Source organism: Schistocerca serialis, chromosome 4, assembly GCF_023864345.2.
Source record: "Schistocerca serialis cubense isolate TAMUIC-IGC-003099 chromosome 4, iqSchSeri2.2, whole genome shotgun sequence".
Classification (NCBI taxonomy): domain Eukaryota; kingdom Metazoa; phylum Arthropoda; class Insecta; order Orthoptera; family Acrididae; genus Schistocerca; species Schistocerca serialis.
This window is the reverse complement of record NC_064641.1, coordinates 412,412,272-412,537,220: the sequence shown is the minus strand read 5'-3', so window position 1 is coordinate 412,537,220 and position 124,949 is coordinate 412,412,272. Positions and strand designations below refer to the sequence as shown.

Below are 124,949 nucleotides of genomic sequence, written 5' to 3'. Positions count from 1 at the left end.
TGACCTGTTTTGCAGATAAGATTCAAACCATTTTTTAACAGTGCCCCTGATGCCTATTGCTTCAAGTTTCTCTAGTAATATTATGAAAATAGTTGTCCAGTCAGAGAAATCCAGAAGGTAATTAAACACTGTCAAAATGAAAGTAATCCTAGACTAGAACTCCCGCCAAATCTGATTAGGCTCAGGCAGCAAGTGCATGATCTAAACCAGCTTTATAAAGCTACTACTATGCAGGTTTTCAAGGAAAAATACAATAGGGCCAAGCAAACTCTTAAAACAGAAATTGTTAACCTAAGGAAGTATATTAACAGCAAAACAATAGAACAGTCTGACAACATAATCAAAGCATCTTGGAAGCTGACTGACAAATATCGAAAAGGTCCCAACAAGATGAACATGGAACCACTCAGCATAAGACATGATGGTAACATTATAAAAAAACCCAGATACTATTTGTAATATTTTTAATAACTACTACAGTTCTGCGAACAATCAACCCATATCATAGATTCACATGTAGAGACCCGATGCCATCTCACCCAGTGTATCGAATTTGAATTTGTGGAAGTGAATGAGCAGGAGGTTTGCAGGGCAATATACATGCTAAAGAAAACATTTTCATCTGGATGAGATGGCATATCCAGTGCTGTTACTAAAGTGTGCTTAAAAGAAATCTCCAAACCTCTTACTCACCTGATTAATTGCAGCATTAGAGAAAACATGTATCCAATGGTTCTAAAAATGAATGTAGTGAAACGAGTGTATAAAAAGGGAAGTAAGAAAGATGCCTCCAACTATAGACCATTATCATTAATTTCCACTTTTAGTAAGACATTCAAAAGCATGATCCTTTCTCAACTAAATGTCTTTTTCACAAAAAATAAACTGCTTGTAGATTCGCAGCATGGCTTCAGAAAAGAGCTAAGCACAACCACAGCAGTTGCACAGTTCATCCATGAAGGCTACTGTCTGTTGGAACGGAAGATGCAGACTGTAGGTATATTTTTGGACCTGAAAAGAGCATTTGATAGGGTAAACCATAGGGTACTTCTTAAAAAGCTAAAATCTTACAGTATTGGGGATCAAGCCATGAATCTTCTAACCACATACCTGCTGAATCGTAAGCAAAGCACTCATGAACTCCCAGTCCACCAGTGAACCTGTATTACAAGTTGTACCCCAGGGCTCAATCCTTGGACCCTTCCTCTTCCTTATATATATTAACGACATTGCACAACCCATTAACTTCCATATTGTAAGCTATGTAGATGACACGTCAATTTTATTCTAGAAGTAACAAAATACTTCAATGACCAGGGACTCAAGGTGAATGTCCCCAAATCTCAACTACTGACATTTAAAACAGGCAGTTAACACCACAACAATATGAATAGTGTCTGTAATATCTCTGCAACAGAAAATGGTAACTGTAAGCTCTTGGCTGTCTATGTTGATGAAAGTTTGTGGTGGACATACCACATTAATTTCGTATGCAGAAAAGTCAGTAGTGCCATATACCTCCTCAGTCAGCTCGCAAAGATAGTTCGTAGCCAAGCACTGGAATTAGTATATTATGGAACACTTTACCCCTTTCTCAATTACGGAATGGAACTATGGGGCTGTGCAGCTGATATACATTTAAAAAGTATACTACTACTACAGAAAAGACCAATAAGACATGTACATGGGATGGGACATGGAGATTCATGTCATGAAGTGTTTGTGCAGCACAAATATCTGACAATATATTCTCTGTACATCTTCAAAATAGTTGTATTTTTTATAAGTCAACCAACAGAAGCTATCGAGGGCAGTGATGTACATGATCGCAACACTAGAACAAAGTGTAACTATTTCCGTAACAGAACAACGTTAAAAATGATTGATAGAAGTCCATGTATCAGTGGTTTGATTTGGTATAACAAGCTACCAAACGTTCTAAGAATGTACACGGGAAATGTTTTTAAAACAAAATTAAAATCTTTTCTAATAAAAAAATGTTTATATTCTTTCAACAAATTTTAAGATAGTGATTGTAATATGAGGCATTGGCATATCAGTTGTAATGTGATAAATGTAAAAAATAGACGTAAGAAGCAACAGCTACTGAATATAATGTATTTTATAAGTGTAAATATAACCATAGTATTAAGTCTGACATTGCAAAAGCCAATAAATACACATGACAATACTAGAAATTCTTATACAGAATAGAAAGAGATGCCAAGGATAAACATCCCCCCCCCCCCTCCAAATTAATTTTGCTGTCTGATAGACATTTCATATAATCTGTTCAATTGTCAAAAATTTTGGTATCAGCATGGTGCACTTCTTTTTGTGCTAAAGACAACCATAATGTGGATTAATGAATGTTATTGTTTCTTCTGATATTGTAATTACGTATATCATTGTTCCTTATGAACTGCATGGGAGTATTAACAAAAAAAAAACTTCATGAAGGAATAAATGAAGCAGTAGTTAGAAAGCCAAACTCCTTAAACAGATGTGGACCAAGCTGATTGTGGGTAAGCATGTTATGGTCAATGAAGAGTTTTCTTCCTTAAAGATAAGTTACTCCAGCATGTTATTTCATATGACATTACGTAATGAAAATATGTAAATTATCTCATCAAACCTCCAGCACGATGCAGGAAAATGAGTCAGCAACTTGTGGTTTATTAAAACTATTATTTGTAATTCTGTCAAAGTGTGGTGATAAAAATTCTGTATTTGCAATGACTAGTTTCAGACATGTCCAAGGTGATGGTTTGATAAGGGCCATCGTGTCCACAACCAGTCACTACAAGTAAAGGATCTTTCTCTATGCATCTTGACAGAATTGCAAATAATAGTTTGGAGTTTTTGTTAATGCTATTAAGCTTTTGTGGTGGTGTTTTGACTGCTTGAGCAATATCTGTTGTAGACCTATTACTCCATGCAGCTACATCTATTACCGCTGCCTTAACACTCCATTATTAGATAGATATAGAGATTCGCCATTGTTCAGCCAAGTCTCACACCTCAGCAGTGTGCTTACATTTTGTGGCGTGCAGTTGCAGTTTGAAAAGGAGCTAAAAAATGTTGTAGTTTAATCTCAAAGATACAAGAAGAAAATTTGTTCGACTGTTATAGCAGAGAAATACTCTGAAAAACTGTTTTATCCTTGATAGACAAAGGACTAATTTCGAGATACATTTATTACTTCTAGTATTAACTACTTTTTGTTCTGATGTGCTGGCGTAAAGATGTACTGTATAATTTCATGTCTATGTGTGTGTTAAATGATGAAAAATGTGTTTCATGATTTCTGTCAAGATCAAGCCTAAATCCCATACCAATGGAGTACAAATTATTCTGTTAATTCGAGAAGGCGAATTTTAGATGGAGGCGACGATCTTCACGACAGCGTTGCTCAACAATAGAGGTAGGTGATTGTGCTCACTACTTTCCTTTGGTGGCCGCTAAGATTAATTCCGATGTGTTTTTGCCGAGACATTTAGAACCTGCAATCTTCCTTTTCGTATAAAAATAGGAGTCCGATAGAAAAATAAATATTTTTAAATTTAAATAATTGCAATTCTTTTACCCAGGCCACGGGGAATGATAGAACGTACGTGCCTCTACCCTGATCTCCGAGTGTGTTACGACGTAATTATTTTACGAAAAAAAAAAAATTAAGATAGATCTTTCTCATCAGATCGCAACCACTCGCACGCAAATGTACGTCAGTCGTGCGCATTGTTCTAAAGCTTTTCTGTTAATATTCAGTGGATTGCATCTCCGTAATTAGTTTTTGTTTATGCCGCAAATCGCACCTCACGCGGATTATTTATTACGCAAGTTTCAGGCTCCATTTTATGTCAAAAATTCCTAAGTACGAGTGACTAAGCAAACCACTACAATAATTTCATATCTCTACAACTACAATAACACAAAACAACAATATCATAACAGAGAGGGTACGTTACAAGCTATAGCAGTTGTGAAGTTAAGAACTGTCAGAGTTGTTTGTGCACTGTATTCGAATATTAATTTTAGTAGTTTTAAATCATTCAGCAAATATTAGCACTGTGTTTACATTTCGTGGCTCGCAGTTGCAGCTTTAGCTGTTCTCAAGTTCTGACAAAGTTGTTTGTGCACTGTTATACAGTTATTAAATTTAGTAGTTTTCAACTGTGTCTCGTGCTGTTTTTCTGGTGAAATAATGGTTTAATAAAATTTTGGAAACCTTCGCTCACTGTGTTTTTTAGAACTTTCTGTGTGTTGAAGTCGTTTAGTAAATTTATAGTGCTAATTTTTAGCTGATGTTTGTTATTGTTTATAGTGAAATATCTCAGTAAAATTTTCGTTCGCTGTTTTAACTTTGTTGAGTGTTCCAGTTGCCACTTGAATTTTTACTTTTAGCAAAGAAATTGTGTGAAGTCTTGCTGTTATTGGTATTAGTTGTGATTTAGCAGTATGAATAAAAGTTGTTGCTTTCTTAGTAGAGAGAGAATTTAGAGACCATTATTGTTAGTTCTTTAAATAATTCTATAGTTGTAATTAAACTTATGTAACATAGACATTTAGTTTTTTCAGTATTTGTAAAATTTTACGTTGATTGAGAAGTGTGGGCTGTCATAGGTTTGTGAGTAGTGGGAATACAGTGTGGCATTTGTTCAAAGTATTTTCACTGTGGGGAATGCAGTTGGGAAGCTAATGGGCAATCTAGAAACATATTCTTCTGGGAATGCAAAGTCTGTAGTAGAAATAAATTGATAGAGGAGCTGAAGCGTAATATCTGTGCCCTTCTGGTGCAGTTACAATGTGCGAAGGAGGATCTAAATAGATTCGGGAGTGTGAAGGGTGCTGGGAAATGGGAAATGGCAGTTGGCAAGGAGGCAGCTAGGAGGAAGTATTCAGATAGTTGTACTTTGTGTATATGTGATAGATTTGACCAACTGCCTGAGGTGAGTGGAGAGGAGCCTCTTGTAGGTGTAGGAAACATGCAGCAGTTAGGAGGCCTAAGTTAGTTGCAAAGCCTAACAGAAAGAAGGAGGTTCTGCTGCTAGGTAGTTCACATGGTAGAGGTGTTGGCCAGTAGTTGCAGGAAGTGTTGGTGAGGAAGTACCAGGTCACCAGCTTTGTGAAGCCTAGTGCAGAGTTGGCTCAGGCAGCTGCATAGGGAAGTTATGTAGGAATTTTGTGAAAGAGGATCAGATAGTGATTATGGGTGGATAAGGGAATAGTCTTGATAGGGACGGGAATATGATGTAGGTGGTGACCTGATAAAGATAGCTACTCAAACTGGTGGCACTAATGTGCTCTTCACGCAAATGTTTCAGCCACTGAATGATTCCATCTTAATGTGACTGTCAGATGTGTTAACATGGAGCTGGAAAAGACACTGATGGCAGAGGGCATAGGACGCATTGCAGTGGTGCCAGTTGAGTCTGTCAATAGATTAGGTTTTACTAGGCACGGCCCGCACATCAAAAGGTATGGGAAGGGGAGACTGGCAAAGCTTGTAGGTGACAATGTAGTGAGTGATGGTAGGATCACTCGGGTTCTTGGTTCAGTTTATAGTAAGTACCAAAAATTAGTTATATGTTGTGACTTCAATATTAATTTTGTTTATGATTGTGCAAGAAAAAGGTTGTGACTTCAATGTTAATTTTGTTTATGATTGTGCAAGAAAAAGGATGTTGTTAGATCTCCTAAACTCATATGATCGGAGGCAGACTGTGTTTTTTCATCTAGGGTGCAGGGGAACAGTATCACAGCTGTAGATAATATTTTTATTGATTCTTCATTATTAGATGATGCACCAATTTTGACACTAAAAGGGTTTTGTACCTGAACAAATGTCGCATATAATTACAAACTAAGTAAGAGAGCTAATCGTATGACAATATGGAGTTTATTAAACCTTGTTAAGGAACAAGAGTGGCAAGATGTTCTTATAGTGCTGGTAACATAGGTGACAAATGTAATGCTTTCATTAGCACATTTCTCATGCTCTTTAAGAGTTGTTTTCCATTAGAACATTCTAAATGGGATACTAGCAGTAAAAGGCAGCCTGGGTGGTTGACTAATGGGATAAGGATATCATGTAGCGTAAATTGGGAATTATATCAAAATGTTAGAAGTAGTCACAATCAAGCTACAGTAGCCCATTGCAAACAGCACTGTAAGGTGCTTAAAAATATTATTAGAAAGGCAAAAAGTATGTGGTATGCAAATAGAATAGCTAATTCACAGGATAAAATTAAAATCAGATGGTTAGTTGAGAAGGAAGTATCTCGTCAGCAGCACAAGGTTGACGATATAAAGTCAGTTTGTAGTAAAAATATTTCTGTTGCTGATATGTCAGATATATGTACAGTATTTAACAATCAGTTCCTGAGCAACTTTGGTGTGATGTCATAAGCACATGACGGCATGTGAGATTGCTCTCTAAGTTTTTATATATTTTTAGGTTTCAGATACATATTTTAATGGTTTTTCGTGATAATACTTACTAGGCTTATATAAGTTACTTATTAGTGGTTTTTTCATTTACCTCTGCCTTTCTTGTGTTGTGACCTGATATTTGTGAGTGTTTTGTATCGAGCAACTTAACCTCTTACCTGTGTTTACATTCCGCACTGACCAGTTGCAGCTGTAGCGGTGCATCGAAAGCTAAGTACTAATTAATTGTTTGTGTATAGTAGTTTATTTAAGAACTTTAGTAGTCTTCAACTGGTGTTTTCTGATGAAATAATTTCAGAAGAACTTTTTGGGAACTGTTTTCAGTTTCGTTTCTGTGTCATTAGACGTTTGATTTTCTTTCTGTGTTAGTCTTTTGTGGTATTCTCATTTGTTGTTGATTAATACTATTAATAATACTAGTTACTTCCCTTGTAGAGTAAGTTTGTGGTTATTGTAGTCAGTTTTTAAACTTCTTATTGCAGTAGCGAAACTTGGATAAAGTAGTATTCTTGTCTCAATAACTGTAAAATTTTACCATGAGTGAGAAGTGTGGGCTTTGCCGTGGGTTCGTGAGTAGTGGATTGGGGTGTGACTTGCTCGAAGTATTTTCACTGGGGGGAATGCAGTGGGGAAGCCGGTGGGCATTCTGGTGAGATCCTCTCCTGGAACTGCAGGTTATGTAGCAAGAGTAAGTTGATAGAGGAGCAGGAGCGTAAGATCTGTGCCCTCCAGGTGCAGTTGAAAAACACACAGGAGGAGCTAGATAGGATGAGGAGGGAGAAGGAGGTTGGGAAATGGGAGCTGGCTGTTGGCAAGAGATCTGCTAGGAGAAGGAGATTTTCAGATAGTTTTACTATTGGTGTTTGCAATAGATATGACCAACTGTCAGAGTCTAGTGGAGAGGAATGTCTAGTAGCTGTAGGTGTAGGAAGTACGCAGCAGACCTCAGCTGTTACGGTGACTAGGGCAGTTGCAAAGTCGAAGAGAAAGAAGAAGGTTCTGCTGTTAGGCACTTCCACAGTTACGGGTGTTACATGTACACACCTTAAAATCAGGAAAAATAATGTAAGGAAAAATATTTATTGAATTTAATATTGAAAACTTTTAAGGCTTGCATTATATTTCATCTTAGAAATGTTGATACTGGAATTGTTTTATTGTTCTCCTGGTTATTAATCAAAAAAGTAGTGTTACGGGTGTTACCAAAAGTAGACCTGGCCCCTGTTATGAGTTAGGGAATTCTCTAATTCCTGCAAACGTGATGAAGCTTTTATTCTTGTAAAACACCTGTTAAGAGGTAAATAATTACTATTAAAAACAGTCTTGATCACAATTTATTTTATAAGGTGACCGGTTTCGACCACTGCTGTGGTCATCTTCAGACCATTGAGTGGAAACCCCTTTCTGTTGGAGAATCACAACTCAGTTGTGATTCTCCAACAGAAAGGGGTTTCCACTCAATGGTCTGCAGATGACCACAGCAGTGGTCGAAACCGGTCACCTTATAAAATAAATTGTGATCAAGACTGTTTTTAATAGTAATTATTTACAATTTTATTGATCACTGCTGTTCCCATAATGCATTCAAAAGTAATACCTGTTAAGAGGTATTGCCCCAAATTTTATTTTGAAATATAAATTTTTATTTTTTTGGACATCATAACTTAGTATATATATATTTTTTGCTGTTACGGGTGTTACATTAAATGTTACGGGTGTTACATAGATGCATCAGATTTGATTCTTGAAGGAATAAATTTACCTCTTACAATTGCATAAAAAGAAAAGAAGTATTGTAGTTTATTTGGAATAAAAGTATGTACTTAAGGAAACATATTTGAAGAATAAAGCTATTTATTACACAAAAAATTTTGTTACAATTTTATAGTACAACTAGGCCAAGATATTGTTACTTACATAACATTTACCTCATTTTGTAGGCCTAATAAATTTATGACAAAAATGTTTTCTTATTATTCATTGGTTTAAAAACTTCATTTAATAATCTTTCTCCGCAACATCCAACTCAAAATTGAACTCTTAGTACAAATGGTTACCTTGTTGTTTGATTTCTGGTGTTGTTACCTTAGATAGTACTTGACTGAATTTCAAAAAACAAACATCAGTTTCATCTAGTTTAATAAGTGTTTTACCTTTTCCTACTGACTTCAGAAACATTATTTTCACATCCTCCTCTTCATCAACCTCACTTTGGCAGATTCCCAAGTATCGGTATTGAGTTTTGGATAGGGTTGGCTTCTTTTTGTCACTTGGAATGTCAGCCAAGACAACTAACCCAAATTTTAAATCAGACTTTCCAATTTTATTAGTTAGGTTTAACTCACAAGCACTTCCAATATTGTCTTGTGATTCAGATAGTGAAACAGTCTCTAGATCAGAATCATCAGAACTGCACACTTTATAGAAGTTTATGCATGTTTTGCATGTAATGTTTTAACTTTGGCCTCCTCAGTGCTAAATAGTGACACCCTTGTCATTAATGGCTCTGTTGTTTCTGAAACCAGCAAATCAGTTGTGTTACAAGGCCGAAAGTGATGGCAGCCCTGGATTTGAGGAATTGCTTGTAAATTTTTCCACCTTTCATCCAAAATAGGAATGTTTGGAGGGCAGCGTGGAGGGTAAAAATCGTAAAGGGAGACCAAGAGATGAATACACTAAGCAGATTCAGAAGGATGTGGGTTGCAGTAAGTACTGGGAGATGAAGAAGCTTGCACAGGATAGGGTAGCATGGAGAGCTGCATCAAACCAGTCTCAGGATTGAAGACCACAACAACAACAGGAATGTTATGCTCTACTGTTATCTTATCAACCCATAGTACCTTAATTTTAGAAAAACTCATCAGAGTGTAGTCATAAAAGTCAACTGCGTTGTTAATAATAACTTTCCTAGATCTAACAGCTGTCCACACGCTCCTCTTCAGTGCACCTCCAATGCCATCCATGGCTCCTTTACCATGTGAATTGGCAACAAAATTCCACTCAACTGTCAATCCAAAGTCTCTCTCAAAATAACATAGATTGGACAAAGTATATTTATTTTTGAACTGCCCAGCACAGTTGTCAGAAAATATAAAAACTCTTTTAACTTTAGGAAACGCTTTTTTAATGTCCGTTATAACAGTTTTAAGAGAAGTCCACACAAAATATTTTGTGTGTGAAAGGTCATTACTGATGACTGCATAGGACCTGACTTCATGGTTTGCAAACTAAATGCAGAAAGTGCAAATAGTTACTTGTGAATGTGCCCAGTGTGCACTCTGTACCTCATCTTGTGAAATTAGAGCATAATTCTCTCCAAAGTCCATTTGAAGAACACATTCTTCAGTGTCAAGGCTGTTTTTCTTTCCTTTGATGAAATCACTCTGCTTTATCTTCACGTAGCAATGTTTTTTAAACTGCGGCAATTTGTCAACCAGGCATCATCGCAGCTCCCTGAATGTTCACTAAGACAAGGATGATGTTTCGCATCATTTTCCCATTGCTGCCAGACAATCTTTTTAGTTACGTCAAAGCCTTCTGGGATAAATTTGCTCAATTTAATTTGACATTCCTGGCATGACCCAAAAACACAAGTCTTTGTTCTGTGAATTACAACTTAATTCGTTCAATAATTCCTTGTGATTGCTTGGAACAGCTTTGCTCAAAGACTCAAGTATGCTTATGAAATTGTAGGCTCTTATGAATGACTAGAATTTGCCTCAATAAGCAGTTTACTGGGCCTATATAAAATTTAAAATTGAGGTTAGCAATATTGTTGTCCTTGAGAAAGTTAGAATGGAAAACATAAACTATATATAACCTAAAGAATTTTGGGCTTAATTAACTTTTTAGGAGAACATCAGTTGATTCAGGTTAACGCCCCAATTAACTTTTATAATGTAGATGCAGTGCTTAAACAAGTGTATGCAGAGGAATAAAAATTTTTGTTTTCAAGCTTAAAACTGTTTTCATATGTAATAAACATAGTTAAAAAACTTTTTCCATTCATAATAATACCCTTTGGTTATAATTTAAATGTAGGGCCTAGGCCTACTAAAGATGAAGGTGGCATTAACCTTCCAATTCAAGTTACGGGTGTTACACATGTGTTAAGTAACACCCGAAACAAAAATTAGTAACACCCGTAACAGCTCTAAGAGTGTTAAATAAGACTTCAAAATGCCATGTATCTTTTTTGTTACGGGTGTTAGAAGCTGCACATATATTATAAAACTAACAAAATAAAGAAATGCAATTAGCTTAGCTCAACAAAATGAATTATTGTGAGCTATAACAATGTTGACTTCAATATTCTATGCAACAATAGAACAATCAGCCACAGATAACACAACTAATACTCATCTGGAAATAGCATAAAACATACCTCTCTGTGGTGCCATAGAGTAGTGCACCTTAAACACTTAGTGAAGGTAGAAATTTAATTTTTTCATAGTCATGATTATTTTGCAATGAACAAATGTACTTTTAACATGGAATTTTTAAGATTATATTTGAAATATTGTCATTTCAATTTTTTTGTCACAAAGTCTCTTTAACATGGAATGACACAGTTCTCATGGCAGAGGTGTAGGCCAGCAGTTGCAGGAAGTGTTGGGGAGTGAGTAACAGGTCACCAGCATTGTGAAGCCTAATGCAGGATTGGCTCAGGTGACTGTTAACATAGGGGGGTTTTGTAGGGATTTTACTAATGAGGATCAGGTAGTGATTGTTGGTGGGGCTGGTAATAGTATTGATAGGGATGGGGAGTATGACATAGATGGTGACCTGGAAAAGATAGCCACTCAGACTGGCAACACGAATGTGCATTTCATGGAACTGTTTCAGCGTCACGATCAGCCTCATCTCAATACAGCCGTCAGGCGTAATAACATGAGACTTGGGGGTGTGCCGATGACAGAAGGCATGGGTCACATTTCAGTGGTGTTGGTGAAGTCTATCAGCAGGATGGGTTTCACTAGACATGGCCTGCACCTCAACAGGTATGGGAAGGGGAGGTTGACAAAGCTTATAGGTGACAGCATAGGTGGGGTGGTGGGATCGCTCATGGGAAAATTCCTGTAGTAGTGGGTGTTAGAGCTACACATTTTTAGATTGAAGTCAGCTGTTAGCTATTTCTGCTTAAGGAAAGTCTCTCTAACAAAGGAACCACTTTCAACAAAGCTTAGGTATCCGAGTAATGAGGGAATTAGTATATTTCATCAAAATATACAAGGTATTAGAGATAATATACAAGGTATTAGAGATAAGGGGGGTAAGGTGTGGGATGCGTCACCAATAGCCTCTCCCACACAAATGTCAACCTCTCCGGCACCTGGTATCCCCTGCTACGCTAACGAGGCTCTGGGGACCGAGTTTCTCCCGGGATAAGGAGAACCCTCTACTAAGTCAACGACCTTCTAGAGGGCGGATGAGCTGGTAGAGCAAGGGCACCCTCTTGTCCTTGGAGTGAGAAATCACTCCTAAAGACGGAAGAATCACCAAGGGTGGTCAATGGCATAGGATGCTGAAGGCAACGGGAAACCACAGCATTAAAGATCCAATGGATATCCCCAGGAAAACTCATCATGGCAGGGTTCAATGTCAAATTATCCGGAGTTTCAACTCCCCCACTCGGATCTCCGGGGGGGAGAGCCTTGAACAATGCCACAAGTAAATACAAAAATAATGCAACAATAGCAACTTGGAATGTAAGATCATTATACCAACAAGGCAAAGTAAATAATGTTATACAAGAAATGAAACGCCTAAAAATTAACATTTTGGGTGTAAGTGAAACAAGATGGCCTGACTCAGGAGAAATGACCATTGACAACATGAAAGTATATTACTCAGGAAATTCTGATAGCCAGCACAGGAATGGGGTAGGAATAATTTTAGATGAGTATGCTAGTAAATCTGTCAAAAGCATTTTACCAATCTCAGATAGAGTAATCAGTCTACATTTACAAACGAAACAAACAAATATTAATTTAATCCAAATCTATGCTCCAACAGCCGACAAAGACCAAGAAGAAATAGGAAAATTTTATGAAGAATTAACACAAGCAATAGGAACATCAAAAAGCAGAGACATTATTATCATCATGGGAGATTTTAATGCCAAAATAGGTGAAGGAAGTGAAGGTGATCTTATTGGACCTTTTGGTTTAGGAACAAGAAATGAAAGAGGAGATTTGCTGTCACAATTTTGCCAGGAAAACAATCTGTCTATTACAAACACATTTTTTAAACTCCCTAAACGAAGACTTTATACTTGGAAATCACCAAGAGACTGTAATGAATAAGTTTGCAGAAATCAAATTGATTTCATACTTATAAACAAGAGGTACAAAAATTCTATTCATGGTGTGAAAACATATCCAGGAGCTGATATATTTTCTGGTCATAACCTTTTAGTAGCAAAGTTCCATGTGAAACTGAAAGCCATACAAAAGAAACAAAAGAAGGACTATATAAATACAACTATTCTAAGAGACCCCTTGACTAAACAAAAGACTTCTGAAGAGATTAATAAGGAATTAGTTAGGATAAAGAATAATCAAACAGAAGACATTGATGGCAAATGGGAACTTATAAAAGACACATTAAATAATGCATGTAAAAACACAATGGCGACCAAACACGACAACATGACAAAGAAGTGGATGACAGAGAAGATATTACAATTGATGGAACAAAGAAGAATACTTAAAAATAGAGATGAAAGTGAGTATAAAAGATTACATGCAGAAATACGAAAAGAAACACGGCGAGCAAAAGAAGAATGGTACAAGGAACAATGCTCTGAAATTGAGAGTTATGAAACAAGACATGATAGTTTCAACTTACACAAAAAAGTTAAAGATTTAGCTGGACTTAATAAAAAAAAAAGTACAAGTTTATTGTTAGATAAAAATGACAAAATAATTCCTGATGTTAAAGGTAAACTGGACAGGTGGACAGAATATGTCAAAGAACTATTTGAAGATACAAGAAAAGATCAAAAATTTTATGATAACGTGATCGGAGAACGAGGACCAAGCATATCGAAAGAAGAAAGATTACATGTTATCAACAAATCAAAGACAGGAAAAGCCCCTGGACCGGATAAGATACCAAATGACATCCTGAAACTCATAGGAATAGACCATATAGATATATTTGTACAATTGTTTAATGATATTTATAATTCGGGAATTATTCCTAGGGATTGGTTGACATCTACCTTTGTTACATTACCCAAAAAGGCTAATGCCAAAACTTGTAATGATCACCGTACAATAAGCTTAATGAGTCACACCTTAAAGATATTTCTAAAAGTTATACACCAACGAATATACAAAAAAGTAGAAGAAGGTATAAGTGAAACACAATTCGGTTTTAGAAGTTCCCTCGGTACAAGAGAAGCATTGTTTGCTTTTAACATATTAGCGCAACGATGTATGGAGGTTAACCAGCCACTATATGTGTGCTTCCTGGATTATAATAAAGCATTTGACAAAGTTCGTCATGATCATCTCATAGAATTGTTAGAAAAGAAAACACTTGATTAGAAAGACATCCGCATTATATATAACCTCCACTACAATCAAACCGCAACCGTGAAGGTAGAAAATGAGTTATCGAATGATATAGAAATAAAGAGGGGTGTGAGACAAGGTTGCGTTCTCTCACCCTTATTGTTTAATATGTATTCAGAGGACATAATCCAGGCAGCTCTATCAGATGAAATAGCTGGCATTAAAGTGAATGGGCTAAACATTAACAATGTTAGGTTTGCTGATGACACTGCACTACTAGCTGGAAACCTCAAAGATCTACAATTACTTTTTGACAAAGTCGCAGAAAAAAGTGAAGAATTTGGCTTGACTCTTAACGTAAGCAAGACTAAGTTCATGGTGATATCTAAAACACACCAACAAGAAAATCTTACAATCAATAGGGAAAGAGTCGATCAAGTACGTAAGTTTAAATATCTCGGAACAATTGTAAATGAGGAGATTGAAAGCTCAGAAGAAATTAAATCGAGAATAGGACAGGCCAGAAGTATCTTTAATAAGATGAAAAATGCATTCTGTTCGAGAGACATTTGTTTAAACACAAAAATGAGGTTGCTAAGATGCTATGTATTCTCAAAATTATTATACGGAATGGAAGCGTGGACATTGAAAAAGAAGGACATGAACAGTTTAGAAGCTTTTGAAATGTGGGCATATAGAAGAATACTTTGAATTAGTTGGGTGTCGAGGATTACTAATCAAGATGTCCTAAGAAGAATGGGAAAGGAAAAAGAATTAATTAAAACTATTAAAGTAAGGAAGCTACAATATTTAGGCCATGTTATTAGGGGAGTAAATTACAAAATATTGCAAATAATACTAGAAGGGAAAATTTGTGGGAAGAGAACGAGGGGTAGAAGACGGACATCCTGGATTGACAATTTAAAAAATTGGTACAACTGTTCAACGTCAGAACTCCTTAGATCAGCCAAATCAAGATCAGAAATTGCCATGATGACAGCCAACCTTCTTAGAGGAGACGGCACATGAAGAAGAAGATTAGAGATAAAGTTAGTGAATTGCTTATAGATGTTGACTCTGAAATTATTGGTATATCTGAACACTTCTTAAATAAGGAGATAATTCAGAGATTCAGAGGCTTCCTTTACCAGGATACAGGTTGGCTGGCAGCTTTTCTAGGAGCTCTTTGCAGTGTGGGGGAGTAGCCATGTATGTGAAAAATGGCATCCCATTTGAGTCAATTGATGTTTAAAAGTACTGCACTGAAAAGGTGTTTGAATGTTGTGCAGGTGTGGTTAAATTTAGAGGAGCTAAACTTCTCACTGTTGTTATTTATAGATCCCCAGACTCCAATTTCACAACATTTTTGCTAAAGCTAGAGGAGGTTCTTGGTTCACTTTATAGGAAATACAAAAAGTTAGTTATATGTGGTGACTTCAATATTAATTGTAAAAGTGATTGTGCAAGGAAAAGGATGCTGGTAGACCTCCTTAATTCATATAATCTTATGCAAACTGTATTCTTTCCAACGTGAGTGCAAGGGAACAGTAGAACAACTACAGACAACATTTTTGCTCATTCCTCATTACTAGAAGGGCATTCTGTTAGCAAAAAGGTGAATGGCCTTTCAGATCATGATGCACAAATTTTATCTCTAAAAGATTTTTGTGCTGCAACACATGTTAAATATAGTTATCAACTTTTTAGGAAAGCTGATCCAGTTGCTGTAGAGACCTTTGTAAACCTTACCAAGGAACAAGAGTGGCAAGATGTTTATAGTGCTGATACAGTAGACGATAAATATAATGCTTTCCTCAAGACTTTTTTTGTGATCTTTGAAAGTTGCTTTCCATTAGAACGTTCAAAACAGGGTACTAGCACAAACAGGCAGCCTGGGTGGCTGACTAGAGGGATAAGAATATCTTGTAGAACAAAGTGGCAGTTATATCAAAACGTTAGAAACAGTCAAAATCTAAATGCAGCAGCCCATTACAAACAGTATTGTAAGGTGCGTAAAAATGTTATTAGGAAATATGTGGTATGCAGATAGAATAGCTAAGTCTCAGGATAAAATTAAAACCATATGCTCAGTCGTAAAGGAAGTGGCTGGTCTGCAGAGACAGGTCGAGGATATAGAATCAGTGCGTAGTGGGAATGTCCGTGTTACTGATAAGTTGCATATATGTACAGTATTTAAGAATCACTTTCTGAATATAGAAGGTGAACTAAACAGAAACTTAGTCCCAACAAGGAATCATATAGCGCTCTTAGAAAAAAGTGTTTCTTGACTGTTACCTGAAATGCTCCTCTATGATACTGACAAGAGGGAGATTGAGTTAATAATTAAATCAATAAAGACCAAGAACTCTCATGGATATGATGGGGTATCTAGCAGAATACTGAAGTATTGTTCTATGTATGTTAGCCCAGTACTTAGCCATATCTGTAACTTTTCCTTTAGGAGTGGTCGGTTTCGTGACCGATTAAAGTATTCGGTAGTGAAGCCACTTTATAAAAAGGGAGACAGGGATAATGTTGACAATTTTAGACCTATTTCTATGCCATCGGTGTTTGCTAAAGTTATCGAGAAGGTTGTATATACAAGGTTACTGGAGCATTTAAATTCACATAATTGCTGTCAAATGTACAGTTTGGTTTTAAAAATGGTTTAACAACTGAAAATGCTATATTCTCTTTTCTCTGTGAGGTTTTGGACGGATTAAATAAAAGATTGTGAATGCCAGGTGTTTTCTTTGATTTAACGAAGGCTCTTGACTGTGTTGACCACAAAATATTGCTGCTGGAGTTGGACCATTATGGAGTAAGGGGAGTAGCTTACACTTGGTTCGCCTCTTACTTTAAGAACAGAAAGCAGAAGGTAATTCTCTGCAGTATTGAGAGTGGTAGTGGCGTTCAGTCCCAATGGGGCACTGTTAAGTGGGGTGCTCCCTAAGGGTCGGTGCTGTGGCCACTGCTGTTTCTTATTTATATAAATGATATGCCTTCTAGTATTACAGGTGATTCAAAAATATTTCTGTTTGCTGATGACACAACCTTGGTAGTGAAGGATCTTGTGTGTAATATTGAAACAGTATCAAATAATGTAGTTCATGAAATAAGTCTGTGGCTTGTGGAAAATAATTTGATGCTAAATCACCGTAAGACTCAGTTTTTACAGTTTCTAACTCACAATTCTACAAGAACCGATATTTTGATCAGACAGAATGGGCATATTATGAGCGAGTCGGAACAGTTGAAGTTCCTAGGCATTCGGATAGACAATAAGCTGTTGTGGAAAGCCCATGTTCAGGATCTTGTTCAGAAGCTAAATGCTGCTTTATTTACCATTAGAACAGTATCTGAAATAAGTGACAGTTCAACACGAAAAGTAGTCTACTTCGCATACTTTCATACACTTATGTCATATGGTATTATTTTTTGGGCTGATTCTTCTGATTCAAAAAGGGTATTTTTGGCTCAAAAATGGGCTGTTCAAGCTATATGTGGTGTAAGTTCGAGAACCTCCTGTCGACCCCTATTCAATAGTCTGGGAATCCTGACATTTTCCTCACAGTATATATTTTATTTTATGTCGTGTGTTGTTAGCAATATTAGCTTATTCCCAAGAGTTAGCAGCTTTCACTCAATTAATACCAGGCAGAAATCAAATCTGCATGTGGAATGCACTTCCTTGACTCTTGTGCAGAAAGAAGTGCAGTATTCTGCTGCATCCATTTTCAGTAAGGTACCACAAGAACTCAAAAATCTTAGCAGTAGCCCAAACACTTTTAAGTCTACACTGAAAAGTTTCCTCATGGCTCACTCCTTCTATTCTGTTGAGGAGCTCCTGGGAAGAGCTGAAAAATTAAGCAAATTCCAGTGTTACATTGTTGATTTTCTTTATTTAAACGTACTGGATATGTTTCCTATATTTCATTTTATCTTTTTCTACTATCGTGTTATAATTTCACGTATTGCAGGCTCGTTCAAACTGTGCCCCTGGGGCGCTAGTGCCTGCGATCGCTCACGGCCAGCGCCCCGGGCGAATTCGTATGTTGTTGCAGTGTCGTTTAGCTGGCCGTACGGAACGCCTGCCGTGCCAAGCCATGCCGCTGTATGCGCGCTTCATACGGACGACAGACCACTGCACCAGCAGTGGTCAAAGGCGACACAAAGCCATTAGTCAATAGACGCAAGGCTACAGTGGATGGAGATGAACGGTCAACAGCAGCAGACAAAACGAAAGGGGAGCGGTGCGTTCGCACTATTTAAACTCGAGAGGGATATTAATAACAGAACAGTATTCTGCATTTAATACATGCATGAAAGTTACCTAATACAGAAGAATACAGTCACAATTTGAGAACAAAGACGTTCGCGCACAGCTTACAAAAATGGCTATCCAACTCACCTCACTACTTGCTAATATTTACAGATTTTGAAATGGTTTTAGTGACAGCCGCTAGAGGGCAGCACCAACTAGGCTGCTGAATGGTGTCCCCAAATGTAGCCACTGCCCTTTTGCCACAAAATGAGAAAATTGTAGGTTGTTTCAAACGGAACCACTTCCCCTGAAAGGGTTAACAACTGAAAATGCTGTATTCTCTTTCCTCTGTGAGGTACTGGGCGGATTAAACAAAGGGTTTCGAACACTAAGCATATTTTTTTTATTAACTTGTAAGTCATTTGATTGTGTTTATCGCAAAATATTGTTCCAAAAGTTAGACCATTACAGAATATGGGGAGTAGCTCACGATTGGTTCACCTCTTACTTTGACAACAGGCAGCAGCAGGTCATTATTCACATATTCACAGTGTTGAAAATGGCTGTGACTTGGTGTCTGAGTGCCGTACCATTATATGGGTGGGTGGGTGGGGGGGGGGGGGGGTACATCAGTGTTGGGGCCACTCCTGTTCCTTATTTATATAAATGATATGCCCTCTACTATTATGGGTAATTCTAAAATATTTCTGTTTGCTGATGACACTAATTGGCAGTTAAGGATGTGCAACATTGGCTCTGTTTCAAATAGTGCAGTTCATGACATAAGTTCATGGCTAGTAGAAAATAAACTAATGCTAGATCACAGTAAGACACAGTTTTTACAGTTTCTAATGCGCAATTTCACAGAATGGTCATATGATTAGTGAAACTGAACACTTCAAATTTCTATGTGTTGAGATAGATAGTAAACTGTCGTGGAAAGCTCATGTTCAGGATCTTGTTCAAGGACTTAATGCTGCCATTTTTACCAAATGAACGGTATCTGAAATAAGTGATTGTGAAAATTAGTGTACTTTGCTTATTTTCATTTGCTTATGTTGTATGGTATTATATTTTGAGGTAACTCTTCCCACTCTAAAAGGATATTTTTGGCTCAGAAATGGACAGTTTGGGCAACATGTGGTGTAAGTTTGCTTACCTCTTGTCGACTCCTGTTCACAAGTCTGGGTATTTTGACATTGGCCTCTCAATATACAGTATATATTCTTTACTGTCATTTCTTGTTAATAATATCAGCTTATTCCCAAGAATTAGCAGCTTTCTCTCAGTTAATACTTGGCAGAAATCCAATCTGCATTTGCGTCACACTTCCTTAACTCTCGTGCAGAAAGATGTGCAGTATACTGCTGCATCCATTTTCAGTAAGCTACCACAAGAATTCAAAAATTTTAGCAGTAATCCACGTGCTTTCAAATCGAAACTGACAATTTGCTCCTACACAACTAGACTTGTAAATAAAGAAAAAGAAACTCTTTTAATTTATCTTAGGATCCAGTAATGCTGTGCCAAGTTGTTCTTCGGCATCGAACTTCTCTCTTCTATAAGTGAAGAGGCTACAAAACAAAACACTGCTTCTCTTCTTAAATAAAGTGTAGATTGTTTCCAATTAACTCTGTATATTGTCACAAACTTTCATGAACAGTGATGCATGACATGGGAAGTTACTGCTCCGAGAACCAACTAACATTGCTGTCTCAAAGACATCTCATTAACATACATGCAAATAATATAAAACAACAATAGCTTATGCACATCATATTTGTCTTCCTTGGTGTCAGATGTCTTCCGTGGCCCCAGAGCTCCTTCATTCTCCTTGCACCATAGAGATCCCAAATGGTCTCTTGCAGGTAGACTAAGCACCTGTCAAGTAATACCATCCCACAGTATTAGGCCCGATGTTTACAGACAAATTGCAATCGTGCACATCTTTACTCCGAGCTATATATTTGAAGTAAGTGACACATGCCATTCCATGAATGCCATGGATCACTAAATATCCCTACACTAAGGGAAAAGATGTCATGATCATACACTTAACAACCAGAACAAAGATACATATCCTTTAGTTAGAATTTTCATTAACTGTTGTTTTATATTTAATACATTCTCTACTTTGGCCAGCAAAGTGACATAGAGTGAACCGTAATTACTTGTGTCCTTTCAGAGCACTTTCAGCCCTTTAACTATTAATACCATTAATTTGTATTCTTGCATTCAGAGGAAGCAATTGTTATACGTAATTTTAAGATCAAACATCAGATTATACAGGGATTCAAATACTCATGGTAAACTACAGAGTTAGCTAATTTTTACTTTCTCAATTTATTGTCCAGTTTGGAGGAGATGCTCCCCTAAGCAGGGTCTTTATTCCTTTTCTTCACGAATATTACCCTTAAGCATTTCTTCCTTCTTGAAGGCTGTCTTCCGGGGATTCAGTATTTTCCTCTTGTTTCGTAGGCCTAGTTGTTGTGATGTACCACTCCATTCCTCTAAAGTGTCCTCCTTTCTTTGGGTCCATCCAAATCTGGCATAAGCTTCCTTATGTGGGGATTACTCCCACTTTGAAGTACCTCACCCTCTTTTTCTACTGCTTCATTGAGTACTTCAGTATTTCTCCCATGTCGGTTCACCTCATCTTAAGGCTGCAACCTCCATGAAACTCCAGCTATATCTCGCTTTTCCACTGTGAGTTCTCCTATTTTCCTACCTCCAAAGCACCTGTTCCTTCTTAACATTGGCTTGTCATTTCTATATCAAGCTTATTAGAAGGACATCCTGTCCTATTCCTCTCTCCTCTTGAAACAGTGACAAGCCTATCAAAAGAATACCCCTAAATCATCTTTGTTTGTGTATAGTCTGTGGGCATGTATGGGTGTGGGTGTTTGTTTGTTTGTGTGAGAGAGAGAGAGAGAGAGAGAGAGAGAGAGAGAGAGAGAGAGATATGTCTAGTATGCTCAAATCCCACACCTTCCCTATAAAAGTTAAAAGCAAACCCACCCATAACATATCTAATTACTACTAAAGTTAACAAAAATTGCCAGTTAAGTGCTCGATAATCATGGCATAACACATCTTGTACCATTTTCTTGAAATTCATAGCTGACTGACCTTTTTTTTTTCTTCTATCAAGTAGTTTATTGCTTCTACTTCTTTACCATTTCCACATTTTTTAAACCTTACTTTTTCCCCGTTGTTGACTCTATAAAAATTAGTGATTTGGGGTGTGGTACCTCCTTGATTCTGTATGGGCCAACATACTTGGGGAAAAGTTTACTTGTCTCTTTCTTGAGGTTTGAATGCAAATGATGGTCATTAAATAAATGTAAATGTCATGTGACTAGGACCTCCCGTCGGGTAGACCGTTCATCGGGTGCAAGTCTTTCAATTTGACGCCACTTCGGCGACTTGTGCATCGATGGGGATGAAATGATGATGATTAGGACAACACAACACCCAGTCCCTGACTGGAGAAAATCTCCGATCCAGCTGGGAATCAAACACAGGCCCATAGGATTGACATTCTGTCACGCTGATCACTCAGCTACTGGGGGCGGACATGGTGGTTATTAATAAGTACTAGGCCTCCAGTATTAAATGCTGGTGTTTGCACCTGCATGTTATACTGTTTCACTTGCGTATACACACTGTCATGTTTTTCTATTCTTGTTGATGTACCACCTCTATCGCTCTAGTTTCAGCCTGAGGTCAACTAAATAATTTTAACGAAGGTTCTTCTATAAATGGCTTATCTGTTATTTCCATAGGTGACAATCCTGTTGTTAAATGTTGTGATTCATTAATTACCCCTGGAATTTGGGGATCAATTGCACCCAACCTATATGCCCCATTGAACAATAGGTCCTACACAGCCTAGCAATTTCTTTCATTATTCACAAGGGTTAGTTTGTGGGTGGTATTTCGACATAGCAATGTATCTAACATTTTCACATGCTAAAAACTCTTTAAAGGCTTTATTGATAAACTGTGGGCCATTGTCTGTCAACAATCTACGTGGCTTTCCTATATCTGAGAAATACTCCTGTAGACATCTAATTGCCATCTCCATGTTTTCATGCTTATTAGGATAGAGTTTAACATACTTAAACCAACATGCAATTAGTACAAATATTTGTTACCTCCTCTAATGATTGGTAACTGACCAAAGAAACCAGCAGCTAGCAGCTGTGAGGTCACATGAGTCTTTAGGTATTATTGGGTATAAGTTATACATTTTCGCTTGATTGTAGTCTTTCATCTTTTTGCATGTTTCACATGTACATAGTACAGACAGTGCTTTTTTACTTAAGTTCATAAAGTAGTAAAATTTTATCATATATTGAACACATTATTAAATCATTCACGTCCACTGATAAGTGTTAGAATGCATCAGGAACTACATTTTTTGAACCCTGCATATAGTTAATTTCAGTCTGATATTCTTGCAAGAATAGTACCCAGTGTTTTAATGTGCTTTGCAGTAGTTGAATTTCCATAAGGAATGCTGGTGCTTGGTGATTATTATGTACTTTTATTTTAGATCCCAAAATAAGAGTTTGAAATTTCTGTATTCAAGAGATAGCAAGTAAGTTCTCCTTGGTACCGTGTAGTTCAACTCAAGGTTGGTTAGAGCTCGGCTCTCAAAAGCTAGTGTATTATTTTCTCCCTTGCTAATATCCTACCTTGCAGAACTAGTTCTGAAAGGTTCGCAGGAGAACTTCTGTAAAGTTTGGAAGGTAGGAGACGAGATACTGGCAGAAGTAAACCTGTGGGTACCGGGCGTGAGTCGTGCTTCGGTAGCTCAGTTGGTAGAGCTCTTGCCCGCGAAAGGCAAAGGTCCCGAGTTCGATTCTCGGTCGGGCACACAGTTTTAATCTGCCAGGAAGTTTCATATCAGCGCACACTCCGCTGCAGAGTGAAAATCTCATTCTGGAAACATTCACCAGGCTGTGGCTAAGCCATGTCTCCGCTATATCCTTTCTTTCAGGAGTGCTAGTTCTGCAAGGTTCGCAGGAGAACTTCTGTAAAGTTTGGAAGGTAGGAGACAAGATACTGGCAGAAGTAAAGCTGTGGGTACCGGGTGTGAGTCGTGCTTCGGTAGCTCAGTTGGTAGAGCACTTGCCCACGAAAGGTAAAGGTCCAGAGTCCAAGTCTCGGTCGGGCACACAGTTTTAATCTGCCAGGAAGTATCATGCCAAATGTTTAGTATGTCATTGGAACGTCATGTATTTAAAAAAGTTCTAGACTGAATGGCACTTTAATACCTGTCACAAAGATAAGTTCGAAAATTTGTCACAAGAGGAACGCCAGTCAAAGCTTGAAGAACTGAAAGAAAATTTCAAGCAGTATTACAGTGAAGTAAGTGTTTCCTATCATATGACTCTTTATTATTTATAAAGATTATAAATAAAACTATATTTTATAATCTGATATGTCACTTAGCAATGTGACAGTTATGGAATATCAGATTGTCAGTAATAAGGAAAATTTCTTTTCGGTTAATTTTTATATTTGGGTTGCATTCAGGTGCGTTATTTTTTGCTACTTTCTGAAAAGCCGTCAAAAACGCTCTCTCGGGCAGCAAAGTTTCATTAAGAGTCATTCTTTGTGTTTATGGATGGGAAAACATATGTTGTAGTTTGATCTGTTTTCAATTAATTAAAACGCAATTTTTATGGATGGGAAAGCAAATTTTGAAGTTTGATCTATGTTTTCAATTAATTAAAACGCAAATATTCTAATAGATAAAAATTTATTTTGCGACCACTGTCCTTTTCAGTGGAACTCGGCGAAAACACATCTGAAACCAATCTTTTTTATTTGAGTTTCAATGAATGATACAATTAATTGTTAAAGTGATAAAAGTGTTTTAAAAACAGGATTGTACAAAATTAATTGTATGTTCTTTTTTGCCATGGTACGAGCGGGAAACAGGTGGGCTAAGTTTGCACGTAAGTTACAAATGCTCGCTAAGAATTGGGAAAGCAGGGAAACCCTTTGGTGCTGAGAATCTCATCAAGGATTGCCTGGTTGACTCGGCAGCTTGTATTTGTCCAGCAGACCTGACGGAAAAATTTGAAAAAATAGCTCTTTCGCCACAAATTGTTGCTCACCAAGTCAAAGATATGGCCTCAGATATGGAGCAGTAATTAATGGAGAGAGCGGCAAACTTAATTTCATTTTCTATCGCTCTTGATGAGTCCGCGGACTTTGCGGGCATATATCAGCTCGTCATGTTCATTCGAGGTGTCGACGACAATCTGCGTGTCACTGAGGAGTTTCTCGATCTTATACCATTAAAAGGCACAACCACGGGTTTGGATATTTTTCTAGCCGTGGAAAATGTGTTAGAGCCAATGGGTTTAAAATGGGGACTCCTGACCAGTGTAACAACGGATGGAGCCCCTGCGCTACCAGGGATACGCACTGGATTTCTGAGTTATGTGAGGTCAAAAATGGCTGAAGTTGCCTGTTCCTTATTCGCGACAGTCCATTGTCTGATACACCAGGAGGTACTTTGTGTGAAGATTGTCAACATAAAAAATGTTACGTACACGGTTCTTCCAACGGTTAATTATCTTCGCTCACATCGATTCACACATCGCCAATTTAAAGAATTTCTGGCTGATATCGAAGTGGAATACCCAGACATCCCCTACCATGCTGAAGTAAAATGGTTGAGCAGAGGAGAGGTGCTTCATCGGTTTTTCTCCCTGAGGGGCGAAATAAATACATTTTTGGAAATGAAAGGACGTACAGAAGTATTACTTTGTGATCCTAAGTGGGTGGCTAATTTGGCTTTTTTGAGTGACCTTACTGGTCATTTAAATACTTTGAACATTTCACTCCAACGCGAAAATCACTATGTTGTTGATTTAGTGCAGACGATTCAAGCATTAAAAAAAAAAAATTGCGCAAGGAGAATTGTGGACTCTTTCCTGCACTAGACAGTGTTAAAGAAGATGTGGATTTTTCAGATTAGAGATTAGATTAGATTAATACTTGTTCCAGAGATCATGAATACAACACTTCGTAATGATGTGGAACATGTCAGGTTAATAAAAGATGTCTGTACAAGATATTACATTACATAAAATATTGCATGACACTAATGTTAAAGTAGTTGTTTTTTTTCCCTTGATTTATATCTAAAAATTCAGCCAATGAGTAGACGGAGATGTCATCTAGAAATTCTTTTAATTTATTTTTAAATGTTAGTTGGCTATCTGTCAGGCTTTTGATGCTGTTTGGTAGGTGACCAAAGACTTTTGTGGCAGCATAATTTACCCCTTTCTGTGCCAAAGTCAGATTTAACCCTGCATAGTGAAGATCATCCTTTCTCCTGGTGTTATAGCTATGCACACTGCTATTACCTTTGAACTGGGTTGGATTATTAACAACAAATTTCATAAGTGAATATATATATTATGAGGATCCCTAGATCCTTAAATAGATATCTGCAGGATGACCGTGGGTGGGCTCCAGCAATTATTCTGATTACACGTTTTTGAGCAATGAATACTTTTCTACTCAACGATGAATTACCCCATAATATGATGCCATACGAAAGCAGTGAATGAAAGTAGGCATAGTAAGCTAATTTACTGAGATTCTTATCACCTAAATTTGCAAAAACCCTAATAGCATACGTAGCTGAACTCAGACGTTTCAGCAGACCATCAATGTGTTGCTTCCAGTTTAACTTCTCATCAATGGACACATCTAAAAATTTTGAAAATTCTACCTTAACTACAGACTTCTGTTCAAAGTCTATATTTATTACTGGAGTTGTGCCATTTGCTGTACAGAACTGTATATACTGTGTTTTATCAAAATTTAAAGAGAGTCCGTTGCTGAGAACCACTTAATAATTTTGTGAAAAACATCATTATGTTCAAATCATTTGCGAATTACAAGAACAGTTTGAAAACAGATGTTGGAGATAAGTGAGTTTCAACCAGCCTTAGATATATTTGTTCACCCAATTTCCCTTGTGGCAGGTGACGTCTCACAAGTGCTTCAACTAGAACTGATTGACCTGCAGTGCGATATCCGCCTGAAGGACCGCTTTCTCATGTGCAAAACTTTGGATGACTTCACAGCTGCCTTCCACAAGAGAAATATCCTCTTCTGCACAAGCATGCGGCCTAAGTTCTCTCAATGTTTGGTTGCACATATATCTGTTAGCGCTTTTTCTCTCTTTTAAAGCTTGCTAAAACTAAGAACCGTTCAATACTCAGCGATAAAAATTTGACTAATTCTTTGAGGTTATCAATTTCACGGAAAATTGTACCGAACACGGACAAAACAGTTTCCTCAAAAAAGGAAAAAGTGTAAAATGTTAATTGTCTTCTTTAACAATGTTGACTGTAAGAATTAAAGAGCTTTATAACCTTAATTCTATTTTTAATAAGTTTTAAATAAACTTGGTTGGTTAAAATTATTACCTACAAAACAGCAAACTAAGGATCTGATTTCTAACTCTAAAAAGGGATACAAAAAGATGTAACCCGAAGTATAACGAAAAATATTTACCTGTAACTGCTAACAGTAAGAATGAGACTCTATATCCCTTACATAAAATTATTTCTAAAATAGAATATTTATGACTCTAGTTCATTTAAGAAACTGACATATTTTTCAGAAGACGCCTACTGTACATATGACAAGTGTGCATTTGCAGTACTAATAGAATGAACCTGTGGGTCAGAAAACAACTAAGATGTTCTTCGATTCTTGTTTAGGATATTGTTTTCTTGAGCTTTGCGTAGTAATTCTGCCACACAAACACCAGTTATAACCTAAACGGTATAGTTTGCTCGTTTTACCACTCATCGGTCTCTTTTAAAGAGGTGCACTTTCTCTGTTATTTTGTTTGCGTTGGATCTGACTGCGGGACAGTCCAGCTCAGAGCAGTGCTGTGCGGCCTCACTCGCTCAGTAGCTCTCTTTCTCTCTCTCTCGCTCCTATGGCGATACTAGTGACACACGGTTGCAGACGGGGCACTGAACTATGCTGCCTGGCGACCGCGGGGCGCGGGCACGCCCGCCGTGCGCAATTCTTGGATGAGCCTGACGTATTGACTCATTCCATGACCATGGAGTCTTCTCCATACTTTGGTCCCATGGAACAATAAATAATTAAATAAAAGTAAATAAATAGCATTGCTGGTGAATTAAATAAAGACTTAGCTTCTACAGGGAATTATATAACTCTCTTGGAAAATGCCTTTCTGAGACTGATGTCTGAAATACCCCTCTGTGATACTGGCAAGGGGAAGACTGAGTCAGTAATTAAATCACTGAAGACTAATGACTTTCAGGTATATGATGGTGTGCCTAGCAGAGTATTAAAGTACTATGCTGCACTTGTTAGCCGTGTACTTAGCCATATTTGTAATTTTTCCTTCAAGAATGGTCAGTTTCCTGAATGATTAAAGTACCCAGTAGTAAAGCTGCTTTATAAAAAGGGAGAAAGAGATAATGTAGACAATTTTAGATCTATTCAAGAGGTCAGAAGGGAGGAAGTGGAACAGACATTGAAACCAATCTCTCGTCCTTCATAACCCTTTGAAACGGTGAAAAAGTCGAGATCTGGGTGGAGTTTTGTTCCTACAATGCCTCATGAAGAACCTGTTTGGGCACCAAGGAAGACTGACGTCTAGAGGATCCAGGATAACTAACCAGTATGTTTCCACTGTGGATGACCGGGACATGTGGTATGTTATTGTCGAGAAAGGTGGCAGATATTTGATGATGCCTGTGCCAGAAGACAGCAGACCGATCTTAGCCGAACCCACTCCAGGACGACGAAGATGAACAAGAATAGGTGGGTGCACGACGGCGTAGGTCACCATCACCGCAAGCTAGCCGCTGGAGAGCACCCTTCCCAACACGTCGATCAAGGTCTCCATCGCCATTTAGAAGCTCCAGCCAATCACCTAGCCGCTGCAACATGGAAAACTAAAGGGTGCGGCCTTCCTTGGAAGTGAGGCCGCCGAAGAGAACAATTCTCCTCCGTCGATCATTACAAAAATGATACGGAACTATGTCAATATCCTCATGGGTGACCGACCAGCCCAAGCTCTTGTAGACTCTGGAGCATCATATTCAGTCATTTCGGAGAAGATCCATCGCCATTTGCAGAAAACTGTCTTCATCGACAACAGAACATCTCTGCTGAAGGTGGCTAGTGGGAAATACGTAAAACCTACAGGAAGATGTACCATTCGTGTGGGTGTAAGTGGCCATACACAGCCCTTAAAATTCATCTTCTTACAATAGTGTAGTCATGACATAATTCTCGGATAGACTTTTTGAAAGATTCTCAGGCAATTATAGAGTATGATTGCTCGAAGATTATGCTAGACGAGATGAGATACTGTGGACAGGAGAATGCGCATCTGAGTGTGTGGAGACTATGTGCGCTGTATGAAGTGAAGTGATCATTCCTGCAGTCAAGGCTAGAAAGGTAACCATCACGTGTCATGCCATGCATCAACCCATGGATCTTGTAGTGGAATGTAAGAGAAGCATACCACTGAAGATCAGTTTGGTCATCCCAGCCACTATTGTCTCGTTTAAGAACTGTTTTGGTGACTTGTGGATAGTTAAATGTCGCGGAGACCCGCAGATCCTTCCAAGACACATGTGCGTAACAAACACTGAGCTGTTAATTGAAGAAAGCTGAATGTCATAGGAACCTCCCAAGCCAAGTCTGTGGGCGAAATTAGCGCTACCACTACGAGACAATATCTTCTAGCTCGAGTATCACCAGATCTCACTAAGGAACAACAGAAGAAGCAACTTGCCATTCTCCAAGAGTTCTCTGAATGCTTCAATCCACAAGTGAAGAGCAAATTAGACAAATCGATAGTGAAGCATTGGATTAGCACTGGAGACCATCAGCCAATAAGCCAGAGAGCATACCGTGTGTCAGCAACAGAACGTTGAGTAATTCGCGATGAGGTAGAGAAAATAATGAAGAATGACATCATTCAGCCTTCGCAGAGCCCATGGTCATCACCAGTGGTTCTCGTCAGGAAGAAGGATGGCATTTGGCCGTTTTGTTTTGATTACAGCAAGCTTAATATGATAACTAGATAGGACGTTTACCCACTTCCATGAATTGACTGTACACTAGATTGTCTGAAGGGGGCTAAGTTTTTCTCAACCATGGACATTGTACTTGGGATACTGGCAAATCGAAGTAGATGAGGCTGATCATGAGAAAGCTGCATTCATCATCCCTGAGGGCTTGTATCAGTTTAAGGTAATGCCGTTTGGTTTGTATAATGCACCAGCAACTTTCGAACAGATGATGGATAATCTTCTATGAATCTTCCTGGCAGATTAAAACTGTGTGCCCGACCGAGACTCGAACTCGGGACCTTTGCCTTTCGCGGGCAAGTGCTCTACCAACTGAGCTACCGAAGCACGACTCACGCCCGGTACTCACAGCTTTACTTCTGCCAGTATCTCGGCTCCTGTCTTCCAAACTTTACAGAAGCTCTTCTGCGAACCTTGCAGAACTAGCACTCCTGAAAGAAAGGATATAGCGGAGACATGGATTAGCCACAGCCTGGCGGATGTTTCCAGATAATCTTCTAAGTCACCTGAAGTGGACGATGTGTCTTTGTTATTTAGATGACAGTATAGTGTTCTCAGAGACTTTTGATGAACATATGAAAAGACTGAGGGCCGTTCTTAAGTGTCTCCAACAAGACAGACTGAAACTTAATCCAAGAAAGTGTCTCTTTGGAGCAAAAAAAAATCAAAATACTTGGACACCTTGTGTCAGATGAAGGTGTGCGGCCAAACCCAGAAAAGGTGAGATCTATAATGGAATTTCCTATTCCTAAAAGTATTAGAGAGGTGAGAAGCTTCCTCGTATTATGTTCTTATTACCGTTGTTTTATCAAAGACTTTTGTATCAAAGCCAGGCCACTCCAAGAGTTGTTAAAAGCTGATGCTAAATTTATCTGGGGTGGTGCTCAACAAGATTCTTTTGATGTGCTGTGAAAAGCTCTGACAACTGACCATATATTTGGTCTGTACTATGAGAGAGCACCTACAGAACTACACACAGATGCCAGCGGGTATGGGATTGGTGCTGTTCTGGTACAGATTTCGGATGGAAAAGAGGAGGTTATAGCCTATGCTACTAGGACACTTTCAGAAGCTGAGAGAAATGACTTAACTACAGAAAGAGAATGTCTTGCTGTGATCTGGGCCATGTGCAAATTTCGACAGTATCTCTATGTAAGGCCATTCACAGATCTTACAGACCATCATTCACTTTGTTGGTTGACAAGTCCTAAGGATCCAACAGGATGACTCGCCAGTTGGGGACTACGTTTTCAGGAGTATGAGATTACCATAGTGTACAAAAGTGGAAGAAAACACCAAGATGCCGACTGTCTCTCCAGAAACCCTGTGCAAAACCATCAAGACTTTGATGAATAGTGTCTGCCTCGCTGCACTCCAGGATCTCTCTGCTGAGCCGAAGCAGCATGCCAAGATATGTCAAATTATGCTTGCCTTCAATCGGTCAGAGGATGTGAAAGGACAATTTAATTTAGTTAATGGATAACTTTGCAAGAAAAACTTTGATCCATTTGGAAAGAGGTGGCTACCAGTGATTCCTAAGCACATGTGTTTAGATGTTCTACAGAAATTCCATGACACACCTGAGGCCAGATATCTAGGATTTCTTAAGACATATGATAGAATCTGTAAGAGATTTTTCTGGCCATGTTTATTTAGGAGTGTCACACTGTTGAGAGTGCCAGAGGAAGGCAGTTCCTCAAAAACCACCTGGCCAACTCATACCAATTCCACCAGCCAAAATGCCTTTCCAGCGTGTTGGGATTCACCTCCTCGGACGATTTCCAATGTCTGCTAGTGGCAATATATGGATCATTGTTTGCACTGATTATCTGACACGCTATGCTGTTACAAAAGCTGTGAAAACAGCCGAAGCATTCGAAGCAGCAAAATTCACATGGAAGACATTGTATTAAAACACGGTGCCCCAAGATTGTTAATTACGGATCGAGGGAAAGTTTTTCAATCAAATCTTGTGACAGAGATAAACCGTCATGGCAACATTACTCATCACATGATGACTGCTTACCATCCACAAACCAATGGTCTTACTGAACGCCTTAATAAGACCTTGGCTGACGTGCTATCAGTGTTTGTCAGTGTTGAGCAGAGCAACTTGGATGAGGTGATGCCTTTTGTGATGTTTGCATACAACACCGCCAAACAAGACACCACAGGATTCATGCCATTTTTCCTGGTGCATGGGCATGATGTGACTATGACGATGGACACTGTGTTTATGTTACATCCTGATGATGTGGACAATGACTACATCGGCCAGCTGTTAACCAAAGCTGAGGAAGCTCGGCACTTAGCTCTACTCCGCATGCTGCAGGCTCAAGCAAACGATCACCGAAGATATGACACGAGCCACCACCCTGTTGTCTACCGGCCTGGTGACGTGATCTGGATCTTCACTCCTGTTTGGAGCTTCTCTCTGAGAAGCTCGTCAGGCACTACTTTGGACCTTACAAGGTTGTAAGACAGTTGTCTGATGTTACTTATGAAGTTGAATCTTTCGACCCCGACACAAGACGACGAAAGATCAGAGATATGGTCCACATCCTTTGAATGAAGCCCTATAAGGGTCCTGCAACCCAGGGTAAATTCAAAGCTCTAGTGACAGGCAACAAGCGGAAAGGTGACAAAGAGTGTAGCAGCAAAAGGAGTTCTACGAATATCACCACCAAGGCGAGAATCAGTCATCAGAAGTCGGAGTATGCAGGACCGATGACTCGTTCCTGGACTAGGAGGACGTAACACTGAGACACTGTTCCCTTAAGGAGCGAGCAATGTCGCAGAAAAAGCTGAGTAGCTCCGTGGTGTAGTGGTTATGATACTAAACTGTTGCGTGGAGGGTCGTGAGTTCAAAACTCACCTGGACTGTACAATTTTAATTATTCGGTTTAAGCAAATTCTAGAAGTATCACAAATGTCAGGAATCATTGTACTGGAATGTTCTGTAGCTGTATATATACTGTATGTGTTCTGGCCAGAGGCAGTTCACTCTGCACCCCTGTATGTGGAAGTTGTAGTATGATTAAAAAGAATTAGGTTAAATATATTTGATTTTTTTTTTTCAATTTTAATCTGATAATTATATATGTATATATTGTGTTTCATACTAGAATGTCGTGTTCCCAGTTTGGCACAGCTTTGCCACAGGAAACACGAAAGCGGTCGAAGATGTCCGTCTTCTGGTCGGCTCCTGATCGTTGTCAGAAGGAGGCTAGTTTTTGATTACGTGAAGGCTTCTATTATTTGGAAAAGAAGAACAAGGATTTCTTTACGTAATCAGTATGAAGTTTATAATCACCTAAGGGACCTTTAACAATGAACAATAAAAAAAAATTGCATTTGCAAATGAAATCATTAGTAAATGGGGCAGCTATGAGTTGTATAGAAGACAATGAGCGGCCTTCTGTCTACGACCAGGATGCTGCAATATTCTCTGTTGCAGTAAAGGCTGTTTGATATTTACAAAAATAATATGACATGGAGGTAAAAAAAAAATAAATGAAAAGAATAGAATAAGATATCTGGTAAACACTAAATATATTCAAACAATTCTCCCTAGCAAATTAGTGCTTATTTATAAACAGTATAACTTACATAAGTACTTTTCTAATTGTATGGTGTGATCAGATTTCAGCCTGCCCTGTGCTGTCTCCTTGGTTCACGTTTTTGTCACAAATTACAGTCATTACTTTTCTCCTTCGAACGTGAAAGACAGTTCTTGCACCGTTCAACACCTTCATAACAATAACTTGCCGATTTACAGTTTTGAACATCAATTACTTGAATTTTATTAATTAATAATGTTGTCTGCACGCTGGCAAGACCGCTCACTTTTGTAGCTTAAAGTTGACCTTCTTTACGTTTTCACATTACAAGCAGAAGTACATTAAAATCTGAAGATCTACAAAAGTTTTTTACTGTCATCTTTTATTTAGATCGAAGCGGAACGTCAGTTCAGCTTCTGTTAAAATGTTTCTTTGACTGCGCAATCGATGTATTAGTGTCCGCGCTAGATGCGCATCTTTACAGTTACGTAAATTATATAAAACAAATGTCTTTCAAAGAATATGTCTCATCTCATTAAGTTGATCAGTTAATATACAGATGGGTGAATGCCTTTCCAAGGGTACTCACAGCTTTCATACTACGGAAATCCCAATAATATTACAAAGTGCTGAATAAACCTTCGTTAAATGAAGTTAGTGTTTGTTGTTCATCTAATTACACCTTCTACATGGCAATATGAGCATTGTCAACTACCAGTGCTTGATGTTCATGCACATCAATCAATTTCCTCTGCCACATTAGTAGTATAAAGAAGTCCATTTGTGTATGAAAATTAGCAGCAGCATTAGAAGTAATAATTATGCAATATTCTAGTGTTATTAAACTGACATACACCCATCTACATCTATATGACTAGCCTGCAACTTACACTTAAGTGCCTGGAAGAGGTTTCATCAAACGACCTTTAGAGTATTTTTCCGTCATTCCAACCCCAAAAAGTGCCCTGGAAAAATGAATACTTACATCTTTCTGTTCAAGCTCTGAGTTCTCTTATTTTATTATGCAGATAATTTTTCTCTGTGTATTCAACAAAATATTTTATATAAAAACAAAGATGAGGTGACTTACCGAACGAAAGCGCTGGCAGGTCGATAGACACACAAACATACACACAAAATTCAAGCTTTCGCAACAAACTGTTGCCTCATCAGGAAAGAGGGAAGGAGAGGGAAAGACAAAAGGAAGTGGGTTTTAAGGGAGAGGGTAAGGAGTCATTCCAATCCCGGGAGCGGAAAGACTTACCTTAGGGGGAAAAAGGACAGGTATACACTCGCACACACACACATATCCATCCACACATACAGACACAAGTAGACATATGTCTGCTTGTTTGTGTGTCTATTGACCTGCCAGCGCTTTCGTTCGGTAAGTCACCTCATCTTTGTTTTTATATATAATTTTTCCCATGTGGAATGTTTCCCTCTATTATATTGATATCAACAAAATATTTTTGTATTCAAATCAGAAAGTTGGTGACTGGAATGTCATGAAAAGATATCACCCCAATGAAAAACACCTTTGTTTTAATGATTGCCACCCCAACTTGTGTACCGTTTCCTTGACACACTCTCTCCCATTTCACAATAATACAAATTGAGCTGCCATTCTTTGAACAATTTCAGTATTGTCTGCTAGTGCTCTGGTAAGGATCCCATAGTGCATAGCAGTACTCCATAAGAGGATGGACAGGTGTAATGTGTAGACAGTTTCTCTAGTAGATCTGTTTAATCTTCTAAGTGCTCTGCCAATAAAACACAGTCTTTCATTCACCTTCCCAAAAATTTTCTTTGTGATCATTCCAGGTTAAGTTGTTTGTAAGTTTTATCACAAGGTATTTAGTTGAACTGATAGCCTTAAGATTGTGTGATTAATTGTGTAACCGAAATGGAATGGCTTCCTTTTAGTAATCATGTTGGTGGTCTCACACATTCCTTTATTTAGAGTATTAGGCCTGTATATTTAGTGTGTAAAATGTGTCTTCTTGTGTATTCAACAGAATTTAAAAATATATTTTTCACCTTCTCTGCAGCACCTTTATTTCTTCTCTTATTTATCTCCAAATATTTCTGTTGGTAAGAAAATGGTGAATTATATCTGATTGTTGTTGACTGTACAATTTCGCCTACAAGAGGACCTTACGGACTAGATCTCTTCGATTTTCTTCATACTTATAGGTATTGAAGCCCAGTGCCAAGATATCAGTTTCTTGAAGTTATATGAGGAAAGTCTCAGAACAACTTGTAACAATCACTTTTGAAGATTAGAAGATTTTGAAATACTGTTAAGTAAAAAATGTTTCTATCATTTCAGTGTGTCCAGAATGAAATTTTCACTCCGCAGCAGAGTGTGCATTGGTGTGAAACTTCCTGGTAAATTAAAAATGCCGAGATTCTAACCCAGAATCTGTCTTTCATGGACAAGTGCTCTATCTACTGAGCTATCATGCATGACTCAAGATCTGTCCTCACAGCTTTACTTCCACCAGTTCCTGATCTCCTGCCTTTCATACTTCACAGAAGCTCTCCTGTGAATCTAGTTTTGAAGGTAGGAGATGAGGAACTTACAGTAGCAAATCAGTGAGGACATGTTGTGAATCATGCTTGGGTAGCTTAGTCGGTAGAACACTTGCCCGCAAAAGGCAAAGGTCCCAAGTGTGAGTCTTGGTCCGGTATAAAGTTTTAATCTGCCAGGAAGTTTCAAATCAGCACACACTCCACAGCAGAGTGAAAATTTCATTCTGGAAACACACTCAGGTTGTGGTTAAGCCTTGTCTCTGCAATGCCCTTTCTTTAAGGAGTGCTAGTTCTGCAAGTTTCCAGGAAAGTTTCTGTGAAGGAAGGAGATGAGGTACAGGTGAAAGTAAAGTTGTGAGGATGGGTCATGAGTTGTGCTTGGTTAGGTCAGTCTGTAGAGCACTAGCCCATGAATGCAAAGGTCCAGAGTTCAAGTCTCAGTAGGGCACACAGTTTTAATCTGCCAAGAGGTTTCATATTAGTGTAGTTGCCAACAGCTGAGAGTGTAGTATGCAAGTCTTCTTAATCTCAAATCACCGGTTCAATCCTTGGTAGCATCAGATTTTTTTATATTTATTAATAAACTGATATGTTAATTACCAAACATAGAATCATATTGTTTTATTAAAGTAACAGCTTTTATTTTTAACAATATTATGAAAAGGAGAGATTGCTACTCAGTGTAAAGATGACACACTGAGTTGCAGACAGGCAAGACGAAGAGACTGTTACACATTTGAGCTTTCAGCCGAAGCCTTATTCACAAGGGAAAACACACACATACAGATTCACAGAAGTGAGCAGACCTCATGCACACGTGACCACTGTCTCCAGCTGCAAAGGCTAGAATGCAACTGTGTTGCATGAAACAGAAGCAACAATCTGGAGTGCAGGAGGGAAGGGGAAGGATACCACGGTGTCTGGCAGAGTGTGCAGGGAGTAGAAGGTGGCAGGACAAAGCTGCCAGATGCAGCTTTGGGAAACTATGCGGGGGGCAGAAGGGGAAGTGGAAAGAGGGGGGGAAAACATAAGGGAAAAAGTTCGGTGGGTGGATTGGCAGAGAGCAGCACACACTGAAGTTTAGGAAACTTGAATTTGGCAGAGGTGATAGGACAGAAGGGGTGGAAACTGTTGGGTGGAAGATCTAGAGCAGTATGTTGAGGCCAGGATGATTTGGGAGCAGAGAATGTGTTGTGAGGATAATTCCGATCTGTGCAGTTCACAAAAGCTGGTGTTGGAGGGGAGGATCCAGATGGTCCCAGGTTGTGAAGCAACCATTGAAATCTAGCGTTTTATGTTCAGCTGCCTGTTGTGCCACAGGGTGATTCACTTTGCTCTTGGCTACAGTTTGGCAGTGGCCATTTACCCTGGTGGACAGCCGGCTGGTAGTCACACCAATATAAAAAGCTGTACAACGATTGCATCAGAGCTGGTATATGACATGGCTGCTTCCACAAGGGCCTGGCCTGTGATGAGATAGGATAAGCCTGTGACAGAACTAGAATGGGAAGTGCTGGTTGGGTGGACTGGGCAGGTCATGCACCTGTGTCTTCCACAGGGGTATGATCCTTATGGCAAGGAGTTGAGATTGGGAGTATCATAGGGATGGTCTAGGATGTTGTGGAGGGTAGATGGTTGATGGAACACCACTTTAGGAGGGGAGGAAAGAATGTTGGATAAGATGTCTCTCATTTCAGGGCATAATGATGAAAGATTTGGTTCAGTTGTTCCAGTCTGGATTGCTGCTGGTTGATGAGAGGGGCTCCTCTGTAGCTGGTTCTTGGGGGCAGTGGTTTATGTGGGGATATGGCACTAACCAACAATACCTGCATTTTGACATCTGCCATCCTTCAACACCAAAAAATCCCTCCCTTACAGCCTGGCTACCCTAGGACGATGTCTCTGTAGTAACAAGAATCCCTTGCCCAGTTTACTGAAGGTCTCACAAAGGCCTTCACAGACAGGCACTATCCCCCAGACCTACTCTGCAAACAAATTTCCTACACTGTATCCCCCTCCCCTCTCTCCCTCCCTCCACCAATATTCCCACCACCCCGAAGACCAGCTACACAGGAGCACCCTCTCGTCACCAAGTACCACCCTGAAGTGAAACAACTGAACCACCTCCATCAGGACTTGGATTGTCTATCATTATCGTATCCCTCTGGAAGACACAGGTGCGAGACCTGCCAAATCCACCCAACCAGCACTTCCTATTCCAGTCCTATCACAGGCTCATCCTACGCCGTCAGAGACCGAGCCACATGTGAAAGTAGCAAAGCCATATACCCGCTATGCTGCAATCATTGTACAGTTTTTTGTATTGGTATGACTACCTTCTAGTTGTCCACCAAGAAGGATGACCACTGCCGAACTTTGGCCAAGAAAAACATGCAGCTGATTTCAATGGCCGCTTCACTACTCAGATTATTTGGAGCTTCCCCTCCAATTCCAGATTTTGAAGCGGTTTTAGTGACATCCCCTAAAGGGCAGCACCAACTAGGCTGCTGAATGGTGTCCCCAAATGTAGACACTGCCCTTTTGCCACAAAATGAGAAAATTGTAGGTTGTTTCAAACGGAACCACTTCCCCTGAAAGGGTTAACAACTGAAAATGCTATATTCTCTTTCCTCTGTGAGGTACTGGGTGGATTAAACCAAAAGTTTCGAACATTAGGCATATTTTTTTTATTTAACTTGTAAGTCATTTGATTGTGTTTATCACAAAATATTGTTCCAAAAGTTGGACCATTACGGAATATGGGGAGTAGCTCACGATTGGTTCACCTCTTACTTTGACAACAGGCAGCAGCAGGTCATTATTCACATATTCACAGTGTTGAAAATGGCTGTGACTTGGTGTCTGAGTGCCGTACCATTATATGGGTGGGTGGGGGGGGGGGGGTACATCAGTGTTGGGGCCACTCCTGTTCCTTATTTATATAAATGATATGCCCTCTACTATTATGGGTAATTCTAAAATATTTCTGTTTGCTGATGACACTAATTGGCAGTTAAGGATGTGCAACATTGGCTCTGTTTCAAATAGTGCAGTTCATGACATAAGTTCATGGCTAGTAGAAAATAAACTAATGCTAGATCACAGTAAGACACAGTTTTTACAGTTTCTAATGCGCAATTTCACAGAATGGTCATATGATTAGTGAAACTGAACACTTCAAATTTCTATGTGTTGAGATAGATAGTAAACTGTCGTGGAAAGCTCATGTTCAGGATCTTGTTCAAGGACTTAATGCTGCCATTTTTACCAAATGAACGGTATCTGAAATAAGTGATTGTGAAAATTAGTGTACTTTGCTTATTTTCATTCGCTTATATTGTATGGTATTATATTTTGAGGTAACTCTTCCCACTCTAAAAGGATATTTTTGGCTCAGAAATGGACAGTTTGGGCAACATGTGGTGTAAGTTTGCTTACCTCTTGCCGACTCCTGTTCACAAGTCTGGGTATTTTGACATTGGCCTCTCAATATACAGTATATATTCTTTACTGTCATTTCTTGTTAATAATATCAGCTTATTCCCAAGAATTAGCAGCTTTCTCTCAGTTAATACTTGACAGAAATCCTTTCAGAGCACTTTCAGCCCTTTAACTATTAATGCCATTAATTTGTATTCTTACATTCGGAGGAAGCAATTGTTATATGTAATTTTAAGATCAAACATCAGATTATACATGGATACAAATACTCATGGTAAACTAAGAGTTAGCTAATTTTTACTTTCTCAATTTATTGTCCAGTTTGGAGGAGATGCTCCCCTAAGCAGGGTCTTTATTCCTTTTCTTCACGAATATTACCCTTAAGCATTTCTTCCTTCTTGAAGGCTGTCTTCCGGGGATTCAGTATTTTCCTCTTGTTTCGTATGCCTAGTTGCTGTGATGTACCACTCCTTTCCTCTAAAGTGTCCTCCTTTCTTTGGGTCCATCCGAATCTGGCATAAGCTCCCTTATGTGGAGATTACTCCCACTCTGAAGTACCTCACCCTCTTTTTCTACTGCTTCATTGAGTACTTCAGTACTTCTCCCCTTTCAGTTCACCTCATCTAAAGGCTGCAACGTCCGTGAAACTCCAGCTATCTCTCGCTTTTCCACTATGAGTTCTCCTGTCTATTGTCCTACCTCCAAAGCACCTGTTCCTTCTTAACATTGGCTTGTCATTTCTATATCAAGCTTATTAGAAGGACATCTTGTCCTATTCCTCTCTCCTCTTGAAACAGTGACAAGCCTAACAAAAGAATACCCCTAAGTCATCTTTGTTTGTGTATAGTCTGTGGGCATGTATGTGTGTTTGGGTGTGGGTGTTTGTGTGTGTGTGTGTGTATGTGTGTGTGTGTGTGTGTGTGTGTGTGTGTGTGTGTGAGAGAGAGAGAGAGAGGTAGAGATAGATAGAGAGATATGTCTAGTATGCTCAAACCCCACACCTTCCCTATAAAAGTTAAACGCAAACCCACCCATAACATATCAAATTACTGCTAAAGTTAACAAAAATTGTCAGTTAAGTGCTCGATAATCGTGGCATAACACATCTTGTACCATTTTCTTCAAATTCATAGCTGACTGACCCTTTTTTTTTTTTGTATCAAGTAGTTTGTTGCTTCTACTTCTTTACCATTTCCACATTGTTTAAACCTTACATTTTCCCCGTTGTTGGCTCTATAAAAATTAGTGATTTGGGGTGTGGTACCTCCTTGATTCTGTTTGGGCCAACATACTTGGGGAAAAATTTACTTGTCTCTTTCTTGAGGTTTGAATGCAAATGATGGTCATTAAATAAATGTAAATGTCATGTGATTAGGACCTCCCATCGGGTAGACCGTTCATCGGGTTCAAGTCTTTCAATTTGACGCCACTTCGGCGACTTGCGCATCGATGGGGATGTAATGATGATGATTAGGACAACACAACACCCAGTCCCTGACTGGAGAAAATCTCCGATCCAGCTGGGAATCAAACACAGGCCCGTAGGATTGACATTCTGTCACGCTGATCACTCAGCTACTGGGGGCGGACATGGTGGTCATTAATAAGTACTAGACCTCCAGTATTAAATTCTGATGTTTGCACCTGCATGTTATACTGTTTCACTTGCGTATACACACACTGTCATGTTTTTCTATTCTTGTTGATGTACCACCTCTATCGCTCTAGTTTCAGCCTGAGGTCAACGAAATAATTTTATCGAGGGTTCTTCTATAAATGGCTTATCCATTATTTCCATAGGTGACAATCCTGTTGTTAAATGTCGTGATTCATTAATTACCCTTGGAATTTGGGGATCAATTGCACCCAACCTATATGCCTCGTTGAACAATAGGTCCTACACAGCCTAGCAATTTCTTTCATTATTCACAAGGGTTAGTTTGTGGGTGGTATTTCGACATAGCAATGTATCTAACATTTTCGCATGCTAAAAACTCTTTAAAGGCTTTATTGATAAACTGTGGGCCATTGTCTGTCAACAATCTACGTGGCTTTCCTATATCTGAGAAATACTCCTGTAGACATCTAATTGCCATCTCCATGTTTTCATGCTTATTAGGATAGAGTTTAACATACTTAAACCAACATGCAATTAGTACAAATATTTGTTACCTCCTCTAATGATTGGTAACTGACCAAAGAAACCAGCAGCTAGCAGCTGTGAGGTCACATGAGTCTTTAGGTATTATTGGGTATAAGTTATACATTTTCGCTTGATTGTAGTCTTTCATCTTTTTGCATGTTTCACACGTACATAGTACAGACAGTGCTTTTTTACTCAAGTTCATAAAGTAGTAAAATTTTATCATATATTGAACACATTTTTGTACCTTAAAGTGTCCATACCCTTGATGTATAAATGTAATCAAATAAGGCTACACAGATTTCGGTATACACTGTCTCCATTTCAGTCTAATTTTCTTTACTCTCCAAAACAGAACATCATTTACCATAATCCATTCTACCATACCGTTATCAATTGTCCCTGATGGTCTAAAGTTTTCCACCTGTCCCCAAAATATGGATCATCAATAATGTCCTTTTTTATTCGTAAGCTAGGTTTCTTACTTCGTTATTAGTGTAACTTATTGATAAAAAATTAATGTTGACGGTAACTCCTAGATGTTCTGTTCTTATTAAATCATTCATGTCCAATGATAAGTGTGAGAATGCATCAGGAACTACATTTTTTGAACCCTGCATATAGTTAATTTCAGTCTGATATTCTTGCAAGAATAGTACTCAGTGCATTAATGTGCTTTGCAGTAGTCGAATTTCCGTAAGGAATGCTAGTGCTTGGTGATTATTATACACTTTATTTTAGATCCCCAAATAAGAGTTTGAAATTTCTATATTCACACTATAGCAAGTAAGTTCTCCTTGGTACCATGTAGTTCAACTCATGTTTGGTTAGAGCTCGGCTCTCAAAAGCTAGTCCCTTGCTAATATCCTACTCTCTCTGAAAGAACTCACATGCCGTTCCATACTCTGAGGTATCAGTACCTAACTTAAAAGGTTTCTCCATACATGGGTGTTTTAAAATGGGTGCCTCTACTAGAGCTTCTTTAATCTTGTTCATTACACAAATCCATGTAGTGTTTTGCTTCAACGAGTTTAATAACTAAGTGTTATTCGTAGGTTGACCTTGAATATATTTCCTACAGACTCAAGCAAGTTCCAAAAATGCTTTCAATTGTTTCATACTTTTAGGTTCTGGACTTCCTTTTATAGCTCTTATCCTGTCTGGATCTGCTTTTATTCCATTCATGCCTGCCAAGTGTTCAAGAAACTTAAGTTCTTCTCTCCCAAAAATTGACTTTGACAGTTTTATAGTGACTCCTTTAACATAAAATCTTTCTAATGTTCTAAGTAAATTGCAATGTTCTTCCCATGTCTTGGACACTAGGAGCATGTCATCTACATAGATTATTATCAATAAATTCTTACCCAGCAGAGCTTCCACGAGTCTTATAAATACTGACACTGAGGTGTGGCCAAGCGGTTCTAGGCACTTCAATCTGAACCGCGCGACCGCTACGGTTGCAGGTTCGAATCCTGCCTCAGGCCTGGATGTGTGTGATGTCCTTAGGTTAGTTAGGTTTAAGTAGTTCTAAGTTCCAGGGGACTGATGACCTCAGCTGTTAAGTCCCATAGTGCTCAGAGCCATTTGAACCAGTACTGACACTGAGATGTTTAATCCAAAGGGCAACAATCTAAATTGATATGATGTACCCTCGTACAAAAGAGCAGTAAATTTCTTTGAAATTTCATCAAGATTGACTTGGCAATACCCAGGCATGAGATCTATCTAGATAAAACACTTTTCTTGCTCAAATTTAAGCAATATTTCATCTGTACTGACTCTCTTTCAAGTTCTACCTGCTTATTTAGAGTATGTGCATCTGTCAATGGACGTACTCCCCCCCCCTCCTCTCTGCCCATCGCTTTATACACTACTAATAATGGGTTATTGCATACACTAGAACTCCTTTCTATTATTACTCCATCTAACATTTTATTAGTCTCCTCTTGTATGGCACTGGACAGGGTTTACAGAAAAAAGGTGATTCATTTTTTATCTTAAAACTACATACATAGTTACCAAGTGCTCCAGGTTTATTTAAGAAAACTTTACTATCTTTCAATAATGTATGGTATAGATCAGTTTTCTATAACTTAGTTAACAGTTGAGATTCATAAGCTTTTGCCCTAGTTAGTTCTTGCAACATACTTTTCGTGTCCAAAGTATTTTCAAAACTCCATCACAGCGCTCATTGCTACAAGGCAGATGTTGTATGTCTTGGCACTACCAGTAATCTTCCCAATAAATGGTACTACAAATACTTAGTCATATTCAGTACATTTTAATATCTGTGCAGAAAAATGCAGCAGTACTTTGAGTCCCATCAGTCAGTCAATCAATCCCTAGTAACAACTACAAATTTACATTAGGCACTACTAAGCATGGCTACATAAATGTAAATATTTTTAATGCTATCTGTAACTGCACTTCATACTTAATTTGTCTTGCTTTGTTTCCAGTTATTCCTACTACAAGTATCCCAATGACCAGTAGTATTGGATTCACTTCGAACAAAGACTCAGACACAATAGAAATTTCATTTCCAAAATCCAAGTACATACTCACTTCCTGATTGTCAATCATTCCCAAAACATTAGTTTAATAAATTCAATACCAGCGAGTAACCAATTTCATAGTAGTGTGATGTCACTAAGGGCAACCAACCTTTTTTCATATGGACCTACACTCAGTTGGACATGTCCTGAATCCTGACTCCTTAGCTAGGACATTGACCGTTTTATGTTACTGTTGTTGTTTGGCTTGTCGAAGAAGGCTGTACTATTCTAGAACCTCCCTTGAGGCTGCTATTTGTAAATGTTTGTTTATCAACTTTTCATGCTCCATTTCTTTGTTATTTAGATTTACTATTCTGACTTTTATTTACCTGACAATAATTAGCTTCTCATATTTTCTGTTATTTAGGGTTAAATTTACCTCCTTCCTGGCGCATATCCTCATGACTGGGATTACTGCACTCGTTATTCATCGTATCTAGATTTTCATCAAATAACAGCAATTCATTCACAGTAGATCAACCTCTATGTAAAATTATCTTTCTTATGTAGTACGGTGCCTTACCAATACCTGTGCTAGATTTACTTAGATGTTGGTAGATGCCGTTCTCTATACTTTTTGAAACTACCACCTGAACTGTTAAAATATTTTGAGTGTAATGATTCTCATGTCAATTTATCTTGTATTGTTCTAGTATTTCTCCTATTGCCCCAAGAAGTAAGTGGGCATATCCCCACCCCAGTGTCCCCTAGCAAATAGCTCAAAATGAAATCTATCATTCTAATGTTTTTTTAACAATGTGGGAAAAGACAGATTGCTACTTACCATAAAGAAGACAGGTTAAGTTGCATATGGGCGCATTGTTAATATTCCCACTTGGAATTTCCATTGCTTGAATTTCCTAGAGTCTTTCCGTTTGGGGTAATGACCTGAAAAGCACTCATGGAAAGTAAGTTGGATGTACTTCCCCCATCTGGTTTAAACTTTCAAAAATGCTTATAAAAGTTCATTCCACTTCCTTACTGTAATTTCTCTAATAGTATTGTTGCATTGAAGGGTTTACTTACCTTTAACTTGACTTTCTAGTAATTCCCTTCTAGATTTTGCCTATTCGTCCCCAGAAAGCTGCCTATTTCGTAAAGTGCGTGAAGTCTCCTGAAATTTCTGATCTAACAATGCTTATATTTTTCCCTTCGAACCTAAATGTGTCTCATGTGAATATATGGAATTACTGTTATCGCTACTCTGTTCTAAAACCTCTGTGCATTTGCGCATTTGATAACTGAACTTTTACCAACTTACATTCTGCTTCTGCGAACTTACGTAAACTATCTATGTCCATATGCAGATCTTTAATACATTCATGTATCCTTCCCAAACTAAGTCACAATATTTCAAGACTTCAGTTTGTATTTCTTCTTGTAACACACTGAGTCTTTGCTCTAGCCCTTGTCCTAAATGATCTGACCGTCTCAACCCTCTTGTAGCCTTAAGTTGATGTATTAATTTTGAAGTAAGTTAATAATTTGGTCTGCTGGTTACATTTTCACAGCATTTGGCACAGTAAGTTAATGACACATTACAGGGGAGGTAGCAACACTAGAATTTTGTATAATCATTTTTCATAATACTCATCTTTTATTCTTCTCCTTTGTTGTAAGTGGTAGGCTTGTAGCCCATTCTCACATTTTGTATACTGGTCTAGAAGATCTCAGCTTTTTAATAATAATAATAATAATAATAATAATAATAATAATAATAATACATTGGCTACACCACTGCAATTTCATAACCACTTCTATATCCCTTTAGATCACATAACATCAACAGATATGAAGAAAGTAAATTGGAAAAAGAAAACACTACATGGCAAGCACCCATATCATCTAACACAGCCCCACATCGATCAAGACGCATCCAACGCATGGCTAAGAAAAGGCAATATATACAGTGAGACAGAAGGATTCATTATTGCAATACAGGATCAAACAATAAACACCAGATATTACAGCAAGCATATTATTAAAGATCCCAATACCACAACAGATAAATGCCGACTTTGCAAACAACAAATAGAAACAGTAGATCACATCACAAGCGGGTGTACAATACTAGCAAATACAGAATACCCCAGAAGACATGACAATGTAGCAAAAATAATACATCAACAGCTTGCCTTACAACATAAACTAATAAAACAACACATTTCCACATACAAGTATGCACCACAAAATATACTGGAGAATGGTGAATACAAATTATACTGGAACAAAACCATTATAACAGATAAAACAACACCACATAACAAACCTGACATCATACTCACCAATAAAAAGAAGAAATTAACACAACTAATCGAAATATCCATACCCCATACAATAAATATACAGAAGAAAACAGGAGAAAAAATTGAAAAATACATCCAACTGGCTGAGGAAGTCAAGGACATGTGGCATCAGGATAATGTTGACATTATACCAATTATACTATCAACTACAGGAGCCATACCACACAATATCCACCAGTACATCAACGCAATACAGCTACATCCAAATGTATATATACAATTACAGAAATCTGTAATTATTGATACATGTTCAATTACTGAAAGTTCCTAAATGCAATGTAACATATACTGTACAGTTAAAAAGAAGCCATGCTTGATCAAGGTCCACGTCACTTTCCATTTTTAACCAGACATAACGTCTGAGAAAAGAAAGACATGATAATAATAATAATAATGTGAACACTGATGGGCTTTCTGTTGTTGAATAGATATATTTTCAGTCATTTCACTTCACAATACAAGTCAGCATCAACCTTCATGCTAACACAACACACACAACTTGTACTCCATCCTCACACTTCAAACTCTTACTACAAACTGCCCAAAAACAAAGATTTGCGTCAGACAAGATGTAACAAAGAAAATACTATCATACATCATTCTGTTTGTGCTAAATCACCTTTGAAACTTACATTTCAAAAAATAAAGTACACATATTGTTTATCACTGCTTATCTTTTTAAGAAATCCATAATCATTATCGTAATTACATTAAGTGTTCATATATCTTGACATTTATACATTTTCATATGGCTATGTGTTACTGGATTTATGGGTTTTGAGTCTCCAACTTGGGAATCAGTCATTTCATATGATCCAAGATCAGTACATTTATCTCATGATAGCTAGCTTTATAACGTTGCCTCCCCCAAGAATTTTGAAAATGTAAAATGTAAGGAAAATTTTGATACAAAATAATAAAACTGATTATGCCAACAAGATTTTCAGTGTAGCAAATCAACATTCGTAGGTTCTTCATTACATGATATACAACATTTTTGACTTCATTAGTATCATTACTCCATTTAAATGAGGACAAGAGTAAAATTTCGCTTTACAAAATTATTTTCTCACAAATTTTCGAAACAGTTACAAAGTCTGACCTTTTACCTATTTTCAGTTGTCAGATTGTTACCAAATGTTATATAACATACAAAGGGATAAGCAAAAGGTGGTACACATAACAAAAATATCTACTTGGAACTCTGCCCTTTGACATAAAGCTACATACATTTATTTTATCATAGAGGTGTGACAATATGTTATTTTCTACTTTATTTATTTTCGTGTTCCATAGATTCTTGATGCGAGTGTATCACTAGGATGTAGCACATGTCGGATTAGTATTCAAAACATAAAATTTCAGCTGTTTCTTGAATTTAGTCATATACCCAATGACTAATTTAACATGAAATGGAAATTTATTGCATACTTTTATGCTTGACTAATTTACTCCTTTCTTTAATGTGCTGAGATTTTTATATCATTTGGAAAATCATGTTTCCTTCTTGTATCATGATATTCATTGTTTGTTTTGTAAATTGTATGATTATTGTTCACAGGGCACGTGGTGAGGCTCTCGTGCTGTTTAAATAAGTTTCTGCAAGAGTATCTGGGGTGCACTCTAACCATAATTCTGATGACTCTTTTCTGTGCTATAAGGACTTCATTTGCTCATGACTGGTTACCCCAAAATATGGTGCCAAATGTCATAAGTGTATGGAAAATCCTAGGTATGCAGCTTTAATTGTTTCCAACTTACAAACAGATGAAATTGAGCGAATGGCAAATGCAGTTGAATGCAGTCTTTTACATATGTTGTTGATGCAAACTGGCCAGTTTAGATTGTTGTTCATGTGTAATCCCAGGAATTTGGAAGAGTCAACATATTTCTTTATCACCATATTTTATATCAATATGTGGTCGCAGTGTTCTCTAGACTGCAATTGGCTGTTGTGTCAATCATAATGGTTGTTACATCAGTAAGCAGGTTGAAGTGTGCTTTTTGTGTCTGACAGCATGACAGATCATTGATAAAGATGAGGAAAAGTAAGGGACCAAGTGCTGAGTCCTGTGGCACTCCACATTTTACTGTGCCCCAGTCAGAGCAGGCAGTTGCCACTGCAGAATTGTTCAATACCACCTTCTGTCATCTAGATATGACTTAAGCAACATCCTAACTTTACCATTTAATCCATAGCACTCAGCCTTTGTAAGTAAAAGTTTGTGATCTACACAGTCACATGCTTCTGGGCAGATCACAGAAGATTCCAACCGGTGACTTTTTATTGTTTATTGCTTCAAGAGTTGGTTGACAAATGACAAAGTGGCCTGTTCTGTTGAAGTGCCCGTTTGGAATCCAAACTGATTTTTATTAAGATGATCCATGATTCTCTTGAACATAAGTTTCTCTAAGATTTTAGAGAGACTTGTTAACAATGAAATTGGCCGTAGCTGGAAACATCAGCTTTAACCTTTTTTGAGCAGTGGTTCCACAATTGCTTATTCGAGTCTATTAGGGTCAGTACCTTGATTTATGGACTCATTAAAAATGTAACAAAGGATTTCAAGAATAAATCTGTAGCAGCACTTCTGTACTTTGCTAGATATATTATCCACACCAATGGAATTTTTATTTTTCGATTGCCTTATACCTTCCCAATCTCTTTGGTTGTAACATAGGGTACATGAGGTGACTAATTTTGTTCTGCACTGCTTTTTTAGAAGACTCTTGGCTTCAGCTCTAGGCCCTTTGCAACCAATTTGATCTGCTACTGTCAAAAAATGGTTGTTGAAGGTATTGGCAACTATTATCACCTTCCTCTGCGATACTTCCATTATGACACACTTTGATACTGTCTGTATATTCTTTAATTTTTCCTAGCTCCCTTTTGATAACTTCCCAAATACTTTTTATTTTATTATTTGAATTCTTAATTTCAGATTTAATAAACATTCTCTTGGATTTTTTAATGACACTCTTTGGAATGCTACAGTATAATTTGTAGTGCTCCCTATCCCGAGAGTTGTTAGAATTTCTGAATGAGACAGGATGTTTTGTTCCCTTAGTGAGCCATAGTATCCTATAATCACTCAGATTGGTGTTTTTTTTTTTTGCGAAATACAGCTTCAAAAATGGCAACGAATTCATTGAGGAATATGTTAAATTTATCACTGACATCATTAGCTTGATATAGTGTGTCCCATTCCAACTGCTGCAAATGTCTGCTGAAGGTTTCTAGATTCTCACTATTGATTAGTCTAAAAGCTATGTTGGTGAAACTACTTTTCTTAGCCATGCTTACATCATTCATTCTTAACAACTGCCCGTCATGGTCAGAAAGATGATTTATGATTCGTTTTACATTTATGAGGGTTGGAACTCAAATCAAAATCACAAGGACTTAAGTTGTATTAATGATCATTTTTGGAGCATCACCTGCGACCAGCTTTGCGAAAGAAGCGGCGACGCTTTCTGTGCAGTCCACCCATAATTTTGCACAACAATGCGTGGGTGCATACAGCGCAAGCTGTGGCTGCTCTGTTTGGTCGATGGACTGGGAAGTACTGTACCATCCACCATACTCCCCGGACTTATGTCCTTGAGACTTTGATTTGATTTGGAAAATGAGGGAACCACTTCGTGGCTTCAGAACTGTTCCAGAGATTCAACAGGCAGTAGACCGCTCCTTTCGCACCATCAAAAGAACATGCTCTACTAATGGTGTACTACGCCTTCCACATCTCTGGCAATGGGTTCTACACAACACTGGTGACTACTTTGAAGGACAGTAACAGGTGCAAACATGTAACTCTTTTGTATCAGTTGTGAATAATATGTTGCCAATATTTAAGTTCCAACCCTCATATGTTATCTACTCTGTTATTGTCTTCAAAAATATTGTCAATCAGACTTGTGCAGTTCTTAGTCATCCTTGTGGGAAAGTAAACAACTGCCTTCAGATTAAAATAGATCATTACGTTATCAAAATCTGTTCTATCATTATTACAGGTAAGGAAATTTATATGAAAATGGCCAAGCATGATTATTTCTTTGTTTTTTGAGAACAGGCGAGTTAAAAGTGATTCTGTTTGCTTGAGGAATATAGTAAGCTTTCCTGAGGGTGCTCTGTAAACAGTAATCACATAAACAGGCAAATTATTGATGTGGAGTTCAATGCAACAAGCCTCAAAATGTTGATGAACACAATAATTATTTTACATCTACAGACCTGCACACTATATTATTTTTAACATACCGTACATTACTACTCCACCTTTATCCATTGTATTTCTAGTATAATAAGCAGCTAGGTTGTACTTATATAGTTGCACCACTTCAATCCTTTCCATCAAATGATGCTCAATAAAACATAATATAAAAATATGGCATTTCAGTCTTTGATCGCTATTTTTTATTTTCAATGACCGGTTTCAGGCTAGCTGCCCGTCTTCAGATCATATATTGCAGTTACAGAGTAACCTGTCAGTACAGACTTGTGCAGTTCTTAGTCACCCTTGTGGAAAAGTAAACAACTGCCTTCAGTTCTGTACTGACAAGTTAATCTGTAACTGCAATATATGATCTGAAGATGGGCAGCTAGCCTGAAACCGGTCATTGAAAATAAAAAATAGTGATCAAAGACTGAAATGCCATATTTTTATTTAAAGAATGATCACGAAAATTCCATTAAGACAATCATGTCTAGTTTTGATAAAAACATAATATATCGGCATTGTTTATTGCATCAGTGTCATTAGTGCAGACAAACAACTGGTCCAGTTTGTTTCTTAGACCCATTATATTCTGATGAAAAATAAAAGTTTGGCATTTGCTAAACTGTTTTTTCTGATGTCACTGTTTCGTTGTAAATTGAAATTAGAGATTATAGGCAGTGTATCTGCAGCTTTCGGACTTAAATTAGTCCTGGAACTGAGGCTGGGTACCAAAAATCTTGTAGAGTTTTGCGTTTCCTGGTTCTTGTGTTTCTTCTGCTTGCCTCTGTTACTGCTGATGATGATGGAGATGCATCAGGTGGAGCAGGATCTGGTATTGCTGTATATTGTGGAGGGACTAAGACTGATTAAGCATCTTAAGCCCCTGATGGAAGGTCACCAGTAAATAAAATTTCTACCACTGCTGCTGGTGAATGCAGGGGGACAGCAGTTGCAGGTTCGGTGGCTGCATTTTGAGATACCACTATTGCTGAACCTGAAGTTCGCAGTAGTACCCCTGTTGAGTAATCTGTTGTTTGTACAGATATGGTTGGATCTTCAATACTGTGCACTGCTGGCAGGGGAATTGGGGTACTGTTTATTTTACTTGTTGTTAGAACAGCCTTCATTATTTCAGCACACATGGCATCTTTAATCCTGCTATTTTGTTGCAGACCATGTTTTGTAAAGTGCTCTCTCTCAGAACTGTCAACTGGCATGAATGTGCATTGGGAAATGATTTACAAATTTTTCATAGTTTCCCATTAGTGTTCCCTTCCTGATTTAAATACTAACACATGATTTTTCTATTAAATCATGCCTCCATGAAATAGCAACAACAGAAAGGTAATTTGTGGGTTATTTCAAAGTGTTTCTTTCAAAACCCATATTGTCCACCTACTTTCATTACAGTAGATGTCATTTGCACCTCCTATCATAATACTCTTGCTTCCAGACTGTAAGGAGCTTACACAGTTTTTTAGAATTTGAGATAAAACCGCTTCTGGTTTTACCGTGCCAGAACCTGTATTTCATGAGAATGTCTAAGCATTTTAAGAAACGTAAAAATACTGTGATCAACAAATGTCTGTAAGTAACCACTACACAAAATATTTTCTTTATATTGAAATGATACTTAAATCAGGACCCTAAGCTGTTGACAGGTGTTGATATACGTCAATGGGGACAGTTGAAAAGTGTGCCTCGACCGGGACTCGAACCCGGGATCTCCTGCTTACATGTCTGAAAAAACAGATACCATCTTCATATAGTTAAGGCTAACCAGCCATTGACCTTCTTCTTCTTCTGTGCTGGATGCACACACATTGGTCGAACTCTTATGGGACTCGGTAAGATTGCCGCGAATAATGAGTGTAATGGTCAGCGGCACTACGAATGTAGAGTATGGACATTAAGTTGGGAATGTAGGTCTCACGGGGAGCTTGCAAGGGATAAATCCCTACAGTCACGCTATCCTCTGTGCACTCGGTGGCTCAGATGGATTGAGCGTCTGCCATGTAAGCAGGAGATCCTGGGTTTGAGTCCCTGTCTGGGCACACAGTTTCAACTGTCCCTGTTGATGTATATCAACGCCTGTTGACAGCTGAGGGTCTTGATTTAATTATTATTTCATTCTAAGAGAGCTGCAGGGTCAACGATGGTATCTGTTCTTTCAGACATGTCCGAAGGAACAGATACCATCTTCATATATTTTCTTTATACTCATTTATATACCAAAATTTATAAATCTGTCTTCAGTTGGTGAAATATTATTGATTGGTAATGCCCTAGGACCAAAAGAAAACATTTTAGTCCACATAGAGTTATTTGAAGTGTTTTTAAGAAAACATAACAAAATACTTTAGATCACAGAACAAAATTAACATATTTAGTTAGGAACTTATTCCTTTTGCTTGGAAGGCAAATGAAATGTTTTTGCAACAACATTTTACAGTATCTTTTACATTTTTCACTGATATCTTCATATCCTTCATAATACCTTATATCATCTTCAAGTATGTCACTTTGGAAAATACAGTTTATCAGATTTTAAGCCCATTTCAGTTTTTATTTTTTAGTGTCCAATAACTAGAATCCAATTCTCTCTCCATGGTTTAGCAAAATAAATGTGCCTGCTCAACACTTATGTTTGTGCCACATGCAACAGATCTTACATCATTAAGCCACATTTCATCATTTACAACTTCAGCTTTCATAACAATGTCAGCACCTTTTCCTCCACATAAACCTCTCTTATTTCTTTAAAGTAAACACCCTTTTGTGCATTACCATTTTGGTCACAACATACGACACAAGAACCACTGTCTGCTCATTGTAAATTTTCACCCCTTTATTGGAGCAAACACCCTTTTTTGTGCATTACTACCTATAAAAACATCAGCTTCAGGCCTTCCTGCCTGTACTCAATAATCACTAGCTTTTACTGAAGCAAACTCCACTCCACTGTACTTCCTTCAGTATTATTACTTTTTCCCGTCATTAATCTCCTATCACCACAGTGCACATCCATTGTACCAAACTCCACAGTTATCATCCAGAATGAATACCAAGTCCTTCTACTTCCAAACTTAACTTTCATACAGAACATTGAACCCTCAGCATATAAAAACATGCTAAAACAAAAATTACTTCTTCCCCTATTTAGCAAGAATTTTTTATGCATAAAATGGCAGATCCTTTAAGTGTAGAACTGTCCCCTAATCCGCAAGAGTTGTTACATCAAATAGGATAGACCCCGGATAGAAAAGAGTGAAACAAAAATTAAAGAGCATAGTGGGTATAGAACTTAGATAGGAAAGAGTTAGACTACAGTGCACCAGAAAATAAGAATGAATACACCCAGCTAGGGAAGGCACCACCTGCCAAATCGTGTGCCTACCAAAGTCAGCAGCCCCCGCCCCTCTCCCCTTTACATCCGCTCCATGTGCAAGACCATCAATTTTGTCACTCATTTTCTCCTTTAGTCTCTGATTGCTATAAACATTTTGCATTCATCAGTTTTCATGTCGCATAATGCATTATACAATAACATACGAAAAATTGCTTTTCAAGTCTTTCAAATTATGTTACACATTAAGACTACTAGCTCGTTGTTACATTTTTTTTTTTTTTTTGAAAACTGAGTTATTTAGCTATTTATGAAAACAAAAAAATTGGCCATAAGTTGTGCCAAAAATGTCAACAACACTGAAATTTGCTTTAACACTCAGACGCCCAGACTTTGCCTGTACCCTCGAACACCCAGAGGGGTCATTTTGACCCCTACCATTTAAAAAAAGTTTTCTGAACTATTATTTCATACTTTTAAGCATTTATTATATTTTAATGTTTAATGATTTATAGCCATTTCAAATTCAGAGTTGTGAATAAAAAGAACAGACACAAATTGTATTATTTATTGACATACAAACAAATTTCACTGAACCCGGTAACAACCAGACACATGTAAGCACGTGACAGGCTTTTCTTGGTTCTAAATTCATAAAAAATTGAACTTTTCTTGTGTACAGAAATGTCAGCTACTTCATTGTTTTACAGAATTGACACATTTGTATTCAGTTTCTTTTGTACATTTCCCACAAACCATCATCTTAAACACACTGCACTTGGAAATAGTTCTATTACATTTGCAGAATTCAAGAACGTGACATTTACGGCGCTTCTGTGGAATTTCGTCTTCATCTTCATTTTCATTCTTTTCATACTTGTCTGTGGTCATACAAGGAAAGCGACTCTTCACATACTCAGAGCGTAGTTCATCTGCAAGCTGCTCTATAAAATATTTTCTTTTGATCTTCTTCCCAGTAACAGCCCTAAATACTACATAATCATTTATTCCTGCTAGGTCAAGGATATCGTAGAAGGAGTGCACTGGCCACCTTGAGGAAGCTTTGACTGAATACTGCCCCACCATTTTGTGTACTATGTCAATCCCAGATTTTGTTTTGTTGTAATAACATACAGTTTGTGGAGTTTTTTTCTCATTTGTATTTACGGTAATAATACGATGAAGGGAAGACATTACTAGCACATTTTTTGCTTTCTTTCCTTGATAGTGTGTCAAAGAAATATCATGTTTTAAAACTTTTGTGGAATACAGAGGTCTCTTCAAGGACTTCAGAGCATGTGGTATTTACTGTTTCTACAATGGAAGTTGATTTGTATTTCAATTTTTTGGCTAGTTTGAGGAAGTGAAGTAATTTTCTGTAGTGATGTTTCTGCCTTTGCCCAGAAATGGTTCCTTAAGGTGTGTCAGTGTATAATCTGAAATCCTTTTGTCTTGGGATCATGCAGTATCCTTACCAAGGTAAGGGAAACCATTGAGTATGTACTTGCTTTTAACATCTACAGTTAACCAGTAGTTTTGCCCATACTTGTAAGGCTTTGAAGCCATGAATTGTGTGAACAGGCACCTAGTTTTACCTGGAAAGAGCTGCTCATCTGTTGTTACGTCACTTCCAGGTTTGTAACACATTGTCCAGTTTTCTATTAATTTGTTACAGACAGCAGAAACCAATGCAAACTCATCATTCTACAATCATAAAGAGCATTTAGACTTCTTGTCGAACCTCAGGAATCTCATAATCTCACAGAATCTATTTCAACTCATGGTATCCACACAAAACGGCAGCCCCCAGGAATCTGACCATAAGCTGTGAAGGTCTGTACTTCAGCAACCACTCACACCACAAGCATAAATAATTGCAATAAATGCTTCTAGTTCTTTGGTGGTCATTGACCAGCTGCCATTTCCTAGTACTCTGTGTGCCTATGTTATAGTACATTTCAAGATATGTTTCATTATACACTACTGGCCATTAAAATTGCTACACCAAGAAGAAATGCAGGTGATAAATGGGTATTCATTGGACAAATATATTATACTAGAACTGACATGTGATTACATTTTCACGCAATTTGGGTGCATAGATCCTGAGAAATCAGTATCCAGAACAACCTCCTCTGGCCGTAATAACGGCCTTGATACACCTGAGTATTGAGCCAAACAGAGCTTGGATGGTGTGTACAGGTACAGCTGCCCATGTAGCTTCAACATGATACCACAGTTCATCAAGAGTAGTGACTGGCATATTGTGACGAGCCAGTTGCTCGGCCACCATTTACCAGACATTTTCAGTTGGTGAGAGAGCTGGAGAATGTGCTGGCCAGGGCAGCAGTCGAACATTTTCTGTATCCAGAAAGGCCCGTACAGGAACTGCAACATGCGGTCGTGCATTATCCTGCTGAAATGTAGGGTTTCGCAGGGATCGAATGAAGGGTAGAACCACGGGTCGTAACACATCTGAAATGTAATGTCCAGTGTTCAAAGTGCCGTCATGTGAACAAGAGGTGACCGAGACGTGTAACCAGTGGCACCCCGTACCATAATGCTGAGTGATACGACAGTATGGCGATGGTGAATACATGCTTCCAATGTGTGTTCACCGTGATGTCACCAAATACAGAAGCGACCATCATGATGCTATAAACAGAACCTGGATTCATCCAAAAAAATGACGTTTTGCCATTCGTGCACTGAGGTTCATCATTGAGTACACCATCGCAGGTGCTCCTGTCTGTGATGCAATGTCAAGGGTAACCGCAGCCATGGTCTCTGATCTGATAGTCCATACTGCTGCAAACGTCATCAAGCCATTCATGCAGATGGTTGTTGTCTTGCAAACGTCCCCATCTGTTGACTCAGGGATCAAGACGTTTCTGCACGAGCTGTTACAGCCATACGGATAAGATGCCTGTCATCTCGACTGCTAGTGATACGAGGCCGTTGGGCTCCAGCATGGCGTTATGTATTACCCTCCTGAACCCACCGATTCCATATTCTGCTAACAGTCATTGGATCTCGACAAACGCGAGCAGCAATGTCGCGATACGATAAACCGCAATTGCGATAGGCTACAATCCAACCTTTATCAAAGTCGGAAATGTGATGATATGCATTTCTCCTCCTTACACGAGACATCATAACAATGTTTCACCAGGCAACGCCGGTTAACTGCTGTTTGTGTATGAGAAATCGGTTGGAAACTTTCCTCATGTCAGCACGTTGTAGGTGTCGCCAGCGATGCCAACTTTGTGTGAATGCTCTGAAAAGCTAATCATTTGCATATCACAGCATCTTCTTCCTGTCAGTTAAATTTCGTGTCTGTAGCACGTCATCTTCATGGTGTAGCAATTTTAATGGCCAGTAGTGTATACTTGTCTATGAACAAGTGCCAAGCACGTGATACAAGTTCATCACTTACATTTCTTTTTACATGTGGTGTAGGTCCAGGAGAGTCTCTCAAAATATTGTGATTAGGAAGACATCCACCTTGTGAATTAGGCACTGCTTCTACCCAGACTGTTCCATCAGGAGCAACTTCTTTATGTCTTTGATCAGACGATGAAGAAGCAGTCACCTGTTCTACACTCTGAGGATCAGGATTATCTCCTCTTCTGTTAAATGATTCTACTTGATCTATAGATCATGAATAATAGAATAAATCTAAGAAAGCCACCATAAAATCTAAATGAAGTGCAGTAACATTATGTGTAGATAAGAATATGTTGATTATAAATTAGCAGCAATAATAATAATAATATACTTACTAGACTGTAAACTTCCATTATCTGTATCTGAAGAATCAGAATTATTAGTATAAGGTGATTAACTTTCTCTCAATGTCCGTGGTAAAAACTCTTCCTCTGAATTGTCAGAGAAAAGTTCGCCACCACCTGAATCACACTCCATAACTCTTTGTAACTCTGCAAGAATCTCTTCATCTTGTAAATATTCTTTCCGATTCATCTTCAGGTCACAGTCACCTTTGAAAGACTTCTTACAAGGGAATGATGAACAATGGTGAACCCTGAGTCCACTGTTGTCATTTCATACAGCAATAATATGAACGAAAGTAAATTATTGCACTACAGAGTAAAGTAGCCGAGACTTGAGAATGCATGAGATAAAAGTATGGCATAACAATAAAAAAAATTATAGCTTTTTTCTAAAGGGGTCAATATGACCCCTCTGGGCAAGGTAAAACTGGAAAAATGTGATAATCAATTAGGCGAAATGCCGTGTTTTTTGATATAATGAAAGTACATGCCAAAAAAAATTCTATTCTATTCTATTCTAAATAAATGTCATGAAAGTAAATGTTGCTTTAATTATTCTTCAAAACATAGCTATCACTTAAAAACAGGAAAGGGTCCTTTTTACCCCTCTGGGCATTCGAGTGCTAATGTGCTGTTCATTAACTATTTGTCACTGTCTTATTTAAATTCTTCTTTCACATCTACATAAAATACATTGATTCAGTGGGGCAACATGAAAGTTCAATAGATATACAAAAATAATATTAAACATAAGAAAATATATCTCTCATAGTAAATACAAGTAAATTGTATACAGCTCAAGAAATTGCAGTTATTTTGTGAGAGAAGGTGTGGTGCTCTCTATACGCTTCCCTGAAAGTAGTACACAAGAAATATCAAAGATTCACTGGATGACAAATAATTATTGACAGCAAAAAGAAATGCTGTAATGTCATTTTTCAGATTCCAGAGTCTTTTTACAAAAATATCATGACAAAATAACATGGAAATGACACAAATACTAACGCATTACGTACCACAAAGAAAGTTGTATTAAGAACTGAGGAAATGCTCAGGATTTGAGCTTTTACCTAAAAAATTACTCTAAAAATGGACAAAGGGCTCTGTAAAACACTAATTACTTATCATGAAAGAACATTGTAAAATACGAATCATGACTTATTTACAACTTGTAGAGAAATAACACAGTATAAGCAAAAATAATAAGTTACCATTTTTAAAGTGTTTGCACAAACATTTACGGAAAACTGTAACTACATAGTTCATTACTTGGTAGAAAACATTTTGTTTTTGTCACTTTTTTTGTAGAATTTATATAATTTTTTGTTGTTGTTGCAGCTACTGCCATGTTGCTTTCCAGAACGAAAATTGTTACCATTTGCTGTATTGTGTTCCTTCTGATGATAATTGTTACCATTGTGGTTACTATGTTCCCTCTTGTTATGATTATTACTGTGCCAATTTTGATTATTACCTCTTTCAACATGTGTGTGCCAGTTTTGTGGTTGTATTTCCCAGTATTTTTCCAAAACTCTGTCTAATTTATCTACATATTTCAAAATATGTCATCGGACTTAATGTCCCATTGTACCTCAGCTGGTAAGTTCCATTTTAAAGCATCAAAGGTTTGCTTAAATGAGCTAATTTTTTAATTTGACTTTTGCAAAACTGTTTCATGCTAATATTTTCTTTTCTGTACTTTGGTCCATTGAGAAATTCACTTCTTATTCTAGCTTGTTCAGTCTCCGACCAAAATCCATCTAAAATCCTTTCTCAAAATCTGATAATCCCAACTTAATGCTTCACCTTCTAAAAACTTCTTAACAAACTTGACTTTCATAATCTCAGTCATATTAGACAGAAAATTATCTCTGCAATGCTGCAGAAAATCTACAGGATGTAAACTACCTTCACCGGAAAAGTTTTTCACTGGAATGTTGCAATACATGATGCTACATTGTTTATAAAATTTCTATTAATACATCATTGGACACTTCAACTTTTTTGCACAGGACAGAAACACTACTTTCTAGGCTGCAGGTTTTGTTGTTCCTTAATTTTACATTTTCTACAAATGAACCATGGACCTTGCCGTCAGTGGGGAGGCTTGCGTGCCTCAGTGATACAGATAGTCATACCGTAGGTGCAACCACAACGGAGAGGTATCTGTTGAGAGGCCAGGCAAACTTGTGGTTCCTGAAGAGGGGCAGCAGCCTTTTCAGTAGTTCCAGGGGGAACAGTCTGGATGATTGACTGATCTGGCCTTGTAACACTAACCAAAACAGCCATGCTGTGCTGGTACTGCGAACGGCTGAAAGCAAGGGGAAACTACGGCCGTAATTTTTCCCGAGGGCATGCAGCTTTACTATATGATTAAATGATGATGTCGTCCTCTTGGGTAAAATATTCTGGAGGTAAAATAGTCCCCCATTCGGATCTCCGGGCGGGGACTACTCAAGAGGACGGTGTTATCAGGAGAAAGAAAACTGGCGTTCTACAGATCGGAGCGTGGAATGTCATATCCCTTAATCGGGCAGGTAGTTTAGAAAATTTAAAAAGGGAAATGGATAGGTTAAAGTTAGATATAGTGGGAATTAGTGAAGTTTGGTGGCAGGAGGAACAAGACTTTTGATCAAGCGAATACAGGGTTATAAATACAGAATCAAATAGGGGTAATGCAGGAGTAGGTTTAATAATGAATAAAAAAATAGGAATGCGGGTAAACTACTACAAACAGCATAGTGTACGCATTATTGTGGCCAAGATAGACACGAAGCCCATGCCTACCACAGTAGTTCAAGTCTATATGCCAACTAGCTCTGCAGATGACGAAGAAATTGAAGAAATGTATGATGAAATAAAAGAAATTATTCAGATAGTGAAGGGAGACGAAAATTTAATAGTCATGGGTGACTGGAATTCGGTAGTAGGAAAAGGGAGAGAAGGAAACGTAGTAGGTGAATATGGATTGGGGGGAAGAAATGAAAGAGGAAGCCGCCTGGTAGAATTTTGCACAGAGCACAACATAATCATAGCTAACACTTGGTATAAGAATCGTGAAAGAAGGTTGTATACATGAAAGAACCCTGGAGATACTAAAAGGTATCAGATAGATTATATAATGGTAAGACAGAGATTTAGGAACCAGGTTTTAAATTGTAAGACATTTCCAGGGGCAGATGTGAACTCTGACCACAATCTATTGGTTATGACCTGTAGATTAAACTGAAGAAACTGCAAAAAGGTGGGAATTCAAGGAGATGGGACCTGGATAAACTGACTAAACCAGAGGTTGTACAGAGTTTCAAGGAGAGCGTAAGGGAACAATTGACAGGAATGGGGGAAAGAAATACAGTAGAAGAAGAATGGATAGCTTTGAGGGATGAAGTAGTGAATGCAGCAGAGGATAAAGTAGGTAAAAAGGCGAGGGCTGTTAGAAATCCTTGGGTAACAGAAGAGATAATGAATTTAATTGATGAAAGGAGAAAATACAAAATGCAGTAAATGAAGCAGTAAAAAAGAATTCAAACGTCTCAAAAATGAGATCGACAGGAAGTGCAAAATGGCTAAGCAGGGATGGCTAGAGGACAAATGTAAGGATGTAGAGGCTTATCTCACGAGGGGTAAGTTAGATACTGCCTACAGGAAAATTAAAGAGACCTTTGGAGAAAAGAGAACCACTTGTATGAATATCAAGAGCTCAGATGGAAACCCAGTTCTAAGCAAAGAAGGGAAAGCAGAAAGTTGGAAGGAGTATATAGAGGGCCTATACAAGGGCAATGTACTTGAGGACAAAATTATGGAAATGGAAGAGGATGCAGATTAAGAAGAAATGGGAGATATGGTACTGCATGAAGAGTTTGACAGAGCACTGAAAGACCTGAGTTGAAACAAGGCCCCGGGAGTAGACAACATTCCATTAGAACTACTGACAGCCTTGAGAGAGCCAGTCCTGACAAAACTCTACCATCTGGTGAGCAAGATATATGAGACAGGCGAAATACCCTCAGACTGCAAGAAGAATATAATAATTCCAATCCCAAAGAAAGCAGGTGTTGACAGATGTGAAAATTACCAAATTATCAGTTTAATAAGTCACAGCTGCAAAATACTAACTTGAATTTTTTACACACGAATGGAAAAACTAGTAGAAGCCAACCTCGGGGAAGATCAGTTTGGATTCTGTAGAAATATTGGAACACGTGAGGCAATACTGACCCTACGACTTATCTTAGAAGCTAGATTAAGGAAAGGCAAACCTATGTTTCTAGCATTTGTAGACTTAGAGAAAGCTTTTGACAATGTTGACGGGAATGCTCTCTTTCAAATTCTGAAGGTGGCAGGGGTAAAATACAGGGAGCGACAGGCTATTTACAATTTGTACAGAAACCAGATGGCAGTTATAAGAGTCGAGGGACATGGAAGGATGTAGGTTGCAGTAGTTACTGGGAGATGAAGAAGCTTGCACAGGATAGAGTAGCATGGAGAGCTGCATCAAACCAGTCTCAGGACTGAAGACCACAACAACAACAACAAATTTATTATGTACCGTCTTCACCTGTTCAACAAAATAGCTTTCAACAAGTGCCAGTTTGATATCAACATTGGTTTCCGAGGTTGAAATTTGACTACACTCCTGGAAATTGAAATAAGAACACCGTGAATTCATTGTCCCAGGAAGGGGAAACTTTATTGACACATTCCTGGGGTCAGATACATCACATGATCACACTGACAGAACCACAGGCACATAGACACAGGCAACAGAGCATGCACAATGTCGGCACTAGTACAGTGTATATCCACCTTTCGCAGCAATGCAGGCTGCTATTCTCCCATGGAGACGATCGTAGAGATGCTGGATGTAGTCCTGTGGAACGGCTTGCCATGCCATTTCCACCTGGCGCCTCAGTTGGACCAGCGTTCGTGCTGGACGTGCAGACCGCGTGAGACGACGCTTCATCCAGTCCCAAACATGCTCAATGGGGGACAGATCCGGAGATCTTGCTGGCCAGGGTAGTTGACTTACACCTTCTAGAGCACGTTGGGTGGCACGGGATACATGCGGACGTGCATTGTCCTTTTGGAACAGCAAGTTCCCTTGCCGGTCTAGGAATGGTAGAACGATGGGTTCGATGACGGTTTGGATGTACCGTGCACTATTCAGTTTCCCCTCGACGATCACCAGTGGTGTACGGCCAGTGTAGGAGATCGCTCCCCACACCATGATGCCGGGTGTTGGCCCTGTGTGCCTCGGTCGTATGCAGTCCTGATTGTGGCGCTCACCTGCACGGTGCCAAACACGCATACGACCATCATTGGCACCAAGGCAGAAGCGACTCTCATCGCTGAAGACGACACGTCTCCATTCGTCCCTCCATTCACGCCTGTCGCGACACCACTGGAGGCGGGCTGCATGATGTTGGGGCGTGAGCGGAAGACGGCCTAACGGTGTGCGGGACCGTAGCCCAGCTTCATGGAGACGGTTGCGAATGGTCCTCGCCGATACCCCAGGAGCAACAGTGTCCCTAATTTGCTGGGAAGTGGCGGTGCGGTCCCCTACGGCACTGCGTAGGATCCTACGGTCTTGGCGTGCATCCGTGCGTCGCTGCGGTCCGGTCCCAGGTCGACGGGCACGTGCACCTTCCGCCGACCACTGGCGACAACATCGATGTACTGTGGAGACATCACGCCCCACGTGTTGAGCAATTCGGCGGTACGTCCACCCGGCCTCCCGCATGCCCACTATACGCCCTCGCTCAAAGTCCGTCAACTGCACATACGGTTCACGTCCACGCTGTCGCGGCATGCTACCAGTGTTAAAGACTGCGATGGAGCTCCGTATGCCACGGCAAACTGGCTGACACTGACGGCGGCGGTGCACAAATGCTGCACAGCTAGCGCCATTCGACGGCCTACACCGCGGTTCCTGGTGTGTCCGCTGTGCCGTGCGTGTGATCATTGCTTGTACAGCCCTCTCGCAGTGTCCGGAGCAAGTATGGTGGGTCTGACACACCGGTGTCAATGTGTTCTTTTTTCCATTTCCAGGAGTGTATTTACATTTCTGACAACAGTACTTATTTCCTCATGCAGTTTTTCAGAAGCAATTTTGTTTTTTCCCTATCTTTAGTGATTTCATCTTTAACATTTTTGACTTCAGTGTTGCATTTAACTTCAACAGACTCTACTCGAACATCTAATGTACCAATTTTTTGATTGATATTCTTTAGTTGAGCAGTATATGTACCTATACAATCAAATAATGATTCGTTGATCCTATTCAATGACCAAATTCTGTGAACTGCTTCTTACTTTCTTGTTTATTATTTTCAAGTTGCTCATTGATTTTTGTCCTTATGATCATTATTCATTTTTATTAACTGATCCTTATTATCATTACTAAAAACAAAGATTCTGTAACTTACCAAACGAAATCGTTGGTACGTTGATAGAGTCAATAACAAACAGAAACACACACAAATTTCAAGCTTTCGCAACCCACGGTTGCTTCATCTTTTATAACCGATCCTTATTATCATTACTCATTTTATTAACAATGTCATTATTATCATCTCGTTTTATTGATTTATATGACTTATTGGTGTCTCTTTTTTTTTCTGCTTCATCGGTAAAGCTTTTCTGTTCTTTAAGTCTCCCATGTATGTATTACTCCCCATTGTTTCAGACTCTTGTTCAGTGATTGTCATTGTTAATGATCATTTAGTGAAACCCTTTACCACTGGAAGGAAAAAAATGAGGAAAATATTTCCAGTATTTAACTTATTTGTTGGATGCCGACATTGGTAATTGTTCACCTCACTTTTTATTTTTCATCTTTTTTTTCTCCTATATTGCAAACTCCTTTTGCTTCTGTTGCTGCTGGTTCATATTTGGCTGATCGTTCATGTAAAATTTTCACAGTGTATGTAATTTTAATCTGCAATAAGAAAAATAACCCAACGTAGTATTCACATTTTACTTTAAGAAAATCCCAGATGATACCACCATATCCTCACCATCACCACCCTCTTGTAGCCCAAAGTCGATTTATTAATTTTGATGTAAGTTAATAACAGCTGGTCACATTTTCACAGCACTTGGCGCAGTGTGTTAGTGACACACTGCAAGGAGAAATAGCAATGGTAGCATTTTTATAAACAGTTTTCATAATAGTGATCTTTTATTATTCTTCTTTGTTGTAAGTTGTGGGCGAATAGTCCATTCTCACACTTTGTATACTGATCTAGAGGATGCTCAGCTTCATTATTTTTTAAATAATAATAATACTAATAATTTGAACACTGGTGGACTTTCTGTTGTTGAATAGATATGTTTTCAGTTATTTCACTTCACAATACAAGTCATCATCAACCACCATGCTAACGCAACACATGTAACTTGTACTGGGTACTCCATCATTGCATTTCAAACTCATACTATGAACTGACCAAAGATAAAGATTTACCTCTAACAACATGTTGTTGTTGTTGTGGTCTTCAGTCCTGAGACTGGTTTGATGCAGCTCTCCATGCTACTCTATCCTGTGCAAGCTTCTTCATCTCCCAGTACCTACTGCAACCTACATCCTTCTGAATCTGCTTAGTGTATTCATCTCTTCGTCTCCCCCTACGATTTTTACCCTCCACGCTGCCCTCCAATACTAAATTGGTGATCCCTTGATGCCTCAGAACATGTCCTACCAACCGATCCCTTCTTCTGGTCAAGTTGTGCCACAAACTTCTCTTCTCCCCAATCCTATTCAATACTTCCTCATTAGTTACCGTATTTACTCGAATCTAAGCCGCACTCGAATCTAAGCCACATCTGAAAAATGAGACTCGAAATCAAGGAAAAAATATTTTCCCGAATCTAAGCCGCACCTGAAATTTTAGACTCGAAATTCAAGGGGAGAGAAAAATTATAGGCCGCATCTCCAAATCGAAACAAAGTTGGTCCATTGTAATATGAGACACAATTTAGGTCGAATGAATGACGATACAGCGACAGTAGTTTGGTTCGAGTCGTAAGCTCAGCAGTTAAGCTTTACCAGGTAGCCATTGCTATGCGTCAGGCGCTCCGTCCGTATTTATACGGGTACCCTTCCTTTTTCACATGCTTCGTCTGGTTTGAATTGATAGCTTATTGTTCTTTGATCTGATAAGCGCAGTTTTCTTTGTTAAAGGTGTTTACGTCACTCTAAGCTGAAAATGCGTTACTGTACTGTGTCATGCATTGTTTGCCGCATTCTGATAGTGCGTGTTTACGGCCTGTCACCGCTCGCGGCATGGCTTGCTTTTGCGCGCGCTCATTAGCGAAACAGTGGCAAGAAACTGCTATTTGTTGTTACTTACACTGCTGCTTTCTTTGATAATGATCAACAAGAACCAAATAATAGACTGCGTATGATAGATGATGTTCTGAATGACAGTTTAGCGAAAATTTTTCTCCGTTTGAAAATCTTTGCAGGCGCCTCTTTAGTACACAGAAATTAGAGTCATCTTAGATTTAAAAATCTAGTCAATTGCCGTGCTTCATTTCTGACTGTATTACTATTAAGCATAAGAATAGTACGAATATAAACATGACATGATATTTATATTCTTCCTTGTTTGCTGTTGTCTCACTCTAGTTTCGTAGTTTATTAGGCAGACCGGATTTAAATGAGATAGCAGCAAACATGAAACAATACATGGCAAAACGTTTATATGCGTATTATTCTTACGGTGACGAGAATACTGCATGTGATGCACAATTTATAAAAGTTCCTATTATAGCAACCATCTCTTCTCACAGATAGGAAAAAAATTCAGAACGTAGAGTTGGCCATATTGATAAACATCCCAAACAGTCTTGCCAGTCGGATTTTCGTAGTACATTGAAAATAGCTCGTCTTCCACCTTTTTTTTTTTAATTTATTTACTGACGCAGAGGTTTTGGCGCCAGTATTTATCTTTGTGCCTACAAAGCATGCCTGTGTAGCGCTACATATATTCGACGGCAGAAGTAAGTTGTGGCGGCACCCACCAACTTTTTTCAGAATTTCCGCTGGCTTTGCACTCGATTCTAAGCCGCAGGTGGTTTTTTGGATTACAAAAACCGGAAAAAAGTGCGGCTTAGATTTGAGTAAATACGGTATGTGATCTACCCATCTAATCTTCAGCATTCTTCTGTAGCACCACATTTCGAAAGCTTCTATTCTCTTCTTTTCCAAACTATTTACCGTCCATGTTTCACTTCCATACATGTAACAAAGAAAATACTATCATGTGTCGATCTATTCGTGCAAAATCATCTTTGAAACAGACAGTTCAAAAATAAAGTACAAATAATTGTTTATCATGGCTTATCTTTTTAAGAAGTCAATAATCATGACTGTAATTGCATTAAGTGTGTATACAGGGTGTTACAAAAAGGTACGGCCAAACTTTCAGGAAATATTCCTCACACACGAATAAAGAAAAGATGTTATGTGGACATGTGTCCGGAAACACTTAATTTCCATGTTAGAGCTCATTTTAGTTTAGTCAGTATGTACTGTACTTCCTCGATTCACCTCCATGATTTCATACGTGATACTCTACCTGTGCTGCTGGAACATGTGCCTTTACAAGTACGACACAACATGTGGTTCATGCACGATGGAGCTCCTGCACATTTCAGTCGAAGTGTTCTTACGCTTCTCAACAACAGATTTGGTGACCGATGGATTGGCAGAGGCGGACCAATTCCATGGCCTCCACACTCTCCTGACCTCAACCCTCTTGACTTTCATGTATGGGGGCATTTGAAAGCTCTTGTCTACGCAACCCCGGTATCAAATGTAGAGAGTCTTCGTGCTCGTATTGTGGACGGCTGCGATTCAATACGCCATTCTCCAGGGCTGCATCAGCGCATCAGGGATTCCATGTGACAGAGGGTGGATGCATGTATCCTCGCTAATGGAGGACATTTTGAACATTTCCTGTAACAAAGTGTTTGAAGTCACGCTGGTACGTTCTGTTGCTGTGTGTTTCCATTCCATGATTAATGTGATTTGAAGAGAACTAATAAAATGAGCTCTAACATGGAAAGTAAGCGTTTCCGGACACATGTCCACATAACGTATTTTCTTTCTTTGTGTGTGAGGAATGTTTCCTGAAAATTCGGCCGTACATTTTTGTAACACCCTGTATATCTTGACGTTTATACATTTTCGTATAGCTAGATGGTAGTTGATTTCTGGGCTTTGAGTCTTCAGCTTGGGAATCGGTCATTTCATATGATCCAAGATTGGTCAGTACATTTACCTCACCATAACCAGTTTTATTACAATGCACCTCAAATGCTTCATGGTATCTTTAGTCAGAGGTTCTAATTTTTGTCATCGTTTGTTTTGGTTTTCCATGAGTGTCTTTCATGTGATTTCCTAAGTCTTGACATAGTTGTGGAAATTTATCATTGATACTCTGTTGGAATTTACCAATACTGTCTATTACTTGTATGAATCTATTATTGATCTTCGAAAATTTTTCATTTGATTGTTCTATTACTTGTGAAAACTTTTGATTTGACTGTCTCGGTATGTCTTCCATTTTTTGTAATTACATATCCATATTAACCTCTGTCGACATTTTCCTTGTTATCATCAGCATAAACAAACTCACAAATATTACCAAATCACCACACTACTCCCACAAAAACAATTTTGAAGTGAAATACTGGTGTAGTTCACCGTAGTTGTACCGCAAGTAGGCGAAGGTCTGCTCATCAACGATTGTGTGATGATGACACAATGGTTTAGACTGCATACTGGCATTGCGGTACTGTAGACTGCACTCTGGCGATGTATCAACTGTGTACTGACTGGACACTGCTTGCTGTCTTGTCATATTGTCCATGGCTGCATGTTTTGTCAGTTTAGAGATGCTCTTAGCCCAGGCATATTGGAGTTGTTGCTTATAATCCCTATTGCATGTCTTCTCTTTGCTGCTTTATTATGGAATTTCTTTCTTTCAATCCGTTTTTTATTTGCCACTTTCCATTTATAACCATACGTTTGCCACATGGTGTCTTTATTAATGCTGATGTCTGTTGTGTTTAGCTTGTGTGGGGATGTTTTGACTGTTTGAGCAACATCTGTTCTAGACCTATTACTCCGTACACCTACACCTAAGATTGCTGTCTTAACCCTCCTTTTTTAGACTGGTATAGAGATTCAACCTTGCAACTCGTCCTGCCAACTGCGAAAATTTAGCCGGCCGAAGTGGCCGTGCGGTTAAAGGCACTGCAGTCTGGAACCGCAAGACCGCTATGGTCGCAGGTTCGAATCCTGCCTCGGGCATGGATGTTTGTGATGTCCTTAGGTTAGTTAGGTTTAACTAGTTCTAAGTTCTAGGGGACTGATGACCTCAGCAGTTGAGTCCATAGTGCTCAGAGCCATTTGAACCTTGCAACTCCTGTGATTTATCTCAGGGTCCAGCAATGCTGTACCCTGTTCTTCTTCGCCATCAAACTTCTCTCTTCTGTGCAGATTTCTATAAGTGAAGTGGCTATGAAATAAAACAGTGCGTTTCTATTTAAATAAAGTGTGGATTGTTTGCAGTTAACTCTGTATATTGTCACAAACCTTAATAAACCATTACACATTACATAGAAATTTACTACTCTCAGAACCAACTAACATTGCTGTCTCAAAGACATCTCATTAACATGTATAAAACAACACTTGCTTATATACATCATATTCATCTTCCATAATGCAGAAGGTCTTCCATGGTGCCAGAGTTCCTTTGTACCTCCTTGCTCCATGGAGATTACAGATTCACTCCAGCAGGTAGACTCTGCACCTGTCTGGCAACAGTTTCCCACTGTATGTGGCCCGATGTTTACAAACAAATTGTGATCACGTATTTCTTTGCTATGAGCTCTATATTTGATGTATGTGATACATGCCCTTCCTTCAATGGCATGGATCACTACAAGTTTTACTCATATATCTCTCACAGAGTTTTGCAATGGTTCGGAGTGCAAATGTGGTTGAATTATGTTGTAAAAATTCTGAAATACTTGTTTCTTTGGTTAAAATTCTCAGCAATATGGACACCTAAAATTTTTAAGTCTCCATCCTAGTTATTCTTTCCTCACCTGTGTTAGTCCTCTGTGTACCAGTGGTGTAGTGCCCCTAGACATGCAGAACAGAATATGATGTGTCTATTTGAAATTGAGAGTGAGACCATTCACAGAAAACTACTTGTTAATACTTTTAAGAATATTGAGTACCATTCCTTGAGTTGTTGTATGCATGTCTGGATTGATTACAGTACTAGTTTTGTAGCAAACAGAACCAATTCAGTTTATTGTATATTGGGCAGAATTGTTTGAATATATGAGAAACAATAGTGAGTCTTGTAAAACTTCGGAAGTGACTTCTCCCCAGCCGGAAGAGTCTCCCTGATTATAACAGTTCAATTATTAAGTACTACTTTTTGCATTCATTTGGTTAAATATGACATCATCCATCAATTCCAAAAAACCTCAGTTTGTTTAGAAGAATAATGTAATTTGAACAGTCAAATGCCAACCATTGCTATTTTGTTATTTAATTCTTGTAAAATTTGATGAGTGAATGTGTAAATGGCAATTTCTATGTAGCAACTCTTCTGAAATCCAAACTGTAACCTCTGAAGGTATTGTTGCTCATCAGGTAGGATACTATTCTGGCATACCTTACCTTCTCAGAATTTTTGGAAAATGATGCCAGTAGCGAAACAGGTCAGTAGCTGTTGACATTCCTCCTCTCACCTTTCTTACAGAGTGGTTTAACAATGTTATATTTCAGTCTCTTTGCAAAAATGCTCTAAGTTAGCGATGCATTACATAATTAAGGGCCTGGTTGCCTTTCTATAATGACAGAGAGAAATACTGCACAATAAACTCAGTTTCAGTGTAGGAAACAGGGGGCTAGGACAACCGTTTTGTCTCCATTGTTAAATGAAATCAGCCAGCCAATCAGTATAGAGAAAGTATTTTATGTGAGTTGCTTTTCAACATACTACTTTGATTTTTCTCTTGAACTGTTTGTCCCTGTATTTTCTGCTACATTTAAGGAAATATACCTGCTCTCTATGAATGATAATTTATCCATTTAAATCAATAGTGATGATGATATCCTGTTCTGTCTCAATTACCTTAAGCAGAAAATAATGATAAGAATGTATCATGGACTAGATTAAATTTTATGTCCAAATTGGTTCCCTATAAATTCAATCCCAGGTGATTTCTTTCGAAATGTTCTGAAAAATGTTTATCCTATAGCTGATTTCCACTCAGGAGTATCTGTAAAGTGAGGCACTATTTTGTTTATCCTAATTAATTGTAAATAATAATCAGAGAAAGCCTATTTTACAATGTAGTCAGTTTTTTTCCTTGCTTTGAGCTTCATGAAAGAAAACGTTGTCAGTGAGATTCCTGCTCACTTTATCTACCCATGCAAGGAATTTAATTACCGAGATCAAACTACAAGATCCGGATAAAGATTCCAGATTGTGTTTTGTATTAGAGTTCTTGGAAAATCCCCACAGACAATTAAATCAATTAAATGCTTGCTTTTGGCTGACAGACGGCATAAGGAAGCCATATGCCTTTTGCCAGTGGGGTCTACACAGTGTGGTGAGGAACAGTCTAAAAAGCTTATAAGCATTTTGCAGGGTTGGCTGTTCTGAGAAATAATTATTAAGAAAAAATTTGATATGTTTTGCTTTTCCCAATTTAGTTAGCATTGAAGTCAGCCAGTCAGATCATTGTGCACACAAATGCAAACATCCTGCCAGAAACAACGTACAGTCATGTTCTTAATTTGGTTTCCTTGAACCCAACAACTGTAGCTTTTCCTCACCTAGCCTAAATTTATCGCATTAGAAAAAGGCACATTTTAACTTGGGTAATGATTATCTGACCAGTTGGTAACTCACAGACTTTACTGCATTTTAGCATGTGCAACTCCTTGAATTTGCATGCCCCACAAACTGACTGGCTAAATTCAGTCCCAATTAAATAGGAAATGCACAACACATTGAACTTTTTTCTTAATGGTAAAATTTCAACAGATGTTTCTGACTACTCTGTGTACAGTTACAATTAAAAGTGTACTATTTTTCAGTATCAGCTCGGTTCATTTCTGTGTGCTGATCACTACAAAATCTACTTGTTTCAGTGTTTTGAACTTGTGTTCTGTCCCAATGTATGTAACAACTCCACCTTTTCCCGTATTAGTTTTACACGAGTAAGAAGCTAGAGTATAATCCTTTATATTTAGCTTCTCAAACCCTATGGTTATGGGTGCTCAGACAGTCACAGGATGTCTATCTTTTCAGAGCTCTCTAAATCCTCCAAACAGACAAGCTTTCTACCATAGGGGATTTTTACTTAATCCCCTAATATTCGGATGAAATAAACTGATCCTACTTTTCTGTATATTCTTAATCATTTTATGAGGCTCCTCTGTTGTTTTAACTTCTTTCACAAGATGGTGCTCGAATCCTGACTCTAACATAAAACAGTTAACTGTCTGACACCAGTAACCATAGATATTGTGTGATTGTGGCCCCCATGATATTTTCTTCAAGAAGCGCAACCAATCTATCTTTCCTTCCCTTATTCATGTGTTAGCTGTGTCTAGGATATTCCCATCTCCCAGTTGTAACAACAGGCACTGCACTCACAAAATAAATAAACAGGAGAGTTCATTTCAGTCAGCAACAGCCTTCTCAACTCATATTCACATGACTCACAGAGTTGTAAGTGATGGTAGGTCATGACACAAAATGAGCTCCACTTAGTTGCTTAGTCTTAAGTTGCTGCTCTTATTCCATCCAAGTCACACCTAACCTTACAATTTTTGTCTTTAGCCAGATTATTCCTTACTCCATCTATTGTGATTGCCTGATCCTCTTTGTAAAATCCTTACACAAATTACCTCTGTCTCCTGACTGAGGTTAGCACATGGCTTCACAATAGGTGTGGCCTGGTACCCTGTTCTTAATTTATCTTGTACCATTTGGTCTACACCCCTGCTTGCTAACTAGCAGTAAGTCTCTTTTCTTCCTAATCTCTTGTTTTACTGATCTACACATCATTTCTTTGCTAGAAGCCTGCTGCACCTGCCATAACCTTCAGCTGGATGAGGGTCTTCCTCTCTTACTTTAGGCAACAAGTCAAATGTATTAGATGCTGTAAGCTCAAATGAAGTTGAGGTTGTTCCTCTTTAACCCATTACTTGTTACCCTTATCCAGTGCCTTTGGTCTTTTTTTTTTCCCTTCAATGTATTTAGTTCAAATTCCACATGATTTAATTTGGTCTTTCAATTTCTCACTGTGAGATACTTCTGATGTATGATATGATGTAAAAAGTTTGTTATTTTCATGTAAAACAAGAACTCAGCACTCATTTAACTGCAGTATGTGTTAATTAACTTGTTTGCAATAAAATGAAACTTTTAATTACTACTTGCCACAAGTATTACTTGACATTAGACATTGCTCCCAATTTGCTAAATGTGCCCTACTATTCACTATGTGATTTTGTATGGTAATTTAAATACAATACTTCAGATCACAAAACCTTGAGTTGCTCAAATGAAGAAGATGTAAAGGAATGAACTTACATAGAAAATATGATTCGAATAATAACTTTTCCCTATGAAGAGTGTCTATTTTTCACTAGTTATACAGGTGCAGCTACAGACAGGTGAATGATTCACACTGATTCCCCACTTTTCAGCCTATTGGGGAAAAGCATACTGCAATATTTCTCAAAAATTTTAAAGTTATCTTCTTGAGTCATTTTGGAAGATTATAATCTGCACTGGGGGAAAGTGCATTGATATGAATTTCAATGTTACAGTGAATTCAAAGAACAGTTTGAGAATAAACATTGGTCTGATGGGACACAATCGAAACTTAAGAATGGAGCTACTGCGCCTTACCATTTGAAATGGTGAGATTTTCAACAGTTCATGGCAATGGAATAATTTAAATATTTGGACGAACATGCTAGGAAGGACAATCTGTTGGAATAAGTGACCAGCAGATAGCCTTTCCGTATAAAAAAAATGCTGTTAGCTGTAGGTTGGAGTATTGTTTCTCTGCTCTTCAACTATTTGGATGAGGTGGATACTAGTGGGCAAAAAAAAAAAAAAAAAAGTTCTTGCTGGTGATGGGCTTGAGCGTCAAGAGAGCAATATTCAGAGGAATACCCTCATGTCTGGTGAGGTCAAAATTCAAATTCGAATTCACATAATCAACTTCACTGAAATTATTGTAATAATGATAATAATAATCGCAGCAATAAATATTTTGCATCACACCTTTACCTTGAAATTCATGGCACAAAAAATTGGCTCTGAGGCATGCATATATATTCATGTACAATGTGTACAGATCACCAAAAAAGTGAATATTTTGTGTAACGACAAAATTGTCTGTTTCCCACAGGCAGTTTCTCACAATACTCCTGAGCAATGCCAGTACATGATGGAACATTCACTTTTTCAAATGCAAGCATGAAGCCATCACAGCATACCATCAATGTGATCATCAAGCCAGCCTTGGTCCGCATTGTCCTACACTTTGATGACTATTCTGCATAAGTCGCACAGAGTGTGTGGTCATTGTCAATGTCGAAAAACAGCTTTTTAATGTGTTAGATTGGAATCATGTTCAAGGAACAACTTATACTGTAATACTGTGTGAAGTTTTTTGTTTTCTTACCAAGCTCTTCAGGAGTGATATTACTTTTGCACATGAGTAAAATTCTTCTGGCGTCTTTTTTATAGCCAAAATGTTGTATCTCTTCTTTCTTGTCCATGTTGCCTTGAATTTGAATTATTGTAATGAACTGTTTTTCTCAGCATTGCTTAATGAGAAAAACCAAACTTACCTTTCTTTCATTTGCAAATGTATTCGTGCTTACAATAACATCTCTGTCATTTTCGAGGTACAGTAATTTTTGTTTTCATTCAGAAGTGACTTTTGATGTAACAACTTCACCATTACTCACGAAAATAGCTCAAATACTGTAATGTACACTGCAGAGCCAAAGAAACTGGTATACCTGCCTAATATCGTGTAGCGCACCCATGAGCATGCAAAAGTGCCACAACACGACTAATGTCTGAAGTGGTGCTAAAGGGAACTGACACTATAAATCCTGCAGGGCTGTCCATAAATTCATAAGAGTACGAGGGGGCAGAGAACAGAACATTGCAAGGTATCCCAGATAAGCTCAGTAATGTTTATGTCTGGGGAGTTTGGTGGCCAGTGGAAGTTTTTTAACTCAGAAGACTGTTCTTGAAACCGCTCTGTAGCAGATCTGGATGTGTGGGGTGTCACATTGTCCTGATGGAATCGCCCGGTCTGTCAGAATTCACAATGGACATGAATGGATGCAGGTGATCAGACAGGATGATTACGTACGTGTCACCTGTGAGATTTGTATCTAGACGTATCAGGGGGTCTCATATCACTCCAACTGCACACGCCCCATGCCAGAGGATCCACCAATTTTAACAGTCCCCTGCTGACATGTGGGGTTCATGGATTTGTGAGATTATCTCCATACCCATACATGTCCATCCACTCGATATAATTTGAAGTGAGACTCGTTTGACCAGGCAGCATGTTTCCAGTTATCAACAGTCCATTGTTAGTGTTGATGCCCCAGGCGAGGCATAAGGCTTTGTGTCTTGTGGTCATCAAGGGTACATGGGTGGGCCTTCAGCTGCAAAAGTCCATATTGATGATGTTGCGTTGAATAGTTCACATGCTAAACTTGTTGATGGCCCAGCATTGAAATCTGCAGCAATTTGCGGAAGGGTTGCACTTTTGTCACGTTGAATGATTCACTTCAGACGTCATTGGTCCCGTTCTTACAGGTTATTTTTCTGGTCACAGCAGTGTCAGAGATCTGATGTTTTACTGGATTCATTATATTCACGATACATTTTGTAACTGATCTAAGAACTGTGCCAGGCACTTGTTGTCGTATATAGGTGTTGCCGACCGCAGCCCCGTATTCTGCTTGTTTACGTCTCTCTGTGTTCGAATATGCATGCCTGTACCAGGTTCTTTGGCGCTTCAGTGTAGAGTTCGTAAGACTTCATCTAAGAACATGTTTTTAATCAGTAAGTTTCTAAATGTTGGATAAAGTGATGTATTATCTCCATAACCATAGGCTGGATTCACGTGGGGGACATCTTGTTGTGCAACTATTTCGTTTTTTGTTGCATTCCATTTGCTTGTGAGGAACTGTTTCCTGACAGCAGACTAATTTTTGCATTTATTTGTTTGTAGTGGAGTTGGCAAGTCAAGGTGGTCAGAAACTTTTTTTGCGACTACAGTGGTTTGGTGTCTTGTGCCAATAAAACGCCTTACTGCACTGACATTTCGCACTGGAGATTAACATGTCGTGGCCACACCCAGCCAGTTACAGAGAACACCAGCCTGCATGTTTTCAACCATTCTGAAAGTAACTGCTAACAGTGGTTTCCAACCTGAGGGTAATTACTACCTGTTGGGTAAAATACACACATCAAAAGAAATTCTGTATCACTCCAGTTCCCAGAGCTCCTGAAGATAGACATTGACTGTAGATATTGAATCACAGACATAGATCCTTTGACTGCTCAGAGATGTCACTAAACCCACCCAGAGATGTAAACAACCATTCATGAGCAGCGCCTATTAGACAGAGGGGGTCCGACAGCCGATCAGTTCCAGTCATTTCACGAGGAAGGAGGTACACGGCTTGTGTTGTCTGTAATTCAGCCATGCCTAGACGGTCAATACCACAGTTCGATCGCATCCGTGTTGTTACTTTGTGCCAGGAAGGGCTCTCAACAATGGAAATGCCCAGATGTCTCAGAGTGAACCAAAGTGATGTTATTCGGACATGGAGGAGATACAGAGAGACAGGGACTGTCAATGACATGCCTCGTTCAGGCTGCCCAAGGACTACTGCTGCAGTGGATGACCGCTACCTATGGATTATGGCTCAGAAGAACCATGACAGCAACGCCACCATTTTGAATTATGCTTTTTGTGCAGCCACAGGGTGTCGTGTTATGACTCAAACTGTGTGCAGTAGGCTGCAGGATGCGTAACTTCACTCCCGACGTCCATGGAGAGGTCCATCTTTGCACCCATGACACCACACAGTGTGGTACAAATGGGCCCAACAGTATACTAAATGGACCGCTCAGAATTGGCATCATGTTCTCTACACCGATGAGCGTCGCATAAGCCTTCAGCCAGACAATTGTTGGAGACATGTTTGGAGGCAACCTGGTCAGGCTGAATGCCTTAGACACACTGTCCAGTAAGGTGGAGGTTCCCTGCTGTTTCGGGGTGGCATTATGTGGGGCCAACGTACGCTAATGGTAGTCATGGAAGGTGCCGTAACGGCTTTATGATACGTGAATGGCATCCTCTGACCAATAGTGCAACCATATCAGCAGCATATTGGCGATGCATTCGTCTTTGTGGATGACAATTCACGCCTCCATCAGGTACATCTTGTGAATGACTTCCTTCAGGATAATGACACCACTCAGCTAGAGTGGCCAGCATGTTCTCCGGACATGAACCCTATCGAACATGCCTGAGATAAATTGAAAAGGGCTGTTTATGGATGACATGACCCATCAACCACTCTGAGGGATCTACGCCGGGCACTGTTGAGGAGTGGGACAATCTGGACCAACAGTCCCTTGATGAATTATGGATAGTATCCCATGACAAATACAGGCATGCATCAATGCAAGAGACTTGCTACTGTGTATTAGAGGTAATAGTGTGTACAGCAATCTGGACCACCACTTCTGAAGGTCTCGCTGTATGGTGGTACAACATACAATGGGTGGTTTTCATGAGCAATAAAAAGGGTGGAAATGATCTTTATGTTGATCTCTATTCCAATTTTCTGTACAGGTTCCAGAACTCTCGGAACTTAGGTGATGGAAAACCCTGAGGGTTAGAAACAAAGGGTTCAGTTGTCTTTCGGTCATGAGACTAAATTATTTTTAAAAGATCATTACCGTTATCATTATTTTGTAAGATTGTAATACTGATTACAAGAGTTACCATTAATTACAGCGTTTTCAGATACTAGTATTAATGCGTGACACAGTGTGGTGGAGCTTACAACTTGTGGAATAAATGTATGCACATCATCTTCCTCAGATAATCCACTCACTACACACACAGTGAGGAACTTGTAGTCACGAGAATAAAACTGAGACATGTATAAGGAGCATTCAAAAGAAATGAGCTGGAGGCATAATCACAGACACCAGTACCTGTATGTTAGAAGTAGTGACCCTGACTGTTGATACACTTGTCCCACTGTGACACAAAGTGGTGAATGACTGTCTCATAAAATTCCCGGGGCTGCAATGTTAACCAGTTCCACACATACAGCTGGACGTCGTCGTCCGAGGTGAATCGTTTGCCCCTCAGAGCCTTTTTAATGCCCAGCATTACTCGCAAACCTTGACCACCCTTTGCCAAGCGATCAAATCAGAACGACGAGGCAATCTCACTGATGGGGTCATTCTGCTCCATGGCAATGGAAAGCCTCATATGGCCAACACAGTCGTGGCACTCCTGCAGAAATTAAAATGGGAGGTTCTCGGCCACCCTCCATACAGTCCGGACCTCTCTCCCTGTGATTACGCAATTTTTGGTCCCCTTAACAAGGCTCTGAGGGGTAAATGACTCACCTCGGACGACGACGTCCAGCTGTACGTGCGGAACTGCAGCCCTGGAAATTTTATGAGATAGTCATTCACTGACTTATGTCACTGTGAGACAAGTGTTTTAACAGCCATTGTCAATACTTCCAACACACAGGGACTGGTTTCTGTAATTATGCCTCCCACTCGTTTCTTTTTGAACACCCGTTATACATCACATAAGCTTAAATGTCCCATAAAAATGCTTTCTCCAAGTTCTAAATAGTTCCCGTAATAGACCACATTTTGCAGTAATAAATGAACTAGGTGGCAGCAAAACACAACAGTAACTACAGTGATCAAAATAAATGTTGTCTATTGCCGAAACTTTAAAATTGAACATTGCGATCCACAACCACATTATGATGTCACTACATTGATTTGCTTGTAATGAAATTGTAGTGTAAACAGCCCATATTTTTTATCATTTGTAAACATTGCAGCACTTGTGCTGTGTATCACCACAAGGGTTCTCTTACTTCAAGATGATTCAGAGAGCAGTAACATACTATCAGTAGTCACTCCAAGGGTGCACCAAATGAGACTGGTGGACGTTACAGTGAATGTTGCTGTGAGTCAAAGTAATGTCCCTAGAACCTAGAACAAATTTGTAGAGACAGGATCAGTTGAGGATCGTCGCAATAGCAGCTATGGAAGAGAAACAAGAGGTGTACAGGCCCATAGATTCTTTATCACCTAAAGAACATTTTGGGTGGGTCTTGATTAGGACAAGTTTTCCCATGTGAAATATGGGTTCCTTAGCATCCTAATTATATTTACCAGTCTCTGTTCTGTGTTTTGTATGAAACAGTCTTGCATTACATTTCTCTGTGTAGTTATTTCTTCACCTTCATCAGGTGGCCAATTAGTGTCACTAATAATGGTCATCCTATTACCTTCTCACCTACTATTTCTAGGGCAACCAAACCTGTGCTTCAATGAACTAGCTCACTTAACATTCTTTCAAACTTGAGCAGAATTTTTCCGGTGGTGAAACGTGGATATTGATATATGTTTTATTTCCTATTGTTGTAACAACTCTTTAAAATAATTTCTTAGAAATGGGCTGCTGTTATCCAACAACTGCCACTTTACTCTCCAGTTTACAAAATAGTCATGAGTTAGACAATGAATGTCTCCTTGAGCAGTAGATCGTATTTATTTACATAACCTAACATGTATCGATCAACATATCAAAAACAAAAGCATAGGTGACACCTCCTACACTCTGTTGAAGGGGATAAAAATATTGACAGTAATTAAATCCCATAGATCCTTAGGAATAATTTTTACCTAATAGGAGTGTTCCTATCTTTCGCCTTTTGACAAGTTTGGCAGTTCCTAAGCACTGATTTCGCTATTCGTGTTATATTTCTAATATAATAGTATTTCATAATGTGCTTGACACACATCCTCAGTCCAAAACATCCGTACACTTCATATATGTTGATTGCTAGTTTCTTGATTACTGAATAGAGTCTGCAGGACTTTGCTACGTTAGAAATCTTCCAGTGAAGTACATTGTTATACATTAATCACTGTTGTCGGGTATTATTACTATCAGCATCTTTTCCTTCCCTTATAGCTTGTTGTATCATTCTTCATTGCGTGCCGTGTATCTGTTCAGACTGTACTGCTTCAGCAGTCTGACTGAGCTTTCCATTGTGCTCTGCGCTACTTAAAAAATAAAGATTCAATATTCAGCTCCCAGCTCTTCGGGAGTAGTTCTAGTATTGTTGATCGCCACAGGAAGCTGAAACAAGGCATCGGACACTACATTTTGTTTTCCCTTTATATCTTGTACCTCAGGTTCGAATTCCTGAAGACAAAGTACTCATCACATCAGTCATTGATGCAGCAAATAACAGTTCATCAGAAAAATTAATGCTTGATGATGTGTGTATACTATAATTTTTCTCGTTGCTAACAAACAACACAACCTTTGAAATTCCCACACTATAGCAGGTGCTTCCTTTCCTATGGCACGGTAATTTCGTTCATGCTTCTTTAAAACTCGATTGACAAAGGCAATTGGTAAGTGTAACCACTCTTTCTTACTTAATTCCCTTCAACATATTCCATAGTCTGAGCCATTTGTTGACATTTTGAACACCTGTTCTAGATTAGGTTGAAAGAAACAGAATTGGAGCATTTATCAAGTCTCTCTTCATGTGATTAAAAAAAGGCTCTCTTTTTCCTCTCGCCAGTGACACACTGATTTATGATTAACTAGGTTTAACAGTCTAGGATTGGCCAAGTGGGTTCCTGGTAGAAAGCATAAAAAGATCCTACCATCCTTAAAACTACTTTAATTGTTTTATATTTCTTTGTCTAGGACACTGAGAAATAGCTTCTCTCTGTGAAGATCTGGTCAGGCACCTCTACTATCTATAAGATGCCCCAGATATTTCACTTGCTGTCTTCCAAAAAATAATTTTGATAGCTTAATTGTAATTCCTTTCTCCTTTAGTTTCATAAATAATTATTTTAATACAAAAGTGTGTTTATTCCTGTTTATAACTAATGTATCATCTATATAAAGAATTAATTTCTGTAACAGCTGTTTTCCTGATACTAAAGCTAATGCCCTCATGAAAACAGCCACTAAAATATTCAGTCCAAAAGGCAACACCCTGAACTGGTAAGTTCTGCCTTCGAAAAAGAAAGCTGTGTACTTTCTCTAATCTGATTGCAAGAGGATATGCCAATAGCCAGTCGTGAGATCGAGGCTACTAATGTATTGTGCACTAAGGTTAATCATAATTTCCTCCATAGGTATGTCCTCTTAGTTTTAATAATTTGATTTAAAGCCCTGGCATCCAAAACCAAACGTACACCACCTCCTGGTTTTTTCACAACTTATGATGGGTTACTGAATATATTCTGTGACCTTTCAATAATTGTCTGCTTAATCATCTTTGTGATTTCTCTTGCAGCAGCTTCTTTTAACTCCATAGATGTAGCTTAAAGACTTCCAAAAAAGGCTTGGTGCTCTTAATTTTTAACTATCTCTCGTATTCTCTGGTAACTCCATGATTATCCAAGAATACTGTGTGGAATTCAATCAGCAATGATCTCAATTCACTTCTTTCTTCCGGATTTAATGAACTTTTTCCATTACATTCAGCATTTGTCTCTACTTCAGTAGTGTTGAGAGAATACCAGACATCAGCACAATGCCCTTCAAGTCCATGTTCAAAGAGTAAAAGCCGTCGGTACACGGCCCGTACTGTTGAACGTCAACATTAAGTGTGCTGAGTTCAGTGTGCTGCTGAACACTGAGAAATGATGCGACTTGTGCATACGGTACATGAGCCCCAAAGTGGTATACACAATCACAACGCACTCCAGTGGCAGTTGCAGGATGTTTCTAGTTCACAAATCACACTGTTTACGAAACGGTCGTGAGTAAAATTCCCACGTTAGCTCTATTAAAATGCACATTTCCTCAATTGTCCACGAAAAGGAAAGTACCATGTCCAATCAATAAGGACACAGGCTTATAAAAGTTCCATTACAAACAGTGCAATACAAATTTCGAATACTTCTCCACATAAGATAAACATTATTTCATCATTACCACATTTTAGTAAAACCCCAAGGTCAGCCTGACTTGGTCACTGTTCCTACCCAGTAGCAGAATCTTTGCAACATGTGAATTATGAAGCGTAAAAGAAAAAAGAGCAAAATATCTTTATACACGTAGTGCAAGCTGTCTGTAGATTAAGCCAATCGAAAAAGGTCACCCCTCAAAAAAAAAGTGAACTTATAATCACATAACATCAAATATTATAGTATATACTTATATTAAACTACTAATAAAGTATCAGAACCTAATAAAAACGCAAATGTTGGGAAAAAATTTGCAAGTGTTGAGTCACGAACCATTGCCCAAATATACTACTTCATACGGATCACTGATGCTACTCACTTCGCTAAACCAACAACACGCTATTGACAATCATAGCATGTTAGCACTTGGTGAAACCCTTAATCATAGGTATGTTACCAATTGAAATTTAATTATAACAAATTGTATCAAGAACAATGCGTTTTGGGTGGATCTTCAGTGTGTCACTGCCTTCAAATAGCGTACTTCCATAATACGCAAGTTACAATAATTATTTTGACACGAATATGATGTTTCTCATTATTTTATTGGAACGAATCACACCGTTAACAACGGGTTTTCCAGTGATTCTCAATTTGCTGATGCCCAGAAACGGCATGTATACGTATAGGCTTGAAATGAATGCCAATATGGCGCCTCGCAACTCTGTACTGAAGGGAGACGCCATGCGTGTTAACGTAGGTGGCGTTGTGCCATCTCATTGGTCAGTGCTCAGACGCACGCTCAGAATAGCTGATATACTAGATATTGCTCTTCACGTTCGGAAAGACTCTCAAACGTACTATTCCACGCTACAGCGTCAGAAACTCTGCACGCTCAACGTTCGGTTGCACGGTCCGTGTGCCGACGGCTTAAGGGTCACAGTCTTTGATGCAGCCGCCACGTGTGGGTATGAGTGCGAGCTGGCGTTGTCTTAGAATGTTGAAGAACTGCTGTGCCAAAATAGCCAGCCACACACACACATACATATAGTACTCGCGTCGCTGGCCGCCTGCACGAGCAGAACAGTTTCCAACGCTCGTGGTGCCGACATCGAACTATGTCTTTTCGACTTACAATGCAATATTGACAAATCCGTATTTGTTCATGGTAGGACGCCAGTTGGTGTAGCGAGCACGTTGTTATAAATGTATTCATAGACGCAAAGTGGTTATAGCTAATAACTCATAGTTCACATGTTTCTGTACTTAATGGACCCAATGACCACTATAATCCTGACAAATATCAAGGAAGACCCTCAGCCGAGGATACAAACCTCAGAATCGCCGTTATAGAAGTGGTGTCAGCGTGGGGATCAATTATGGAAATCCTACAGTCCTGACAAGGTACAGCGATGCGTGAACTTCCGAGAATGTCCGAGTTCTTGGCGTATCACCACAGCGAATCAGCAGCTGTAGCGTGGACTTCATCCGACAACATGGGGTCATCCAACGCCAGAATTCAGGATAGTGTACTGAGGTTCGGCTACAATATGAAAAGCAGTGATGGATTCCTAAAACTTTTCTTGTAATAGAGTGATTTTTCTGGCGTGCATAAATCAGTATGGCAGAATCTTACCCACGTGACACGGCCGATCTCCATGTCGTTGTAAACGATTTGCAGAAATAGATTCAACGGTTAAAAACAGAGAGAAATGAGCGCAGTCTTTCATATGACTTGGAAGATGATAGCGTTTGCATTGCTGGCTCGATAAAGAATTTCTCATTATTGTCATCAGTGCCAGTGTTTAGCGTGAAACCCGAGGAAGACGTAAAAGTATACTTCCATAAACTCGAAGGAGCTGCCTTGTTGGGTTCGTGGACTGATTAAGATAAATTATCAGTTGCTAAATTAAGAATTCAGAGAGCCACACAAGATTTCGTCAGCATGGAGCCCATTTACGTGAAATCAGTAGATTACAATGAATTCAAAGTGACAGCTGTTCAGAGATTCGAACGCAAAAGTGATATCAAATTCTACAGAGAGCATCTCCATTGTCTGCGGTTGCGACAGGACGAATCTATTGAGCAGTTTGCCTACAGAGTTCGAAGCATTAACACTCAAACATACGAGCTGCTCAAAGACGAGAATGAAAATCGCATTCAGCTGTTCGAAGCCGATCAGAGAGCTGCAGATACATTCATTCGCGGGTTGTATGGCGAGGCAGTAAGCAAAGTAGTCAGATTGGCCTTTCAGGAAGCGGAAGCATTAAGAAGGCCGGATGACATACGAAAAGAACACAAATGCAGAATGTTGCAGATGTAACAAGCCTAGTCATAAACATAAATACTGTAAGGAAAAATGACTGTGGGATACAAGGTCACATATCGAAAATATGCTGCAATAAAAGGATGGGTATTGTGAGCAACAGACAACTTGGCAGATCGTTAAACGAGTACGGGATTGTACGGGCCATCACAGCGTCTACCCTCTGCCCGAGACAGTGATTCCTGTTAGCTCCACCGAAAATCATATCGACAATGGCTTTGTGATAGATGCTGTATACCATGGACGACAGATCAAGCTACATGTTGACACAGGAACGCAGACCTCAATAATGTGGTGTTACATCGACAAAAGAGGAAAGTTAAGACCGCCACAGCTAAAGGTGCGGGCTAAACGGCGGGAATTTACGTAACGACGAAGAGACTAATGTAGAATAGTGTTTAGGCCAAGAAAAATACACGGCAAGGGTGCAAGTAGTTACAAATAATGAAACGTGCTACAATGGTGTACTTGGATTTGATTTCTTGTCTACTAACGGAACAGGGGTATTTGTCGCAGAGAGGATCAGACTAGACCATAGGAACTATGATGTAGGGAATCATTCTTCAGAATGTACGCAAAGGAGCAGCAACATTGACGTTGTGGGATTGATCAAACCGACCGATGCCTCAGTTCAAACCCTCCGAATCGATGTACAGATTGATACGCCTCAGCAAACTTCTCAGGGAACAGAAAAAAACAGTCACCCCTATGTGAAGAAGGAACTTTTTTATTGACCGAGCGGTCGGATAAATGTGACTTACTGGACAAAATGCATTGTTCTGTTGTCAGAAGTGTTGGCGTAGCTACAATGGTGAGACAGAATGTAGTTAAGAGTCCCAATAACAATAACGAACGTGAGCAACGAAGACGTTGTATTGCCAAGAGGAACGAAAGTTGCTGAAGTGCTGAGCGAAAGTAAAAGTGATGTCATATAGATTTCAAATGAAGTTTCAAATGTCGCAGTTATGAAGACAGGGTTTTCTAGTAGTACCGAAAAATAATAATGAAATAAAGAGCAAGATTTGGCAGAAGATAGAACCTTTGATAGTTGAAGAGCAGAAGATTTTAGCGCCTGTTATACTGGAGTACGTAGATCTTTTCCGAGAATGTTAAAATTTACCTTTCACTCATCTGCTTCAGCATCGTATACATGATGGAAATGCAGCACCAATCACTCAGAGACCTTACAGAATACCATTCAGTCAGAGAGAGCTGGTAGAAGAAATAGTTAAAGAACAACTGGAAGTTGGAATTATAGAACCAAAGATCCTGCAGATCCAGGATGATGTCCACCAGTTGTCATTGTCAGGAAGAAATCTGTTTCCGGAGAACCACAGTTTCGTTTTCGCGTGGGTAGAAACCCTGGATTAGCTGGGCAGATGTCACATATTTTCGACTTGTGAGGTACGTGCTTGTGTTAAAATAAGTCGCAAGGAAGAGTTAAAAGAAGCTTAGGAGGAGGATCCACTATGAAAAATACGGAAAAATGATCAAAGTTTTGTCGAAATACGAGGGGCATTTGAAAAGTCCATGCAAAAATAAAAACTACGCACGTGTTTGGGGCAAACCTTATTTATTTTTCGTCATAGTCTCTTTTTAGACTTATACACTTCGTCCAACGCTGTTCTACTTCGTTGATCCCTTCTGAATAATAGGAATTGTCCAAGTCTGCAAAACAGCTGTTAGTTGCTGCAATCACCTCCTCATTTGAATAAAATCTTTGTCCCACCAGGCATTTCTTCAAATTGGGGAACAAATTGTAGTCCGAGGGAGCCAGGTCTGGAGAATAGGGGGGATGTGAAACGAGTTGGAATCCTATTTCCATTAATTTTGCAACCACAACTGCTGAGGTGTGTGCTGGTGCAATGTCATAATGGAAAGGGACTTTTTTGCGGTCCAATCGCCGGCGTTTTCCTTGCAGCTCGGTTTTCAGACGGTCCAATAACGATGAATAATGTGCACCTGTAATAGTTTTACCCTTTTCCAGGTAGTCGATGAAGATTATCCGTTGCGAATACCAGAAGACAGTCGCCATAATCTTTCCGACCGAAGGAACAGTCTTCGCCTTCTTTGTGGCCGATTCTCCCTTAGAAACCCATTTCTTAGATTGTTAGTTGGTCTCAGGAGTATAGTATTGTATCCATGTGTCATCCACAGTGACAAAACGACACTTAAAGTCTTGCGGAATCTTCCTGAACAGCTGCAAACCATGCTTGCAACACTTCACACGATTCCATTTTTGGTCAAGCGTGAGAAATCGTGGAAACCATCTTGTGGATAGCTTTCTCATGTCCAAATGTTTAGCAAAATATTATGTACCCATTCATTTGAGATGCCCACAGCACTAGCAATCTCACGCACCTTAACTTTTCTGTCGTCCATCACCATATCATGGATTTTATCAATTATTTCTGAAGTCATAACCTCCACAGGGCGCCCAGAACGTTCAGCATCACTTGTACCCATAGGGCCCCTCCGAAAATTTTGAAACCACTTATAAAGTGTTCTAATCGAAGGTGCAGAGTCACCGTAATGTTTATCAAGCTTCTATTTAGTCTCCTGAGGCGTTTTGCCTTTCATAAAGAAATGTTTAATCACCACAGGAAATTCTTTTTCGTTCATTTTTTGACAATCACTCGACTTCCTTGATTCACACGAATGCCAAACACAAAGAAACTTGGTATGCGTTCTTTCCAAAGATGCTAGTAACTAAACATGACCTCGATACACTCCGGTGGTGCCATCTCTCGGACTTTGCGCGGACTTTTCAAACGCCCCTTATAGATTGATTGCTGTACAAGGTCAATAGTAGAAGAAGCCGCCTAGTTATTCCGGAAATCATGAGAGAGCAAATCATGATGGAACAACATTATTCTTTATTATCTGGACACTGCAGTAAGAAAACAACAAACATTAAAATAGCTGAGGTATATTGGCGGCCAACGCTGACGTTTCTGAGTCTGCTTCATAATGCGATTCCTGTAACAGACAGAATAATTCTGGAGAAACTGAGGCACCATTACAAGAACTGCCAGAGAGTCGTGAACGACTCGAAAGAGTTGGACTTCATGTCATTGGACCTCTACCTAAGATTAAAGGTAGGAATAAATAATTATTGGCCATGTTAGATGGTTTCTTCAGAAATTTTCTCATGATACCAATAACTAATCAGAGTGCTGAGCATGTGGCTAACGTTTTGTAAGAGTGGATTCTACAGCTTAGATCACCATTAAGCATAATCAGTAACGAAAGATCAAATTTCATGAGTGAATTGCTTAAACAGACTTGTAAGTTATTGCAAATAACGCAACTGAGACCTGTACCAGCACACCCAGAAGGAAATGGATGTGTTGAGCGAGTTCACAGAACAGTCTTAAGATGGTTAGCCACTACACAAGAAGCAAGCATGAAAGCTCAGATGTTTATGTCTTCCATATGTTGTGAGTGCTTACAGTGCAAAAATGCACATGAGTAGTGGGACAAAGAGTGTCACCCCATGTGGCATTGTTACCAAATTTATTCAAGGTGGCGCCATACATGTGACACCATCTCAATGACTTGATGGCGGGAAGTTCAAATTTTGATGGGAAAATAGGTCAAATGGCGGAAAATTTTGGATGGAAAAAATGGTGGGAAAAAAGCTCACTTGGGCTACCTCTACTAACATATGAAAATTGTGGGAAACTAGGTCAATTGGGCTACTACTTCCACTAATGTTAAGTCATTCAACTATCACCTCTTCCTAGGAATTCGTGTGAAATGGTGAGTCTATCCAGCTGCTGGCGAGGAGGGAGTGTACTTTATTTATTTTCAGTGGGAAGCTGTAACAATTTATTTAGGAATGAATTTCACATGGTACAAAACACTCACCCTGACGTGTGTCACAACGACATAGCCTACAGATCTGCAGATTACCTGTAAATTACCGAAATAATGCATTACACTGCTGTACAGACACGCAAATAACTCGTAAATTGTCAAAATAATGCATGTCAAACGCTCTGCAAACACGCTCATTAGTTGTAAAGTGTCGAAACAATGCATTGCACAGCCTACAGACATGTTCACAAAAAATGCCATACACTGATGTACAGACACGTTCACTATGTGTAAAATTGTCAAAATAAATACATGTATAACGCTTACAGCGCTTAAACAGCTGAAATAATGCAGCGCACAAACACTCATTGCATGTAAAACCTCTTTCGAACTAATGTTAAGAAACTCGACCATGACGTATCAGCGATCTGTTCCCTACGGAGGTTCAAGGCGGAATGATGACCGACTGTGTTGGGCATGCATGCCAGGTCCAGCCTGTCACACACCCAAGACGCCTGGAGAGTGATCCCTGACGCGCTACGATAAAAGTTATTACCATTGACAATACACTAGCGTGGCAACTGTAAGCATCGGCAAAGAGATTCTTTGCTACACCGGAAGGCGAAAGACAAATGATGGAAACTTTTTTCATTTTTTTTTGGACAATTATTAGAGTAACTCTGTCGTTAGTTCCCGTCCCGAGAAGATGTATTTCTTGTGATACAGGATTTAGTCTGAATAATAATGTAATGTTCTGATGATGAGAATATGAACTAAGCCAGTTGGAGTGCCGACCCCGTGGCGGACACACCTGGATGGTATTGTTTAAATAATAATAAAGACAAGTCCGTTTCTCCCGCGATTATCGTAGGTGTGCCGCATTATCATGTTGGAATTTGAACTTCGCGCGATTTTTATTGGGGAGGGGGTTAGGTTAGTGGAGGTAGGCCAAGTGTACAATCTTACACCATGTGGAGGATACACTGGGTGCAGCCATCTTGAATAACAGTACTTGCGTCATGATCTGTCGTCACAGTGGCACCCCCTAGCTGTGGCGCTGTGACTAAATCAGTTGGAGTCCAGACCTCGTGGTGAATACACTGGGTGTCACCATCTTGGATTATGTCACAGATGAGAGCGCCCTCTGGTGGTGACGATGTGTACTAAGTCAGTTGGAGTCCTGACCTTGTGGTGAACACACCTGCTTGGAATTGTTTAAATATAGTCATATCGAAGTCCTTTTCCCATGAATCCTTAGGAGGTGGTGGCAGTCTGGCGACTGAGGTTAGTAAAGTGTCTTTTCTTAGGCGCAATTTTGTTAGCTTAGTATACATATGGGAATAGAATTTTGTTTACCACAACAATTAAAAGTTGACGCCTGTTCGTAGGAAGAGGTGGTGGTCGGATGAGTTAGGTTAGTGGATGTAGGCCATTTTCTTTGCTTAGTAGAGATGAGAATGGTGTGGTGCATTATCCTGTTGGAATTTGCACTTGCCGCCATTTTCTAGGGGGTTGGGGGTTAGGTTAGTGGAGGTAGCCCAATTGACTTTCTTCTCGCCAAAATTCAAACTTCCCGCCAAAATCCGCTATCTTGGATGACATCACAGTGGTGCTCTCTGGTGGCGACGATATCAACTAAGCCAGTTGGGCTCTAGAGCTCGTGGAGAACACACATGCTTGAAACTGGTTAAATAATAAAGACAAGTTCATTTTTCTCGCCAGTTTTGTTGGTGTGGTGTGATGCATTATCATGTTGGAATTTGAACTTCCCACCATTTTTCTGGGCGAGGGGGGCATGGCACTTTCCCACCAAAATTCAAACTTCCCGGCAAAATCCACCATTTTGGATGACGTCATCGCCGCCATCGTGGATGACGTCATCGCCGCCATCTTGGATAATGGTACTTTGTTCCAGAACACAGGTAGTCCCAATACTGTAGTTACTTTCAATAGGATGGAGCAACTGCCCATACAGCCAGGCGAACCTTGGAGCACATTGACACAGTCTTCACGCCTGACACTTGTTAGCAGAGGTCAGTCTGGTCACGGCCCTAGCTGTCCACTAAAGTCACCTGATCTGTCAGTGTGCAATTACTTTGTGTTGGGAGTCCTCAAGTCTAAGGTGTAATGCAACAATCCTCATAGTCTTCAAGAACTGTAGCAGAACATTTAAGATGAGACTGCAGCAATTCCAGCAGTTCAACTTCGATCCGCCTTCAGTGACTTGCTGACAGGGCACAAGAGTGCCAAGAGATGAATGGTGGTCACTTTCAACATCTGCTATTGTCAGGTTAGTGCCATATTTCCTTTTCTCTGCCGTGTTTCTTTATACGCTGGAACTCTGTTCTCCAAGCCACATTTATTTGCCCCACCCTGTAGTTGTCTGAAATACATTTGTTTTATGATACAGCTGTGCCGGTTCTTTTTCTTTATTTATATCATCAGTCGCTGTCCCAGGTCTGTGAGAACGAGAACTTCCACGGGGACTGGGGTAATAGCTAGTATTGTGCTCAGGGATAATGCTCTCACAAAGGTTGGGAAACACTGCTACAGAACGATTAAAACTTACATGTCATTATTTACAACGAATACAGTATTATGCATACATAACTCAGTATACTTGAGTCTCTGCATTTTCTCTCTGTCCCACTAGTACTGGATTACAATATTCACTAGCAGTCGGAGAAGCATTAGTGTCATGCTAGATTTCTAAAGCCTCACTGCACTGTCTTCCATAATCTTGGCGTGATTTGAGAGGATAATGTGAGGGGGAACTTTGATTTGATTTTATTGTTATTTCATCCCCATTGCTCCATATGAGTGGGGGGGGGGAGGAGGGGGGGGCTGTCAGCGTTACAATTTTCCGCTCTTCACGTAAGTGAATTAAAAAAATTATAGTGAAAATTAGAATAAAATTTGCGGTTATTTTTCTGTTTTAAATTAAACATCGAAGACAGTTAAAAAAACGAAAATATATACATTTTAAAAACATGTGGCAGGAGGCTGAAATTCTTCTCATAAAACAACTGAAGCACTGCACTTTCACTTAAAATCTGAAGTATGTGCCCTGGTTGAGAAGTATTGTCAGAGGATAGAATTGTTCCACAGGGCAGAGGAGTGTGGGATAAAAGATAGGGGTCTATTAGGAAAGCTATGGAGATGATAGGAGTTGGTGTGGATAGTGGGAAGTACAGTCAGTGGGAAAGACAGAGTGTGAGGAGTGGTGTCTACTAGAGTCAAGGGACGGGGATGGGTGGGGAGGATAAGGAGAAAGGTGCCCTGATGTGGAGAGGAACAGGTGGAGGAGAACTATAGTTGGTAAGAGGGATAAATACGGAGGCAGATGCTATTGTCTGAGAAATACATTCAACTGACGAGATGCTGGTGTTGGATAGAGAGTAGTTTAAAAAGTGTATTACCTGTAACCATACAGTATCTAATGGTGTTTGACATCAGAGTTCGCTGCAGACATCAGCTCAAAAGCCATTCTGCAGCCCATGTAGTTGAAGCCAACAAACGCTACCACAACTGATGGAAAAAAAATGTGGCACAGTTTTATTATACTTCAAAGTTGTAATGAAAAAAAAAAAAAAGACAGCACACGTAATGAATGGGTCATCCTAAAAGACTGCAGAGGGGGTGGTGGTTGAACGAGCGTTTTTCTCGATAGGCGTCCACAAACAGCCGAAAATCAAGGGCCTCTTCCTCCCTCCATCCACCTACAGGGGGACGCATTATTCTTCAAATGGCCAGATGCTCCGCAGAGCTTCTGAAGCCCCCACTGCCCACCCTTCGTTATTTTTCTGCCGACACGCGTACAGCTGCAGGCTCCCAGTGCCTCGCGATATGCGGTATGCCTTTGAGGCGGCGCCCCTTAGCACAAAAGGGACATTTAGTCATAACACCGCGCATCCTGAGAACGGTCCAGATGCCCTGCAGCACTCGGCTTTCCAACATCTGGCCACCGACTTAAGGCTACGCTCCTACGCCAACACATTAGCGTGTATAGTTAACTAAACAATAGGAGGTAAAAGAACGGCCACCTCAAGTGCAACTTGTTCGTCTAAAGTAAAGTGACAGCCGTCACTAACGGTTAGGGAGCACACCTGCGGTGGCGACCTGACACCGACTAGGCAGGCCCCCAACGCCTCCAATAGGCCTCTCGTTGTGCGATGGAAAACACTTTCATTTGACATCAATACATCTATAATCAAGCATGTATTTAAAAAAGAAGAAAACTCATTTTCGACTATAATAAATGTCCTCCTTCCATGAAAATAGGCTAAGTCCATTTTCTTCTAATTTTATGAGCAAACTCGGTGTAGTTTTACATTCGACTAGATTAAGTAATTTCTTTCAGCTTGTTGAACAAATTACACGACCTGAGAGCATCTCTCGCGTTCATTGTCTGTAAATAAACTGTCATGGACGTGTGTATTAAAAACATTTCAGACAATCTTTCATGCCATTGGCACACATGTCGGAAAAAAACATACATTTTACGCTTGACAACAAGAAGCTATAATTCAAGAGAACGTAGCCTTTTTGTACACTATGACAGGTCCGCTTTCACCAATGCGATGCTGTATTATACTAGCGTTTACGAAACAGATTGTGAGAGCCGGTCTCACTCTGTGTAGGTGCTAGGTTGAAATTTCGTTAAAAAGACATCGCCGCAGCTCTTGGCAAGAATCATTCCATGGCGCCCTAGCCATCTCTTCCACCCATCAGACGGCGGCACGTCATTGGTATCAATTTGATAGACTAATTAATTAAATTGATCATGAGAGTCACTTTGTATGGCGAGAATTTTTTTTACCAGAAGTTGGATTACACTTGCTAAGTAGAACAACTGGGAATCCACTGAGGGAACACGGTGCTCTTTTCGAGAAACACTAATGAGAATTGACATCTGAACCTGACCACGAAGGGATTCTGCAACCCACAACATACATTTTGCGTAAGGACCGCGCTATTAAAAACACGATCATAACGCCTATGTTACCATTACCCTGCATTAAAAGCTGTCTTGAGTTTACAGGCACATACGGTCGCTGATAGGTTACGCTTTCAGGCAGAAATGCTGTCCGTAATTTGGAATCAAGTCTATCGATTCAACCACATATTTGCGTTGGATCCTATAGAGACGTCTTTTAATGATTGCAGCCACTGGTGAATCATATTTGTGCCTCTCTCGCACCTCGAAACGAGTCATTTTTTTCGAACCTATTTGCTAAGGATCCCAAACACCAATAACTCTAGCGCTGTTTTTAGACAGTCCCTCTGCACCTTGTAACTGCTCCTAAGTCCTGCAGCTTGGTCTATGTGATCATCCGAATTTAAGCCTGACCCGTACGGAATTTGGGGAGCACTATATCTAAGACCTTCTACATCCTGTGGGGAAACGGGATGAGCTGAGTTAATGCGAAACGAGCGCGTTTCGACCAGTCAGTGGAAATGGGAACATGGTGTCATAGCTCCACCAACCATGTACAGTTTGTAAGGCCAGCGCCAAATGAAGCTTTTCCCTGCAACATGAGCTAGTAGAAGAGATAGTATGCACAGTTACAGCGGTGTTTCTTGCTGGGAAAATTAGAAAGACTACACATAATACATAGCTCGGAGGAAGGACAAAGATTTTGCTACTGCATTGTGACACATCTCCAAACTACATACAGATGTTGCAGTCAGTCGGCGATCTGTATCTCTCCGGATGCATTCACGTGTATCACTCAAACATAAGTATTGGAACAAAGTGGGTCTCACCCCAAAGTACCGAGCGAGGTGGCACAGTGGTTAGCACACTGGACTCGCATTCGGGAGGACGACGGTTCAATCCCGTCTCCGGCCATCCTGATTTAGGTTTTCTGTGATTTCCCTAAATCGTTTCAGGCAAATGCCGGGATGGTTCCTTTAAAAGGGCACGGCCGATTTCCTTCCCAATCCTTCCCTAACCCGAGCTTGCGCTCCGTCTCTAATGACCTCGTTGTCGACGGGATGTTAAACACTAACCACCACCACCATCACCCCAAAGTACCGTCACCCAAGAAGGTGGCGGTGACGTCACCCAAGATGGCGTCGATGACGTCATCGAAGGTGGCTGCCATGACATCAATGAAGAAGGCGAAATATGGTGGGATGTTTGAATTTTGGTGGGAAGGTCAATTGGGCTACCCCCACTATCCTAACCCTCCACAAAAATGGCATGAAGTTCAAATTCCAACATAATAATGCACCACACCCTAGTTATCTCTACTAAGCAAAGGAAATGGCACGAAAAAAGGACATCGCTTTATTATTAAACCAATTTGAAGCAGATGTGTTCGCCACTGGGCCTGGACACCAACTGGCTTAGTTCATATCGTCACCACAAGAGGCCACTCACCTGACATACTATCATGATGCAAGTACCGTTATTCAAGATGGCAGCACTCAATGTATCCACCATATGGTGTGGGTCTAGTTCATATTGCCGCTATCAGAGGGCTCTGTTGTTAACACCAGCTGATGATGTACTGGGGTGGGGATAAATGGCGGGAGCCAATAGGAACCCTTAATTGAGTCACATGTTCGACTTCAGCCAATAGGATTGAAGTATCTGATTACATCATTGTAGGAGATATAGGTGAAGCTCAGCAGCTCCAGGGCCTCAGTCTTTTTCAGTCAGTCAGTCAGCACTAGAAGAAGAAGAACTATGAAGCAGCAGCAGTCGAACTCCAGCACAGTCAGGCAGAATAGGATTAAATGGAAAAGTAAATATCACCCATCACATTATTGTCTCTCTGCTTAGTGTTATTATTTTTCAAACTTATTGGCCCTTATCTAATGCTTCCTTGTCTTTGTTCAACAGGTTCGAATGCCTAAATGCCTAGCTCTGCAGACACGTCTGTACCTGCATCAGCCTCAATCGCCATCTCGTCGAGACCTACAGCAACAGCTGCCGCCGCATCTGAACCAATAGCGGCCACATGGGGTTCTGTAGCACACATAGCCCACTATATATATCTATATATATATATATATATATATATATATATATATATACAGTGGCGGTCGAAATAATAGAGCCACCTCTATTGACGAGATTAAGAACTAGGATATCTATTAGTTCGCGAAATCGCCACGAGTGCCGTGTTGTCAGTCCCTTGTAGACAACATCAGGGAAGACGTTGCTGCTATCTTTAGTCGTCCGAAAGGAAGCGTTTGAGCTAGACGTGTGAAAAGAGGCATAAAGGTAAGAATCTTATGGGTCAAAATAATAGAGCCGCTTTACACATGTGCCTTTAAATTGATTTTTATGCAGTTGTTTTGTATGTAAATTGACGTGTGGTTTTGTTTACATTCGTCTAGATGGGCAGAGCAAAGCATACCAGTGAAGATGAGCGTATAGTAATGTTCCGGATGTTCAAAAGTGGGATGTCCATGAATAAAATAGCCAATGTCTTGCACGTTTCGCGAAAACGAGTCCAGAACGCCATGAGACGGTCAAAACAAACAAAGCCGCAGGTGGAGAACAGGGGGCGACCTCGTGTAACTACTCCTCGCGTAGACAGACTCATCACTAGGGAAGTGAAGAAAGACCCATTTTTGTCAACACCACGACTGAAAGCCATTTTGTTTAGCGACGAACATGATGTTCAACCATCAACCTCAACGATTCAAAGACGACTGAGATCTGCAAAATTGAATGGGCGCATTGCAAGAAAGAAGCCACATGTTTCACAAGCTAATGTTCGGAAAAGGTTAGCCTTTGCCCGGAGAAATGAACAAAAACCTAATACTTGGTGGAGGAACATCCTTTGGTCTGATGAATCCAAGTTTAATAGGTTTGCCTCAGATGGAAAAGTCTATGTGCGCCGCCCACCAAACCAGGAATTTAATCCCAAGTACACTTTAAAAACTGTGAAATACGGTGGCGGAAGTGTTATGGTATGGGGATGTTTTTCGTGGTACGGCATTGGTCCAATACACCGTATCAACGGCATAATGAACGCAGAAATGTACAAAGACATCTTGGCAAATGTGATGCTGCCTTATGCTGAAGAGGAAATGCCGCTGAAATGGAAATTTCAGCACGATAACGATCCAAAGCATACTGCAAGGATCATAAGGCAGTTTGTTCAAGAGCACAATATCGAAGTATTAGAGTGGCCACCTCAGTCCCCTGACGCATCACCCATTGAGAACTTATGGGAGATCTTAGACAAGAGAATTGACCGCTCAAAAGCTACATCGTCAGAAAAACTGTGGGAAGAAATCCAGAGAGCCTGGTATGCGATCAGTAGTGACGAATGCAGGCGTTTAGTAGACTCTATGGGTAAGAGGTGCAGGGCAATCCTCAAAAATAAGGGTTACCCCACGAAGTACTAATGCAGTCCTATGCAAAAAAGACTGTTCCTGTACGTTTCATAAGACTGAGATCAAGTACAATATATTTGTTTCAATTGGCTCTATTTTTTTGACCCTGTGGTCTGGTATTCTTTTGAATATTATCGATTATTACTGATTATTTTGTGTTGTGTTATCGATATAACTGACTATAGTACAATGTGACTCGGTTGTAATGGTTTCCATCATAGTTCAAACATGTCAAGTAATAAATGTGCACTTTATTCCAAACCTTTGCCAGGTGGCTCTATTATTTTGACCGCCACTGTATATATATATATATATATATATATATATATATATATATATGCCAACTACATGTCTGTACCTGGCGCATTTAGCATCATGGCAGGCTGGGTGGATCATCCTTGCTACAAGGACTTTGCTATCGGTGACTGGTCCTGTGAAGATTCAAGTGAAGAGTTGAAAAAGAACAAGAAGAATGGAATTCTTCTTCCTGATAACATACGAGCAATTATTGTAGGCCCATCCAATTGCAGGAAGACTAATGTCATCATGATTCTGCTAATGCATGTATATGGAATCAGATTTGAACATGTTTGTGTATTCCCAAAAACACTGTTTCAACCCAAGTACCAGCAATTGCAAGAGATATTGCGTGGTCTAGATGGTGTTACATACATGACGTTCAGTGAAAGCGGTGATATCCCCCCGCCTGAAAAAGGAAAAACCATACAGTCTTCATATTTGACGATGTTGCTGTAGAAAACCAAGACCAAATTCGAAAATATTTATCTTTGGATCGACATATAGGTGATGATGTATTTTATCTAAGTCAAAAATATTCCAGAATCCCCAAACAGCTTGTTAGGGACAATGCAAACCTCATTATAGCCTTCAAACAAGACAACCTGAATTTAAAGCACATTTACCAAGCACATGCTGGAATGGACATGTCGTTCAATGATTTTGTAAGGATATGTGCAGATTGCTGGAATCATTCACAGTGTAGCTTTCTCGTTATTGATGAAACACGAATTATGGTCGGTATAGGCGAAACTTTCAAGAGTTTTTGCATATATAGCACGGTAGGAGAGGTTAGTACATCAGTCTACGCTACACCATGGACAAATTCGCGCGTATGTCCGCCTCTCAACCCGAGAGGTTGGGTGTACTCAGAACATTCGCTTTTACTTGGATGCGAAAATTCAAGCTGTGGCGCATAAAGTTGCAGGTATGTGCAGGGAACTAAAGATGTATTACCAGACTCTTCTGAGAATAGTGAATGCGTTAAATGAATTCTGGAAACATCCCCCAGGCTGTGGCTAAGCCATGTCTCCGCTATATCCTTTCTTTCAGGAGTGCTAGTTCTGCAAGGTTCGCAGAAGAGCTTCTGTAAAGTTTGGAAGGTAGGAGACGAGATACTGGCAGAAGTAAAGCTGTGAGTACCGGGCGTGAGTCGTGCTTCGGTAGCTCAGATGGTAGAGCACTTGCCCGCGAAAGGCAAAGGTCCCGAGTTCGAGTCTCAGTCGGGCACACAGTTTTAATCTGCCAGGAAGTTTCATATCAGCGCACACTCCGCTGCAGAGTGAAAATCTCATTCTGGGGACTAAGAGAGAGACCTTTAAGCCGGTTACTGAATCTCTCCAACAGCTTTCAGCAAAAACAATAACACACGATAACGAGGATGTTGCCATTGATGAATTCATTACTTGTCGCACTCCAGGCTAGACAGATAGAAAATTCGGTGTTAGCAGAAGACCGTTCATGTTGGGTACTCATCCCATAACTGTAACTGAAGACAAAATACAGATCGGTGATAGACGGTTTGACAGCACACCCGGCTTAATGAATCTTATTTTCCTTAGACCTACCAAAAAAAACCAGTTAATGATAGAGACATAGCCGGCCGCGGTGGTCTCGCGGTTCTAGGCGCGCAGTCCGGAACCGTGCGACTGCTACAGTCGCAGGTTCGAATCCTGCCTCGGGCATGGATGTGTGTGATGTCCTTAGGTTAGTTAGGATTAAGTAGTTCTAAGTTCTATGGGACTGATGACCACAGCTGTTAAGTCCCATAGTGCTCAGAGCCATTTGAACCAATGATAGAGACATGTACCGTTCTATGGGACTGATGACCACAGCTGTTAAGTCCCATAGTGCTCAGAGCCATTTGAACCAATGATAGAGACATGTACCGTGAAATACTGCACATGAATGGTGTACACAAGATCACGAAAATCCTGAGCAACAAGAAATATAAAACCATTATAAAGCCAATACTTGAAGGCGAAAACAAAGGTGGTACTAGCAGTGATGGTATTGACATTGAGAATAAAGCAGTGAAGAATCTAATCCCTCAGTATATATATTATGACGATCCCAAGGAACTAATAGATCGACTGTGGCTGCTCATCGCATCAGCTGCTGCAGGTAATACAGTTCATTCGAATGTTTCAATAATCTAGGAGCTTCGAGAGAGAGGTATCATCGAATAAGTATGAAGACGGTAGTTCGAGAACTGCACAAGCCAGCACGCAAAACATACCCTCGCAGACATGTTATGATTAAAGGGTTGGATGACTTGTGGCAAGCTGATCTTGTAGATATGCTGCAATATTCATATTAGAATAATGGTTTCAAATACATTTTAATTGTTATTGATACATACTCTAAATTTGCCTGGGCATTACCCATCAAAACAAAAACCGGTCGAAATGTTGCTGATGTTTTTGAGCGTTTGCTACAGAGAGGAACGAATCGATGCCCAGACAATCTCCAAACTGATCATGGTGGGGAGCTCTACAATAGGTATTTCACGACATTGATGCAGTCGTACGGAATACATCACTACTTGACATTCACTCACCCGTGAAGGCGAGTATCGTGGTGCGTCTCAACTGAGCAACAAACGGTCGAATGTGGATACGTATTAACCTTTGTGGCTTATACAAATGGACGGATATCCTCCCAGAAATAACTGCTCAAAATAATAGAACCAAACATAGCACAATAAAAATGCAACCAATCGATGATCATGATAATGGACTCATGGATACCGTGTACTTCCACATTAAGGTGCTCAATCCACGCAAACAGAAGTTTAATGTAGGTGATTTGGTATGTATCTCAAAACACAAGACCCCATTTGAAAAATCATACCTATCGAACTGGTCAAATGAGATAGTTACAGTTTCAAAGGTGCAAGGAACGAATCCTAGAACTTATATATTGAAGGACAGTAAAGGTGAAGAAATTGCAGGCTCCTTCTACACCGAGGAGATGCAGAAAAGCTCAGAACCAGATGTTTTTCTCGTAGAGAGAGTCGTAAGACGACGGAGAAATAAGGCACTAGGGTCTAATGGCTTGGTTTTCCTGCTATACAAAACGGGTGGATTGATGCTGGCGATTTGCTATATAATGGGCGTGCATTGTCCACAACCGCCAGAGTAGCGTAACATGCGCGCTAGAAGACACATTAGAGGAGGGGGTGGTGTTCTAGACAAACTACCTGTCGAATTAAACATGTCTGGGTATAACTAATGTGGGCCTGGGACTAAGGTTCAGAAACGCTTGGCGCGAGGCGATAGGGGAGTCAATCTGCTCGACGAAGTGTGTATGGAACACGACATTGCATATGCTGCAAATAAAGATCTATCAAGTTGTCACATTGAAGATTTTAGCTGATGAGGCTAAGGCAATATGGAGAATAAAAGATATTTGTATAGGTCAACGCATAGCAGCATTTGCAGTTGATAAAACCATGTGTGGAAAAATCAAGTTGGGTTTAGGAGTGATGAATTTCAAGCTAGTTATGAACGCTGCACGTTGCGCACTAAACAAGAGCAAGAAGAAGAATGGCTGTGTATCCTGACATCGATGTATGCAGCTAAAAACACAATGAATCAGAAAGATGCCCGAAGAAGAAGAGGATTGGTTAAAGCACCTCGTGTTCTACCAATACCCAAGACATCCAGCAGTTTTATTCCTTTTCTCATCCCGGCCCTCCCCACGCTCTTGGCGGTAGGTTCCCACAGCTATTGCTCGAACGGTCAAGAATGGGCAACCGTACAGGAACGGCCTTGGTCTATTCATAAATAAAAAAATCCTATAAGCGGTCCTACCATATCGACCACTCACAAGTACAGACCTTCTTAAGTTTGTTAGAGATAAATTCAAGATACTAAGATTCCGTGGTGTGTTCATGCGGGATACATTACCGAAGACTATGTCGAAAACTGGTGAGTGCGGTATTGTGAATTTAGATGTTGCTGGAGGCCAAGGCACCCACTGGGTGGCATATATTAAGAAAGGCGCGGATACTGTCTACTATTACGACTCATTTGGTGATCTGCAGCCACCAGAAGAATTACAATAATCCTTCATTCACAGAATACATGTACTCTACAACTATCAACGCTATCAGGACTTTGATACACACCTCTGTGGACATCTATGCATCATGTTTTTCTTGACGTTCACAAAGAAGAAGAACCACGCTATTAAGGAGGAGGTTTAAACATTCAATCATCAGTTGAGATTCAGATGCAATGTTGTACATTTTGACCTTAAAAGGACGATCATCTGTACTGCGTGCAAATTACTTCCCGCCAATTTATTTGAGCGCTGGTCAATGGAGTGTTGCATTGATTGGACTGGAGACGTACAACAGCATCCCGAATATCACCGAGACTAACAATAAACTGCATTTCGATATTAATGGTGAAAAAGATATTCTGGAAACAGAACCTGGTGCATACGATATCGACGATTTAAGTAAAGTCTTAAAACAGTCCGGGAAAGGTATTGAACTATGTGCAAACATCAGTACATTTAAATCTGAAATAAGAACTGTAAATGCAACGATTGACTTTAACCAGAAAGGTTCAATAGGACGACTGCTGCGATTCACAAAAGGGCAGATATTGAAGAAGGATCCAAGTAAATTTTACAAGTCGAACCAGACAGTGGACATACTCCCAGTCAGCACAATAAGTGTAACAGTGCAACAAATTCCTGTCTCAACAATAGTCTCATTCACTCTACTTACGGATTCTTCCCCTCAGTTGCAATGGGGTATAAGATTGTTGAGACCCCTGCCAATGCAATATATCTTCCAGTGACAGCTCAGACATTGTACTATTTGGAGATGCGTATTGTGGACCACAATAATCAACTTGGGGACTTTCGCTGTGAGGAAATCATTGTACGATTACACCTCAGACGGGATGGGCGTACGGTATAAAACAGTTGTACGCAATCCACAGCACGCCACTTCGCTATGGAACAGCAAAGTGATAACACCTGCAAACTACGAGTTTCCTAAATCTATTGACAGAAGCCGAGCAATGACATCATCACTGAATGTAACCAGTCCAGTAGAGTATGATGAGAGAATTTTATGTCAGGAATACTTCTCTCATAAACCTTACGCTTCAACCACATTTAACAAGAGTGCTGAAATCTTAATTGTCATCCAGAACCAAGACACACTCATACTTCCATGCAAGAGTTTCATAAATCTAGAAGGATCATTCAAGAAAACTGACGGCAGTGATACAGTGGGATCCAAGCTGACAAGGAACGCTTTAGCATTCCTCTTCCAAGAGATACACTATGAACTCAATGGCTCTGAGATCGATTGTACACGCAATGTAGGCATAACATCAACCCTTAAAACATACGTTTTGGCATCACCAGAACTCATTCTGGTGCAGAGTGTGACGGACAATAACTCATAAATTCAAGGAACTCAAGAGGAGAATATGATCACAATCAACAGGATAATATAGAAAATGCCTCACATCATTATATCCGACGAGGAGTGTTTGAAGCTTTTAAAAGTCTTGAATTCGGGTACATTTCTGTCACTGACATTCAGCTCATGTTAGATTTTCGAGTACCCACTGTTACCGACTGCGAGCAGACAAACATGGGCTATTAAGAGCTCTAGCCATCTAGAGGCACCCAGATTCATCTTACTCGCGTTTCAGACTGATAGAAGAGAGAATACAGTAAATGATTCCACTGTGTTCGATAACTGCAAGTTAACTAATGCCAGAGTCTACCTCAATTCAGAATTCTACCCATACGACAATCTACATCTGCAGTGGAATCAAAATGTATACAGCCTAGCATATGACATGTATGCAAGGTTTCGCCCTTCTTACTATGAAATTGCTCATGGAGAGGGAAGGGGGTGTCTACTCGGTCCACGTAAGTTCAAAGAGCCTTCATCGATCATTGTAATAGACTGCTCTTAACAGAATGAGATAATTAAGTCTGGACCTATAGAGGTGCAAATCGAATTTGAATCATCGACAAATTTCCCAGAACACACCGCTGCGTACACTTTAGTTCCACACAGTCGTGTAATCAACTACTGTCCGCTCACAGGTGCTGTGCAGCGAGCTGTATAAATGAATATGTACTGCCCCATACATAGATCATTTGATGATGTCTTGTCACCAAGAGAACATCAGTGTGGACGCTCAAGGATTCTATGACTGTGAGTGTCGACAGTTCATATTTAAAGATGTTGCGTTTATAATGTACACACAAGATGCTGGAATAATAGAGACATTCACTGCAAGTATTTCATCACCAAGACCCTTCAAGCAAGTTATGTGTGCTAAAACGAGGAAGAGCGCAAAGTTTTTAACTGATTTCTACCATAGAATTCTTTGGGATGATCCTGGCATACCCTATAAAGATATGGTGACTGTGCTTAAATTATTTAATCACATGGACACCATAGTCTACGTGAAGGGAAAGGACAAAATCTGGATGCGACGAATACTTAAATTAGCTTCTATTCAAGTATTCAAGACCTGGAATTCTATAGCTTTCCATCTATCCATCGACTCAAGAACATTTATCAGAAAAGTGCTATTGTACCTGCAAATGAAAATGTAAAATTACTTTTAAGTTGGATGAGAAATAAATAATTTTTTATTCTTCCATAACAATATGTTTTATTTCTTTCTGTGACACCCACGTCTGTAACAAGTAAGTTTATTGGTTGTACTGTACCTGAGACGCATTCCACTGGAACTGTCTGAGGCACATACCTCAGCCTTTGAGTGTGGTTTCACCTGATGAGTAACTCTATCTGCATAATTAATAAACGAGCTTTCACCTCACCCGCGTGGAAGCCACTCAAAGTGACAGCTCAGATGCGATGCATCATGTACCAGCCACCTGCGCGTGGCTGCTGCCGCAGTCGGACCTGAAAGTGAGAGCTCAGTTGCGCTGCATGCGCTTGATCGTTGCCGCCGGACACAGTCTAACACGTGTCGTTCAGAAATCATTGTTTTAAAGCAACATACCTTATAGGCATGTGCAGTGCAATGTGGATGTACCCACGCTTTGTACACAAATATATTTATCATGTTTTAATAAAAAGAATGATGATTGAGGGTTGAAATAACAACATTCGACATTTTTACCATAAAATAAGTTAATTTATTACTGAATTCAAATTTTTTTAACAGTTTTTGCGAAACATCAGTTTTCACATTATATGAGTTTACAGGTACATGATTGAGATTTAGATTTTTTCGACGAAAACTATCAATGTTCTGCTGTTTGCAGGTAAGTGTTTCAGATTTTACATTACACTAGTTTGCAGATACATCATTCAGAGGTGCATTTTCTGCCGAAATATATCAACATTCTGCTCAGATAAATGACTGGCATTTACAGTATATATATATATATATATATATATATATATATATATATATATATATATATATATATATATATGAGTTTACGGCTAATGCAGAGATACTACAAGCTAATTACATCATCTTACAGGGTAAATACTATCGCTAGTGAAGTTCCACCCAAAAAAGAAAAGACTTTTGTGTAAAGGTGGGCGTATTTCTTTCAAGTGGGTGGCTCTAAACATTTTCTGTTCAACAAGCAAGTGAACATATATATATATATATATATATATATATATATATATATATATAATGAATTTAAATGGGTGGAACTCAGATACTTAAAACTAGTTCTGACTGGATGGCTAGCGGTAGGTGAAATTTACAAACTAAAATCTGATCTATAACCACTCTGATGAAAGCACATATGAAGTGCAAAACCTTGGTTTTTTCTTCATATACAGCTACAAATGAAGTGCAAAAAGCTGGTTTTTGTTCATATATTAACTAGTAATAACGATTAAAAATATTTACATATATAGAGACTTTTTTCTAAATGCTTCTTTGAGTTTTAAATATTTTTTTTCGTTTTTATGACTTTCTTTGGCAAAATAATGAATATATATTTACACACACATGCACGTAACACAGGCTCCCACACTCATTTGCACATTCATGCATACACAGAAGCATGCAGACTGATACACACAACACAACACACTCATCCAATATTTACACTATGATAAAAGAGCCATACTATTTCGATGCATAACCCCCATTCACACGGTCATTCCCTCTCTATCAATCAACCAGAGACCCCCACCTCTACTTTCGTTTGAAGTAAATAGTGTGAGTATGGGAGGGTTTCCACCCCATCCTCTCACAAATGACTCTTTTATCGTCATGAGGAGACAATCTGACTTTAGACTGCAGCACAGGGTACACCTCGTGACCTCGTGATCGAATGCTAGTTTGTTGAACCATGTGTGGATGAGCGCCTTGAACCCTGCGCCCATACAGGCATTGAAAATAGTCTTCAACTGTAAGAGCACGAGATGCCATGCATCTAACACCCTTTGCCCGCCTCTGTGTGTCCCTTTCCACTGTACGATATGCATACATTTTGGACCTCAATCCCACAAACTCTACAATTGCTAAACTGCGGTGGCCCAGTGTAATGTTAAGCTCTCTCTATACAGCTTAAGGGTTTTCGTGGATTTACTTGTTGAAGAATGCTGGTTCTGCTTTCTTGCAGCAACCGATGTCTTCTGCTAGCACCAGACGTTTCTCCAAAGATTTCACTGCTAGGATGGGGAAATTTTCGTTCTCTCTCTCTGTCTCTTCTTATTTAAAAAATACGCTACTCTTGGAATATTATTCAATGCACCAGAACATATTTATTTCCACTTACAAAAAAACAACTAAACTTTATGACGTAAGCCCACACATTAACGGGCACCCAGAATCAGTTAATTACACATTTTTGAACACAATTAATACAAAAGCTTTTATCATGGCTGACTATCCACGTCCAGTCCACGTACTCTCAAAAGCAGTTCAACGTCTAATAAACAGTCACTATTTCGAGTCTCTCCATTTGTTTTTTAACAATACAATGCTACATTAGTCTTTGCAGCCGGCTGCGGAGCTTCTGGGACGTATTTGCTTATTCTTGGCAGGTCGCGCTGTACACTTGCCAGCGCCGACGGATTATTTCCCTTCCAGTTTCGCCTGCACAAACAATAAATGGGTGCGGTATACCATGCTCATCCTTACACCCTGCTTTAAAATAACGCGTGTTCGAAACAACTGGAATGCAAGTGTCTCCAGACTTTCGTAAAATTCAGGGGCACTACAAAATCATGCGACTCGTCCTTCATGAGCCTTCTTGTTCTGAGGAACAACACCGTAAGGATTATTGGTCCCATAAGAAGATGTGTCGAATTCTTTACCATTGCACCTAATTACTTCATATGGATCACAATTCTTGATTCAGTAGGTAAAGCTGTCTGTATCCATATAAAGTAACTTTGGTTCTACGAAATGAGGTTTCGCAAACTCATAGTGGAGTCGGTACATGTAGAATTTGGAGATATGCAGTATGTACATTCCCAAACAGATAGGCTTCATAAACTCTACTGCAGCCTTCGACATCTCCAAAGCAACAAAGTTTTCATTGGAGATGGTGTCATGCTTAAAATTTGGATTGGCTATACATTTTCTCACACCATAACGCCCTTCCCATTCGGTTCTAATCACAATATTGCGTTCATTTCGTATACTGTGCATAGTTTTCCCTAAAATGAAATTATTCATTAATTCATAAAAGTCTTTTTCAAAATCATTACTCCCGACCACCCTCTTTTCGGTATTTAGTTCAATATACTCCTTGAACCAGGGGGATTGCTTGAAGGAGATTGCCCGGGTGATTCGAACAAGCTTCATCCCTAATCTGAGGCACTGATGGAGGTGACGGTAATGAATAATGTACCTCTGCTTATCTCCCACAGTAGCCAACAGTTTAGGGATGGTGCTTCCTCACGGAATTTGTTGCTCTGTGCATAATGGCAAGTTGCTTATCACTCCATGCAAATTATTAGGATATGTGATGTCTGCCTCAAGCACATACCCTACACCAGAATCTGCCACAAGACCCATTATTTGTTCACCTAATCCCTTGAATTCGTTTTCGGGCACCCATCGAAACCCACCAACCAACATTGGCTGCATCATGGTGTGCCCATATAAATTGTTCATATCTAAGTACAAAATGTAACTAGAATCAAGGGATGCATTGAACTTGACAGCCATTCGCGGGTTATTTGCCTTGGCATGCCTGTGAGCAGATTGACAAAGTCCCCCACGGATCCATCGCTCAAAAAATAGAAGCATTATAGTATCAGTCAAAAGTTCAATGCTGCACCCCGTTTTTTTTAGCATACTGTCCCGGGACAACCCAGGTGCCATGTAATAAAAGGCAGGGTCCAGAGTGTATGTGGATCATATATACACACTGGAACTTTTTGAGAACATCTGCAAGCAAATGCACATCCGTATCCATGTATAACCTTGCATATTCTCCCAAATTGGGGATGTTGAATTCCTGCCAGACGTTCGTGGCATGCTCATAATCTGCTGGAGCTATGGTATCACCTGTGAGAGTACTGGTAATTGCAGATATGTCAGGAATCCCGGTTTCATTGAATTTTGTCATACTATCAACATACTCGTATGGGAAAACTCCTTTCCTAGTCGCAAGTTGGAACAATCCTCATCAGGAAATGCAGATCGATTGATATGCATATCATTCCAAGGTAAAATCTCAACCAGTTTCGGGAGTGAAGTCTGCATAAAGAGTCAAGGAAGCGGAATGTAATTTTTGGTGTCATTCGTTTTGAAAAAGAAATGTACTTCTCAACACTTTTAGAGAGGACACTGACCTGATCATTCTTCTTACCGAAATTAGCCAAGTGCTCAACGAGAAAATGAGCGTCATACCCGCTCAAATTATGGAAAAAGACGAGTATGTGTCTAAGTAACTGATACTTCAAGTTGCATGCGTTGTGAGCTGCACCACAGAACTTACCCGTATGGTGACAGTGGTCTCTGCCAGCCAGGGTGGCCGAGCAGTTCTAGACGCTTCAGTCTGGAACCGCTCGACCGCTATGGTCGCAGGTTCGAATCCTGCCTCGGGCATGGATGTGTATGATGTTCTTAGGTTAGTTAGGTTTAATTAGTTCTAAGTTCTATAGGACTGATGACCTCAGATGTTAAGTCCCATAGTGCTCAGAGCCATTTGAACAGTGGTCTCTACAAGGAGTTTCCGCTTTTCTATCTAAACCCAGCCCACAAATATGACAATTAACCGCCATTTCATACATTTCATGATCTTCCTTTGATTTGATCATGAGAATGTTGGTGCTGTAGATCCTGTCAACTTTCCATGAAAGGTTTTCAAGCTCAGTGAGAAGCTAAATCGTGGAGTCATTCCCTATAAGAGTGATAGTGCTTAAGTTTAGAATCATATCCACATACAACCTGTAATGCTGCCACCTAAAGTACATGTTTTTGTGTGAAGTTTGTGTCTGAGTGTTCACATCGAGTAATAGGAGCCAGCAGGCATTCAAAGTTGGCATACACTACAATAGGACAATGCTGCTGGTGGTGAGCATTTTGAAATTTAATGAAGTTATTTTCGTTGGTGGGCATAACCACACGTACCGCATCCTTGGAAGCACAATTTAATCGCTAATAACTCTTCAGATGAAAAATAATTCAAACCCTTTAAACAAATATGCTTTTCATCGGTATTTTTTGGTAGTTAGGTGGAAAGGAGTTGGGACATGTCTTTGATGCAGACGTAGTGGTAATTAGCGCCTTCAGAGAAGAGCAGCATGTGTACATGCAACTCTCGCTCACCTGCAAATTTTGAGAAATGGAGGTCAGTGTCCTCTACTGTGAGCTTGTCTTGCTCATCTGACTTGTCCTTCTTCTCCAGGCCATAAACGTGAACCAATGTTCTGGTAGACTGAGCCTCAAACTTACGTATGTCCTGGATCTTTACAGGGAACTCAATACCATTAAACTTATACTGTCTCTTAATATCTTTGACTTTGTAACTGCCCAGAAGCTCAGAATGATCTCTGTAATGGTAATTTATCTGACAAGCCAGGACTGACCATGCAAAACAAGCATTATCATACTGATTTTCGACATTAATGCATGCACGCATCTTCTTAATATCCTCAGGGAGTTTAATATAACTGGACCCTTCATTTATTGGATCATAGACATGTATATGAATGTTGAGGGATGGTATACAGCTGAGCACTTTAGGGGACCCATATACTTCCATCTCAGAAAATCGGACGATAATAGCACTCAAGGTGGATTCTCGATACCACTCAGCAATGGATGTGCTCTGAGAAATAACGCCATTATCGCCCCATATATAGTGCAGAGTCGTTGTCTCTGTGTCACCTTGATGTTTAGGGGGATGACTCAATTCTCAGCATAATACTGCACTGCATTTAATGCTGTTAAATGTCGGATCTTCTAGGACTTTGAGGAGCTCGGTCTCCAAGACAGGGAGGCATGCTTCTAAAACCCCGACAGGGTCGCGGTACCTCCCTCCTGGATTCTAAATCCTAGTAAACGAGATGCGCCCCTCAAAGCCCTAGCATCTGCTGAGTATTCTAGGGCGGTCATTACGCCATTATTCTGATCCAAATCACTATCGATAGGACAGGTGAGAGCACTACCTCTAGCCACAGGATAATCACTATTACTATTGGTACTTTGTCCCGTGTTGGTTGCGTTGCCCATGGGCGCCAGATGGCCTGGGGTGGTGCGGGGGGCTGTGCTGGTGCGGATTCTGCTGCTGCCGCCTCATCACGCAGCTCTGATGGGGGCTACACAGGGCGCCGCATGTCTCTGCGGTTGTGTGCCCCCAATTCCCGCCACCGAAACCACCGCTCTAGGTATACTGCCCACGCTGTGTGATAGACCTATAACATAAATAATAATAAATATCACTTTAATGATGTTTATTTACAAGAGCAATAAATAATAATAAGACTAAATAATAGTAATTATTTTGTCTAATGATAATGTTAAAAATTATTCACCTTCTCCACTCTGGCTCCATGGTTTGAGCAACTCATTGCCACATTCAACCAGGTCTCCCACCCACTCAGGCAGATCGAGCTGCTCCTCCTCCTCTAAAAGATGCATACTTTGTCAGCCCTCTGCTTCTCGACGCTGTTGCACTGTGATGACCGCCATTTGACCCCCACCTTGCACGCCACCATCTGTGCTCCCTTCCCTATGTGTGGAATCATGATTATCTAGAAAGGTTAATCTAGACAACTGGAAAACGAGTGTATATATTACTTGAAATTATTTCATCTAAGAACTGCGTTTTTATTACAAATGTACTTACATTCGAGCTGTACCTGCGCCCTCTCCATCTCTAGGTGCCGATAAACCTCGTCCAGCATATGAGGGATGTAATCTAGAAAGATGGGAAAGATTGAATATAATATAGAGTATGGAAGAAAATCTCTGTAGAACAAGTGCAACGACTTAAATGGTACAGCAATCAGTGGGCCAAAACAGATATAACATAGAGACACACAGAACATATTACAGACACACAAACACGTAAACCTGTTAAATGACCTGCCAATCTGTATAGAGAGCGGTCCAAAATAGATATAACTTAGACACACACACAAGCACACACACACACACACACACAGAATCTGTTAAAGGACGAAGCATTCTGTATAGAGCGCAATCCAAAACAAATGTAACACACACACACTGAGTTAAAGAATGCAGATATCGGTGAACTGAAAATGTACTTACCAAGCAATTGAACTTCGTCTACATGGGATTGTTTGCTGCCTCTGCTGCCACTGGCACTGTCGCTGGTGCTACCTGTACACTTCATACCGAGCGAATGTATACTGATGTCGACACACAGACGTATTGAACGAAGTATAGGAGCAAAGTGAAGGTGAGTTGGGTTGTGGTTTGGTTTATATAGGTTCTATGACGTAGAGCCATGTGAATAATGCAGTAGCCAATAGGAGAGCAGCATCCTAGGGGTGTGAGATGCTACGTCATGAAGGATCACCGTGCCCCTAGTGGGAAAATGAGAAACTTGTCATTCGTTCATTCAATCGAAGTGGTACATTAAAATTGAAATGGAATTAAGTACTTGGGTAATTCATATGTTAGAAGTGCGATGTGGGTGTTACTCGAGTTAGAATATTTACAGAAGACCATCTCCGGTGCGACTATGAAGGTACAGGGTGTAGGCTGTGACGTCAGCGGTCACTCGCTCACGGGCTGCTGATGTGGCGTGAGATAGAGAGAGCAGACGATCTTGCGTCATCACCCCACATCACGGTAGCACTCTCTGGTGGTGTCGATATGAACTAAGTTAGTTGGGCTCTGGACCCAGTGGTGAACACACTGGGTGCAGCCATCTTTAATAACGATTCTTGAGCCATGATATGATGTCAGGAGAGTTCTCTCTGGTGGCGGCGATATGAACTAAGCCAGTTGGAGTCCAGCCCCAGTGGCGAACACATCTGCTTGAAATTGGTTAAATAATAAAGAGAAGTCATTTTTTCATGCCATTTTCTTTGCTTAGTAGAGATAACTGGGGTGTGGTGCATTATCATGTTGGAATTTGAACTTCATGCCATTGTTGTGGTGGGTCAGGTTAGTGGGGATAGCCCAATTGACCTTCTTCCGGCCAAAATTCAAACTTCCCGCCAAAATCCGCCATCTTGATTGACGTCATGGCAGCAATCTTGGATGACGTCATCGCTGCCATCTTGGGTGCCATCTTGGATAACGGTGCTTTCGGGTGAGACCCACTTGCTTCCAATACTAACATATGTGGCGAGCCTATTAAATATATAGGTATTCCACAGACTGGTGAAAAGTTTCATTACCTGTGCTCTAGGATGAACATATCCAACAGACTATCAATCACACGAGAGGGTTCCTGTATTTTCCGTTCATAAGCAGTTTAATACGTTGTTTTTTTTCGGTTGTAACACACCCAATCAGTGTACACCGCCATACACTTTGTTTTTTCTACCATGACTTAGAGATCAATGTCAGCTGCTGCTGCTAAACTGATCCTCTGGCTCTCACAGAAAACTGAACATCGCTTGGCATAAATTATACAGCTACCACAACACAGGCTGGTAGAAATAAAACACAGAGGCGATGTTTCTCATTGATAGAAATGTGGAAGACATCGCAACATATGGAAACAGGAAGAGTTTGCGGTATTGTAGAGTGCTTCCAATATCTATTCGAAGGTGATGAACTGTACAGTTACTCTCATCCTTCCAGCGACAGGGTAGCGGATGTCGGTGCTCCGTTTCGAAAAGGATTGTTCCTTCATTTTGCAGTCATATACCTGATTAGGATGACACCTGTGGTCTGGTGGTAGCGTCTTTGATTCATGATCGTCTTCGGTCCCCGGTTTGTATCCCACTGCTGTTTAAATTTTGATTAACAGTCAGCATTGGCGGCCGGAGACTTCCAGCATAAGAAGTCACCCCTCATTCTGCCAATGGCCTTGTCAGAGAGGGCGGAGGAGCGGCCAGAGGTTCAGGACACTCTTTTGTTCTTGGGGTGGTAAACTGCCGCTAAAGGCGGAAGAATCAGCAATGATCAACAGCATGAGAATGCAGAAGGCAATGGAAACCACTGCATTAAAGACGCGTAACGTGTATCCACATGACATGTGGCCTTTAGTTGAAGAAGTGTCATGATGATTTCTGCATTGGCGAAAGATTCCGGAATAGTCTCCCATTCGGATCTCTGGGAGGGGACTGCCAAGGGGTACCTACCATGAGAAAAAGATGGAATAATTAATGGAAGGATAATGTACTACGAGTTGGGGCGTGGAATGTCAGAAGCGTGCACATGGTAGGGAAACTAGAAAATCTGACAAGAGAAATGCAAAGGCTCAATCTATATATAGTGGGGATCAGTGAAGTGAAGTGGAAAGAAGACAAGGATTTCTGGTCAGATGAGTATAGGGTAATATCAACAGCAGCAGAAAATGGTATAACAGGAGTAGGATTCGTTATGTATAAGAAGGTAGGGCAGAGAGTGTGTTGCTGTGAACAGTTCGCGATAAGGTTGTTCTTATCATAGTTGACACCAAATCAACACCGACAACGATAGTTCGGGTATACATTCCGACATCGCAAGCTGAAGATGAAGAGACAGAGAAAGTGTATGAGGATACTGAAAGGGTGATACGGGAAAATTTCAGTTAGATCACATCATGGCCAAACAGAGATTCCGAAAGCAGATACTGGATTGTAAGGCGTGCCCAGGAGCAGACGTAAACTCAGATCACAATATAGTAGTGAAGAAGAATAGGCTGAAGTGTAAGACATTAGCCAGGAAGAATCAATACGCAAAGAAGTAGGATACAGAAGTACTAAGGAATGATAAAGTGCGCTTGAAGTTCTCTAAGGCTATAGATACAGCAATAAGGAATAGATCAGTAGTCAGTACAGTTGAAGAGGAGTGGACATGTCTAAAAAGAGCCATCACAGAAGTTAGGAATTAAAACATAGGTACAAAGAAGGTAACTGCGAAGAAGCCATGAGTAACAGAAGAAATACTTCAATTGATCGATGAAAGGGGGAAGTACAAAAATATTCCGGGAAACTCAGGAATAGAGAAATGTAAGTCGCTGAGGAATGAAATAAATAATAAGTGCAGGGAAGCTAAGACGAAATGGTTGCAGGAAAACTGTGAAGAATTCGAAAAAGAAGTGATTATCAGTAGGGCAGATTCAGCATACAGGAAAGTCAAAACAACCTTTGGTGACATTAAAATCAAGGGTGATAACATTAAGAGAGCAACGGGAATTCCACTGTTAAATGCAGAGGAGAGAGCGTAAAGGTGGAAAGAATACATTGAAAGTCTCTATGAGGGGGAAGATTTCTCTGATGTGATAGAAGAAGAAACAGGAGTCGATTTAGAAGAGATAGGGGATCCAGTACTAGTATCAGAATTTAACAGAGCTTTGAAGGACTTAAGATCAAATAAAGCTGTAGGGATAGATAATATTCCATCATAATTTCTAAAATCATTAGGAGAAGTGGCAACAAAACGACTATTCACGTTAGTGTGTAGAATGTATAGCTCCTGTGACATACCACCTGACTTTCGGAAAAGCATCATCCACACAATTCCAAAGACGGCAAGAGCTGACAAGTGCGAGAATTACCGCACAACCAGCTTAACAGCTCACTCATCCAAGTTGCTGACAAGAAAAATACACTGAAGAATGGAAAAGAAAATTGAGGATGCGTTAGATGACGATCATTTTGGCTTTAGGAAAGGTATAGGCACGACAGAGGCAGTTCTGACGTTGCGGTTAATAATGGGAGCAAGACTAAAGAAAAATCAAGACACGTTCATAGGCTTTGTCGACCTGGAAAAAGCGTTCGACAAAGTAAAATGGTGCAAGATGTTCGAAATTCTTAGAAAAGTAGGGTTAAGCTATAGGGAGAGATGGGTTATATACAATATGCACAACAGCCAAGAGGGAATAATAAGTGTGGATGACCAAGAACGAAGTCCTCGTATTATAAAGGTTGTAAGACAAGGATGTAGCCTTTCGCCCCTACTGTTCAATCTGTACATCGAGGAAGCAATGATGGAAATAAAAGAAGGGTTCAGGAGTGGAATTAAAATTCAAGGTGAAAGAATATTGATGATACGATTTGCTGATGACATTGCTATCCTGAGAGAAAGTGAAGAAGAATTACATGATCTGCTGAACGGAATGAGCAGTCTAATGAGTACAGAGTATGGACTGAGAGTAAATCGAAGAAAGACGAAGGTATTGAGAAGTAGTAGAAATGAGAACAGCAAGAAACCTGACATCAGGATTGATGGTAATGAAGTAGATGAAGTTAAGGAATTCTGCTACCTAGGCAGTAAAATAACCAATGACGGACAGAGCAAGGAGAACATCAAAAGCAGACTAGCAATGGCAAAAAGGGCACTCCTGGCCAAGACAAGTCTACCAATATCAAATTTGAGGAAAAAATTTCTAAGAATGTACATCTAGAGTACAGCATTGTATTGTGGTGAAACATGGGCTGTGGGAAAACCGGAACAGAAGAGAATCGAAGCATTTGAGATGTGGTGCTACAGACGAATGTTGAAAATTAGGTGGACTGATAAGGTAAGGAATGAGGACGTTCTGCGCTGAATCGGAGAGGAAAGGAATATGTGGAAAACACTGATAAGGAGAAGGGACAGGATGGTAGGATATCTGTTAAGACATGATGGAATGACTTCCATGGTATTAGGGGGGAGCTGTAGAGGGCAAAAACTGTGAAGGAAGACAGAGATTGGAATACATCCAGCAAATAATTGAGGGTGTAGGTTGCAAGTGCTACTCTGAGATGAAGAGGTTAGCCCAGGAGAGAACTTCGTGGTGGGCTCTATCAAACCAAAGGACTGATGACAAAAAAAAAACAACATGATTACTGTTCCGGTGTTGACCATTGCCGGAAGGTGCTGTTCACAACATGCATGAGGTAACACAAATAAAAAGCGCTACTGTTGTCTTATTGGTGAAAAAAACTTTTTAAAAAGAAAAACATTTGGAGGGCATCACAGCATATGAAAATAGGATGAGCCTGTAGCAATTTGAAACGCTTCCAAACAACTGTATTAAGGTGATGACCTCTACATCTAATCCCATGTTCTACAGCGACAAGTAGCAGATATCCAGTGTTCTGCCAACTTTCCCTCCATCTCAATGGAGTGGTGTCAGTCAATCATTATGCGGTAATCAACAGCGTATCCAGTGGACAGTCGGGATGGGAAAGATGCCATTGATATGGAGCGATGTACTGTAATTCATACTACATCTGATAGCGAGATCAATTTTACCCAGAAGACGAAGAGAGCAATATCTATCACATTCTGCAACCTGTGTAGAAACAGAGTGAGCTGAGTTAATGCTATATACCATGTTTTGACCACTCAATGGAAATGGGAACATGTTGCCATAGCTCCATCACCCATGTACGATATGTAAGGTCAGCGCCAAATGAAGCCTGCTCCTGCAACACGACGTAGTTTAAAGGAAAGTGTGAACAGTTATGGTGGTGTTTCTTATTGGGAAAATTAGGAAGACTCAACATTGAAGCTGATCCACGTCCCTCAGAAGCTATTCATGTCTATCACCCAAACATTCTATCATCGTTATTCTGTGCCACCCAGCAGAGAAAAATTACGAATCATAAAAGCTCTGTTAATTTTATCTGACAGATTTTTACTGCATCTCTTTTTTCCGATATATCGAAAACGAATATCATCTACGTGCCGGCATCGAGCATATGCGGCGATCCTATTAAATATACAGGTATTTATCCATTGGAGCAGGTGGCCAGTGATCGACGTCACTTGCACAGACCAGTGTAAAGTTCCATCGCCTGAACTGTACAAGAACTTTCACCCACATGTTATCAGTCGCAGGAGAGAGTCCCTGTTTCGTTGTTTGACACACCGCTGTAACTCGCTTTGTACACTGCCATACAGTTGTTTCTTTCGCCACGACTTCGACGTCTGTGTCATTCTAAACTGACATTAACACATTTGGTTCACTGACTCTCCCAGGAAACTAGACATCACACAGTGTAAATCACATTATGTGGTAATCAACAGCGTACCAGTGGACTGTTGGGAAGGTAAAGACACTGTCGATGTATTGTAACAATAAACATCATAGTTGACAGTGCGACCAATGCTAGCAATTTTATCATAATTTCAACACTGACCAATGACACTGCAACATGCTTATCAATTTCTGTATCATCGCTAAACAGCTGCTCCACTATTTTGCGAGTACCATTGCGAATGTAAATAGATGACTGCACAGTACGTTCATTCATTGTTAATTCTCGAACATATACATCAAAGTATACCAGACAGCAACCTATATATCTCTAGCTCTTCGACCATAGTGCGTAACTTACAATCTTTCTCTATGTGAATGGGAGTCACAGAGTATTTTGGTATAAAGAGACCGAAAGATGTCCTCACATTGTCTTTGACCAACGCTCCATGCAGCTGACCGGAAGTAGACCGCTACATTCCACGTTTCCTGAAGGATCAGTGTAAACCGAGGCTGCAACTGCTGTTCCGTACCCATCTAAGAGCACAAGATTTCTCCAGATGCGCGAATGTCGAGGAGGTTAGCGCCCCTTATCGGTGCTGAGTGATCTGGAACTGTTGTGATGATATAACAGATGCTTAAAAACAAGAAACGGGTGGTTATTATGCATGATGGAGCTCTAGACGAACGGAGTTTGCTGCGTTTTATGTAAATCAACATACACACATGCACTCCTAAAGCTACAATGTACTGCACTTAAAACATGCTATAATGTTAGATCTTCGCGGTTTCCAACCTATTAGTCGTATGGAATGCAACGCTGTTACATCCCAACGTAAGAAATATATTTCCAGCGCATGACATACATTCACCGTGCAGGTTTCTCCACAATAAACTGTGGTGATAAACTACTTCCTTAAAACATCGATTCCTTGTGATACACGTAGAATATAGCTTTCCAGAGGTGTGTAGCACCCACTATCCACATCCGATCACGGTTCAGAAATTATATAATGCTCGCATCGATGCTATATAAAATGATCGTTAGTAACGGGGAATGCTTCTTACAAAGAATGGGACAAACGCGAAGCAGCGGTATTTGACACGTGAAATTACGCGGCATTCCGCCACTAACTCCGTAAACAGGACATTCGTCAGGCAGATGTATACAAGGGGATTATAATACCTCACAAATATCTGTCGCTAACTTAGAGTTATCAAACTGAAGACTCGATTTTATGCCCAATATGCGGCAGGGGAATGGAGTACGTTGCACAAATCTTCGCTCCTCTAGAGGAATGTGTCGAAACAGATGGAGCTCTCTGATGATCGAGAGGTTTTCTGTTAACGATCGCAAATAGACAGTGCTCTAGGTCACACACAGAACACGCAGTTGTATGCGAGTCGAACGCAGGTTATGTCACACTACTTATGCATCCAGACAAAACAACAGAAGAAATGGTCAAATTACATTCAGCAACACGCCCCTCTCCCCCTAGAATGCGTCATCAGTCTACCATTAAATCCTACCTCGTTACAGCTCCAACTGAAACGATCACTCCATCCACTCTCTGTCATCCTTTAACGCATATGCATGTAAGTTTAGAGGCAAATGGTTCTCTTTTCTCCAGGAAAGCATCAAAGACAGCAGTCAACTATTACCTCAATTGACATACAGTCAAATGCTGACTCGACGAAAAATAAAAGATTGTTTCCCCAGTTCCCGGTCTTCCATCTAAATGTTTTCCCATATTCCTTTTGCTGTCGTATACCCGTTCCCATGTACAAGAATTGTTCTGCACCAATCAGAAGACATGCAAGTACTCCCTCAATTTCCCCGCATTTCGGTGTATTTTCCCTCAATTTATACGTACTTTCCGTCATTTTATCCATTTTATGCACTATGACGCCATGTTCCCATTTCCACTGAGTGGTCAAAACACGCTCGTGTCGTATTAACTCTGCTCGTCCCGTTTCCCCACAGGTTGCAGAAGGTTATAGATATAGCGCTCTCCGACTTCCGTACGGATCAGGCTTAAATTCAGACGATCACATAGACTAAGCTGCAGAGAGGGCGGGGCGGAGACTTAGGAACAGTTACAAGATGCAGAGGGACTGTCTAAAAATAGCGCTGGAGTTCGTGGTGCATGGGATCCTTAGCAGATAGGTTCGAAAAAAGGTGATTAGTTTCGAGGTACGAGAGTGGCTCGAATATGATTCACCAGTGGCTGTAATCATTAAAAGACGTCTCATTAGATCCAACGCAAATATGTGTTTGAGTGGATAGACATGATTCCAAATTGCGGACAGCATTTAGGACGGAATATCTGACTGAAAGCGTAACACTATCGGTGACCGTGTGTGCATGTAGACTCAACATCGCTTTTTATGCAGGATAATGGTAACATAGGCGTTATGATCGTGTTTTCAATAGCGCGTTCCTTACGCAAAATCAAATGGCTCTGAGCACTATGGGACTTAACATCTGAGGTCATCAGTCCCCTACAGAACTATTTAAACCTAACTACCCTAAGGACAACACACACATCCATGCCCGCGGCAGGATTCGACCCTGCGACTATAGCAGCAACGCGGTTCTGGACTGAAGCGCCTAGAACCGCTCAGCCACAGATGCCGGATGGTCCTTAGGCAAAATGTATGTTGTGGGTTGTAGAGTCCCTCTGTGGTCAGCTTCAGATGTCAATTCTCATTAGTGTTCCTCGAAAAGAGCATTGAGTTTCCTCAATGGATTCCCAATTGTCCTACTTGACGAGTGTAATCCGACTGCTGGAAAAAAAAATTCACGCCATTTAAAGTGACTCTCAAGATCAATTTAATTAATTAGTCTATCAAATTGATATCAATGACGTGTTGCCAGACGGGTGGAAGAGATGGCTAGGACGCCATGGGATGATTCTTGACAAGAGTTTTTTTTTTGTTGCGGTGATATGTTGTAACGAAATTTCAACCTACCACCTACACAGGACGAGGCAGGCTCTCTCAATTTGTTCCGTAAACGCTAGTGTAATACAGCTTCGCATTGGTAAAAGGGGACCTGTCATAGTGTACAAAAAGGCTACGTTCTCTTGAATTATAACTTCTTGTTGTCAAACGTAAAATGTATGTGTTTATGTTTTCGACATGTGTGCCAGTGGCATGAAAGATTGTCTGAAATGTTTGTAATACACACGTGCATGACAGTTTATTTACAGACACTGAACACGAGAGATGCTCTCAGGTCGTGTAATTTGTTCAACAAGCTGAAAGAACTTGCTTAATATAGTCGAATGTAAAACTATATCGAGTTTGCTCATAAAACTAGAAGAAAATGGACTTAGTCTATTTTCGTGGAAGGAGGACATTTATTATGGTCTCAAATGTGTTTTCCTTTTTTAAATACATGCTTGATTACAGATGTGTTGACGTCAAATGAAAGTGTTTCCTGTCACAGAACGAGAGGCCTATTGCAGGCGTTGTGGGCCTGCCTAGTCGGTGTCAGGTCGCCACCGCAGGTGCGCTCCCTAACCATTAGGCGTGGTTGCGTCACTATACTTTAGCAGAACTAGTTGCATTTGAGGCGGCCGTCCTTTTATCTCCTATTGTTTAGTTGACTATACACGCTAATGTGTTGGCGTAGGAGCGTAGCCTTAAGGCGGCAGCCAGATGGTGGAAAGCCGAGTGCTGCAGGGCATCTGGACCATCCTCTGGATGGGTGGGGTTATGCCTGTAAATTTCCCCTTTGTGCTAAGGGGCGCCGCCTCAAAGTCATACCACAAATCATGAGTGACCGCGTAGGGCCTGGATGGTCTGCAGCCATACACAGGTCAGCAGAAGAACAGTGAACGGCGGGATGCGCGGCGAGAGACGCTCTGTGGAGCATCTGGTCATTTGAAGAACCATGTGTCCCCCGTAGGTGGATGGAGGGAGGGAGGGGTGGAGGGAGGGAGGAAGAGGGCCTCGATTTTCGGTTGTTTGTGGACGCCTATCGAGGAAAACGCACGTTCAACTACCACCCTCTCTACAATCTTTTAGGACCACTATTTTCCCCTGTACATGTGCTGCATTGAGACCCATTCATTATGAGTGCTGGTATTTTTCACTAGAACTTTGAAGTGTAACCAAACTGTGCCACATTTTTTACCATCAGTTGTGGTAGCACGTATTGGCTTCGATTACATGGGCTGCAGAATGGTTTCTGAGCTGACTTCTGCAGCGAATTCTGATGTCAAACAGCGATAGATACTATATGGTTACGGGTAATACACTTTTTAAACTCTCTGTCCAACACCACCATCTCATCAGTTGAATGTATTTCCCACCAAAAAGAATAAAGGTAGTATCTTACACTGCCGCCTTTTTCCCACTAGCTTGTAGGTATAGGGTAAATTTTGAGTGTGTCGGTCACTAGTTTCGGGTGGTATTGCGAAATTTTTTCCCAGCGGGATAACACCAGTTGCATGGTATCGTCAGTTATTGAGCTGTATTGCGCTTTTATGCCATCCTTGTTTAGCGATGTGCATATAGTTGTGTAATTAGGTCCAATCTTAGTCATTAATTACATAATTAGTTTCGATATTTGCTTCAGTTTCCCGACCAAAATAAATAAAGTACACTAATCCAATTTCCTCTCCCGCATCTGGACAGTTTCCATGTGTTAGGGGGTGCACTTATGCTTTCCATCCAGTAGAATCAGGGTTCGAGTTCCGTAAAGTACACAGCTAATTTTAATTTCCTTGTCAATTCCAAGCACCTCTGTTGGTTTAATTGTGTGAGGAGGGTACACTTGAGCTTTCCGCCCTGGAGGACCAGGGTTCGAGTCCCGGAAAGGTTACTGCTGATTTTAATACCCCGTCAATTCCTAGATATGGAGTGGGGTGGGATGTCAGCACAGGCCTGGGACAAAGAAATTCCCGCCCATATTCGAAATACCCACCAGATTCGAAATTCCTGCCAAAATTCAATATTTCCACCAATAGGGAAGGTTGCGTGGGAGGGGAGGGTGAGGAGGGGGGGAGAGGGAAGAGGAGGCAGGGGCACACGTGCAGGCTGAGAAAAACATGTGGTGTCATCTGGGGATGGGAGTGAACGCGGTTGTGGGCAGGTGTGGGTGGTGGTGGGCGTGGGCAGGTGTGATTAATTTATCAATTTGATTAATTCGCATATCAATTTGATATCAAAATTGCGCTGAAGCCGACACTATACTACTACTGATACGAATTCGGCGTCCTCAGGTGGCGAGTGTAGTGTCATCCTGTAGCCTAAGGTGAGCCCTTGATAGCATCTGCTGGCGACGGCCGGTTTAAATTATCTTCTGTGGAGATGTAAACAGTGCGCAAAGCACCGTGTGTGGTTGACGAAGACACTGTCGACACCGCAATATTATTTCCCGAGCAGCTGAACGTTCGCTTCATTTATCGTGTCTTGGAGGATTAAATTCATCCGCTTTGAGACAGTAGCGCAGGCTAGTGAATAGGGTGCCAAACAGTTATTGTGAACAGTCCATCTCAGGACTAAATATACAGGATGTTCGGAAATTCCCGTTTCAGACTTCTAGGACTTATAGAGGGTAGTGAGTACATAATGTTTTGAATAGGAAACTATGTCCGAAAAGGCACAGTTTCCGTGCTAGAGTCGTTTGAAAACATGTTTGCTAGGTAGGTATGCAACAGGGTAGTCATAGTTGTGAGTGGTTACGTCGAATCGGCTAATGTCATTTGACGTCTCTCATGTCTCTCTGACCTGGTTCGAGCCTCATCCATGTGTCTGTGAATTTTAGAGAAACGTGGTTGAGTACACGTTTGCAGAATACAGTGACATGATCCTTCTGAATGGCGAAGCTCAGAGTAATTGAAGATCTGCTCGTTGCCTTTATCAAGATCATTCTCCACCACGTTCAACTCCATCGCATACCCTTTTCGCCACAATTACGCAACGGATTCCAGAAGGGGTACCTTTAATGTCGGCAGGCGTGCCTGTCGTGCTCCAAAGAGCCGCTGCACATCCGAGCTGGAAGAGGCCGTATTGCATCACGTTGAAGAGGACCCGCCAACGAGTACACGAGCAATTTTGGCTACTTATGAGTGGAACCGTAAAACAGGTCATGTACTGGGTCATACCTTAAAAATAATTGTAAAAGTAGTCATATTACCAACATATATTCAAATGATTGTATCACGAAAACGTTATCTTTCTGGGCATGCATTCCAGTCCGAAATATAATGTACTCACTACCCTCTACAAGTTTGTAACGAGAATTTCTGAACACCCTGTTGCGGCGGCGCGGTTTTTTCCGTCCCTTACGACGGACCTGCACCTACCTGTGAACATTGTCTCAGCAGATCATCAGTAGGAAAGCCGAGTGAAACCTACTGTTCTTCGACGTGAACCAGGCTCCAACTTAAGTCACTAATCTACGTTTCGGGAGAAAGTTTTCACACAAATGAAAGTTTGGAAATTTTGTCCTCAGTTAATATATTCAGAAACTTAGGTGAACAAGTATCACTGCCAAGCTCGTGCTAGCCTTAACACAGTCACTCACAATCCCTTTCACTCACGTTAGCAAGTTTATGGTGTTGCATTTCCCTAAAACGTAATAGCTACAAAAATACTGATTGTTTTTGATTGATAATGCTCGCCAAATATTCAGTCTGTCGGTACTAAATGCAGTCACAGTTTTTTAGCCACCGACCTGCTCAATACGCCATGCGGAATATATGTCTTTTCTCGTCACAAAATTCACTCAAAAATTCCGAAATTTCTACACACCCATCGGAATTATTATGCCGTCACTTTACAACACATTTGATGTATGAAACACTGCTGGATCCGGCAACTTCTCATTTCCATCAGAACTACTACTACAAAAGTCCGAACTGTTTCATGGCTAGGCTCCCACTCCTCTAGAATATTCTAAGTCTTCTCTACCAGACGAGAAAGACGCGCGAAGAATATTGCTTTACTATTGGTCAGTTTACACAACAGCCAATAGCAAAACAACATTCTCCCGCGTCAGTCCGCGCTTTTCATCAATAACCAATCGCAAAATAATAAACCTAACGACTGCACTTTTTACCGACGTAATTATCTAATACGTTGAAGTTTTGCTTATGCATAATGTTATTTACTATTGTTGTTTATACCTGAATTAACTTTCCGTTTACCATAAACTTACTTTACCAAATTATTCTACAAAAATCCCCTTTGTCCATATCCATATATCTTCGAAATGTTCCCACACTAAATCCTACTACATAACTCGTTAAACAATTACCTTCATATTAACCTTAAACCACACTCACGCATCATTCTTCTTCTTCTTCTTCTTCTTCTTCTTCAGTGATCTTCAGCCCGAAAACTGTTTAGATGCAGCACCCCACGCTGGTCAATCCTGTATAAAGCTCCTCATCTCTGTTTAACTGCTACAACCTTCATCCATTTGAACCTGCTTACTGTATTCAAGCCTTCGTCTCTCCTCGCATTTTTTATCCTCCACCCCTGCATCTTCTTCAATTAGCAGATTTACGATTCCTTTATGTCTCAATATGTATAATAACAATTACTTCTTTTAGACAATTTTGCCATTTTTTCCCCTTAATTACCTATTCAATAGTTATTCGATTTTTAATCTGATCATCAACATTCTTATGTAACACCACACTTCAAAACCTTCTGTTTCCTTGCCTGAACTACTTGTCGTCCACGGTCCTGTTCCCTTCAAGGTTACATTCCATAAAAACACCTTCAGAGAAGACTTCCCAATATTTTAGTTTATATGCAATTTAACAAATTTATCCTTTTACTTTAAGTGTTCATTTCCTAATCTAATTCTCTCAGCATTTCCTGATTCAGTTTGACTATATTTCATTACCCTTATCTAACTTTTATTGATATTCATATTACAACCTCTTTTCAAAACACTATCCAGTTTGTTATACCTCTCTTCCAAGTCCTTTGCCATGTCTGACAGAATTACAATGTCACCAGCAAGCCGCACAGTTTGTATTTCTTCTTCCTGTACTTTAATTCGCTTTTGAAAATTCACCCTAGTTTCTTTCCTACTTGCTTAATGTACAGATTGAATAACATCAGCGAGAGGCTCAAAAAGTGCCTCACCCCTTTTCCACTACTGCTTCCTTTTCTTGCTCTTTGACACTTAGTCTGATTTCTCCTGATGTTGCAGAAAACTTTCCAGAATGAATTTTCACTCTGCAGTGGCATGTGCACTGAACTGAAACGTCCTGGCAGATTAAAACTGAACGTCGTGCCCAGCCTCGAAAGTGGGACCTTTGGTTTTGGAAGGCAAGTGTTCTGCTGACGGAGCCAGACAAACACAAACAACAACCAAGCCCTCCCCCCTGCCCCGCCCCTCCCCCCCCCCCCCCCTCATAGGTTTACTTCCGCCAGTACCTCATCACCTACGTTCCAGATTTCACAGAAGTTATCCTGCGAAACTTGCGGGACTAGAGGGGGGCTCCAAGATTCGAGTCCCAGTCCGTCAAACAGTTCTATTCTTCCAGGAAATTATGTAAATGTTTTTTCGCTTCCTGTGTGATTATAAACTGCTAACTGTGCAGCCCACATTTACATATCTTTTTCCATGTTTCAGTAGTAGACCAGTTTTCCCAGAGTTAGGTGAGACTGATTTCAAAGTGTACATTTTCTCTAACATACTTGGCACTAATCAACAGCATTAATATAGTGTGTGTACCCGCGTATGGGCACTATTTTCTAAAGGGCTGCTTACGGGGTTGAATAAGATAAACTGGATGCAGTAGTGTTATCAAAAATGCCGTGAGAAACGAAGACGAAATAGAATTATTATTAGGATGTATGCTACTGAGAAACAGACCAAGGAGGAAATTCTGCTATTAGTGTTATTATATACAAGGGAAAAAATATAACCAATATAACTGCATAGGCTTTTGCAGCCATATCAGAAGGAGGCCACTGCAACCTTTACCGAAACATTTTTTTATCCAGTGATAGATATTTTGCGGTATTACGCCCATATCTAGAAAATCTCTATGTTAA

At 39.9% G+C, this 124,949-nt stretch overlaps 1 long non-coding RNA gene across 2 annotated transcripts; it reads left to right on the top strand.

Annotated features, from left to right (window-relative positions):
- The first annotated feature begins 3,280 nt into the window (after positions 1-3,280).
- LOC126474962 (uncharacterized) lies at positions 3,281-72,579 on the top strand. 2 transcript variants are annotated; one of them, XR_007586613.1, is made up of 3 exons: positions 3,281-3,424; positions 47,462-47,632; positions 72,379-72,579. It is a non-coding gene; the product is annotated as an uncharacterized LOC126474962 (long non-coding RNA). The 2 variants fall into 2 exon arrangements; XR_007586612.1 differs by lacking the exon at positions 3,281-3,424 and adding an exon at positions 3,665-3,959.
- Positions 72,580-124,949: the final 52,370 nt, after the last annotated feature.